The sequence below is a fragment of the Oncorhynchus tshawytscha genome, linkage group LG10 (assembly GCF_018296145.1).
Source record: "Oncorhynchus tshawytscha isolate Ot180627B linkage group LG10, Otsh_v2.0, whole genome shotgun sequence".
NCBI classification, from domain to species: domain Eukaryota; kingdom Metazoa; phylum Chordata; class Actinopteri; order Salmoniformes; family Salmonidae; genus Oncorhynchus; species Oncorhynchus tshawytscha.
The window spans coordinates 81560831-81705009 of record NC_056438.1 but is presented as its reverse complement, the minus strand read 5'-3'; the positions used below and the strand labels follow the sequence as shown (position 1 = coordinate 81705009).

Below are 144179 nucleotides of genomic sequence, written 5' to 3'. Positions count from 1 at the left end.
CCCTGTATATAGCCTCCACATTGACTCTGTACCGGTACCCCCTGTATACAGCCTGCACATTGACTCTGTCCCGTAACACCCTGTATATAGCCTCCACATTGACTCTGTACCGTAATACCCTGTATATAGCCTCCACGTTGACTCTGTACCGGTACACCCTGTATATAGTCTCCACATTGACTCTGTACCGTAACACCCTGTATATAGCCTCCACATTGACTCTGTACCGTAACACCCTGTATATAGCCTCCACATTGACTCTGTACCGTAACACCCTGTATATAGCCTCCACATTGACTCTGTACCGTAACACCCTGTAAAAAGCCACCACATTATTTAAAAAAAAATATATATATTTTCATAAAAACTGCATTGTTGGTTAAGGGCTTGTAAGTCAGCATTTCACAGTAATGTTTACACCTGTGTTAGTCAGCAAATGTGACAAATAAAATTTGAATTGTACAACAACAACAAAAAGTGTCCATCGGAACAGACTTCCTGACAGTAACAAGACCACAGTCTCAAACGGTTCCACTTCTGCCATTAAATATAATGCATCCTTACTGGGAACACTTTGGACTTTACTACGCTACAGCACCATACCCATATCGCTGGTCTGGTGCGCGTGTGTGTGTGTGTGTGTGCGTGTGTGTGTGTGTGTGCGTGCGTGTGTGTGTGTGTGCGTGTGTGTGTGTGTGCGTGCGTGTGTGTGTGAGGCACTACCACTGAGCAGCAACAGTGGATCATCATAAACTGCTAATACTGCCTACCAACAACCTATCTCCGAGCCAGCCTCATCAAATACTACCTACCAACATCTCTCCTAGCCAGCCTTATCAAATACTACCTACCAACATATCTACTAGCCAGCATTATGAAACACTACCTACCAAAAATATATAAAATCCAGCATTATCAAATACCACCTACCAAAATATCTAAAAGCCAGCATTTCTCCTAGCCAGCATTATCAAATACTACTTACCAAAATCTCTCCTAGGGTTTTTCTTTATTTTTACATTACATATTTTCCACATTGTAGAATAATAGTGAAGATATCAAAACTATTAAATAACAAATATGGAATCATGTAGTAACCAAAAAAGTGTTAAACAAATCAAAATATATTTTATGTTTTAGATTCTTCAAAGTAGTCACCCTTTGCCTTGATGACAGCTTTGCACACTCTTAGCATTCTCTCAACCAGCTTCATGAGGTCGTCACCTGGAATGCATTCCAATTCAAGGTGTGCCTTGTTAATTTGTATAATTTGTTTCCTTCTTAATGCGTTTGAGCAAATCATTTGTGTTGTGACAAGGCCTAGGGGTGGTATACAGAAGATAGCCCTATTTGGTAAAAGACCAAATCCATATTATGGCAAGAACAGCTCAAATAAGCAAAGAGAAACGACAGTCCATCATTACTTTAAGACATGAAGGTCAGTCAATCCGGAAAATGTCAAGAACTTTGAAAGTTTCTTCAAGTGCAGTCGCAAAAACCATCAAGCACTATGATGAAACTGGCTCTCATCATCCGGCTTTCTCTCTGCAGAGGATAAGTTCATTAGAGTTACCAGCACCACAGAAACTGCAGCCCAAATAAATGCTTCACAGAGTTCAAGTAACAGACACATCTCAACATTACATGTTCAGAGGAGACTGGGTGAATCAGGCCTTCATGGTGTAATTGCTTCAGATGGGATGGTGTATCGCTGCAGAATGCTGTGGTAGTAGCCATGCTGTTTAAGTGTGCCTTGAATTCTAAATAAATCACTGACAGTGTCACCAGCAAAGCACACTGGAGGTGTGTTGGGTCATTGTCCTATTTGCCCAAGAAGGAAAGAACCTCATCTCAAAAACGGAATGGATTCAGCAGAGGCGCCTAACCCAGCAAGAGGAGTGTATGGAGGAAATCTGATATCTTCTCCACCAGCCTATCCCTTCTCCTCCGATGCCAGGTATCCTAACCCAGCAAGAGGAGTGTATGGAGGAAATCTGATATCTTCTCCGCCAGCCTATCCCTTCTCCTCCGATGCCAGGTATCCTAACCCAGCAAGAGGAGTGTATGGAGGAAATCTGATATCTTCTCCACCAGCCTATCCCTTCTCCTCCGATGCCAGGTATCCTAACCCAGCAAGAGGAGTGTATGGAGGAAATCTGATATCTTCTCCACCAGCCTATCCCTTCTCCTCCGATGCCAGGTATCCTAACCCAGCAAGAGGAGTGTATGGAGGAAATCTGATATCTTCTCCGCCAGCCTAGCCCTACTCCTCCGATGCCAGGTATCGTAACCCATAGCCCTCCTTCGTTCATATCCATGACTGGAAAATATGACGGTTCACCTGGGCAATGTCAGGGATTTCTAATGCAATGCAGCAAATACATTGAGCACAACCCCCACTAACTTCGCCACCGACAAGAGCAGGGTGGATTTTGTTGTGTCTCTACTCACAGGCAAAGCCCTGGATTGGGCCACCGCCATATGGACTGCCTACAGCACAGAACTCAGATCCGAGACCCGTTTCCACACCCTCTTCAAAGAGGTATTCGATCACTCTCCCTCTGGTCTTCCTATAGGAGACCTCCTCATAGAACTTCAACAAGGACGCAATTCAGCCGCCGACTATGCCCTCGAGTTCCGCACCGTGGCTGCAGGGAGTGGATGGAATGAGCCTGCTTTACTAACAGTCTACCGACGAGACGAGAGCTCAACAGGGAAGTTCAGGCGGAGCTGGCTTGTAGACCTTCAGGATTTAAATCAATACATTCATATGTCCATCTCCGCAGACCGCCGAAGAACTCTTCCACCCAGGAACCCGAAAAGTTTTTTTTCCCATGATTCCGTCACCCTGTCCGAGTCTTCCAGAGCCCATGCAGTTGGGCCGTGCTCCTCTCCCGTGTATTGAACATCAAAGGCAGATCCAAGAAGGGCTCTGCCTATACCGTGGAGGGAAAGATCATCTACTCAGCCATTGCCCTGTTCGCCCCCCCACGGAGAGATGAGAAGGGTCCCTCCGCTGCCATGCAGGTAGGGGTGTCCTTATTTCTAAATATCTCCCAGAAGCAATTCTCCATCCCAGTATTGATAACCATGAAGGGGGTTACTAAGTATGTAGAGGGATTGATAGATTCGGGAGCAGCAGGTCATTTTATTGATCCCCAGCGAGTACAAGAGCTTGACATTGATCTAACACCTGTCATCCCTCCCTTAAGGATTAACACCCTGGACTGGCAGCCATTGGGCACGGGGTTCATCACGCACCTGACACAGAGCATCACCCTCCAGACCGGAGTCTTCCATACCGAAACCATTCAACTCATGGAACTCTCATCCCCTAAACAGCCACTCATCCTCGGACACCCCTGGCTTTGTCGTCACGACCCTGCCATCTCGTGGCGACAAGGTGAACTACTGTCCTGGTCTTTTACCTGCTTCACCAGTTGTCTCAGCCTACCATTGCAGTGCCACCCACCATACCATCTGAATACGCCCAGTATAGAAATGTCTTCCGAAAAATCATCGTCTACATTGATGACATCCTGATTTTACTCCCTGAAGGATCACATACAGCATGTGCAAAAGGTTCTTCAACGGCTCCTTGACCATAACCTTCTATGTGAAGACCGAAAAGAGCACCTTCCATGTAACCTCGGTAAAGTTCCTCGGTTTCGTACTGACACCTGGAGGAGTCAGCATGGATGAGAACAAAGTCACCACAGTCAGTAACTGGCCCAAACCCACCACCGTTAAGGAACTCCAACGTTTCATTGGGTTCTCCAACTACTATCGCCGGTTCATTCAGGAACTTCAGTTCTACTGCCGCCCCGCTCACTGCCCTGACCAGACAAAAGACCCGGACCCTTCAATGGACTGATACCATCCTGACTGCTTTCAACAACTTGAAACGCCTCTTCACCTCAGCTCCCGTCCTTCGCCAACCTGATCCAACCTTTCACCCTGGAGGTGGATTCCTCCGAAGTAGGAGTAGGAGACGTACTCTCTCAGCGTGTGGGAACACCTCCAAAATCACATCCCCGTGCCTTCTTCTCCAGGAAGTTATCCTCCGCTGAGATGAATTACGATGTGGGGAACAGAACTCCACGCCATCCAGCTGGTCCTCGGAGTGGGTTGGCGGGGGAACAACATCCCTTTCTTGTCCTAACAGATCATCGTAATCTGGAATAAATCAGAGATTAAACTCCAGACAAGCCCGCTGGGCTCTCTTCACATGCTTCCATTTTCATTTCCACTTACATCCCTGGAAAGAAAAACGTAAAAGCTGATGCCCTCTCCCACCAGTTTGACCTTCCGACCAGTAACTCAAATCCTACACCCATTCTTCCTTCCTCTTGCTTTATGGGACCGGTACAGTGGGAGGTTCACTCTGCCATAGAAGAAGTCCTAACCTCTGACCCGGCTCCTCCTGAGACGCCAGCTGGGAGGAGTTACGTACCAGCAGTTGTTATACCCCAGACTGATGCAATGATGTCACACGTCCTTGGGGTCAGGACATCCGGGCATTACACGAACCACCGAACTTCTAGCCTGTAAATTCAGGTGGTCCTCACTGGCATCCAACGTAAGGGATTACGTACTCTCTTGTTCAGTCTGCGCCCAAACCAAAAGCCCTTGCAATCTCCCTTCCGGGAAAAAGTCAACCTTTGCCAATTCCTCACAGACTGTGATCCCACATAGCTGTTGACTTCATCACAGACCTTCCTGAAACCTCTGGTAACACCACCACCCTTGTCATAGTAGCCCGTTTTTCAAAAATGTGTCGTCTGGTTCCTCTTCCTCATTTATAAAACGCCATGGAATTGACAGAGTGTATGTTCCATCAGGTGTTCCGTCTGTATGGCATTCTGGAAGACATCGTCTCTGACCGCGGGCCCCAGTTTGTCTCCCGGGTGTGGCAAGCCTTCTGTGACCGACTGGGGGTTGCCCTCAGCCTCTCCTCTGGGTACCATCCCCAGACCAACGGGCAAACGGAACACCTGAAATAGGGAAGTGCCTCCTCCAACAATGTTCTGCCTCTCCACACGACTGGAGTCGGTATATGGCCTGGGCCGAATACTCTCAGAACTCACACATGCATTCATTCCTCCGCCTTACTCCGTTTCAGTGTGTGCTTGGTTACCAACCCCCCCCATGTTTCCCTGGGAGGCAGAGCCGGGTACTGTCCCAGCTGTCGATGACTGGGTTCAGCGTAGTGAGCGGGTATGGGAGAGACCTCTCACCGGCATCTGCAGGAAGCCTCTAATACCCAGAAATGCTTTGCCGACAGACGTCGCCGACCTACGCCACTGTTTCACCCCGGACAGCGTGTGGCTCTCTACCAGAGACATCCGGCTCCCCTGCAAAAAGTTCTGTCCTCGCTTCATTGGTCCCTTCAAGATAACCCATGTAAGGTTCCGTATGTAATTTCTTAGTCAACTTTGTGTTCTGTTTCTTTGTGTTCTTGAACGTAGCCCTGTCTTTCAAGGCAAAATTAACACGTGCCGTGCTCTGCGCGTGAATCTACACCTTTATCTCCCAGAGTATTCATTACAGTGCATCCAAACATTTGACTTATACTGTATATAAATAATTATACAGATTTTTTTATTACTACAGTATTTACCCTATAGTAAACTTTAATACTACAGTATTTACACTATAGTAAACTTTAATAATACAGTATACTGCAGTCATGTCCGCAAAACTACAGTAAATATCACAGTATTCACTGTCGTGTTTTTGCTGACTTCAGTCCAGTGAATACTATAGTATTTAACCATAGTATACTATAGTATTTAAACATAGTATGCTATAGTATTTAAACATAGTATACAATCGTATTTAATGATAGTATACAATAGTATGTAACCATAGTATACTATCGTATTTAGCCATGGTATACTATAGTATTTAACCATAGTATACTATAGTATTTAAACATAGTATACTATATTATTAAACATAGTATACTATAGTATTTAAACATAGTATATGATAGTATTTAACCATAGTATACTATGGTATTTAAACATAGTATGCAATAGTATTTAACCGTAGTATACTACAGTATTTAACCATAGTATACTATAGTATTTAACCATAGTATACCTCAGCATTTAACCATAGTATACTATAGTATTTAAACATAGTATACCATAGTATTTAACCATAGTATACTATAGTATTTAAACATAGTATACTATAGTATTTAACCATAGTATACTATAGTATTTAACCATAGTATACTATAGTATTTAACCATAGTATACTATAGTATTTAAACATAGTATACTATAGTATTTAACCATAGTATACCTTAGTATTTAACCATAGTATACTATAGTATTTAACAATAGTATACTATAGTATTTAACCATAGTATACTATAGTATTTAAACATAGTATACTATAGTATTTAACCATAGTATACTATAGTATTTAACCATAGTATACTATAGTATTTAACAATAGTATACTATAGTATTTAACCATAGTATGCTATAGTATTTAACCATAGTATACTATAGTATTTATTTCATGTGGATACCTCTAAACAACACCTCTCCTAGCCAGCCTTATTAAAATACTGGAGAGAAAGTTTTGGGTTCTTGTTTTCCCTAGTATTTCCCCTGACGGTCACCGGGAGAGAGAGAGAGAGGAATGCTCGTTAATAGGAAGTAGAGTTATAAGGTTCAAATTGGTTCTTCACTTCTGGACAAGGCACTACTTTGGCTCTTTCCTCACCCATAACGTCTCAGGAAAAAAATGTAATAATCGGACTACATATTCAGCAAGGGGCAAATAACAGCTTGGATTAGGACTCTGTCTTTTACCAATAATTGTCCAACTGTGCCAGACAGAGAAATATTATCGAGAAATAGTATCTATTATCGAGAAATAAGACACTATTTAGATTCAACTAAAAATGGTACATTTAAACTATGTACCCCCCCCCACCACCACCACCAACAACAACAACAACGGTATAACTTTAAGCTTTGTTGGTGCAACGTTACGTTACTCAGGAAGTGGTACAGCTGGACCCTAAATGATTTGACACCCTTGATAAACATTAGTAATAATGACTGTAGAAAATAAAATAGTTAAAATACTGCATTATGGGGGAAATTATAACATTTTATACTGATACAATTGCTCAGAGAAAGTTAAAGTTGTCTGTGTCAAAACAGACAGACATGCTGAAGTTAAAGCAAATGACATTTTTTTGGTGCTTATGTTCATCCGTACCTGTGTACATGAACATACGTGTCTGTCTGCCTGTGTTTGTGTCTATCATTGTGCGTGGTATCCTTTCAGTTTATCATTTCTCCCCAAGTCTGAACCTCTGCAGGCTCAACCCCCTAATACCACAGACAGTAGAAGCAGACAGACTAGTCTATATGTAGAGGATGAGGGTAGGACCAGGATGTTCAATAGAGTCTATATGTAGAGGATGAGGGTAGGACCAGGATGCTCAATAGAGTCTATATGTAGAGGATGGGGGTAGGACCAGGATGTTCAATAGAGTATATATGTAGAGGATGAGGGTAGGACCAGGATGTTCAATAGAGTCTATATGTAGAGGTTGAGGGTAGGACCAGGATGCTCAATAGAGTCTATATGTAGAGGATGGGGGTAGGACCAGGATGTTCAATAGAGTATATATGTAGAGGATGAGGGTAGGACCAGGATGTTCAATAGAGTCAATATGTAGAGGATGAGGGTAGGACCAGGATGTTCAATAGAGTCTATATGTAGAGGATGAGGGTAGGACCAGGATGTTCAATAGAGTATATATGTAGAGGATGAGGGTAGGACCAGGATGTTCAATAGAGTCAATATGTAGAGGATGAGGGTAGGACCAGGATGTTCAATAGAGTCTATATGTAGAGGATGAGGGTAGGACCAGGATGCTCAATAGAGTCTATATGTAGAGGATGAGGGTAGGACCAGGATGTTCAATAGAGTCTATATGTAGAGGATGAGGGTAGGACCAGGATGTTCAATAGAGTATATATGTAGAGGATGAGGGTAGGACCAGGATGCTCAATAGAGTCTATATGTAGAGGATGAGGGTAGGACCAGGATGCTCAATAGAGTCTATATGTAGAGGATGAGGGTAGGACCAGTATGCTCAAAAGAGTCTATATGTAGAGGATGAGGGTAGGACCAGGATGTTCAGTAGAGTCTATATGTAGAGGGTGAGGGTAGGACCAGGATGTTCAATAGAGTATATATGTAGAGGATGAGGGTAGGACCAGGATGTTCAATAGAGTCAATATGTAGAGGATGAGGGTAGGACCAGGATGTTCAATAGAGTCTATATGTAGAGGATGAGGGTAGGACCAGGATGCTCAATAGAGTCTATATGTAGAGGATGGGGGTAGGACCAGGATGTTCAATAGAGTCTATATGTAGAGGATGAGGGTAGGACCAGGATGCTCAATAGAGTCTATATGTAGAGGATGAGGGTAGGACCAGGATGCTCAATAGAGTCTATATGTAGAGGATGAGGGTAGGACCAGAATGTTCAATAGAGTATATATGTAGAGGATGAGGGTAGGACCAGGATGTTCAATAGAGTATATATGTAGAGGATGAGGGTAGGACCAGAATGTTCAATAGAGTCTATATGTAGAGGATGAGGGTAGGACCAGGATGTTCAATAGAGTCTATATGTAGAGGGTGAGGGTAGGACCAGGATGTTCAATAGAGTATATATGTAGAGGATGAGGGTAGGACCAGGATGTTCAATAGAGTCAATATGTAGAGGATGAGGGTAGGACCAGGATGTTCAATAGAGTATATATGTAGAGGATGAGAGTAGGACCAGGATGTTCAATAGAGTCTATATGTAGAGGGTGAGGGTAGGACCAGGATGTTCAATAGAGTATATATGTAGAGGATGAGGGTAGGACCAGGATGTTCAATAGAGTCAATATGTAGAGGATGAGGGTAGGACCAGGATGTTCAATAGAGTCTATATGTAGAGGATGAGGGTAGGACCAGGATGCTCAATAGAGTCTATATGTAGAGGATGGGGGTAGGAACAGGATGTTCAATAGAGTCTATATGTAGAGGATGAGGGTAGGACCAGGATGCTCAATAGAGTCTATATGTAGAGGATGAGGGTAGGACCAGGATGCTCAATAGAGTCTATATGTAGAGGATGAGGGTAGGACCAGGATGCTCAATAGAGTCTATATGTAGAGGATGAGGGTAGGACCAGAATGTTCAATAGAGTATATATGTAGAGGATGAGGGTAGGACCAGGATGTTCAATAGAGTCTATATGTAGAGGATGAGGGTAGGACCAGGATGTTCAATAGAGTATATATGTAGAGGATGAGGGTAGGACTAGGATGCTCAATAGAGTCTATATGTAGAGGATGAGGGTAGGACCAGGATGCTCAATAGAGTCTATATGTAGAGGATGAGGGTAGGACCAGAATGTTCAATAGAGTGTATATGTAGAGGATGAGGGTAGGACCAGGATGTTCAATAGAGTCTATATGTAGAGGGTGAGGGTAGGACCAGGATGTTCAATAGAGTATATATGTAGAGGATGAGGGTAGGACCAGGATGTTCAATAGAGTCAATATGTAGAGGATGAGGGTAGGACCAGGATGTTCAATAGAGTCTATATGTAGAGGATGAGGGTAGGACCAGGATGCTCAATAGAGTCTATATGTAGAGGATGAGGGTAGGACCAGGATGCTCAATAGAGTCTATATGTAGAGGATGAGGGTAGGACCAGGATGCTCAATAGAGTCTATATGTAGAGGATGAGGGTAGGACCAGAATGTTCAATAGAGTATATATGTAGAGGATGAGGGTAGGACCAGGATGTTCAATAGAGTCTATATGTAGAGGGTGAGGGTAGGACCAGGATGTTCAATAGAGTCTATATGTAGAGGGTGAGGGTAGGACCAGGATGTTCAATAGAGTATATATGTAGAGGATGAGGGTAGGACCAGGATGTTCAATAGAGTCAATATGTAGAGGATGAGGGTAGGACCAGGATGTTCAATAGAGTATATATGTAGAGGATGAGGGTAGGACCAGGATGTTCAATAGAGTCTATATGTAGAGGATGAGGGTAGGACCAGGATGCTCAATAGAGTCTATATGTAGAGGATGGGGTAGGACCAGGATGTTCAATAGCGTCTATATGTAGAGGATGAGGGTAGGACCAGGATGCTCAATAGGGTCTATATGTAGAGGATGAGGGTAGGACCAGGATGCTCAATAGAGTATATATGTAGAGGATGAGGGTAGGACCAGGATGTTCAATAGAGTCAATATGTAGAGGATGAGGGTAGGACCAGGATGTTCAATAGAGTATATATGTAGAGGATGAGGGTAGGACCAGGATGTTCAAAAGAGTATATATGTAGAGGATATGGGTAGGACCAGGATGTTCAATAGAGTATATATGTAGAGGATATGGGTAGGACCAGGATGTTCAATAATAAACAGAAGCGTTGCAGTTCTTGACACAAACCGATGCGCCTGGCACCTACTACCATACCCTGTTCAAAGGACGTTAAACATTTAGTTTTACCCAGTCATCCCCCTGAATGGCACACGTACACAATCCATGCCTCAATTATCTCAAGGCTTAAAAATCCTTCTTTAACCCGTCTCCTCCCCTTCATCTACACTGATTTGAAGTGGATTTATCAGGTGACATCAATAAGGGATCATATATTTCAACTGGATTTCCCTGGTCCGTCTATGTCGAAAGAGCAGGTGTTCCTAATGTTTTGTCCACTCGGTGTATGTGATATTATGTGATCCTGAAGTCAACCTGCTGTCAGCATCATACATTACATGACATTAACATTAAGAAGTCTTCTTCTCTCATTACCTATTGATGAGAGGGTAAGTGGTACACTTTAAAGACTCTCCTCTCCTTCCTCCATACCTCACTCTATCCCTTCCACTCACTCCATCCCTTCATTCCATCATCCCTTCCTCCAACTAGTCCTCCTTCCAACCTACTTCTATCCCTTCCTAACTTCTGTCCTCCCTCCATCCATCCATCCATTCCCTCCTTCCTACTCACCCTCCATTCCCTCCTTCCTACTCACCCTCCATTCCCTCATTCCTACTCACCCTCCATTCCATCCTTCCTTCTCATCCTCCAATCCCTCCTTCCTACTCACCCTCCAATCCCTCCTTCCTACTCACCCTTCATTCCCTCCTTCCTTCTCACCCTCCGTCCATCCATCCATCCTTCCTTCCCGCCCTCCATTCCATCCTTCCTTCCCTCCGTCCATCCATCCATCCTTCCTTCTCACCCTCCATTCCATCCTTCCTTCCCTCTGTCCATCCATCCCTCCTTCCTTCTCACCCTCCATCTCTTATCTCTTCTTCTTTACTTCCTGATTGACAGGCTGTTATTTCCCTGTCTTCATCCCTTTCTCCCTCCATCATCCCTCCCTGCTCCCTTCCTTCCTCCATCCTTCTCTCTTTTCTCCTTTTCTCCCTCCCTCCCTCCCTCCATCCCTCCCTGCTCCCTTTCTTCTTCCCTCCATCAATCCCTGCTCCCTTTCTCACTCCCTCCATCCATCCCTCCCTGCTCCCTTTCTCCCTCCATCCATCCCTCCCTGCTCCCTTTCTCCCTCCATCCATCCCTCCCTGCTCCCTTTCTCCCTCCATCCATCCCTCCCTGCTCCCTTCCTCCCTCCCTCCATCCCTCCCTGCTCCCTTCCTCCCTCCCTCCATCCCTCCCTGCTCCCTTTCTCCCTCCATCCCCGCTCCCTTTCTCCCTCCATCCCTCCCTGCTCCCTTTCTCCCTCCATCCCTCAATGCTCCCTTTCTCCCTCCATCCCTCCCTGCTCCCTTTCTCCCTCCATCCCTCCCTGCTCCCTTTCTCCCTCCCATCCATCCCTCCCTGCTCCCTTCCTCCCTCCCTCCCTCCCTGCTCCCTTCCTCCCTCCCTCCCTCCCTGCTCCCTTCCTCCCTCCCTCCATCCCTCCCTGCTCCCTTCCTCCCTCCCTCCATCCCTCCCTGCTCCCTTTCTCCCTCCATCCCTCCCTGCTCCCTTCCTCCCTCCCTCCATCCCTCCCTGCTCCCTTCCTCCCTCCCTCCATCCCTCCCTGCTCCCTTCCTCCCTCCCTCCCTCCTTGCTCCCTTCCCCCTCCCTCCATCCCTCCCTGCTCCCTTTCTCCCTCCATCCCTCCCTGCTCCCTTTCTCCCTCCTCCCCCCGCTCCCTTTCTCCCTCCATCCCTCCCTGCTCCCTTTCTCCCTCCATCCCTCAATGCTCCCTTTCTCCCTCCTCCATCCCTCCCTGCTCCCTTTCTCCCTCCATCCCTCCCTGCTCCCTTTCTCCCTCCATGCTCCCTTTCTCCCTCCATGCATCCCTCCCTGCTCCCTTTCTCCCTCCATCCATCCCTCCCTGCTCCCTTTCTCCCTCCATCCATCCCTCCCTGCTCCCTTTCTCCCTCCATCCATCCCTGCTCCCTTTCTCCCTCCATCCATCCCTCCCTGCTCCCTTTCTCCCTCCATCCATCCCTCCCTGCTCCCTTTCTCCCTCCATCCCTCCCTGCTCCCTTTCTCCCTCCATCCCTCCCTGCTCCCTTTCTCCCTCCATCCTTCCCTCCCTGCTCCCTTTCTCCCTCCATCCCTCCCTGCTCCCTTTCTCCCTCCTTCCCTCCCTGCTCCCTTTCTCCCTCCATCCCCCCTGCTCCCTTTCTCCCTCCATCCCCCTGCTCCCTTTCTCCTTCCCCCCATTCCTCCCTGCTCCCTTTCTCCCTCCCTCCTTCCCTCCCTTCTCCCTTTCTCCCTCCCTCCATTCCTGCCTGCTCCCTTTCTACCTCCATTCCTCCCTGCTCCCTTTCTCCCTCCATCCCTCAATGCTCCCTTTCTCCCTCCATCCCTCCCTGCTCCCTTTCTCCCTCCATCCCTCCCTGCTCCCTTTCTCCCTCCATCCCTCCCTGCTCGCTTTCCCTCCCGCCCTCCATCCCTCCCTTCTCCCTTTGTCCCTCTATCGCCCTCGTATCTTTTCATCCTGGTGGACACCGTCTGAGTCCTCTCCTCTCCTCTCTCTCCTCTCCTCTCCTCTCTCCTCTCCTCTCCTCTCCTCTCCTCTCCTCTCCTCTCCTCTCCTCTCCTCTCCTCTCCTCTCCTCTCCTCTCCTCTCCTCTCCTCTCCTCTCCTCTCTCCTCTCCTCTCCCCTCTCCTCTTTTCTCCTCTCCTCTCTTCTCCTGAGCCAATCTAGCTATATGTATTATTAAACAGTGTACGTGGTCTGCTCCAGGAACCACAGTGTTGAGTGTTTTGGAAGAGGAGGAGGAGGATGAGGAGGAGGAGAAGGAAGAGGAGGAGGAGGAGAAGGAAAGGGAAAAGGAGGAGGAGGAGGAAAAGGAGGAGGAAAAGGAGGAGGAGGAGAAGGGGGAAAAGGAGGAGGAGGAGAAGGAAAGGAAAGGAGGAGGAGGAGAAGGAAAGGGAAAAGGAGGAGGAGGAGGAGGAGGAGGAGGAAAAGGAGGAGGAAAAGGAGGAGGAGGAGGAGGAGAAGGAGGAAAAGGAGGAAAAGGAGGAGGAGAAGAAAAAGGAGGAGGAGGAGAAGGAAAAGGAGGAGGAGGAGGAGGAGAAGGAGGAAGAGGAAGAGGATGAGGAGGAGGAGGAGGAGGAGACTTACCCTGCATGGTTGTGCTGGTGGGCTCAGCGAAGAGGGGGATAAGGAGGAGGTAGATGAGGTAGACGAATGATAGCCCATTGTACCGGAACAAGCAAGCTGTAACCACGCACACACACACACACACACACACACACACACACACACACACACACACACACACACACACAGAGAGAGAGAGAGAGAGAGAGAGAGAGAGAGAGAGAGAGAGAGAGAGGGAGAGACATTAGTAATTTAATCAAAAGTGACGATGATAGTAAAGTAAAACAACATACTGTTTTTAACATCCTCTGGTTTGGGATCAGAGACATAAAGAGGCATGCTGATATGGATTAGATATCTCTACATGGCTGTGGTTTTGATGTTTGGTCTGAACACACACACACACACACAGATATGTGGACATGGCTATGATGCTGTTGATGTTTGGCCTGTAAGATATCAGCCTCGCAATCCTCTTGATGTAGTTAAAATCACGCTGACAATCTCTGGATGTCAATGTGAACTCAGCAGATGAATTAACTGGCTGAGGTCTACCATGTCAACAATGCCCAGTGTAGAGACGTGGCCATATCTGACCATGTGCTGGGGAGTAGGATTTCAGCTAATAAAGGTTTAAAATAATAAAGTTGACAAGTGTGTTAGTGCTGGAATTGGCACCTACTGTATATATGGAATGGATGAGGTCGGGAACACTGCACTAGCCTGATTAAATGTATTTTTAAAGACCGGGTTGGGAACACTGCCATAACCCTCAAACCTCTTGGTCTTTGACCTGACTGTAACTCTATCTAGACAGAGCAAAGCAGAGGTCTGGACTATAATCCACTGGGCTATCATCAATCCTTACTATCATCAACTGAGCTATCATCAACTGAGCTATCATCCACTGGGCTATAATCCACTGGGCTATCATCAACTGAGCTATCATCCACTGGGCTATAATCCACTGGGCTATCATCAATCCTTACTATCATCAACTGAGCTATCATCAATCTTTACTATCATCGACTGAGCTATCATCAACTGAGCTATCATCCACTGGGCTATAATCCACTGGGCTATCATCAATCCTTACTATCATCAACTGAGCTATCATCAATCTTTACTATAATCCGCTGGGCTATAATCCACTGGGCTATCATCAACCTGACTATAATCCACTGGGCTATCATCAACCTTTACTATAATCCACTGGGCTATAATCCACTGGGCTATAATCCACTGGGCTATCATCAACCTGACTATAATCCACTGGGCTATAATCCACTGGGCTATAATCCACTGGGCTATCATCAACCTGACTATCATCCACTGGGCTATAATCCACTGGGCTATAATCCACTGGGCTATCATCAACCTTTACTATTATCCACTGGGCTATCATCAACCTGAATATAATCCACTGGGCTATAATCCACTGGGCTATCATCAATCTTTACTATAATCCACTGGGCTATCATCAACCTGACTATACTCCACTGGGCTATAATCCACTGGGCTATAATCCACTGGGCTATCATCAACCTTTACTATTATCCACTGGGCTATCATCAACCTTTACTATAATCCACTGGGCTATAATCCACTGGGCTATCATCAACCTTTACTATAATCCACTGGGCTATCATCAACCTGACTATAATCCACTGGGCTATCATCAATCTTTACTATAATCCACTTGGCTATAATCCACTGGGCTATCATCAACTGAGCTATCATCAATCTTTACTATAATCCACTGAGCTATAATCCACTGGGCTATCATCAACCTGACTATCATCAACTGAGCTATCATCAATCTTTACTATAATCCACTGGGCTATAATCCACTGGGCTATCATCAACCTGGCTATAATCCACTGGGCTATAATCCACTGGGCTATAATCCACTGGGCTATCATCCACTGGGCTATAATCAATCTTTACTATAATCCACTGGGCTATAATCCACTGGGCTATAATCAATCTTTACTATAATCCACTGGGCTATAATCCACTGGGCTATCATCAACCTTTACTATCATCCACTGGGCTATAATCAATCTTTACTATCATCCACTGGGCTATAATCAATCTTTACTATCATCCACTGGGCTATCATCAACTGGGCTATAATCCACTGGGCTATCATCCACTGGGCTATCATCCACTGGGCTATAATCCACTGGGCTATAATCCACTGGGCTATCATCCACTGGGCTATAATCCACTGGGCTATCATCAACTGGGCTATAATCCACTGGGCTATAATCCACTGGGCTATCATCCACTGGGCTATAATCCACTGGGCTATCATCCACTGGGCTATAATCCACTGGGCTATCATCCACTGGGCTATCATCCACTGGGCTTTAATCCACAGGGCTATAATCCACTGGGCTATCATCAACCTGACTATAATCCACTGGGCTATAATCCACTGGGCTTATAATCCACTCGGCTATAATCCACTGGGCTGTCATCCACTGGGCTATAATCCACTGGGCTGTCATCCACTGGGCTATCATCCACTGGGCTATAATCCACTGAGCTATAATCCACTGGGCTATAATCCACTGGGCTATCATCCACTGGGCTATAATCCACTGGGCTATCATCCACTGGGCTATCATCCACTGGGCTATAATCCACTGGGCTATCATCCACTGGGCTATCATCCACTGGGCTATCATCCACTGGGCTATAATCCACTGGGCTATCATCCACTGGGCTATCATCCACTGGGCTATAATCCACTGGGCTATCATCCACTGGGCTATCATCCACTGGGCTATAATCCACTGGGCTATAATCCACTGGGCTATCATCCACTGGGCTATAATCCACTGGGCTATAATCCACTGGGCTATCATCCACTGGGCTATCATCCACTGGGCTATAATTCACTGGGCTATAATCCCATGTGTCTGTCTGCATGTTATCTAACAGCCAAAGAGATTCTGTACCAGAGACCAGACCCAAGACTTGAACTTTCATTCTACCTGTCTTTGACCTGTGTCCCAAATGGCACCCTATCCCCTATATAGTCCATTACTTTGACCAGAGCCCAATGGACCCTAGTCAAAGGTAGTGCACTACATAGGGAATAGAGCACTTCAGCGTCCGCTATAGTCTTCCTGGGGTCTCTATCATATCATATTCTATTATGTTCTATTCTGTCATATTATATTATGTTATATTTTAGTCTGTTCTATTCAATTTTATTCTGTTCTATTCTACCATATTTTATTCTGTTCTATTCTATCATATTCTACTCTGTTCAATTTTTTTCTATTCTATTCTACCACCCAGCTGGATGAAAACAGAGCTGTCCGTCGTCTGGCCACTCTGTCTTTAAAGTCCCCACCTGAGGAGTTTAACTGGAGGAATTAAAATGACATGAACCAAAAGCTATTGACTCACAGTGAGAAGGATGATTACACTGTGTGTTACTCACTGTGACAGTGTGTTGTTATGGTGTAACCCTGCCATTCACACATACACAGGGCTGAGACGGTGTATTATTCACAGTGTAATATAAATATTAGATGGCGCTTACCCAGACACACTTGTCTAAATTGATGTGAAAGAAATGCTATAACCACCAGCCACATCCACTGGTGCAAAAAGTCATAAATTGTCATACTTGATTAAAAGTATAAATAATTTCAAATTCCTTATATTAAACCAGACGGCACCATTTTATTTTATTTGTTTTTATTATTGACGGATCGCCAGAGACACATTCCAGCAATCAGACATCATTTACAAACAAAGCATTTGGTTTAGTGAGTCCTCCAGATCAGAGGCAGTAGAGATGTTCTCTGTTTAGTGAGTCCTCCAGATCAGAGGCAGTAGGGATGTTCTCTGTTTAGTGAGTCCTCCAGATCAGAGGCAGTAGGGATGTTCTCTGTTTAGTGAGTCCTCCAGATCAGAGGCAGTAGGGATGTTCTCTGTTTAGTGAGTCCTCCAGATCAGAGACAGTAGGGATGTTCTCTGTTTAGTGAGTCCTCCAGATCAGAGGCAGTAGGGATAGGGATGTTCTCTGTTTAGTGAGTCCTCCAGATCAGAGGCAGTAGGGATGTTCTCTGTTTAGTGAGTCCTCCAGATCAGAGACAGTAGGGATGTTCTCTGTTTAGTGAGTCCTCCAGATCAGAGGCAGTAGGGATGTTCTCTGTTTAGTGAGTCCTCCAGATCAGAGACAGTAGGGATGTTCTCTGTTTAGTGAGTCCTCCAGATCAGAGACAGTAGGGATGTTCTCTGTTTAGTGAGTCCTCCAGATCAGAGACAGTAGGGATGTTCTCTGTTTAGTGAGTCCACCAGATCAGAGGCAGTAGGGATGTTCTCTGTTTAGTGAGTCCTCCAGATCAGAGACAGTAGGGATGTTCTCTGTTTAGTGAGTCCTCCAGATCAGAGGCAGTAGAGATGTTCTCTGTTTAGTGAGTCCTCCAGATCAGAGGCAGTAGGGATGTTCTCTGTTTAGTGAGTCCTCCAGATCAGAGGCAGTAGGGATGTTCTCTGTTTAGTGAGTCCTCCAGATCAGAGGCAGTAGGGACGACCAGGGATGTTCTCTGTTTAGTGAGTCCTCCAGATCAGAGGCAGTAGGGATGACCAGGGATGTTCTCTGTTTAGTGAGTCCTCCAGATCAGAGGCAGTAGAGATGACCAGGGATGTTCTCTGTTTAGTGAGTCCTCCAGATCAGAGGCAGTAGGGATGACCAGGGATGTTCTCTGTTTAGTGAGTCCTCCAGATCAGAGGCAGTAGGGATGACCAGGGATGTTCTCTGTTTAGTGAGTCCTCCAGATCAGAGGCAGTAGGGATGTTCTCTGTTTAGTGAGTCCTCCAGATCAGTAGAGATGACCAGGGATGTTCTCTGTTTAGTGAGTCCTCCAGATCAGAGGCAGTAGGGATGACCAGGGATGTTCTCTGTTTAGTGAGTCCTCCAGATCAGAGGCAGTAGAGATGACCAGGGATGTTCTCTGTTTAGTGAGTCCTCCAGATCAGAGGCAGTAGAGATGACCAGGGATGTTCTCTGTTTAGTGAGTCCTCCAGATCAGAGGCAGTAGGGATGACCAGGGATGTTCTCTGTTTAGTGAGTCCTCCAGATCAGAGACAGTAGGGATGACCAGGGATGTTCTCTGTTTAGTGAGTCCACCAGATCAGAGGCAGTAGGGATGACCAGGGATGTTCTCTGTTTAGTGAGTCCTCCAGATCAGAGGCAGTAGGGATGACCATTGATGTTCTCTGTTTAGTGAGTCCTCCAGATCAGAGGCTAGTAGGGATGACCATTGATGTTCTCTGTTTAGTGAGTCCTCCAGATCAGAGGCAGTAGGGATGACCAGGGATGTTCTCTGTTTAGTGAGTCCTCCAGATCAGAGGCAGTAGAGATGACCAGGGATGTTCTCTGTTTAGTGAGTCCTCCAGATCAGAGGCAGTAGGGATGACCAGGGATGTTCTCTGTTTAGTGAGTCCTCCAGATCAGAGGCAGTAGGGATGACCAGGGATGTTCTCTGTTTAGTGAGTCCTCCAGATCAGAGACAGTAGAGATGACCAGGGATGTTCTCTGTTTAGTGAGTCCTCCAGATCAGAGGCAGTAGGGATGACCAGGGATGTTCTCTGTTTAGTGAGTCCTCCAGATCAGAGGCAGTAGAGATGACCATTGATGTTCTCTGTTTAGTGAGTCCTCCAGATCAGAGGCAGTAGAGATGACCATTGATGTTCTCTGTTTAGTGAGTCCTCCAGATCAGAGGCAGATAGGGATGTTCTCTGTTTAGTGAGTCCTCCAGATCAGAGGCAGTAGGGATGACCAGGGATGTTCTCTGTTTAGTGAGTCCTCCAGATCAGAGGCTAGTAGGGATGACCAGGGATGTTCTCTGTTTAGTGAGTCCTCCAGATCAGAGGCAGTAGGGATGACCAGGGATGTTCTCTGTTTAGTGAGTCCTCCAGATCAGAGGCTAGTAGGGATGACCAGGGATGTTCTCTGTTTAGTGAGTCCTCCAGATCAGAGGCTAGTAGGGATGACCAGGGATGTTCTCTGTTTAGTGAGTCCTCCAGATCAGAGGCTAGTAGGGATGACCAGGGATGTTCTCTGTTTAGTGAGTCCTCCAGATCAGAGGCAGTAGAGATGACCATTGATGTTCTCTGTTTAGTGAGTCCTCCAGATCAGAGGCAGTAGAGATGACCATTGATGTTCTCTGTTTAGTGAGTCCTCCAGATCAGAGGCAGTAGAGATGACCATTGATGTTCTCTGTTTAGTGAGTCCTCCAGATCAGAGACAGTAGGGATGACCATTGATGTTCTCTGTTTAGTGAGTCCTCCAGATCAGAGGCAGTAGAGATGACCATTGATGTTCTCTGTTTAGTGAGTCCTCCAGATCAGAGGCAGTAGAGATGACCATTGATGTTCTCTGTTTAGTGAGTCCTCCAGATCAGAGGCAGTAGAGATGACCAGGGATGTTTTCTGTTTAGTGAGTCCTCCAGATCAGAGGCAGTAGGGATGACCAGGGATGTTCTCTGTTTAGTGAGTCCTCCAGATCAGAGGCAGTAGAGATGACCATTGATGTTCTCTGTTTAGTGAGTCCTCCAGATCAGAGGCTAGTAGGGATGACCAGGGATGTTCTCTGTTTAGTGAGTCCTCCAGATCAGAGGCTAGTAGGGATGACCAGGGATGTTCTCTGTTTAGTGAGTCCTCCAGATCAGAGGCTAGTAGGGATGACCAGGGATGTTCTTCTTGATAAATGTGTGAATTGAAAAATGTTCCTGTTAAAATGTAACTTTATTTTATTTCAGAATGTAGGTTTAGTAAATGTAAAAGTTGACAAAAATATAAAAAGTAATGTAATGTACAGATACAAAATAGTTGATAAATAATATATTTTTACTAAAGTACTTTACGCCAATGCCTTCACACCAATACATTAGCATACTTTATATACTGTTATACACATACTTATCACATAGCATTCCATACATAAATTAAGGCCATGCAACCTGAGTTGAGGCCATGCAAACCCAACTTACAGTCATGCTTGTATACATTTTTACGTACCAGTGGTCCCGGGAATCAAACCCACTATCCTTGGCATTGCAAGCACCCTGCTATACCAACTGAGCTATGATATACTAACTGTTGTGTTCCACATAATGGATTCCACAAACAGCAAAGTAACCTTACAACCTTGAATCTAGTATGGAATAGAACTCAACCTGATTTAGATCGCCAGTCTAACTAACATAAAAGGTCCTAATAACAGATACAGAGATCCAAGCTCTGGTCTGGGCTGACGGGGACAGACAGAGATAACAGAGAGAATTGAAGACCCACTAACCTGTAGGCCTATAATAGAAACCCTTATACCAGTACATCACTACAGAGAAGAGATTTACTAGTTGAATAAACCCTTTGTCTCCTCTACAGCAGATACAATGGTGTAAGAAAAAAAGGAGAGGCAGTAGAGTAAGGTACTGGAAGCAAATGATAGGAAGATATCCGCTCTCGGTGGTGCTGCTCTCAGTGGGTTAAACCCTCATAGTGGTGCTGCTCTCAGTGGGTTAAACCCTCATAGTGGTGCTGCTCTCAGTGGGTTAAACCCTCATAGTGGTGCTGCTCTCAGTGGGTTAAACCCTCATAGTGGTGCTGCTCTCAGTGGGTTAAACCCTCATAGTGGTGCTGCTCTCAGTGGGTTAAACCCTCATAGTGGTGCTGCTCTCAGTGGGTTAAACCCTCAGTGGTGCTGCTCTCAGTGGGTTAAACCCTAGTGGTGCTGCTCTCAGTGGGTTAAACCATCATAGTGGTGCTGCTCTCAGTGGGTTAAACCCTCATAGTGGTGCTGCTCTCAGTGGTTGTTAAACCCTCATAGTGGTGCTGCTCTCAGTGGGTTAAACCCTCATAGTGGTGCTGCTCTCAGTGGGTTAAACCCTCATAGTGGTGCTGCTCTCAGTGGGTTAAACCCTCATAGTGGTGCTGCCCTCAGTGGTGCTGCTCTCAGTGGGTTAAACCCTCATAGTGGTGCTGCTCTCAGTGGGTTAAACCCTCATAGTGGTGCTGCTCTCAGTGGGTTAAACCCTCATTGTGGTGCTGCTCTCAGTGGGTTAAACCCTCATTGTGGTGCTGCTCTCAGTGGGTTAAACCCTCATAGTGGTGCTGCTCTCAGTGGGTTAAACCCTCATAGTGGTGCTGCTCTCAGTGGGTTAAACCCTCATTGTGGTGCTGCTCTCAGTGGGTTAAACCCTCAGTGGTGCTGCTCTCAGTGGGTTAAACCCTCATAGTGGTGCTGCTCTCAGTGGGTTAAACCCTCATAGTGGTGCTGCTCTCAGTGGGTTAAACCCTCATAGTGGTGTGCTGCTCTCAGTGGGTTAAACCCTCATAGTGGTGCTGCTCTCAGTGGTGCTGTGCTCTCAGGGTTAAACCCTCATAGTGGTGCTGCTCTCAGTGGGTTAAACCCTCATTGTAGTGGTGCTGCTCTCAGTGGGTTAAACCCTCATAGTGGTGCTGCTCTCAGTGGGTTAAACCCTCATAGTGGTGCTGCTCTCAGTGGGTTAAACCCTCATTGTGGTGCTGCTCTCAGTGGTGCTGCTCTCAGTGGGTTAAATCCTCATTGTGGTGCTGCTCTCAGTGGGTTAAACCCTCATAGTGGTGCTGCTCTCGGTGGGTTAAACCCTCATAGTGGTGCTGCTCTCAGTGGGTTAAACCCTCATAGTGGTGCTGCTCTCAGTGGTGCTGCTCTCAGTGGGTTAAACCCTCATAGTGGTGCTGCTCTCAGTGGTGCTGCTCTCAGTGGGTTAAACCCTCATAGTGGTGCTGCTCTCGGTGGGTTAAACCCACATTGTGGTGCTGCTCTCAGTGGGTTAAACCCTCATAGTGGTGCTGCTCTCAGTGGGTTAAACCCTCATAGTGGTGCTGCTCTCAGTGTGTTGAACCCTCATAGTGGTGCTGCTCTCGGTGGGTTAAACCCTCATAGTGGTGCTGCTCTCAGTGGGTTAAACCCACATTGTGGTGCTGCTCTCAGTGGGTTAAACCCTCATAGTGGTGCTGCTCTCAGTGGGTTAAACCCTCATAGTGGTGCTGCTCTCGGTGGGTGAGAGAGTGAGAGAGAGAGAGAGTGAGGGAGTGAGAGAGACAGAGAGACAGAGACAGAGAGGGACAGGGGACAGAGAGGGACAGAGAGAGAGAGAGAGAGAGAGAGAGAGAGAGACAGACAGTGAGAGGGGTAGAGAATCCTGTGGTCTGACAGTGTGTGTGGTAATGGGGACTGTGTCACTGTGTCACTGTGTACACACTACTCCATTCAGACCTCTGTTTGCTCTCCTACAGGTGCTGTCAGATGGGCAACAGGAAACAGTCGCCATGTGACGTCACAGGGCCAGACACCTCTCTCTACCCCTTCACCTCTCTCTACCTCTTCTCCACCTCTCTCTACCTCTCTCTACCTCTCTCTACCTCTTCTCTACCTCTTCACCTCTCTCTACCTCTTCTCCACCTCTCTCTACCTCTTCTCCACCTCTCTCTACCTCTTCTCCACCTCTCTCTACCTCTCTCTACCTCTCTCTACCTCTCTCTACCTCTTCTCTACCTCTTCACCTCTCTCTACCTCTTCTCCACCTCTCTATACCTCTCTCTACCTCTTCTCCACCTCTCTCTACCTCTTCTCCGCCTCTCTCTACCTCTTCTTCACCTCTCTCTACCGCTTCTCCACCTCTATATACCTCTCTCTACCTCTTCTCCGCCTCTCTCTACCTCTTCTCCACCTCTTCTCAACCTCGCTCTACCTCTTCTCCACCTCTTCTCCACCTCTCTCTACCTCTTCTCCACCTCTTCTCCACCTCTCTCTACCTCTCTCTACCTCTTCTCCACCTCTCTCTACCTCTCTCTACATCTTCTCTACCTCTCTCTACCTCTCTCTACTTCTCTCTACTTCTCTCCACCTCTCTCTAACTCTCTCCACCGCTCTCTACCTTTCTCTACCTCTCTCCACCTCTCTCCACCTCTTCTCTATCTCTCTCTACCTCTCTCTACTTCTTCTCTACCTCAATTGCTCTCTACCTCTCTCTACCTCTACTTCTTCTCTATCTCTCTCTACCTCTCTCTACCTCTTCTCTGCCTCTATCTGCCTCTCTCTAACTATCTCTACCTCTCTCTGCCTTTCTCTGCCTTTCTCTGCCTCTCTCTGCCTCTCTATTTCTCTCTCTGCCTCTCTTGCTGTCTCCCTCTACCTCTCTCTACCTCTCTCTGCCTCTCTTGTTGTCTCCCTCTACCTCTAACTATCTCTACCTCTCTCTACTTTTCTCTGCCTCTCTCTGCCTCTCTACCTCACACACAAACAAGCAGTAAAGGGAGACAGCGGGAAACACCAGGGAGTATCTCTATACTGTTGTAACACCAGGGAGTAACTCTATACTGTTGTAACACCAGGGGAACACCAGGGAGTAACTCTATACTGTTGTAACACCAGGGAGTATCCCTATACTGCTGTAACACCAGGGAGTAACTCTATACTGTTGTAACACCAGGGAGTAACTCTATACTGTTGTAACACCAGGGAGTAACTCTATACTGTTGTAACACCAGGGAGTACCTCTATACTGTTGTAACACCAGGGAGTAAATCTATACTGCTGTAACACCAGGGAGTAACTCTATACTGTTGTAACACCAGGGAGTAACTCTATACTGCTGTAACACCAGGGAGTAACTCTATACTGCTGAAACACCAGGGAGTATCTCTATACTGTTGTAACACCAGGGAGTAACTCTATACTGCTGTAACACCAGGGAGTAACTCTATACTGTTGTAACACCAGGGAGTAACTCTATACTGTTGTAACACCAGAGGAACACTAGGGAGTAACTCTATACTGCTGTAACACCAGAGGAACACTAGGGAGTAACTCTATACTGCTGTAACACCAGAGGAACACTAGGGAGTAACTCTATACTGCTGTAACACCAGGGAGTAACTCTATACTGCTGTAACACCAGGGAGTATCTCTATACTGCTGTAACACCAGGGAGTATCTCTATACTGCTGTAACACCAGGGAGTAACTCTATACCGCTGTAACACCAGGAGTATCTCTATACTGCTGTAACACCAGGGAGTAACTCTATACTGTTGTAACACCAGGGAGTAACTCTATACTGCTGTAACACCAGGGAGTAACTCTATACTGCTGTAACACCAGGGAGTAACTCTATACTGTTGTAACACCAGGGAGTAACTCTATACTTCTGTAACACCAGGGAGTAACTCTATACTGCTGTAACACCAGGGAGTAACTCTATACTTCTGTAACACCAGGGAGTAACTCTATACTGCTGTAACACCAGGGAGTAACTCTATACTGCTGTAACACCAGGGAGTAACTCTATACTGCTGTAACACCAGGGAGTAACTCTATACTGCTGTAACACCAGGGAGTAACTCTATACTGTTGTAACACCAGGGAGTAACTCTATACTGCTGTAACACCAGAGGAACACTAGGGAGTAACTCTATACTGCTGTAACACCAGGGAGTATCTCTATACTGTTGTAACACCAGGGAGTAACTCTATACTGCTGTAACACCAGGGAGTAACTCTATACTGTTGTAACACCAGGGAGTAACTCTATACTGTTGTAACACCAGGGAGTAACTCTATACTGTTGTAACACCAGGGAGTAACTCTATACTGTTGTAACACCAGGGAGTAACTCTATACTGCTGTAACACCAGGGAGTAACTCTATACTGTTGTAACACCAGGGAGTAACTCTATACTGTTGTAACACCAGGGAGTAACTCTATACTGCTGTAACACCAGGGAGTAACTCTATACTGTTGTAACACCAGGGAGTAACTCTATACTGTTGTAACACCAGGGAGTAACTCTATACTGCTGTAACACCAGGGAGTAACTCTATACTGCTGTAACACCAGGGAGTAACTCTATACTGTTGTAACACCAGGGAGTAACTCTATACTGCTGTAACACCAGGGAGTACCTCTATACTGCTGTAACACCAGGGAGTAACTCTATACTGCTGTAACACCAGGGAGTAACTCTATACTGCTGTAACACCAGGGAGTAACTCTATACTGCTGTAACACCAGAGGAACACTAGGGAGTAACTCTATACTGCTGTAACACCAGGGAATATCACAAATTGTTCGGGCAAAAAAAAAGTTGTACTGTGTTCAGCTTCATTGACATAAATCTCATCCTCAGGAAATCCCCTTTTTTACAGGCTAAAACATCTCTTCACATTACAACACACACCAACACCCCACGTTTATGTTTCCATTAGCTACCCCTTGTCTTTGCTTTGTCTCTTCTCTATCAGTTTTCCAGTTACTGTGAGTCGTCCCTGTTCCTGGGATTGACTCCTGATCATTGGCACTTTGTGAATAAACATCAAATATTAAAGGTACGTTTACGATAACAGGAAAGGCAGTTCTTCTCATCCCTCTACAACCGCATTATTAATTCATCCTGTTAAAACGACTTTCCACCAATTAACAGAGACAAGCCGTGGCCTCGCCGTGGCTTCTGGAAGAGACAGAAGGGGGGTTTCAACTTAGCCTGTCAAGAGGTGCATTATCGTCCTTAGTCTGCATCCCAAAACTGCATCCCAAAATGGTGCCCTATATCCATAGGGCTCTGGTCAAGAGTAGTGCACTACATAGGGGATAGGGTGCAGTTTGGAACACTCATCTCCATAGGGTTCTGGTCAAGAGTAGTGCACTACATAGGGGATAGGGTGCAGTTTGGAACACTCATCTCCATAGGGTTCTGGTCAAGAGTAGTGCACTACATAGGGGATAGGGTGCAGTTTGGAACAGTCATCTCTACTGATGGAGCTGGTCTATAGAAAGCCCCTGGTCTGGTTGGCGTGTCAGTGCTGTTATAGCCAGAAGAGCGGTTGGTCGTGGTCCTATACGGACACAGACAGACATTGTACTAGTGGACAGTTGTTAGTGGTTATGTCTTAATCGTTTTCCATTGTGGCCTACCACAGAATAGACTATTGCTGTACAGTACAATACACACACACACACACACACACACACACACACACACAGCAGTCTTGGCCTACCTACAATGCAACACACAAACAGCAAACCTGAGTCACTGGAAGCTGTATAAAAGGTGTGAATAGGACCAGCTCTGTTTTGACAATGCAATAATAAGTAGACAAAGCTGTTGTGTTAACATGAATATGTACAGTACATTAACTGGTGCCAGTTTAACCTTCAGCTGCGGGTCAAATGTATTTGCAGGAAAAATGGAATATAGAATAGGATAGATATGTTATTGTCCATTTGGTTGGAATGGAAAATCGTCTTTTTGCCTCGGGGACTTGGACCAGACAACTCTTTCAGGTTACTGGTTCACCTGTCTACCCACATAGCACCCTAGGCAATGCTGAAGAATGACTTTGCATATCACTTGATATACGTGTGAATACAATTTATACTTGTGATAAACTAATACAATAATCCATGTTGCCGCTTCAAGTGTGTGAAACTGAATGATGGCTGTGACTTCTAATCTGCATTTCTCTCACCATGAAGATGTTTTTAAGCAAAAACAAGGTAATAAATCGGCTATAACCCAATTCCAAATAGGTAATAAATCGGCTATAACCCAATACCAAATGGGTTATAAATCGGCTATAACCCAATACCAAATAGGTAATAAATCGGCTATAACCCAATACCAAATAGGTAATAAATCGGCTATAACCCAATACCAAATAGGTAATAAATCGGCTATAACCCAATACCAAATAGGTAATAAATCGGCTATAACCCAATACCAAATAGGTAATAAATCGGCTATAACCCAATACCAAATAGGTAATAAATCGTCTAGAACCCAATTCCAAAAAGGTAATAAATCGGCTATAACCCAATACCAAATAGGTAATAAATCGGCTATAACCCAATTCCAAATGGGTTATAAATCGGCTATAACCCAATACCAAATAGGTAATAAATCGTCTATAACCCAATTCCAAATGGGTTATAAATCGGCTATAACCCTTTTTGTTTGCCTCCTTTAAATACCACCTAAGAGAAAGGCATTACTTTTTTTCAGAAGCTAGACCAGCTAAAAAGGCAATGCCACTGTAACAAACAGGAAGTGAATGGGAAGAGACGCGCTTTATGGAATAAGACACATTTTGTTGACCAGCTAATCAACAAACCAAGCTATTTCAGATATTAACTTGGAGCAGAAAGGGTTTGGAATACGACTGAAAGGTGAAAGGTCATGAGAAGCGCAATCAACCAGTGTGAAATAATCTGGGCACATCTTTTAGGCTTTTTCCATAAATAAATTGAGTTCAGTAAAAGACATGGTTAGTACAAATCACAGAGAACTGTATACTAGTGGCAAAACAAGAATCCCAACACACTACTCAGGCGTTTGATCAGCCTTCTGTAAATGTTTAAGATATTTTAATTCCTCTATAAAAGTATAATAACTATTTTTATTAGGCGAATATACATTGTTATTGTATTATTGTAGTCTGTCATCTGCAATGGCTGTGAGTTATTTCCCCCCGACTATTTTCATGTCTATTTGGATGGCACATTCAGTGCACAAGAGATGCGGTATATTTTTCATGCGCAAAGAGATGCCGTAGCTTTTCATGTGTAAAACATACCTGTTGCTAAACATATTGGAAGAAGCAATCTGAAGATCAGCCCGCAGACCACCTCGGACGCCATCGCTTTAGGGTAGCCAGTCTTACCACCAGGTAAACGGGGAGAGGATGGTCTCACGCACGGTGGGTGTCTGACATCCGTTCCGGTAAAGTAAAATCCTGCTCTCTTTCTAATCCCAGTAAAATCAGCATCAGTTTTCTTCTTGACAACCTGTCGAACTATAATTCCAAAATGAGAAATTGTACCTTTACCATCAGCAATTTCACTTGGTTTGCTTATAAAAACATGTATTTGAAATTGTTCAAGCTGTTGAAAAAGAACATTTTACATTTTCAAGACATGCTGAGTTTGTAAAAATACTCCATAACGGTCCTCAGACTCAGGTGCGTGCGAGAGACGGGTTCTGCGTGAGCTACAGCTGAATAACGCCAAACCGCGGGCAAGTTATCCGGTCCTGTGAAGCCGACCTTTTACGGGAAAATGAATCATTTTTAAGGAGAGAATGAAGTACCATAGAAATCACAACCGTCGTGGAAAACGGTAACGTTATAACGTAACTCTAGTTGATGAAGTTATGACTATAGTTCACTCTTCAGTTGACCGGTCCCAGATTTTGACGCATTGGTGAAATGTAACTTTCCGACTTCTGGGTTGACTCTGGTTCCTCAATGGAACTCCGCAGGACCACCATATGATTGACAGGGGTTTCAGCCACTCAGAAGGCTTCTCTGAGTAAGTGGTTTGTCCCTTGTTAATTAGGCAGAGGGATGGGACACTTCCCCTCGTAATGACTGTAAACAGCGCCAAGCCATGGTGGGCTATCCTTATCACAAAAAGAAACGGAGGACTTTCCATGAACCACCAGTTGAGTTGAAAATGCCATGGAAACCAATTTAACTTGTTGTTTTTTTATTCCGTAGCGTACATGGGAATTTAACGGCAAAAGTTATATTATTGTGCAATATATGTCATCACGCACAGCCGTTTTATCTACAACAAGTCAATTTTGATGGAAACACATTTCTTGTTCGGAAAAATGCGCGTATTGTTTTTATGCAGATGTGAGAGAATCTGTCGCTAATTTGATGGAAACCAAGCTTCTGTAGTCTAATAAACTGCATGGTTTCCCAAGTCATAACGGGAGGACGACACACCGTATCATCACTTGACTACAAGTTTACTTCAATATGACGGTTATTTATTTAAATATTTGCGCATAAATGCGTTTTCACCGCCAATTTCTCGCATGATACATTTTACTGACACAAAAAAGATCCCACCATGTCAAACAAACGAATTATCTGTTAGCATTTATAAAATTGTACTGAAACGTCCTGTTTCCATCACAGCTGTCTTGTTTTGTTTTTTTATATAGTGGGACTTTACTCACATAAAACTGTGGATAGAAACGTGGTTAGTGTTAAACTGTGTTTTGTGGCAAAAAAACAACAACTTTTAAATCATCTCAACTACAGACCACCACTACATTTACTGTATATATTTTTTTGCCTTTATAAAAATAAAAAATAAAGTAATCCCACTGTTGGTGCTTCAACCTGTGCGTCCACATAATGGTCCCAAAGATGACAGATTATTTGCTCCAACAGTGGGATTTGCTCCGTCTTGTTTTTTTCCTTGAATGTATTAAAGGAAGGTCCTAGAAGGTCTCCATGGCGACATTGTATGCGTCCTGACTTTGGTGTATATACTGCATTCAATGGCTTTAAAGGTCAAGAGAATTTACGAGCGTAGAATTAATATGGAGTCCTGATCTTTTATTTACTCGTCTGCCGTTTTGGATCCATCCCACTGCCAAGGTATAACTCTAATGCAACATTAATGCAAACGTTGTTAAAATATATATATATATATATATACAAAAACAAACAAAAAACAGATCAATTATGAATTGGTTGCGTTCATCAATATGTATTAATAATCTTTATTGACGAGGAAATGATCCATGATGTTTCCTCCAAAGCTAGTGCATTAGGTCATCACTAAGAGCAAACTAATCATCACCCTTGAAAGCCATTGAAATATAATCACTAGAATGGACAAAAATAATAATACATCAGAACAAAGGGAATTTTCCCTGGAATAGCAATGGGTGATGAAGCAACTAGGAATGATAGGAGGCCATCTGTGCACTTCAAAAGGTACCAAAAAAGTATCAAAATGAGAACTGCACGATGCTGAAACTATGTATACGAAATAGAAAGCACTTACAGTGACTTCAAAAAGTATTCATACCCTTTGCCGTACTCTACATTTAGTTGTGTTACAGTTCTGAAATTAAAATGGATTAAAAGACACTTTTTTCTCTCTCACCCATCTACAGACAATACCCCATAAAGACAATGTGCAAACGTGTTTTTAGAAATGTTGAAAATGTATTCACACACTTTTGCTATGACATGTTCGTATAAGGTCCCACAGCCGACAGTACGTCTGAGCCGAAGCTACACTGCGTGTACAAAACATTTCTATGTTTCTATGACACAGACTGACCAGGTGAATCCAGGTAAACCTATGATCCCTTATTGATGTCACTTGTTAAATCCACGCCAATGTGGATTGTGTATGTGGCCATTCGGAGGGTGAATGGACAAGACAATATTTAAGCGCCTTTGAACGGGGTATGGTATTAGGTTACACTGGTTTGAGGAAAGAATTGCAACCTTTTTTTCACTCCCTTTACTCCCTTTGACTCCCTTTACCCCCCTCTACTCCCTTTACCCCCTTCACTCCCTTTACCCCCTTCACTCCCTTTACCCCCCTTTCACTCCCTTTACCCCTCTTCCTCCCTTTACTCCCTTTGACTCCCTTTACCCCCCTCTACTCCCTTTACCCCCTTCACTCCCTTTACCCCCTTCACTCCCTTTACCCCCTTTCACTCCCTTTACCCCCTCTACTCCCTTTACCCCCTTTACTCCCTTTCACTCCCTTTACCCCCTTTCACTCCCTTTACTCCCTCTACTCCCTTTACCCCCTTCACTCCCTTTACCCCCTTTCACTCCCTTTACCCCCTTTCACTCCCTTTACTCCCTCTACTCCCTTTACCCCCTTCACTCCCTTTACCCCCTATCACTCCCTTTACCCCCTTCACTCCCTTTACCCCCTTTCACTCCCTTTACTCCCTCTACTCCCTTTACCCCCTTTCACTCCCTTTACTCCCTTTACCCCCCTTCACTCCCTTTACCCCCTTTCACTCCCTTTACCCCCTTTCACTCCCTTTACTCCCTCTACTCCCTTTACCCCCTTCACTCCCTTTACCCCCTTTCACTCCCTTTACCCCCTTTCACTCCCTTCACTCCCTCTACTCCCTTTACCCCCTTCACTCCCTTTACCCCCTTTCACTCCCTTTACCCCCTTTCACTCCCTTTACTCTCTCTACTCCCTTTACCCCCTTCACTCCCTTTACCCCCTTTCACTCCCTTTACCCCCTTTCACTCCCTTCACCCCTTACTCCCTTTACCCCCTTCACTCCCTTTACCCCCTTTCACTCCCTTTACCCCCTTTCACTCCCTTTACTCCCTCTACTCCCTTTACCCCCTTTCACTCCCTTTACCCCATTTCACTCCCTTTACCCCATTTCACTCCCTTTCACTCCCTTTACTCCCTCTACTCCCTTTACCCCCTTTCAATCCCTTTACCCCCTTCACTCCCTTTACTCCCTCTACTCCCTTTCACCCCCTTTCACTCCCTTCACACCCTTTCCTTTCACCCCCTTTCTCTCTTTACCCCCTTCACACCCTTTCCTTTACCCCCTTCAATCCCACCCTTTCACTCCCTTTCTCTTTACCCCATTCATACCCTTTCACTCCCTTCACACCCTTTCACTCCCTTCACACCCTTTCACTCCCTTCACACCCTTTCACTCTCTTTACCCCCTTCACTCCCTTCACTCCCTTTACCCCCTTCACACCCTTTCACACCCTTTCACTCCCTTCACCCCCTTTCACTCCCTTCACACCCTTTCACTCCCTTCACCCCCTTTCACTCCCTTCACACCCTTTCACTCCCTTCACACCCTTTCACTCCCTTCACACCCTTTCACTCCCTTCACACCCTTTCACTCTCTTTACCCCCTTCCCCCTTCACTCCCTTTACCCCCTTCACTCCCTTCACACCCCTTCACACCCTTTCACTCCCTTCACACCCTTTCACTCTCTTTACCCCCTTCACACCCTTTCACACCCCTTCACTCCCTTCACTCCCTTTCACTCTCTTTACCCCCTTCGCTCCCTTTACACCCTTCACACAGAAATTCCAATAAATTTGGCTTGGCACCCTAAGACCCTCAAAAACTGTTACAGATGCACAATTGAGAGCATCCTGTCGGGTTGTATGCACCGCCTGGTACGGCAACTGCACCGTCCATAACCGCAGGGATATCCAGAGGGTGGTGCGGTCTGCCCAAGTCATCAACGGGGGCACATTTCCTGCCCTCCAGGACACCTACACCACCCTGTGTCACAGGAAGGCCATAAAGATCATCAAGGACAACAACCACCCGAGCCACGGCTTGTTCACCCCGCTACCATCCAGAAGGCGAGGTCAGTACAGGTGCATTAAATCTGGAACCCGAGAGTCTGAAAAAACAGCTTCTATCTCAAGGCCTTCAGACTGTTATTAAATAGCCATCAGTAGCCGGGCTCCATCCAGTACCCTGCCTTGAACTTAGTCAACCACCACCCGGGTACTGCACCTTAGAGGCTGCTGCCCTGTATACATAAACATGGAATCACTGGTCACTTTAATAATGGAACACTGGCCACTTTAATAATGGAACACTGGCCACTTTAATAATGGAACACTGGTCACTTTAATAATGGAACACTGGCCACTTTAATAATGGAACACTGGCCACTTTAATAATGGAACACTGGTCACTCTAATAATGGAACACTGGTCACTTTAATAATGGAACACTGGCCACTTTAATAATGGAACACTGGCCACTTTAATAATGGAACACTGGTCACTCTAATAATGGAACACTGGTCACTTTAATAATGGAACACTAGTCACTTTAATAATGTTTACATACTCATTCCATATATATAGACTGTATTCTAGTCAAGTCCGTCCTATTCAACTATTACTGTACATATACTATTCTATCATATTCTTCAGATATACTACATATTATATCCACATACTGTCCATAATGTCTATACATACCATCACATATACAGTGCCTTGCGAAAGTATTCGGCCCCCTTGAACTTTGCGACCTTTTGCCACATTTCAGGCTTCAAACATAAAGATATAAAACTGTATTTTTTTGTGAAGAATCAACAACAAGTGGGACACAATCATGAAGTGGAACGACATTTATTGGATATTTCAAACTTTTTTAACAAATCAAAAACTGAAAAATTGGGCGTGCAAAATTATTCAGCCCCTTTACTTTCAGTGCAGCAAACTCTCTCCAGAAGTTCAGTGAGGATCTCTGAATGATCCAATGTTGACCTAAATGACTAATGATGATAAATACAATCCACCTGTGTGTAATCAAGTCTCCGTATAAATGCACCTGCACTGTGATAGTCTCAGAGGTCCGTTAAAAGCGCAGAGAGCATCATGAAGAACAAGGAACACACCAGGCAGGTCCGAGATACTGTTGTGAAGAAGTTTAAAGCCGGATTTGGATACAAAAAGATTTCCCAAGCTTTAAACATCCCAAGGAGCACTGTGCAAGCGATCATATTGAAATGGAAGGAGTATCAGACCACTGCAAATCTACCAAGGCCTGGCCGTCCCTCTAAACTTTCAGCTCATACAAGGAGAAGACTGATCAGAGATGCAGCCAAGAGGCCCATGATCACTCTGGATGAACTGCAGAGATCTACAGCTGAGGTGGGAGACTCTGTCCATAGGACAACAATCTGTCGTATATTGCACAAATCTGGCCTTTATGGAAGAGTGGCAAGAAGAAAGCCATTTCTTAAAGATATCCATAAAGTTTGCCACAAGCCACCTGGGAGACACACCAAACATGTGGAAGAAGGTGCTCTGGTCAGATGAAACCAAAATTGAACTTTTTGGCAACAATGCAAAACGTTATGTTTGGCGTAAAAGCAACACAGCTCATCACCTTGAACACACCATCCCCACTGTCAAACATGGTGGTGGCAGCATCATGGTTTGGGCCTGCTTTTCTTCAGCAGGGACAGGGAAGATGGTTAAAATTGATGGGAAGATGGATGGAGCCAAATACAGGACCATTCTGGAAGAAAACCTGATGGAGTCTGCAAAAGACCTGAGACTGGGACGGAGATTTGTCTTCCGACAAGACAATGATCCAAAACATAAAGCAAAATCTACAATGGAATGGTTCAAAAATAAACATATCCAGGTGTTAGAATGGCCAAGTCAAAGTCCAGACCTGAATCCAATCGAGAATCTGTGGAAAGAACTGAAAACTGCTGTTCACAAATGCTCTCCATCCAACCTCACTGAGCTCGAGCTGTTTTGCAAGGAGGAATGGGAAAAAATTTCAGTCTCTCGATGTGCAAAACTGATAGAGACATACCCCAAGCGACTTACAGCTGTAATCGCAGCAAAAGGTGGCGCTACAAAGTATTAACTTAAGGGGGCTGAATAATTTTGCACGCCCAATTTTTCAGTTTTTGATTCGTTAAAAAAGTTTGAAATATCCAATAAATGCGTTCCACTTCATGATTGTGTCCCACTTGTTGTTGATTCTTCACAAAAAAATACAGTTTTATATCTTTATGTTTGAAGCCTGAAATGTGGCAAAAGGTCGCAAAGTTCAAGGGGGCCGAATACTTTCGCAAGGCACTGTATATATCCGAACTCCGGACACCGAGATTGCTCGTCCTAATATTTCTATATTTCTTAATTCCCGTTATTTTACTTTTAGATCCCTTGCGAATTGTTAGATATTACTGCACTGTTGGAGCTGGGAACACAAGCATTTCGCTACACCCACAATAACATCTGCTAAACACGTGTATGTGACCAATGAGATTTGATTTGAGTCCATACCCTGACGAATTGAGGCTGTTCTGAGGGCAAAAGGTGGTATAACTCAATATTAGGAAGGTGTTCCTAATGTTTTGTACACCATGAAGTCCAAGGAACTGTCCATAGTCATATATAGAGTCATATAGAGTCATATATATATGATCAGGGAGGAGAGAAGCACCTTGATCAGGGAGGCGAGCAGCACCTTGATCAGGGAGGCGAGCAGCACCTTGATCAGGGAGGCGAGCAGCACCTTGATCAGGGAGGCGAGCAACACCTTGATCAGGGAGGCGAGCAGCACCTTGATCAGGGAGGCGAGCAGCACCTTGATCAGGGAGGCGAGCAGCACCTTGATCAGGGAGGCGAGCAGCACCTTGATCAGGGAGGCGAGCAAGAGCCCAATGACCACTCTGACAGAACTGCAGAGTTCATTGGCAGACATGGGAGAACCTGCCAGAAGGACAGCAGTCTCTACAGCACTTCACCAATCTGGTCTTTATGGGAGAGTGGTCAGACGGAAGCCTCTCCTGAGAACAAGGCACAAGACAGCACACCTGGAGTTTTCACAAAGGCATGTCAAATATTCTGTGGTCTGTGGAGACAAACATTTTACTCTTTGGCCTGAATGCAAGACACTATGTCTGTAGAAACCAGGCACAGCTCATCACCCTTCAAACACCATTCCTACCGTGAAGCATGGTGGTGGCAGCATCATGCTATGGGACCGCTTTTCAGCAGCAGGGACTGGGAGACTAATAAGGACAGAGGGAACAATGAATGGAGCCAAATACAGGCAAATCCTTGGTGAGAACCTTCAGAGAGCAAACGACCTTAGACTGGGGTGAAGATTTACATTCCAACAGGACAATGACCCCAAGCATACAGCCAAAGCAATGCTGGAGTGGCTTCAGAACAAGAATGTGAAAGTCCTTGAGTGGCCCAGCCTTGAAGCCCAGACTTGAATCCCATTGAAAATCTGTGGAAAGACTTGAAGATTGCTGTTCACCTTCGCTCCCCATCTAATTTAAGAGAAGTTTAGAAAATCTGAAAGACACTTGTCTTATCCGGTGTCCTGTTTGAATTTAGGTATGTTATTTCAAATTTTCTCTTTCTCTCTTTCTTTCTTTCTTTCTCTCTCTCAGTGGACCATGCCTCAGGACTACCTGGCATGATGACTCCTTGCTGTCCCCAGTGTACCTGGCCGTGCTGCTGCTCCAGTTTCAACTGTTCTGCCTGCGGCTATGGAACTCTGACCTGTTTACCGGACGTGCTACCTGTCCCAGACCTGCTGTTTTCAACACTCTAGAGACAGCAGGAGCGGTAGAGATACTCTTAATGATCGGCTATGAAAAGCCAACTGATATTTACTCCTGAGGTGCTGACTTGTTGCACCCTCAACAACTACTGTGATTATTATTATTTGACCATGCTGGTCATTTATGAACATTTGAACATCTTGGCCATGTTCTGTTATAATCTCCACCCGGCACAGCCAGAAGAGGACTGGCCACCCCTCATAGCCTGGTTCCTTTCTAGGTTTCTTCGTAGATTTTGGCCTTTCTAGGAAGCTTTTCCTAGCCACCGTGCTTCTACACCTGCATTGCTTGCTGTTTGGGGAATTAGGCTGGTTTCTGTACAGCACTTTGATATATCAGCTGATGTGAGAAGGGCTATATAAATACATTTGATTCATGTTAATGGGAGAAAATCCCCAAACCCAGATGTGCAAAACTGATTCGGACAACCCCAATGTGCTTTTACAAAGTATTGACTCAGTGGTATGTAATACTTATGCCGGGGCTCCCAAGTGGCGCAGTGGTCTAAGGCACTGCATCGCAGTGTTAGCTGTGCCACTAGAGATCCTGGTTTGAGTCCAGGCTCTGTCGCAGCTGGCCGCGACCAGGAGAGGCTGGTGCACAATTGACCCAGCGTTGTCCGGGTTAGGGGAGGGATGTTCTTGTCCCATCACGCACTAGCAACTCCTGTGGCGGACCGGGCGCAGTGCACGCTGACACGGTCACCGGGTGTACGGCGTTTCCTCCAACACATTGGTGCGGCTGGCTTCCGGGTTAAGGGGGCATTGTGTCAAGAAGCAGTGCGGCTTGGCTGGGTTGTGTTTTGGAGGACGCACAACCATCGCCTCTCCCAAATCTGTACGGGAGATGCAGCGATGGGACAAGACTGTAACAACCAATTGGATACCACTAAATTGGGGAGAACTTTTTCTCCAGATAGGTCCTGGTCAGATAGAGACCTAACTGACCAGGACCTATCTGACCAGGGCCTATCTGACCAGGACTTAACTGACCAGGACCTATCTAACCAGGACTTAACTGACCAGGACCTATGTGTCCAGTCCCTAACTGACCAGGACTTAACTGACCAGGACCTATCTGGCCAGGACCTATCTGACCAGGACTTAACTGACCAGGACCTATTTGTCCAGTCCCTAACTGACCAGGACTTAACTGGCCAGGACCTATCTGACCAGGACCTATGTGTCCAGTCCCTAACTGACCAGGACCTATCTGACCAGGATTTAACTGACCAGGACCTTTCTGACCAGGACCTATCTGAGCAGGGCCTATCTGACCAGGACCTATCTGACCAGGACCTAACTGGCGAAGATCTAACAGACCAGGACCTATCTGAGCAGGGCCTATCTGACCAGGACCTATCTGACCAGGACCTATCTGACCAGGACCTATCTGAGCAGGGCCTATCTGACCAGGACCTAACTGGCAAAGATCTAACTGACCAGGGCCTATCTGAGCAGGGCCTATCTGACCAGGACCTATCTGACCAGGACCTAACTGGCGAAGATCTAACAGACCAGGACCTATCTGAGCAGGGCCTATCTGACCAGGACCTATCTGAGCAGGGCCTATCTGACCAGTCCCTAACTGACCAGGGCCTATCTGAGCAGGGCCTATCTGACCAGGACCTAACTGGCAAAGATCTAACTGACCAGAGCCTCATGTACACTAAAAAGGCAAAAGAGTGCCGTTTAGGATGTACATCTACGTGTACATCTGAACATCTTGACGTATTCTGAGACTGAAAAGCTGTCCTCACAGCCAAGGGTATTACAACAGGAGTTTACATCTCTTTATAGGACATAATCTGGAGCTTTTCTAGAACACACACATATACAGTGGACAGAACAGACACACAAACACACACAGTGGACAGAACAGACACACAAACACACACAGTGGACAGAACAGACACACAAACACACACAGTGGACAGAACAGACACACAAACACACACAGTGGACAGAACAGACACACAAACACACACAGTGGACAGAACAGACACACAAACACACACAGTGGACAGAACAGACACACAAACACACACAGCGGACAGAACAGACACACAAACGCACACAGTGGACAGAACAGACACACAAACACACACAGTGGACAGAACAGACACACAAACACACACAGTGGACAGAACAGACACACAAACGCACACAGTGGACAGAACAGAATCTGGACATTACTAGGGGTTACCAGGTTTAGCCTGGGCGTTACTAGGGGTTACCAGGTTTAGCCTGGACGTTACTAGGGGTTACCAGGTTTAGCCTGGACGTTACTAGGGGTTACCAGGTTTAGCCTAGGCGTTACTAGGGGTTACCAGGTTTAGCCTAGGCGTTACTAGGGGTTACCAGGTTTAGCCTGGGCGTTACTAGGGGTTACCAGGTTTAGCCTGGACGTTACTAGGGGTTACCAGGTTTAGCCTGGATGTTACTAGGGGTTACCAGGTTTAGCCTGGGCGTTACTATGGGTTACCAGGTTTAGCCTGGGTGTTACTAGGGGTTACCAGGTTTAGCCTGGGCGTTACTATGGGTTACCAGGTTTAGCCTGGGTGTTACTAAGGGTTACCAGGTTTAGCCTGGGCGTTACTAGGGGTTACCAGGTTCAGCCTGGACGTTACTAGGGGTTACCAGGTTCAGCCTGGTCCTAGAACTGTTTGTGCTGTATATGGCCATTGGAGTTGGGAAGACAACATAAACATGTCTGGGACCAGGCCGAACATTTTTGGACAGGGCCCCAAAAGATATTGTTTGGCAAAAAGAGTCAGCAAGCAACACGGTGCCTTAGGGCCTCTGTCCAACGAATCGATATATACTACACAGAAGTCATCCATCGATTTGTTCCCATACTAGTCTAAAGAGCAAACCTCAGAAACTTCAGTCCCTCACATAGATGGATAGATATCGTCCACTTGTCTTTGATACATTATTCATCCATTCCTTGAGAGGAAGGGAGGGAGGGAGGGAAGGAGGGTATTGATAAGTTCATGAACCAAATGGACGGAGCAGTTTTAAGTAGCCTGTACAGGACGTTCTAGGAAGACGGTGGATATCTGGAACATTCTCTGGCCCTCCTGTACTACACATCAAAGTAAGACATTATAGAGAAGTACTATTGAGACTTAATGTTAGAGTTGAAATGTAAACTGAACTAGTCTACCTGTAGTCTACCTGTAAAACTGTACAGGATTTATTGACCTGATTAGTCTTTTGCATGTGATGGCTGTAGGGCTATCTACATGGGTCACTGTGTTTTTATGGTTCAACAAGACAAATCATTTCGGGTTGTCTCTCAAACTTTTAAACAACATAATATACAGAACTTTTGATTTGTTTAATAGTGAAGTGGAGAGAAATGTACAGTGTCTTTATGTCCTTACTGTAAAGAAAACTGAATTAGGATTGAGGTAATGCACCTAAAAAGCTTTTCTGTGCACCACAGGTAAATTCTATACATAGAACAGAGGGAATGGATTTGTAAAGACAGGTGTTTCAGCAGGTGGAGTCAGCTAGGATATCATATTCACAATTTACCACACGTTTGTTTTTTTAAGAACACATGTATTTCATTTCAGAAACAGGTCCAAACAGAATCATCACCACAACACATTCCTGCAGACCAATGACCAATGAAAACCACACCATGTTTTGTTGTTCAATATCCACAACGATGTACTTTTTCATGCAACTAGTCTATTTAAGTGGCTCTTGTATGCTACTCCTGTCCGTGTGTTTACGTGTGTGTGTGTGTGTGTGTGTGTGTGTGTGTGTGTGTGTGTGTGTGTGTGTGTGTGTGTGTGTGTGTGTGTGTGTGTGTGTGTGTGTGTGTGTCCTACTGCGGCCTGTTTAAGTGGTTTTTACAGTGTTTCTCTTCTGTGGCTGTAGGCTGAAAACATGTTTGGATCTCAGAACAGAACCCTCTTAGCGTCAGGTATATGTTTTGGAACATTGAAAACAGTGCTATGATCCATAAACTGTGAGGCCGACATCTGATTTGAGACAATATCACACAACACATTTTGTTTGTACAATCACTTTACTGGAGACCTACAGTGCCAGTCAAATGTTTGGACACACCTACTCATTCAAGGGTTTTCCTTTATTTTTTAAAACAATTTTCTACGTTGTAGAATAATAGTGACGACATCAAAACTATGAAAAACACAATATGGAATCATGTCAGTAACCAAAAAAGTGTTAAATTAATCAAAATATATTTTATATTTGAGATTCTTCAAGGTAGCCACCCTTTGCCTTGATGACAGCTTTGAACACACTTGGCATTCTCTCAACTAGCTTCACCTGGAATGCTTTCCCAACAGTTTTGAAGGAGTTCCGACATATTTGGCTGCTTTTCCTTCACTCTGCGGTTCAACTCCTCCCAAACAATCTCAATTGGGTTGAGGTCGGGTGATTGTGGAGGCCAGGTCATCTGAAACAGCACTCCATCACTCTCCTTCTTGGTCAAATAGCCCTTACACAGCCTGGAGGTGTGTTGGGTAATTGTCCTGTTGAAAAACAAATGATAGTCCCACTAAGCCCAAACCAGATGGGATGGCGTATCGCTGCAGAATGCTGTGGTAGCCATGCTGGTTAAGTGTGCCTTGAATTCTAAATAAACCACTGAGTGTCACCAGCAAAGCCCCCCACCCCACACCGTCACACCTCCTCCTCCATGCTTCACGAAGGGGACCACACATGCGAGATCATCCGTTCACCTACTCAGCATCTCACAAAGACACGGCGGTTGGAACCAAACATCTCAAATTTGGACTCATCAGACCAAAGGACAGATTTCCACTGGTATAATGTCCATTGCTCGTGTTTCTTGTCCCAAGCATGTCTCTTCTTCTTATGGCTGTTTTGACCATGAAGGCCTGATTCACGTGGTCTCCTCTGAACAGTTGATGTTGAGATGTGTCTGTTACTTGAACTCTGTGAATATTTTCTTTTGGCTTCAATTTCTGAGGCTGGTAACTCTAATGAACTCATCCTCTGCAGCAGAGGTAAGTCTGGGTCTTCCTTTCCTGTGGCGGTCCTCATGAGAGCCAGTTTCACCATAGCTCTTGATGGTTTTCGCAACTGCACTTGAAGAAAGTTCAAAGTTCTTGAAATGTTTCAGATTGACTGACCTTCATGTCTTAAAGTAATGATGGAATGTCGTTTCTCTTTGCTTATTTGAGCTGTTCTTGCCATAATATGGACTTGGTCTTTTACCAAATAAGGCTATCTTCTGTTTACCACCCCTACCTTCTCACAACACAACTGATTGGCTCAAACACATTAAGAAGAAAATAAATTCCACAAATGAACTTTTAATAAGGCACACCTTATAATTAAAATGCATTCCAGGTGACTAGCTCATGAAGCTGGTTGAGAGAATGCCAAGAGTGTGCAAAACTGTCAAGGCAAATGGTGGCTACTTTGAAAAATCTCAAATATATATATTTTTATTTAACCAGGCAAGCCAGTTAAGAACAATTCTTATTTACAATGACGGCCTACCCAGATCCTGACGACGCTGGGCCAATTGTGCGCCTGCCTATAGGACTTCCAATCACGGCCGGTTGTGATACAGCCTGGAATCAAACCAGGGTCTGTAGTGACGCGTCTAGCACTGACATAAAGTGCCTTAGACCGCTGCATTCACTTTGTTGGTTACTACATGATTCTATATGTGTTATTTCATAGTTTTGATGTCTTCACAATGTAGAAAATAGTAAAAAAAATAAAGAAAAACCCTGGAAGGAGTAGGTGTGTCCAAACTTTGACTGGTACTGTATATTCCAGCTCGGTTTTAGATGGACTGCCCTTTCACCTTTGACCTTTGACCTTTGCTAAATTGTAAATTGAAGAAAATGATATGGATTGATGATGCACGGTTTTGTTTGTTAAATAATGTCCTTTAGTATCAGTAGCATATTCAATTACCTATAAATCACCTACCGTATCCTTCATTATCACTCTGCCATCCAGGAAAATTGTTCATTTATTTGTTTACCTAATCTCAAAGTGTTTCAGGAAGCATCTCTCCTATTACCACCTGGATGATGAGTGACATAAACAACATCCTATTTCCCTAAAACATTATCCTTGTCTGTCCATCTTTAGTACCACGTTGAGGCTGGGTTTTGCCCATACAGACAGGCATTACCTTTACAGTGTCCAGCTGTGCCTACGGGACTTGGACTAATACACTGTGGAAGGGCTAATATACGAGAAAGCCCAGAAAGACATACATTATTGAAACCGTTTGCTCGTCGTAGGAAATTCTATTCTCACTGAGGTTTTAATGCACACGGTAATACAGTTAAACCATTTAAAAACACACTAATAATGATCTGAGATACCGTACCTGAGGCTAACCGTACTTATAGAAACAAATAGGCATGTCAGTCTCTCTCGGCTAACAGTTGAGGAGAGACTGACTGCATCACTTCTTGTTTTGATAAGAAAACATTAATGTGTTGGAAATTCCAAATTGTTTGCGTTGTGAACTTACACACAGCCCTGGCACTCACACACTTACCCTACCATGCATGCCACCAGGGGTATATTCACAGTCCCCAAATCCAGAACACATTCAAGAAAAGCGTACCGTATTATATAGAGCCCTTCTTGCTTTGAACTTCCTTCCATCTCATATTGCTCAAATAAACAGCAAACCTGGTTTCAAAAAACAGATATAGCAACACCTCAGGACACAACGCCTCCCCCCTATTGGACCTAGATAGTTTGTGTGTATACATTGATATGTGTGCCATTTTTTAATTGATGTAGTTCTGTCCTTGAGCTGTTCTTGTCTATTAATGCTATTTGAAATGCCAATGACAGTTGATTTAGTGGTCTATGTTCTCATGACAGTTGATTTAGTAGTCTATATTCTCATGACAGTTGATTTAGTAGTCTATATTCTCATGACAGTTGATTTAGTAGTCTATATTCTCATGACAGTTGATTTAGTAGTCTATATTCTCATGACAGTTGATTTAGTAGTCTATATTCTCATGACAGTTGATTTAGTAGTCTATATTCTCATGACAGTTGATTTAGTAGTCTATATTCTCATGACAGTTGATTTAGTAGTCTATATTCTCATGACAGTTGATTTAGTAGTCTATATTCTCATGACAGTTGATTTAGTAGTCTATATTCTTATGACAGTTGATTTAGTAGTCTATATTCTCATGACAGTTGATTTAGTAGTCTATATTCTTATGACAGTTGATTTAGTAGTCTATATTCTCATGACAGTTGATTTAGTAGTCTATGTTCTCATGACAGTTGATTTAGTAGTCTATATTCTCATGACAGTTAATTTAGTAGTCTATATTCTCATGACAGTTGATTTAGTAGTCTATGTTCTCATGACAGTTGATTTAGTAGTCTATGTTCTCATGACAGTTGATTTAGTAGTCTATATTCTCATGACAGTTGATTTAGTAGTCTATATTCTCATGACAGTTGATTTAGTAGTCTATATTCTCATGACAGTTGATTTAGTAGTCTATGTTCTCATGACAGTTGATTTAGTAGTCTATATTCTCATGACAGTTGATTTAGTAGTCTATGTTCTCATGACAGTTGATTTAGTAGTCTATATTCTCATGACAGTTGATTTAGTAGTCTATATTCTCATGACAGTTGATTTAGTAGTCTATATTCTCATGACAGTTGATTTAGTAGTCTATGTTCTCATGACAGTTGATTTAGTAGTCTATATTCTCATGACAGTTGATTTAGTAGTCTATATTCTCATGACAGTTGATTTAGTAGTCTATATTCTTATGACAGTTGATTTAGTAGTCTATATTCTCATGACAGTTGATTTAGTAGTCTATATTCTTATGACAGTTGATTTAGTAGTCTATATTCTCATGACAGTTGATTTAGTAGTCTATGTTCTCATGACAGTTGATTTAGTAGTCTATGTTCTCATGACAGTTGATTTAGTAGTCTATATTCTCATGACAGTTGATTTAGTAGTCTATATTCTTATGACAGTTGATTTAGTAGTCTATATTCTCATGACAGTTGATTTAGTAGTCTATATTCTCATGACAGTTGATTTAGTAGTCTATATTCTCATGACAGTTGATTTAGTAGTCTATATTCTCATGACAGTTGATTTAGTAGTCTATGTTCTCATGACAGTTGATTTAGTAGTCTATATTCTTATGACAGTTGATTTAGTAGTCTATATTCTCATGACAGTTAATTTAGTAGTCTATATTCTCATGACAGTTGATTTAGTAGTCTATGTTCTCATGACAGTTGATTTAGTAGTCTATGTTCTCATGACAGTTGATTTAGTAGTCTATATTCTCATGACAGTTGATTTAGTAGTCTATATTCTCATGACAGTTGATTTAGTAGTCTATATTCTTATGACAGTTGATTTAGTAGTCTATATTCTCATGACAGTTGATTTAGTAGTCTATATTCTCATGACAGTTGATTTAGTAGTCTATATTCTCATGACAGTTGATTTAGTAGTCTATATTCTCATGACAGTTGATTTAGTAGTCTATATTCTCATGACAGTTGATTTAGTAGTCTATATTCTCATGACAGTTGATTTAGTAGTCTATATTCTCATGACAGTTGATTTAGTAGTCTATATTCTCATGACAGTTGATTTAGTAGTCTATATTCATGTGTATTCTAGAAAATACCTGAGAACGCTCAATAAATATGTATTGAATACATACAGTACCAATCCAGAATGAATGTAAACGTCTTTACATTGTAGACGTTTAGCAGACGCTCTTACCCAGAGCGCCTTGCAGCTCATCTTAAGGTAGCTCAGAATGACAACCACCTCTTACAGTCAGTGTAAAAATAACAAAAAGAGTCATATTTTCCTCAAGCTGAACATAGTCCATCGGTAAATAGCCCACCCAATTTACCTACCTCATCCCCATACTGTTTTTATTTTATTTACTTTTCTGCTCTTTTTCACACCAGTATCTCTACTTTCACATCATCATCTGCTCATTTATCACTCCAGTGTTAATCTGCTAAACTGTAATTATTCGCTCCTATGGCCTATTTATTGCCTTACCTCCTCATGCCTTTTGCACACACTGTATATAGACTTTCTTTTTTTCTACTGTGTCATTGACTTGTTTTTTGTGTTACTGACTTGTTTATTGTTTACTCCATGTGTAACTCTGTTGTTGTTGTCTGTGTCACACTGCTTTGCTTTATCTTGGCCAGGTCGCAGTTGCAAATGAGAACTTGTTCTCAACTGGCCTACCTGGTTAAATAAAGGTGTTCTCAACTGGCCTACCTGGTTAAATAAAGGTGTTCTCAACTAGCCTACCTGGTTAAATAAAGGTGTTCTCAACTAGCCTACCTGGTGAAATAAAGGTGAAATAAAATAAATAAAATATCAGCAGCTATCGGCAAAGTTATTGGGGAAAAGAGTTCATCTTTTCATGGCTTTTCCTATACATCAGGAGATGGACCAACATTAGAAGATGGATGATAGTACAGCCCACACTAATAACACTATTGACCACTGAGTGAACCGTGCCCTATAATGTTCCTGTAGTGCTTGTTAGCGACCTGATGCAAATGTACCTAATGCATGTTTTTTTTAAATGTCATTAACAGAGACAGCCAATGTGCTTCCAAGACTCAGCAACAAAAACAAGTATACATCCCAAATTGCACCCTATTCCCTATATAGTGAACTACTTTGGACCAGAACCCAATAGAAACCCTAGTCAAAAGTAGTGCACTATATAGGGAATAGGGTGCCATAGGGCTCCTGCCTAAAGTAGTGCACTATGTAGGGAATAGGGTTCCATAGGGCTCTGGTCTAAAGTATTGCACTATATAGGGAATAGGGGTGCGATTCGGGACGCAAATCCCATAGCCTTAATGGGAGTAGATGAGTTGAGGCTCCCATTTACCTACAGCCATAAGAGCTTTGTAATAGCCATATTAGCTGTGTATTATCCATGCAAACCTCACACTGATAACTTCTATTGGATTAACTGGTACCTTGATCATCCAGGCAATGGAACAGAATATGTTTAATGGTGTATTACATTCTCAACATCAAGCTTGATGGAAATCATTAAAAAAAAACTTTTCTGCTGAGTTATGAAGAATCTGTATGATTATAAGCGATCACACAAGTTTTGTTTGGCGAAGGAGTGTGTGTTTAACTGGACTGCTGGATCGTTGTACTGCTGGTGAAAGAGGGATATTGCAAATGTAATGATTGTTTCCGAGTCATCCTCATCAATGTCAGCTAAACAGTGCCCCCTAATGGTGCAGTAATAAATTACAGTTAGAAGGCCTATTACCGTCATTGTTTTCCTCTTCGGCCTCTAAGACTGTAGGTGTTCTGACCTTGTCTCAATGAAACTAAACTGTAGTCTATAATGTTATGATGATGATGATGATTACAGAAACAGGGGCTAGGCAGGTGCTTAACGCGTTGGGCCAGTAACCAGAAGGTTTCTAGATCGAATCACCGACCTGACAATGTAAAAAAAAGAAGCTGTCATTCTGCCTCTGAGCAAGGCAGTTGACCCACTCTGGTAGGCCGTCATTGTAAATAACAATTTGTTCTTGCCAGTTTTTTTTTTAAGTACAAAGAAGAAAAAAAAGCAGGTTTGGAAAAAGAACCCAGTTGTCATACTTGAGTAAATGATAAGATACCTTCATACAAAAGGGCATACTTGAGTAAATGATAAGATACCTTCATACAAAAGGGCATACTTGAGTAAATGATAAGATACCTTCATACAAAAGGGCATACTTGAGTAAATGATAAGATACCTTCGTACAAAAGGGCATACTTGAGTAAATGATAAGATACAAAGTCACCCGGTGAAATATTACTTATCTAAAATTATTTGGTTTTAAATATAAGTATCAAAAGTAAAAGTATAAATCATTTCCGAACCAGACGGCACCCTTTTCTTGTTAATTTATATATTTATGGATAGCCAGGGGCACACTGGGCACACTCCAACACTCAGACATGATTTACAAATAAAGCACTTGGGTTTAGTGAGTCCTCCAGATCAGAGGCTAGTAGGGATGACCAGGGATGTTCTCTGTTTAGTGAGTCCTCCAGATCAGAGGCTAGTAGGGATGACCAGGGATGTTCTCTGTTTAGTGAGTCCTCCAGATCAGAGGCTAGTAGGGATGACCAGGGATGTTCTCTGTTTAGTGAGTCCTCCAGACCAGAGGCAGTAGGGATGACCAGGGATGTTCTCTGTTTAGTGAGTCCTCCAGATCAGAGGCTAGTAGGGATGACCAGGGATGTTCTCTGTTTAGTGAGTCCTCCAGATCAGAGGCTAGTAGGGATGACCAGGGATGTTCTCTGTTTAGTGAGTCCTCCAGACCAGAGGCAGTAGGGATGACCAGGGATGTTCTCTGTTTAGTGAGTCCTCCAGATCAGAGGCTAGTAGGGATGACCAGGGATGTTCTCTGTTTAGTGAGTCCTCCAGATCAGAGGCAGTAGGGATGACCAGGGATGTTCTCTGTTTAGTGAGTCCTCCAGACCAGAGGCTAGTAGGGATGACCAGGGATGTTCTCTGTTTAGTGAGTCCTCCAGATCAGAGGCTAGTAGGGATGACCAGGGATGTTCTCTGTTTAGTGAGTCCTCCAGATCAGAGGCAGTAGGGATGACCAGGGATGTTCTCTGTTTAGTGAGTCCTCCAGACCAGAGGCTAGTAGGGATGACCAGGGATGTTCTCTGTTTAGTGAGTCCTCCAGATCAGAGGCAGTAGGGATGACCAGGGATGTTCTCTGTTTAGTGAGTCCTCCAGACCAGAGGCAGTAGGGATGACCAGGGATGTTCTCTGTTTAGTGAGTCCTCCAGATCAGAGGCAGTAGGGATGACCAGGGATGTTCTCTGTTTAGTGAGTCCTCCAGATCAGAGGCAGTAGGGATGACCAGGGATGTTCTCTGTTTAGTGAGTCCTCCAGACCAGAGGCAGTAGGGATGACCAGGGATGTTCTCTGTTTAGTGAGTCCTCCAGATCAGAGGCTAGTAGGGATGACCAGGGATGTTCTCTGTTTAGTGAGTCCTCCAGATCAGAGGCAGTAGGGATGGCCAGGGATGTTCTCTGTTTAGTGAGTCCACCAGATCAGAGGCAGTAGGGATGACCAGGGATGTTCTCTGTTTAGTGAGTCCTCCAGATCAGAGGCAGTAGGGATGACCAGGGATGTTCTCTGTTTAGTGAGTCCACCAGATCAGAGGCAGTAGGGATGACCAGGGATGTTCTCTGTTTAGTGAGTCCTCCAGATCAGAGGCAGTAGGGAGGACCAGGGATGTTCTCTGTTTAGTGAGTCCACCAGATCAGAGGCAGTAGGGATGACCAGGGATGTTCTCTGTTTCGTGAGTCCTCCAGATCAGAGGCAGTAGGGATGGCCAGGGATGTTCTCTGTTTAGTGAGTCCTCCAGATCAGAGGCAGTAGGGATGACCAGGGATGTTCTCTGTTTAGTGAGTCCTCCAGATCAGAGGCAGTAGGGATGTTCTCTGTTTAGTGAGTCCACCAGATCAGAGGCAGTAGGGATGACCAGGATGTTCTCTGTTTAGTGAGTCCTCCAGATCAGAGACAGTAGGGATGTTCTCTGTTTAGTGAGTCCACCAGATCAGAGGCAGTAGGGATGACCAGGGATGTTCTCTGTTTAGTGAGTCCTCCAGATCAGAGACAGTAGGGATGTTCTCTGTTTAGTGAGTCCACCAGATCAGAGGCAGTAGGGATGACCAGGGATGTTCTCTGTTTAGTGAGTCCACCAGATCAGAGGCAGTAGGGATGACCAGGGATGTTCTCTGTTTAGTGAGTCCTCCAGATCAGAGACAGTAGGGATGTTCTCTGTTTAGTGAGTCCTCCAGATCAGAGGCAGTAGGGATGGCCAGGGATGTTCTCTGTTTAGTGAGTCTTCCAGATCAGAGGCAGTAGAGATGACCAGGGATGTTCTCTGTTTAGTGAGTCCTCCAGATCAGAGACAATAGGGATGACCAGGGATGTTCTCTGTTTAGTGAGTCCTCCAGATCAGAGGCAGTAGGGATGACCAGGGATGTTCTCTGTTTAGTGAGTCCTCCAGATCAGAGGCAGTAGGGATGACCAGGGATGTTCTCTTGATAAGTGTGTGAATTGGACCATTTTCCTGACCTGCTAAGCATTCAAAACGTAACGAGTACTTTTGGGTGTCAGGGAAAATGTATGGAGTAAAAAGTACATAATTTTAATTAGGAAAGTAGTGAAGTACCAGTAAAAGCAGTCAATAACTTTACACCACTGTACATAAGCAATGAACAGTGTGAAAGTCTACTGAACGGCAATAGCACAGAAATAACACCGGAATAAGATTATTTACAGGCCGTGACGCTAGGTGGCACCCGTTCGCTTTTACGTCATAGACGCGCATTAAACATATCAACGAAGAAGAAGTACAGCAACATGGCGTCAGCTGTCACAGTGTTTTTGTTGTCATTTTTGTCCAACGTATTGTTTATTTTGGAAGCAGCGGACAACGATTTCCTGAGTACGTTAGGCGCATGCTACAAACCTATCCGGGACGGAAGACCTACATCTGTCAAGTAAGTGGTCGTTGATCAGAGATATTTTCAGAAGAAAATCACCGAAAAGATTTTCCCAGTCGACTACTGTGAAGTTACATAAGGGAGTGAATGTTATTTATAGTAAGAGTTACATTGAGAAAATCGGACCCATTCAATTAAAATGAACGGCCATCCCTTTAGCAAAATATACACTGAACAAAAATATAAATGCAAAATGTAAAGTGTTGGTCCCATGTTTCATGAGCTGAAGTTATAGATCACAGAAATTATCAATGTGCAGAAATTTGTTTTTACATCCCAGTTAGTGAGCATTTCTCCTTTGCCAAGATAATTCATCCACTTGACAAGTGTGGCATATCAAGAAGCTGATTAAACAGCATGATCATTACACAGGTGCACCTTGTGCTGGGGACAGTAAAAGGCCACTCTAAAATCTGCAGTTTTGTCACACAACACAATGCCACAGATGTCAAAATGTTTGAGGGAGTTAGCAATTGGCATGTTAACTGCAGGAATGTCCACCAGAGCGGTTGCCAGAGAATTGAATGTTCATTACTCTACCATATTCCGCCTCCAACCGCAGACCACGTGTAACCACGCCAGCCAAGGGCCCTCATTTACCAACGTTGCGTAGAAAAGCTTCTAAATTAACTTGTACAAAGAAAATTTAGAATGTTCGCAAGTACAAAAAAAGATGCTCGTACGCTTGGATTTACACATACCTGTAAGTATTTTTGCCTTGATAAATCAGACGCGTTCTAAAACACCGTGCGAGTACACGTGACGTCTCATTTACATAAAGAACTGCCCTAAATGACCATTTATGGTCACAAACCTTCCCTTTAAATCTGCAAGAAATGTCACTAGTTTCTGTCGTCCAACCAAGAAGAAATCAAAGAAGACAAAGAAAAACAACTGTTTGGACGCGGAAATAGAACCTTTGATCACCAAAGTGGAAGCAAAACAAGCCGTACATTTTGGAGCCCTCAGCAATAGCTTGTCAAATAAGAGAAAAAAATATTACTTGGGAGCAGGTTAAGAGCTGTGGGAAATTCTGCCTCATCTGAGTGCAGAACAGTTAATGAAATTAAAAAGTTAATGGTTTGATTTGAAAATGTAAAACAAAATTATGAAATAAGTACAACAGAAGTGTCTGCTATGGACCAGCACACTGTCTGCTATGGACCAGCACACTGTCTGCTATGGACCAGCACACTGTCTGCTATGGACCAGCACACTGTCTGCTATGGACCAGCACGCTGTCTGCTATGGACCAGCACACTGTCTGCTATGGACCAGCACACTGTCTGCTATTGACCAGCACACTGTCTGCTATGGACCAGCACACTGTCTGCTATGGACCAGCACACTGTCTGCTATGGACCAGCACACTGTCTGCTATGGACCAGCACACTGTCTGCTATGGACCAGCACACTGTCTGCTATGGACCAGCACACTGTCTGCTATGGACCAGCACACTGTCTGCTATGGACCAGCACACTGTCTGCTATGGACCAGCACACTGTCTGCTATGGACCAGCACACTGTCTGCTATGGACCAGCACACTGTCTGCTATGGACCAGCACACTGTCTGCTATGGACCAGCCACTGTCTGCTATGGACCAGCACACTGTCTGCTATGGACCAGCACACTGTCTGCTATGGACCAGCACACTGTCTGCTATGGACCAGCACACTGTCTGCTATGGACCAGCACACTGTCTGCTATGGACCAGCACACTGTCTGCTATGGACCAGCACACTGTCTGCTATGGACCAGCACACTGTCTGCTATGGACCAGCCCACTGTCTGCTATGGACCAGCACACTGTCTGCTATGGACCAGCACACTGTCTGCTATGGACCAGCACACTGTCTGCTATGGACCAGCACACTGTCTGCTATGGACCAGCACACTGTCTGCTATGGACCAGCACACTGTCTGCTATGGACCAGCACACTGTCTGCTATGGACCAGCACATTGGCACTGTAATTGGAGAGACCTCAGTGTCTGGCATCATTTGTGATGGTGATACTGAGGACCCCCTCCCAGACCCTGAAGGAATACTAGACACACCAACTGATGGTGATACTGAGGACACTCTCCCAGACCCTGAAGGAATACTAGACACACCAACTAATGGTGATACTGAGGACACTCTCCCAGACCCTGAAGGAATACTAGACACACCAACTGATGGTGATACTGAGGGCCCTCTCCCAGACCCTGAAGGACTACCAGACACACCAACTGACGGTGATACTGAGGACCCTCTCCCAGACCCTGAAGGAATACCAGACACACCAACTGATGGTGATACTGAGGACCCTCTCCCAGACCCTGAAGGAATACTAGACACACCAACTGACGGTGATACTGAGGACCCTCTCCCAGACCCTGAAGGACTACCAGACACACCAACTGATGGTGATACTGAGGACCCTCTCCCAGACCCTGAAGGAATACTAGACACACCAACTGATGGTGATACTGAGGACCCTCTCCCAGACCCTGAAGGAATACTAGACACACCAACTGATGGTGATACTGAGGACCCTCTCCCAGACCCTGAAGGAATACTAGACACACCAACTGATGGTGATACTGAGGACCCTCTCCCAGACCCTGAAGGAATACTAGACACACCAACTGATGGTGATACTGAGGACCCTCTCCCAGACCCTGAAGGAATACTAGACACACCAACTGACGGTGATACTGAGGACCCTCTCCCAGACCCTGAAGGAATCCCAGACACACCAACTGATGGTGATACTGGACCCTCTCCCAGACCCTGAAGGAATACTAGACACACCAACTGACGGTGATACTGAGGACCCTCTCCCAGACCCTGAAGGAATACCAGACACACCAACTGATGGTGATACTGAGGACCCTCTCCCAGACCCTGAAGGAATACTAGACACACCAACTGATGGTGATACTGAGGACCCTCTCCCAGACCCTGAAGGAATACCAGACACACCAACTGATGGTGATACTGAGGACACTCTCCCAGACCCTGAAGGAATACTAGACACACCAACTGATGGTGATACTGAGGACCCTCTCCCAGACCCTGAAGGAATACTAGACACACCAACTGATGGTAACTCAAGCTTCATTTTCACAACCATATTCAGACATGGACCAAATCTAATTATTTTTTATTGACAGTAAATATAATATATATATATCATATATCAATCTCCCGTTGGAATGTTCCAGTGGCCAAAAATCCCAAGGTGGAGAGGACTTTGGTATGCACTGGGATGGTACGTTTCATCTCCCTTTTCTAAGACTGGAGAGAGTTTGATTGCAGAGATACAATAAAATATGCCTTGGAAAACGAAGTCTACTAATAAGCCAAGTGTCGCTCTCAGCAAAAATACATCTGCACGCTCATTGAAAACACGCTCCCTGCACGATGCAGCTTGTGCCAGATCCACCACTAAGTCACAATGCAGCTTGGGTCAGATCCACCACTAAGTCACAATGCAGCTTGGGTCAGATCCTCCACTAAGTCACAATGCAGCTTGGGTCAGATCCTCCACCAAGTCACAATGCAGCTTGGGTCAGATCCTCCACCAACTCACAATGCAGCTTGTGCCAGATCCACCACTAAGTCACAATGCAGCTTGGGTCAGATCCTCCACTAAGTCACAATGCCTCATGATGCAGCTGGGTCAGATCCTCCACTAAGTCACAATGCAGCTTGGGTCAGATCCTCCACCAACTCACAATGCAGCTTGTGCCAGATCCTCCACTAAGTCACAATGCAGCTTGGGTCAGATCCTCCACTAAGTCACAATGCAGCTTGGGTCAGATCCACCACTAAGTCACAATGCAGCTTGGGTCAGATCCTCCACTAAGCCACAATGCAGCTTGGGTCAGATCCTCCACCAAGTCACAATGCCTCATGATGCAGCTGGGTCAGATCCTCCACCAAGTCACAATGCAGCTTGTGCCAGATCCTCCACCAAGTCACAATGCAGCTTGGGTCAGATCCTCCACCAACTCACAATGCAGCTGGGTCAGATCCTCCACCAAGTCACAATGCCTCATGATGCAGCTGGGTCAGATCCTCCACCAAGTCACAATGCCTCATTATGCAGCTGGGTCAAATCCTCCACCAAGTCACAATGCCTCAGTGTTGCCTTTTTCTATCATTTAACAGGTTTAACTCAATTTCCTCCAACCTTACATACCACTCGCTTTCTAATTCACTATTATTCAATTAGGCTTAAATGGTTTCATGTTTATAGAATTCGATAGAAAACTATTAGTAGTTTTAAAATAAATAAAATATATAAAATAAATACATGAATAAACTATTCATGTATTATATTTTTTCTTCATAGTTCCATGAAAAAAATGGCCTTTTATGAACATTTCATGCAAGTCTACATAATTTAACATATTAGCAGAATATATATTTTTAATACCATACAAATTACCTAAATTCCAGGCTAAGAATGGACTGAGAGATAGGCATATGTGTTCATCTTATCATGTTTATCCAATGCCAAATCACTGTGTCTTGTTTGAAACAAAGCTGTCCATGTTTGAACATAATTTTTATCTGAGACGTCATTAGGAATCTGACCATGGTACTTTCTAAAGTAGGGCCTACCCTTCCACCCCAGACAGAGTAGGGTCTACCCTTCCAACCCAGACAGAGTAGGGTCTACCCTTCCACCCCAGACAGAGTAGGGCCTACCCTTCCACCCCAGACAGAGTAGGGCCTACCCTTCCACCCCAGACAGAGTAGGGTCTACCCTTCCACCCCAGACAGAGTAGGGCCTACCCTTCCACCCCAGACAGAGTAGGGTCTACCCTTCCACCCCAGACAGAGTAGGGTCTACCCTTCCACTCCAGACAGAGTAGGGCCTACCCTTCCACCCCAGACAGAGTAGGGTCTACCCTTCCACCCCAGACAGAGTAGGGCCTACCTTTCCACCCCAGACAGAGTAGGGCCTACCTTTCCACCCCAGACAGAGTAGGGCCTACCTTTCCACCCCAGACAGAGTAGGGCCTACCTTTCCACCCCAGACAGAGTAGGGCCTACCCTTCCACCCCAGACAGAGTAGGGTCTACCCTTCCACCCCAGACAGAGTAGGGACTACCCTTCCACCCCAGACAGAGTAGGGTCTACCCTTCCACCCCAGACAGAGTAGGGTCTACCCTTCCACTCCAGACAGAGTAGGGCCTACCCTTCCACCCCAGACAGAGTAGGGTCTACCCTTCCACCCCAGACAGAGTAGGGCCTACCTTTCCACCCCAGACAGAGTAGGGTCTACCTTTCCACCCCAGACAGAGTAGGGTCTACCTTTCCACCCCAGACAGAGTAGACCTACCTTTCCACCCCAGACAGAGTAGGGTATACCCTTCCACCCCAGACAGAGTAGGGACCTACCTTTCCACCCCAGACAGAGTAGGGTCTACCTTTCCACCCCAGACAGAGTAGGCCTACCTTTCCACCCCAGACAGAGTAGGGCCTACCTTTCCACCCCAGACAGAGTAGGCCTACCTTTCCACCCCAGACAGAGTAGGGTCTACCTTTCCACCCCAGACAGAGTAGGGTCTACCCTTCCACCCCAGACAGAGTAGGGTCTACCCTTCCACCCCAGACAGAGTAGGGCCTACCTTTCCACCCCAGACAGAGTAGGGCCTACCTTTCCACCCCAGACAGAGTAGGGTCTACCTTTCCACCCCAGACAGAGTAGGGTCTACCCTTCCACCCCAGACAGAGTAGGGTCTACCCTTCCACCCCAGACAGAGTAGGGCCTACCCTTCCACCCCAGACAGAGGGCCTACCCTTCCACCCCAGACAGAGTAGACCTACCTTTCCACCCCAGACAGAGTAGGCCTACCCTTTCACCCCAGACAGAGTAGACCTACCTTTCCACCCCAGACAGAGTAGACCTACCTTTCCACCCCAGACAGAGTAGACCTACCTTTCCACCCCAGACAGAGTAGGGTCTGCCTTTCCACCCCAGACAGAGTAGACCTACCTTTCCACCCCAGACAGAGTAGGGTATACCCTTCCACCCCAGACAGAGTAGACCTACCTTTCCACCCCAGACAGAGTAGGGTCTACCTTTCCACCCCAGACAGAGTAGGCCTACCTTTCCACCCCAGACAGAGTAGGGCCTACCTTTCCACCCCAGACAGAGTAGGCCTAACCTACCTTTCCACCCCAGACAGAGTAGGGTCTACCTTTCCACCCCAGACAGAGTAGGGCCTACCTTTCCACCCCAGACAGAGTAGGGCCTACCTTTCCACCCCAGACAGAGTAGGGCCTACCTTTCCACCCCAGACAGAGTAGGGCCTACATTTCAACCCCAGACAGAGTAGGGCCACCTTTCCACCCCAGACAGAGTAGACCTACCTTTCCACCCCAGACAGAGTAGGGCATACCTTTCCACCCCAGACAGAGTAGGGCCACCTTTCCACCCCAGACAGAGTGGGGCCTACCTTTCCACCCCAGACAGAGTAGGGCCTACCTTTCCACCCCAGACAGAGTAGGGCCTACCTTTCCACCACAGACAGAGTAGGGCCTACCTTTCCACCCACAGACAGAGTAGGGCCTACCTTTCCACCACAGACAGAGTAGGGCCTACCTTTCCACCACAGACAGAGTAGGGCCTACCTTTCCACCCCAGACAGAGTAGGACCTACCTTTCCACCACAGACAGAGTAGGGCCTACCTTTCCACCACAGACAGAGTAGGGCCTACCTTTCCACCCACAGACAGAGTAGGGCCTACCTTTCCACCCCAGACAGAGTAGGGCCACCTTTCCACCCCAGACAGAGTAGACCTACCTTTCCACCCCAGACAGAGTAGGGCATACCTTTCAACCCCAGACAGAGTAGGGCCACCTTTCCACCCCAGACAGAGTATGGCCTACCTTTCCACCCCAGACAGAGTAGGGCCTACCTTTCCACCCCAGACAGAGTAGGGCCTACCCTTCCACCCCAGACAGAGTAGGGTCTACCCTTCCACCCCAGACAGAGTAGGGACTACCCTTCCACCCCAGACAGAGTAGGGTCTACCCTTCCACCCCAGACAGAGTAGGGTTCTACCCTTCCACTCCAGACAGAGTAGGGCCTACCCTTCCACCCCAGACAGAGTAGGGTCTACCCTTCCACCCCAGACAGAGTAGGGCCTACCTTTCCACCCCAGACAGAGTAGGGTCTACCCTTCCACCCCAGACAGAGTAGGGCCTACCTTTCCACCCCAGACAGAGTAGGGCCTACCCTTCCACCCCAGACAGAGTAGGGTCTACCCTTCCACCCCAGACAGAGTAGGGCCTACCTTTCCACCCCAGACAGAGTAGGGCCTACCTTTCCACCCCAGACAGAGTAGGGTCTACCTTTCCACCCCAGACAGAGTAGGGTCTACCCTTCCACCCCAGACAGAGTAGGGTCTACCCTTCCACCCCAGACAGAGTAGGGTCTACCCTTCCACCCCAGACAGAGTAGGCCTACCCTTCCACCCCAGACAGAGTAGACCTACCTTTCCACCCCAGACAGAGTAGGCCTACCCTTTCACCCCAGACAGAGTAGACCTACCTTTCCACCCCAGACAGAGTAGGGTCTACCCTTCCACCCCAGACAGAGTAGACCTACCTTTCCACCCCAGACAGAGTAGGGTCTACCCTTCCACCCCAGACAGAGTAGACCTACCTTTCCACCCCAGACAGAGTAGGGCCTACCTTTCCACCCCAGATAGAGTAGGGTATACCCTTCCACCCCAGACAGAGTAGACCTACCTTTCCAGCCCAGACAGAGTAGGGTCTACCTTTCCACCCCAGACAGAGTAGGCCTACCTTTCCACCCCAGACAGAGTAGGGCCTACCCTTCCACCCCAGACAGAGTAGGGTCTACCCTTCCACCCCAGACAGAGTAGGGACTACCCTTCCACCCCAGACAGAGTAGGGTCTACCCTTCCACCCCAGACAGAGTAGGGTCTACCCTTCCACTCCAGACAGAGTAGGGCCTACCCTTCCACCCCAGACAGAGTAGGGTCTACCCTTCCACCCCAGACAGAGTAGGGCCTACCTTTCCACCCCAGACAGAGTAGGGCCTACCTTTCCACCCCAGACAGAGTAGGGCCTACCTTTCCACCCCAGACAGAGTAGGGTCTACCTTTCCACCCCAGACAGAGTAGGGTCTACCCTTCCACCCCAGACAGAGTAGGGTCTACCCTTCCACCCCAGACAGAGTAGGCCTACCCTTCCACCCCAGACAGAGTAGACCTACCTTTCCACCCCAGACAGAGTAGGCCTACCCTTTCACCCCAGACAGAGTAGACCTACCTTTCCACCCCAGACAGAGTAGGGTCTACCCTTCCACCCCAGACAGAGTAGACCTACCTTTCCACCCCAGACAGAGTAGGGTCTACCCTTCCACCCCAGACAGAGTAAACCTACCTTTCCACCCCAGACAGAGTAGGGCCTACCTTTCCACCCCAGATAGAGTAGGGTATACCCTTCCACCCCAGACAGAGTAGACCTACCTTTCCACCCCAGACAGAGTAGGGTCTACCCTTCCACCCCAGACAGAGTAGGCCTACCTTTCCACCCCAGACAGAGTAGGGCCTACCTTTCCACCCCAGACAGAGTAGGCCTAACTTTCCACCCCAGACAGAGTAGGGCCTACCTTTCCACCCCAGACAGAGTAGGGCCTACCTTTCCACCCCAGACAGAGTAGGGCCTACCTTTCCACCCCAGACAGAGTAGGGCCTACCTTTCCACCCCAGACAGAGTAGGGCCTACCTTTCCACCCCAGACAGAGTAGGGCCTACCTTTCCACCCCAGACAGAGTAGACCTACCTTTCCACCCCAGACAGAGTAGGGCCTACATTTCAACCCCAGACAGAGTAGGGCCACCTTTCCACCCCAGACAGAGTAGACCTACCTTTCCACCCCAGACAGAGTAGGGCATACCTTTCCACCCCAGACAGAGTAGGGCCACCTTTCCACCCCAGACAGAGTAGGGCCTACCTTTCCACCCCAGACAGAGTAGGGCCTACCTTTCCACCCCAGACAGAGTAGGGCCTACCTTTCCACCTTTCCACAGACAGAGTAGGGCCTACCTTTCCACCACAGACAGAGTAGGGCCTACCTTTCCACCACAGACAGAGTAGGGCCTACCTTTCCACCACAGACAGAGTAGGGCCTACCTTTCCACCCACAGACAGAGTAGGGCCTACCTTTCCACCCCAGACAGAGTAGGGCCTACCTTTCCACCACAGACAGAGTAGGGCCTACCTTTCCACCCACAGACAGAGTAGGGCCTACCTTTCCACCACAGACAGAGTAGGGCCTACCTTTCCACCACAGACAGAGTAGGGCCTACCTTTCCACCCCAGACAGAGTAGGGCCTACCCTTCCACCCCAGACAGAGTAGGGCCTACCTTTCCACCCCAGACAGAGTAGGGTCTACCCTTCCACCCCAGACAGAGTAGGGCCTACCTTTCTACCCCAGACAGAGTAGGGCCTACCTTTCCACCCCCTACCTTTCCACCCCAGACAGAGTAGGGTCTACCCTTCCACCCCAGACAGAGTAGGGCCTACCTTTCAACCCCAGACAGAGTAGGGCCTACCTTTCCACCCCCTACCTTTCCACCCCAGACAGAGTAGGGTCTACCCTTCCACCCCAGACAGAGTAGGGCCTACCTTTCAACCCCAGACAGAGTAGGGCCTACCTTTCCACCCCCTACCCTTCCACCCCAGACAGAGTAGGGCCTACCTTTCAACCCCAGACAGAGTAGGGCCTACCTTTCAACCCCAGACAGAGTAGGGCCTACCTTTCAACCCCAGACAGAGTAGGGCCCACCGATGCAGAAAAATGTCATCTTTAATGAACTGCTGGCTACTCTTCTTCTGTGGTTTAACCCAATGAGAGAAGGTCACAAGTCTTTCCCTAAAAGCTGTCTGGGTTTAAACATCTTCTATTGGACAGAAAGTTAATGGCTTAATCAATTGATAGTGACAGAATTCGATTACTTCCCAAGCCAAGTCCATTTTTTTGTCTCCTCAGCAATAGAAGGTTGTAGTTCAGCCTCAATGTCAAATAAACTAAACAATGATATTCCCTTATGCATCGGAGTCACATCTTTCCCAGCTTCACTATATATACAGCAGTATGTGGACACCCCCTATTTCAGCCACACCTGTTGCTGACAGGCCCTGTCCTGTTTCAGCATGACAATGCCCCCGTGCACAAAGCGAGGTCCATACTGAAATGGTTTGTCGAGATCAGTGTGGAAGACCATTGAATGGCCTGCACAGAGCCCTGACCTCAACCCCATCGAACACTTTTGGGATGAATTGGAATGCTGACTGTGAGCCAGGCCTAATCACCCCCAACATTGGTGCCCGACCTCACTAATGCTTTTGTGGCTGAATGGAAGCAAGTCCCTGCAGCAGTGTTCCAACATCTAGTGGAAAGCCTTCCCAGAAGAGTGGAGGCTGTTATAGCAGCAATGTTCCAACATCTAGTGGAAAGCCTTCCCAGAAGAGTGGAGGCTGTTATAGCAGCAATGTTCCAACCTCTAGGGGAAAGCCTTCCCAGAAGAGTGGAGGCTGTTTAGGCAGCAATGTTCCAACATCTAGTGGAAAGCCTTCCCAGAAGAGTGGAGGCTGTTATAGCAGCATTGTTCCAACATCTAGTGGAAAGCCTTCCCAGAAGAGTGGAGGCTGTTATAGCAGCATTGTTCCAACATCTAGTGGAAAGCCTTCCCAGAAGAGTGGAGGCTGTTATAGCAGCATTGTTCCTACATCTAGTGGAAAGCCTTCCCAGAAGAGTGGAGGCTGTTATAGCAGCAATGTTCCTACATCTAGTGGAAAGCCTTCCCAGAAGAGTGGAGGCTGTTATAGCAGCAAAGGGGGGGACCAACTCCATATTAATGCCCATGATTTTGGAATAAGATGTTCTACGAACAGGTGTCCACATACAGTCCTGGTTTTAACTGAACAGCCCTTCACTGACACGGAGGAAGGCTATTTAAAGAGTGTATGGTGGGTGGGGGAAATTACCTACAAATCTATGGATATAGCAGTTTATAGCCTAATGTCTGTTTAACAGGTAGGACCAATTCTTCTTTCTTAAATAGGAAGACAGGCTCAAACACAAAGCCCTCTTGTTGTTAGTAGAGTCTAATTAAAATGAAGATGGTTTAAATGAATTGTACCTACTGGAATATGCCTACTTTCAGCACCGTGAGCTGTCCATTTCCGATTGATTGTCGCTGCTGCTTCAGCTTCAAGTTTCAGAACCACAATGTCAGTTACTAGAATCTGTCTTAATGTGAGGTCAATAACTCAATAACCCAAGTGCATGTTTTGGGACTAGGCCTAATCAAACATTATTTTCAGAAGAAACCTTTGACTCTCCTCTTGAACTACCACTGTAGACCTATACAGCACAGTCATTGGTTAATAAGGAGCACACAAAAAAAACAATGTTTTTATCAGGAAGAGCAGAGCAGGCTGGGGATCAGGGTTGGAATATCCATTGCAGTGTGTAATGCAGCCTAGTTTTATCCACACCATCCCAGCAGCACAAAAACACTCAGGAAGGAAGTACATTTTCATAGATATCTAACTTTGCTATGTGCTTCTATGAGAATGTACTTTGTTAAGCCTGCTGTATAACCTGCTGTATAACCTGCTGTATAGCCTGCTGTATAACCTGCTGTATAACCTGCTGTATAACCTGCTGTATAACCTGCTGTATAACCTGCTGTATAACCTGCTGTATAACCTGCTGTATAACCTGCTGTATAACCTGCTGTATAACCTGCTGTATAACTATAACCTGCTGTATAACTATAACCTACTGTATAGCCTGCTGTATAACCTGTATAACTATAACCTGCTGTATAACCTGCTGTATAACCTGCTGTATAACCTGCTGTATAACCTGCTGTATAACCTGCTGTATAACTATAACCTGCTGTATAACCTGCTGTATAACTATAACCTGCTGTATAGCCTGCTGTATAACCTGCTGTATAACTATAGCCTGCTGTATAACCTGCTGTATAACTATAACCTGCTGTATAACTATAACCTACTGTATAGCTGTATAGCCTGCTGTATAACCTGCTGTATAACCTGCTGTATAACCTGCTGTATAACCTGCTGTATAACTGTATAACCTGCTGTATAACCTGCTGTATAGCCTGCTGTATAACCTGCTGTATAACCTGCTGTATAACCTGCTGTATAGCCTGCTGTATAACCTGCTGTATAGCCTGCTGTATAACCTGCTGTATAGCCTGCTGTATAACTATAGCCTGCTGTATAACCTGCTGTATAACCTGCTGTATAACTATAACCTGCTGTATAACCCTGCTGTATAGCCTGCTGTATAACCTGCTGTATAGCCTGCTGTATAATATAACCTGCTGTATAGCCTGCTGTATAGCCTGCTGTATAACCTGCTGTATAACCTGCTGTATATAACTATAGCCTGCTGTATAACCTGCTGTATAACTATAACCTGCTGTATAACCTGCTGTATAGCCTGCTGTATAACTATAACCTGCTGTATAACCTGCTGTATAACCTGCTGTATAATAACCTGCTGTATATAACCTGCTGTATAACTATAACCTGCTGTATACCCTGCTGTATAACCTGCTGTATAACTATAACCTGCTGTATAACCTGCTGTATAACTATAACCTGCTGTATAACCTGCTGTATAACTAATAACCTGCTGTATAGCCTGCTGTATAACCTGCTGTATAACCTGCTGCCTGCTGTATATAACTATAACCTGCTGTATAACCTGCTGTATAAGCCTGCTGTATAACCTGCTGTATAGCCTGCTGTATAACCTGCTGTATAACCTGCTGTATAACCTGCTGTATAGCCTGCTGTATAGCCTGCTGTATAACCTGCTGTATAAGTATAACCTGCTGTATATAACCTGCTGTATAACTAACCTGCTGTAACCTGCTGTATAACCTGCTGTATAACCTGTATAACTATAATAACCTGCTGTATAACCTGCTGTATACCTGCTGTAACCTGCTGTATAACCTGCTGTATAACTATAACCTGCTGTATAGCCTGCTGTATAACCTGCTGTATAACATGCTGTATAGCCTGCTGTATAACTATAACCTGCTGTATAACTATAACCTGCTGTATAACCTGCTGTATAGCCTGCTGTATAACCTGCTGTATAGCCTGCTGTATAACTATAACCTGCTGTATAGCCTGCTGCATAACCTGCTGTATAGCCTGCTGTATAGCCTGCTGTATAACCTGCTGTATAAGCCTGCTGTATAGCCTGCTGTATAACCTGCTGTATAGCCTGCTGCCTGCTGTATAACCTGCTGTATAACTATAACCTGCTGTATAGCCTGCTGTATAGCCTGCTGTATAGCCTGCTGTATAACTATAACCTGCTGTATAGTATAACCTGCTGTATAACCTGCTGTATAATAACTGTATAACCTGCTGTATAGCCTGCTGTATAACTATAACCTGCTGTATAGCCTGCTGTATAACTATAACCTGCTGTATAGCCTGCTGTATAACCTGCTGTATAACTATAACCTGCTGTATAGCCTGCTGTATAACCTGCTGTATAACCTGCTGTATAACTATAACCTGCTGTATAACCTGCTGTATAACCTGCTGTATAACCTGCTGTATAACTATAACCTGCCGTATAACCTGCTGTATAGCCTGCTGTATAGCCCACAGGCTATGGATTGAGACCACACTGAATAGCCTGTAAGCTCATTTGATATTATCTGACGTCAATATCTAGCCTAATAATGAGCAACTCATTCTGAAATACTAAGAAATATTGAAATATCATTATTACAAATGACATGACCCTCCCCTGTGTTAAAACAAATACTAAACACAAAGCATGCCCCCTCCCCTGTGTTAAAACAAATACTAAACACAAAGCAGGCCCCCTCCCCTGTGTTAAAACAAATACTAAACACAAAGCAGGCCCCCTCCCTGTGTTAAAACAAATACTAAACACAAAGCAGGCCCCCTCCCCTGTGTTAAAACAAATACTAAACACAAAGCATGCCCCCTCCCCTGTGTTAAAACAAATACTAAACACAAAGCAGCATGCCCCCTCCCCTGTGTTAAAACAAATACTAAACACAAAGCATGCCCCCTCCCCTGTGTTAAAACAAATACTAAACACAAAGCATGCCCCCTCCCCCATTTTCCTCCAGGTAACCATTCTGTAAAATATGATCCATCCCTAAACAGTGTTTTATTAACAAACTATCATTATTTTGAATCTGTATCTCCATAAATAGTGCAGGAAATGGAGATACATGCTGTTGTTCTGGACATATCCCAGGACATATCCCCGACCACATGAATACCTGAATGTGTCTGAACTGTTGTTCTTGTCATTTCCCAGGACATATCCCCGACCACATGAATACCTTAATGTGTCTGAGCTGCCAGCAGTTTGGGACTGGAGAAACATTGAGGGGAAAAACTATGCCAGCATCACGAGGAACCAACACATTCCACAGTACTGCGGCTCGTGCTGGGCCATGGGATCTAGCAGTGCAATTGCCGGTCATTTCTCCTCCACAATGTTATACAATGTTGCCAATAATACACATTTGACCATTTCTGGACTGATATAACTCACTAACTTGTTACAATGTAACAATGAACTTAACATGAACTATTAACTAGTTACAATGTAACAACATTGTAACAATGATCTTAATGTGAACAATTAACATGTTACAATGTAACAAATCACAAGCTGTCATTATTGTTACAAATGTCACTCCGTATTGTGTTTTTACAGGCTAACCTTGTGATAAAATTGATCTAATAAACTTATTTACAGTCATGCCTCTATCATATCAATACATTTGTTGACGTTTGTTGTCCCCCCCCAGACCGTATCAACATCAAGCGTGGTGGTACGTGGCCATCAGCCTATCTGTCTGTCCAGAACGTGATAGACTGTGGCCATGCTGGGTCCTGCTACGGAGGAGACCACACAGGGGTGTACCAATACGCTCACCAGAAGGGCATCCCCGACGAGACATGCAACAACTATCAGGCTAAGAACCAAAGTAGGGCCTATAACATATGTCATTTAACATCTTGTTTTGACTTGTGCTAGTTCCTCATAACACCTGATTTGGGTGATAAGAGATTCCTTTTTCTAGCTATTTTTCTGTACGCAGTGCACTATGGGGGATAGGGTACATGGATTGTTACATTTTAATTTTGTCTCATAGCATCATCAGTCATAATTTCCATTCACAAATACACTTTGGCGGTTTACATTACATGTTCCATCACTCACCCTTGTGGTCTCTATGTTCTACAGAGTGTGAGATGTTCAACCAGTGGTCTCTATGTTCTACAGAGTGTGAGATGTTCAACCAGTGAGCTCTATGTTCTACAGAGTGTGAGATGTTCAACCAGTGTGGTACGTGTTCCTCTGATGCGTGTGCTGTGGTGCAGAACTACACCCTGTGGAAGGTAGGAGACTACGGGGAGGTGTCAGGACGAAACCAGATGAAAGCTGAGATATACACCAACGGGCCAATCAGGTGAGATCTGTGTTCTTTGGTTAGTCAGGTTAACATTTCTCTCAGTCTGAAGAACAAAATCACAAGTAAAAGTTTTTAAAAATTTTAATTAATTAAAAAATCAAGAAGTAGAGAATAGGATTTTCCCATTTTGAATCTCAAAATAATACAATCTTTTTCATATCAACAAAATGCCCTTTTTTTTAGCCTTGAGTTGAAATGTTGAAATGTATAACGTTAGCAATACGTACATGTAATACATGTAGTAAAATGTCCTTTGTGTTCTTGCTTTTGATAAACCTCATTCTCACATTGTGGCTGTTGTTCCGTCCTCTCCTCAGCTGCGGTGTGATGGCTACGAAGGGCCTGGAGGCGTATCGTGGTGGTGTGTTTGCCGAGTTCCACCCCTTGTCTCTAATGAACCATATCATCTCAGTAGCAGGCTGGGGGGTGGCGGAGGACGGGACAGAGTACTGGGTGGTCCGCAACTCCTGGGGAGAGCCTTGGGTTAGTCCCTCTTGTACAATACATTCATTATTTGACTTGTATGGAATATTTACTCATTGAAAGACTGGACAACATACACAATATGTACAAAAGTATGTGGACTCCCCTTCAAATGAGTGGATTCGGCTATTTCAGCCTCACCCGTTGCTGACAGGTACAGTGCCTTGCAAAAGTATTCGGCCCCCTTGAACTTTGCAACCTTTTGCCACATTTCAGGCTTCAAACATAAAGATATAAAACTGTATTTTTTGTGAAGAATCAACAACAAGTGGGACACAATCATGAAGTGGAACGATATTTATTGGATATTTCAAACTTTTTTAACAAATCAAAAACTGAAAAATTGGGCGTGCAAAATTATTCAGCCCCCTTAAGTTAATACTTTGTAGCGCCACCTTTTGCTGCGATTACAGCTGTAAGTCGCTTGGGGTATGTCTCTATCAGTTTTGCACATCGAGAGACTGAAATGTTTTCCCATTCCTCCTTGCAAAACAGCTCGAGCTCAGTGAGGTTGGATGGAGAGCATTTGTGAACAGCAGTTTTCAGTTCTTTCCACAGATTCTCGATTGGATTCAGGTCTGGACTTTGACTTGGCCATTCTAACACCTGGATATGTTTATTTTTGAACCATTCCATTGTAGATTTTGCTTTATGTTTTGGATCATTGTCTTGTTGGAAGACAAATCTCCGTCCCAGTCTCAGGTCTTTTGCAGACTCCATCAGGTTTTCTTCCAGAATGGTCCTGTATTTGGCTCCATCCATCTTCCCATCAATTTTAACCATCTTCCCTGTCCCTGCTGAAGAAAAGCAGGCCCAAACCATGATGCTGCCACCACCATGTTTGACAGTGGGGATGGTATGTTCAGGGTGATGAGCTGTGTTGCTTTTACGCCAAACATAACGTTTTGCATTGTTGCCAAAAAGTTCAATTTTGGTTTCATCTGACCAGAGCACCTTCTTCCACATGTTTGGTGTGTCTCCCAGGTTGCTTGTGGCAAACTTTAAACGACACTTTTTATGGATATCTTTAAGAAATGGCTTTCTTCTTGCCACTCTTCCATAAAGGCCAGATTTGTGCAATATACGACAGATTGTTGTCCTATGGACAGAGTCTCCCACCTCAGCTGTAGATCTCTGCAGTTCATCCAGAGTGATCATGGGCCTCTTGGCTGCATCTCTGATCAGTCTTCTCCTTGAATGAGCTGAAAGTTTAGAGGGAGGGCCAGGTCTTGGTAGATTTGCAGTGGTCTGATACTCCTTCCATTTCAATATTATCGCTTGCACAGTGCTCCTTGGGATGTTTAAAGCTTGGGAAATCTTTTTGTATCCAAATCCGGCTTTAAACTTCTTCACAACAGTATCTCGGACCTGCCTGGTGTGTTCCTTGTTCTTCATGATGCTCTCTGCGCTTTTAACGGACCTCTGAGACTATCACAGTGCAGGTGCATTTATACGGAGACTTGATTACACACAGGTGGATTGTATTTATCATCATTAGTCATTTAGGTCAACATTGGATCATTCAGAGATCCTCACTGAACTTCTGGAGAGAGTTTGCTGCACTGAAAGTAAAAGGGCTGAATCATTTTGCACGCCCAATTTTTCAGTTTTTGATTTGTTAAAAAAGTTTGAAATATCCAATAAATGTCGTTCCACTTCATGATTGTGTCCCACTTGTTGTTGATTCTTCACAAAAAAATACAGTTTTATATCTTTATGTTTGAAGCCTGAAATGTGGCAAAAGGTCGCAAAGTTCAAGGGGGCCGAATACTTTTGCAAGGCACTGTATATAATTTTGAGCACACAGCCATGCAATCTCCATAGAGAAACCCTGGCAGTAGAATGGTCTTACTGCAGAGCTCAGTGACTTTCAACGTCCCAGAAAAGAAGTCTGGGTTTAAACGTGTTCTATTGTACAAAAAGTGAATAGCTTAAGCAAGACAGTGCCAGCAGTCATGGCAGCTCTGCTTCTAGCTCCTAAGCAACTTTGCAGTAATTTGTTTTTTCTGTGCTCCATAACACCACCGGCGCAGTGGATCCTTTGTTCGTACCCCCTCAGGGAAATTGAACTTATTTCAGAAGCTCCAAGACTCCGCTGGAGGAGAAAAGAGGTATTCGGAGTGGACTTCTAGTCCGACTCAGGAGGCGTGCACACCATCCACCGCTTCCAAGTATATTACTCGCTAATTTTCAGTCCCTGGACAATAAAGTAGATGAGCTCAGATTGAGGATCTCCTTCCAGAGAGACATCAGAGACTGTAACATACTCTGTTGTTCTGTCCCCATCCATACAGCCAGCTGGGTTATTAGTACATCACACAGACAGGAATAAAGAACTCTGGATATACTGTCCCCGTCCATACAGCCAGCTGGGTTCTTAGTACATCACACAGACAGGAATAAAGAACTCTGGATATACTGTCCCCGTCCATACAGCCAGCTGGGTTCTTAGTACATCACACAGACAGGAATAAAGAACTCTGGATATACTGTCCCCGTCCATACAGCCAGCTGGGTTCTTAGTACATCACACAGACAGGAATAAAGAACTCTGGATATACTGTCCCCGTCCATACAGCCAGCTGGGTTCTTAGAACATCACACAGACAGGAATAAAGAACTCTGGATATACTGTCCCCGTCCATACAGCCAGCTGGGTTCTTAGAACATCACACAGACAGGAATAAAGAACTCTGGATATACTGTCCCCGTCCATACAGCCAGCTGGGTTCTTAGTACATCACACAGACAGGAATAAAGAACTCTCTGAGAAGAAGAAAGGCTGGGTGTATGTTTCATGATTAACTACTCATGGTGTGACTGTGACGTACAGAGTCCTTTTGTTCACCCGACCAAGAATACCTCATAATCAAATGTCGACCGTATTACCTCCCAAGAGAATTCTCTTTGGTTATAGTCACAGCCGTGTCTATTCCCCCTCAAGCCGATACCATGGCAGCCCTCAAAGAACTACACTGGACTTTATGCAAACTGGAAACCACATACAGTGGGGCAAAAAAGTATTTAGTCAGCCACCAATTGTGCAAGTTCTCCCACTTAAAAGATGAGAGAGGTCTGTAATTTTCATCATAGGTACACTTTAACTATGACTGACAAAATGAGTAAAAATCCAGAAAATCGCGTAGGATTTTTAATGAATTTATTTGCAAATTATGGTGGAAAATAAGTCTTTGGTCACCTACAAACAAGCAAGATTTCTGGCTCTCACAGACCTGTAACTTCTTTAAGAGGCTCCTCTGTCCTCCACTCGTTACCTGTATTAATGGCACCTGTTTGAACTTGTTATCGGTATAAAAGACACCTGTCCACAACCTGAGGCTGAATTTTATTGTAGCTGGGGATTTTAACAAAGCAAATTTGAGGAAAAAACTACCGAAGTTCTGCCAACACATTGACTGTAGTACTCGCTCTGGAATAACATTTGACCACTGCTACTCAACTTTTCGAAATGCCAAGAAGGCAGACACGGAGGTCTTGCTTCCAGACAAGCTAAACACCTTCTTCGCCCGCTTTGAGGATAACACAGTGCCACTGACTCGGCCCGCTACCAAAGACTGTGCGCTCTCCTTCTCCGTGGCCGACGTGATCAAGACATTTAAACATGTTAACCATCGCAAGGTTCGCAAGGCCCAGACGGCATCCCTAGCCGCATCCTCAGAGCATGCACAGACTAGCTGGCTGGAGTGTTTACGGACATATTCAATCTCTCCCTATCCCAGTCTGTTTTCCCCACTTGCTTCAAGATGGCCACAATTGTTCCTGTACCCAAGAAAGCAAAGGTAACTGAACTAAATGATTATCGCCCCGTAGCACTCACTTCTGTCATCATGAAGTGCTTTGAGAGACTAGTCAAGGATCATATCACCTCCACCTTACCTGACACCCTAGACCCACTTCAATTTGCTTACCGCCCCAATAGATCCACAGATGATGCAATCACCATCACACTGCCCTATCCCGCCTGGACAAGAGGAATACCTATGTAAGAATGCTGTCCATTGACTACAGCTCAGCATTTAACACCATAGTACCCTCCAAGCTCAGGGCCCTGGCTCTGAACCCTGCCCTGTGAAACTGGATCCTGGACTTCCTGTCGGGCCACCCCAGGTGGTGAAGGTAGGAAACAACATCTCCACTTCGCTGATCCTCAACACAGGGGCCCCACAAGGGTGCATGATCAGCCCCCTTCTGTAGTCCCTGTTCACCCATGACTGCGTTGTCACGCAAGACTCCAACTCATCAAATGGTCCACACAGACAACCTCAGGAGGCTGAAGAAATTTGGCTTGGCCCCTAAAACCCCCACAGACTTTTACAGATGCACAATTGAGAGCATTTGTTAGGCTGTATTACCGCCTGGTACAGCAACTGCACTGCCTGCAACCGCAGGACTCTCCAGAGGCAACAGTCTAGAAGGAGATCCTACATATGCTGAGCACTTGTTGGCTGCTTTTCCTTCACTCTGCAGTCCAACTCATCCCTAACATAAACATAAAATTTGACTTGATTTGTTTTCATCAATTGATAGACAGAATTATATTACTCCCCAAGTAAAGTCAAAAATGTTTTGTCTCCTCGGCTATAGAAGGTTGTAGTTCAGCCTCGGAATGTCAAAGAAACTTAACAATGACGTATGTCTTCTGTTACAGCACTCACTACCGAGTTCCAAACTGCCTCTGTCCTCGGTTACAACACTCACTACCGAGTTCCAAACTGCCTCTGTCCTCTGTTACAACACTCACTACCGAGTTCCAAACTGCCTCTGTCCTCTGTTACAACACTCACTACCGAGTTCCAAACTGCCTCTGTCCTCTGTTACAACACTCACTACCGAGTTCCAAACTGCCTCTGTCCTCTGTTACAGCACTCACTACCGAGTTCCAAACTGCCTCTGGAAGCAACGTCAGCACAATAACTGTTCGCCGGGAGCTTCATGAAATGGGTTTCCATGGCCGAGCAGCCGCACACAAGCCTAAGATCACCATGTGTAATGCCAAGCGTCGGCTGGAGTGGTGTAAAACTCACCGCCATTGGACTCTGGAGCAGTGGAAACACGTTCTCTGGAGTGATGAATCACGCTTCACCATCTGGCAGTCCGACAGACAAATCTGGGTTTGCGTTTGGAGCAAGCTACCTTCCCCAATGCATAGTGCCTGTAAAGTTTGGTGGAGGAGGAATAATGGTCTGGGGCTGTTTTTCATGGTTCAGGCCCCTTAGTTCCAGTGAAATATTAACGCTACAGCATACAATTACATTCTAGACGATTCTGTGAATCCAACTTTGTGGCAAGTTTGGGGAAGGCTCTTTCCTGTTTCAGCATGAACAATGCCCCCGTGCACAAAGTGAGGTTCCTACAGAAATGGTTTGTTGAGATCAGTGTGAAGGGATTTGAATGGCCTGCACAGAGCCCTGTCCTCAACCCCATCGAACACCTTTGGGATGAATTGGAACGCCGACAGCGAGCCAGACCTAATCGCCCAACATCAGAGCCTGACCTCACTAATGCTCTTGTGGCTGAATGGAAGCAAGTCCCTGCAGCACTGTTCCAACATCTAGTGGAAAGCCTTCCCAGAAGAGTGGAGGCTGTTATAGCAGCAATGTTCCAACATCTAGTGGAAAGCCTTCCCAGAAGAGTGGAGGCTGTTATAGCAGCAATGTTCCTACATCTAGTGGAAAGCTTTCCCAGAAGAGTGGAGGTTGTTATAGCAGCAATGTTCCAACATCTAGTGGAAAGCCTTCCCAGAAGAGTGGAGGCTGTTATAGCAGCAATGTTCCGACATCTAGTGGAAAGCCTTCCCAGAAGAGTGGAGGCTGTTATAGCAGCATTGTTCCTACATCTAGTGGAAAGCCTTCCCAGAAGAGTGGAGGCTGTTAAAGCAGCAAAGGGGGGACCAACTCCATATGATTTTGGAATGAGATGTTCGATGAGCAAGTGTCCACATACTGTTGGTCATGTAGTGTATGAGCTTCCCTTTCTGTTGTTCCTGCTTTGGATGATTTTATAGATTAGGGCCAAACTGTGTCTTTTACTCATCTATACACCTATGATGTAAACATGGAGGGTAACAGTGTTTTGTTTTGTGTTTCTGCAGGGAGAGTACGGCTGGGCGAGGATCGTAACCAGTGCTTATAAAGGAGGGAAAGGTAACTGGTACAACCTGGCCATAGAGAAGAGCTGTGCTTACGGAGACCCCATCATTACGTAGAGGACAAGAGGAAACGAGTGTCATAACCATCAGCCGACTGACCTGATCACTGAATATTAATACTGGAGAATACCGTGCGTCACTCAAAACAGTTGATCGGTGCTGCCGTCAACAGGAAGTGGTGTCAAATGGTTCCCATAGTAGGACGTTCAAGTTGATAGGGATAACATTGGGAAGATCTGGCCCCCGTATTCATAAAAAAAAATGTCTTAGAGTCTAGATGCTGATCTAGGATCAGTTTAGCCTTTTAGATTGTAGTGAATAAGAACTACATGGACAGAGAGGATCTGATCCGAGATCAGCACTCCTACTGTGAGACGCTTTGTGAATATAGGACCTGGAGCCTATCTCGTCCTTCATTAGTAGCCTCTCTCCTCCTCTCCTACCTCCTTCTCTCCTCCTCACCTACCTCCTCTCTCCTCCTCTCCTACCTCCTTCTCTCCTCCTCTCCTACCTCCTCTCTCAACTCCTCTCTCCTCCTCCTCTCTCCCCCTCATCTCCTCCTCTCTCCTCCTTCTCTCCTCTCCTACCTCCTCATCTCCTCCTCTCCTACCTCATCCTTCATTAGTAGCCTCTCTCCTCCTCCTCTCCTACCTCCTCTCCTCCTTCTCTCCTCCTCTCCTACCTCCTCATCTCCTCCTCTCCTACCTCGTCCTTCATTAGTAGCCTCTCCTACCTCCTTCTCTCCTCCTCCTCTCCTACCTCCTCCTCTTCTACCTCTTCCTCTCTCCTCCTCTCCTACCTCCTCCTCTCCTCCTCTCTCCTCTCTCCTCCTCTCCTACCTCCTTCTCTCTCCTCCTCCTTCTCTCTCCTCCTCTACTACCCCCCCTCTCTCCTCCCCTCTCCTCCTCTACCCCCTCTCCTCCTCTACCTCCTCTCTCTCCTCCTCTCCTCCTCCCCTCTCCTCTACTACCTCCTTCTCTCTCCTCCCCTCCTCCTACCTCCTCCTCTACCTCCTTCTCTCCTACCTCCTCCCTCTCCTCTCTCTCCCCTCCTCCTCCTCCTCTACCTCCTCCTCCTACCTCCTCCTCTACCTCCTCCTCTCCTCTCCTCTCCTACCTCCTCTCTCCTCCTCTACTACCTCCTCCTCCACCTCCTCCCTCCTCCTCCCTCCTCCTCTCCTCCTCTCTCCTCCTCTCTCTCCTACCTCCTCCTCTCTCCTCCTCTCCTACCTACCTCCTCCTCCTACCTCCTCCTCTCCTACCTCCTCTCCCTACCTCCTCCTTCTCCTCCCTCTACCTCCTCCCTCTACCTCCTCTCCTACCTTCTCCTCCTCTCCTCCTCTACTACCTCCTCCTCCACCTCCTCCTCTCCTACCTCCTCCACCTCCTCCTCTCCTACCTCCTCCACTTCCTCTTCTCCTACCTCCTCCTCTCTCTCCTCCTGCTCTCCCTCCTCTCCTACCTCCTCCTCTCTCTCCTCCTGCTCTCCCTCCTCTCCTACCTCCTCCTCTCTTCCTCCTCTCCCTCCTACCCTGGCCAGGGAGAGAGATGAATGGATAGACACATCTAAGATGCTTTTCTATCATTTATAGGTCTGTATTCATAAAGCAACTGAGTATGAGTGCTGATCTAGGATCAGTGTAGCCTTTTAGATTGTTGTGAATAAGAACTACATGGACAGAGAGGATCTGATCTGAGATCAGCACTCCTACTGTGAGACGCTTTGTAAATATGGGCAGTTCTCTGTAACTAATCGCTAACTTTCCACTGATATTAGGAGTTTAGTCTGAACATTTGTTTCTCAGGCCATGGCTTTCAGCTCACTCAAGGTCCTGCGACGGACTCCTTTCAACTCAATGTTTCAGTCTTGTGACAACACACAACGACACTAAACCACACGACACACTAATTCTGTACAGGGCTATTTAACTGGTGTTTATTAATTAACAAATGTCTTTGAAAAGAATAAACAATGATTTTTTTTGTGCCTTTTTTCTCCTCCATTTGGTTTGTAGTTTGTACAGCGAAACATGGCTCTAAACTAACCCAGTTTAAGCTGGTAATTGTACCTTAAAGCTGTTCATGGGTCAGGAAAGGTTAGGATGATCAGGATAATCTGGTTAGTTACATTACGCTCCTGATCTTTTCTTAGATTGGATAGTTTGCCAATCTGAGAGTCCAGTCCTGATGGTCAAATCCCAGATACAAACTAATCTCTACAGGCGAGGCTGTTGTCGTTAGTTTAGTAAATTAGATAGCCGCTCTAAAGACGTTAATCTCGTTTAAAGGCCCAGTTCAGTCAAAAACATATATATTTTTTAATATATATACTTTATGACAATGTTATTATGTTATTGACAATGTTATTTTAGAGTAAGAGCTGTTTTGAAAAGGCTGCTTGAAATGCCAGCCTGTTTTCTGTGGGATGGAGTTGTAATTTGTTTGTCTCCCATCACAATACCATCACAGCAGTACAGTGTGCCTTAACTGCTCACCAAACATGTCACGTTGCATTTGTAAGCATTGCAAAATACGTACACACATACATTATTCAATCATTTCATACAAACTGGTCGCGTACTTCAACAGAGATTTGCGTAGCCAGGCGCTAAAATAGAATGTGGTTCTATTGGAACAGAACTATTGGACCAGAACGTGGTTCTATTGGAACAGAACTATTGGACCAGAACGTGGTTCTATTGGACCAGAATGTGGTTCTATTTAAACAGAATTTGGTTCTATTGGAACAGAACTTAGTTCTATTTGAGCGGAACTATTGGACCAGAACATGGTTCTATAGGAACCGAACTTGGTTCTATTTGAACCGAACTATTGGACCAGAACGTGGTTCTATTGGAACAGAACGTGGTTCTATTGGAACAGAACGTGGTTCTATTGGAACAGAACTTAGTTCTATTTGAGCGGAACTATTGGACCAGAACGTGGTTCTATTTGAACAGAACGTGGTTCTATTTGAACAGAACGTGGTTCTATTGGAACAGAACGTGGTTCTATTTGAACAGAACGTGGTTCTATTTGAACAGAGCCTGGTTCTATTTAAACAGAACGTGGTTCTATTTGAACAGAACGTGGTTCTATTTGAACAGAGCCTGGTTCTATTTGAACAGAACTTAGTTCTATTTGAGCGGAACTATTGGACCAGAACATGGTTCTATAGGAACCGAACTTGGTTCTATTTGAACCAAACTATTGGACCAGAACGTGGTTCTATTGTAACAGAACGTGGTTCTATTGGAACAGAACGTGGTTCTATTGGAACAGAACTTAGTTCTATTTGAGCGGAACTATTGGACCAGAACGTGGTTCTATTTGAACAGAACGTGGTTCTATTGGAACAAAACGTGGTTCTATTTGAACAGAACGTGGTTCTATTTGAACAGAGCCTGGTTCTATTTGAACAGAGCCTGGTTCTATTTGACCAGAACCTGGTTCTATTTGAGATGCTGCAACAAAACCGAAGGTGCACAGCTATGGGGTTGGCTTAGATTGTTGAACACACATGTAAACTATATTTAATCTCCAATGTTGATTGAAAAAAATAAAGTTGCACAATGAGCACTTGTTATCTCTCAAATACATCGTAACAGTTGTTGGTTAGCTAGCTAGCTAAATGACATGAAATCCGTCAAACACCTCAAGATAAAGATGAAACGAGCCACTTGTGATTCCCCTCATGGCAGTTTCTTGTTCATTGTTGGTAGCTGTCTGGCCATCCAGACTCACGACACGGACTCCTGCCGCCATTGAAGCGTACGCCATCGTTTTCCTGACGTTGTCGGGTAACCCATCTACTGGTTTTTAGGAGGACCATGTGGGGGGTTTCACACTCGGTGATGCACCTTAAAGGTAGTTGCCAACTGCCATATAATATGAAATCCACAGAAGAAGAAACGTGAAGATGAGAGATTAATAAGGGAAACGAACTCGGTTTCCCCTTTTATCTGTGGAGTAATTGTTGGGAGTAGAGAAACACACGATTTTGTATAATTAAAAAATGGGTCAAAATTCTATAATAAATCCAGCTAAAAAGAAACAGGATCATATAATTTCAGGTCAAATAAAAACACTTTATCTCCCAGGACAAATGAGCTAGAAACAGCCAGCTAGCTAAATGTCGATGAATGTTTCGTGTGTTCCTACATGTCCCAAAAAAAATGAATATAGTTGATTCACAGTTTTGGTATTTTAACTTGCATGTCATGAGGATAGAACAAATCAACATGCAGCACGATGGCCGACGCAGACGCTGAGCAGAGCCAGTTTGGTCAGCGTGTTACATTAGGCCCATATTGACTATACAGTTTACACTAGACCGTATCATTGGCCTGCACAGTAAACGGCCTCGATGTGTTTAACTCAAAACCTTTGTGTATTGACCTTATTGACCAAAAATGAACTGAAGTATGTGTGAACTATATTATTGTAACGACCCTGGGTTTATAATTATTATTTTATCATTATTATTAGTTTATAATTATTATTATCCTACTATCAAGGAGTCGTTATGACCATTAGACCAGTGTGATGTAAATTCCGGGGAAACACATCCTCGGGAATGACATAAGAAACTATATTACTGAATGAGCCCTGGTGATAATACCAAGACCGCAGAATCCACAAAGTCTCCCATCAATTATGTCCCCGGAAGTGGTGAAAATATACCCTTTAAAGAGAACAGAACTCAACCGCTCACCAATCGACCGTTTGATTGGAGGAGATAAGGCTATCTGCCGCGGTCGGATCTTTGAATTAAAAAATATATATTATTATAGGCCTATACGGTATTTATATTACATTTTGCACAATGCGATGATAACGTCACGCAGGCATTGATATTTAGGTTTGAAGATAATAAAAAAAAGACGATGCCTGGTGAAGCGCGGTTCCATCAGTGCGCCTCTATTGCAGGTCATCTGAAAACAACAATAGATATATCATGTCGTGTTTGAGCGTCGCATGCAGCGCTGTTATTGTCCTGTTCGGAGCGGTTTGCAGCGTTTTCATATTCTGTGAGTATCTGATTTATTACGCCGCGATATTACAGTGTGGTTGGCCTGGGATCGACCATGGTGCCCCGGCGAGTGAGAGGAGCGCAGACGGCCAACCAGAGCCGGAGGTTCTCCGCGCTATGGTGCTGTCAGACACGCATCTCCTCGGCGCTGTCGGAGGGCACTGGTTCGACAAACTGCGAAGGTAATTCATCCTCATAAATCTATATGTTATTATGCATTTTATTTTATTGTGAAACAACAACAACAAAAAAGTATGTTTTAGTTTATAGTTTCTAGGGAACGCATGACGCTCGGTGTCAGCCTATATCCACGCTGTCTCTAAGCAGATTAGAGCAGTTCAGTCGTCAGCAATAACAACAGACAAGGGTAATGCATGGTGCGCTGAGCTGACGGATGATTGACTGATGTGTGGTCTGTCCCTGTGCAACCCAGGGAATGGCAGATGGAACGAGCTTTCCAGACCGCCCTGGCTCTGCTCCGACCTGAGGTCGTCTTTATTCTGGGGGATGTGTTCGATGAGGGGAAATGGAGCTCTCCGAAGGTATGTAGCCATAACAAGCACCTTGTAGGTCTACTGCAGTGAATTTGGTGGTGTGTGTGTGTGTGTGGGGGGGGATTCGAAACCTACAACTCTTAGTCCTAGCCATTACGCAAAGAGGACCAAACCCTTTGATGTTAATTCTTGCAACGCTAGGCATCTTTCTGTAATGGTCATAGACCTAAAATATTTAGGTCAGAAACACTATTACATGTATCTGTAATACTGTTTCTGTAATGGTGTATATAACTGCTATATTTATAACTATTGTTCTACTCTATTCTACTTCATGTATTACAAATATATATATATATGTAATGGTGTATATAACTGCTATATTTATAACTATTGTTATTGTATATGTATATATATATTTTTTTTTGATACATGAAGTAGAATAGAGTTGAACAATAGTTATAAATATAGCAGTAAATATAAATATACAGTTGAAGTCGGAAGATTACATACTTGGGTTGGAGTCATTAAAACTTGTTTTTCAACCACTCCACAAATGTCTTGTTAACAAACTATAGTTTTGGCAAGTCGGTTAGGACATCTACTTTGTGCATGACACAAGTAATTTTACCAACAATTGTTTACAGACAGATTATTTAACTTGTAATTCACTGTATCACAATTCCAGTGGGTCAAAAGTTTACATACACTAAGTTGACTGTGCCTTTAAACAGCTTGGAAAATTCCAGAAAATGATGTCATGGCTTTAGAAGCTTCTGATAGGCTAATTGACATAATCTGAGTCAATTGGAGGTGTACCTGTGGATGTATTTCAAGGTCCACCTTCAAATTCAGTGCCTCTTTTGCTTGACATCATGGGAAAATCAAAATAAATCAGCCAAGAATAAATCAGCCAAAAATAATTGTAGACCTCCACAAGTCTGGTTCATCCTTGGGAGCAATTTCCAAATGCCTGAAGGTACCACGTTCATCTGTACAAACAATAGTATGCAGGTATAAACACCATGGGACCACGCAGCCGTCATACCGCTCAGGAAGGAGACGTGTTCTGTCTCCTAGAGATGAACGTACTTTGGTGCAAATCAACCTTGTGAAGATGCTGGAGGAAACAGGTACAAAAGTATCTATATCCACAGTAAAACAAGTCCTATATCGACATAACCTGAAAGGCCGCTCAGCAAGGAAGAAGCCACTGCTCCAAAACCACCATAAAAAAAGCCAGACTACAGTTTGCAACTGCACATGGGGACAAAGATTCACCCAACTTGTTGTGGGAAGATTGTGGAAGGCTACCCAAAATGTTTGACCCAAGTTAAACAATTTAAAGGCAATGCTACCAAATACTAATCGAGTGTATGTAAACTTCTGACCCACTGGGAATGTGATGAAAGAAATAAAAGCTGAAATAAATCATTCTCTCTACTATTATTCTGACATTTCACATTCTTAAAATAAAGTGGTGATCCTAACTGACCTAAGACAGGGAATTTTTACTTTAAATGTCAGGAATTGTGAAAAACTGAGTTGAAATTTATTTGGCTAAGGTGTATGTAAACTTCCCAACTTCAACTGTGCCATGGGTTTTATTTCCCCACGTAACAGAACTGGGAGGATGATGTCTGTCGCTTCCAGAAGATGTTTAGACATCCCAGTGACACAGAGCTGGTAGTTCTGGTTGGAAACCACGACATCGGCTTCCACTACGAGTAGGTGAACATCCACCATGAACTGATGGCACATTATACTGTAGAATCGATCCTGATGACACATTATACTGTAGAATCTATACTGATGGCACATTATACTGTAGAATCTATACTGATGGCACATTATACTGTAGAATCGATACTGATGGCACATTATACTGTAGAATCTACACTGATGGCACATTATACTGTAGAATCTAGACTGATGGCACATTATACTGTAGAATCTAGACTGATGGCACATTATACTGTAGAATCTAGACTGATGACACATTATACTGTAGAATCGATCCTGATGACACATTATACTGTAGAATCTATACTGATGGCACATTATACTGTAGAATCTATACTGATGGCACATTATACTGTAGAATCTATACTGATGGTACATTATACTGTAGAATCTATACTGATGGCACATTATACTGTAGAATCTATACTGATGGCACATTATACTGTAGAATCGATACTGATGGCACATTATACTGTAGAATCTATACTGATGGCACATTATACTGTAGAATCTATACTGATGGCACATTATACTGTAGAATCTATACTGATGGCACATTATACTGTAGAATCGATACTGATGGCACATTATACTGTAGAATCTAGACTGATGACACATTATACTGTAGAATCGATACTGATGACACATTATACTGTAGAATCTATACTGATGGCACATTATACTGTAGAATCTATACTGATGGCACATTATACTGTAGAATCGATACTGATGGTACATTATACTGTAGAATCTACACTGATGGCACATTATACTGTAGAATCTACACTGATGGCACATTATACTGTAGAATCGATACTGATGGCACATTATACTGTAGAATCGATACTGATGGCACATTATACTGTAGAATCTAGACTGATGACACATTATACTGTAGAATCTATACTGATGGCACATTATACTGTAGAATCGATACTGATGGCACATTATACTGTAGAATCTAGACTGATGACACATTATACTGTAGAATCTATACTGATGGCACATTATACTGTAGAATCTAGACTGATGACACATTATACTGTAGAATCTATACTGATGGCACATTATACTGTAGAATCGATACTGATGGCACATTATACTGTAGAATCAATACTGATGGCACATTATACTGTAGAATCTAGTCTGATGGCACATTATACTGTAGAAACTATACTGATGGCACATTATACTGTAGAATCAATACTGATGGCACATTATACTGTAGAATCAATACTGATGGCACATTATACTGTAGAATCTAGACTGATGACACATTATACTGTAGAATCTACACTGATGGCACATTTTATACTGTAGAATCTGGACTGATGGCACATTATACTGTAGAATCTATACTGATGGCACATTATACTGTAGAATCAATACTGATGGCACATTATACTGTAGAATCTAGTCTGATGGCACATTATACTGTAGAAACTATACTGATGGCACATTATACTGTAGAATCTATACTGATGGCACATTATACTGTGGAATCTATACTGATGGCACATGTAACTGTAGAATCTATACTGATGGCACATTTTATACTGTAGAATCTGGACTGATGGCACATTATACTGTAGAATCTATACTGATGGCACATTATACTGTAGAATCTATACTGATGGCACATTATACTGTAGAATCTAGACTGATGGCACATTATACTGTAGAATCTACACTGATGGCACATTATACTGTAGAATCGATACTGATGGCACATTATACTGTAGAATCTAGACTGATGACACATTATACTGTAGAATCTAGACTGATGACACATTATACTGTAGAATCTATACTGATGGCACATTATACTGTAGAATCTATACTGATGGCACATTATACTGTAGAATCGATACTGATGGCACATTATACTGTAGAATCTACACTGATGGCACATTATACTGTAGAATCTACACTGATGGCACATTATACTGTAGAATCGATACTGATGGCACATTATACTGTAGAATCGATACTGATGGCACATTATACTGTAGAATCTAGACTGATGACACATTATACTGTAGAATCTATACTGATGGCACATTATACTGTAGAATCGATACTGATGGCACATTATACTGTAGAATCTAGACTGATGACACATTATACTGTAGAATCTATACTGATGGCACATTATACTGTAGAATCTAGACTGATGACACATTATACTGTAGAATCTATACTGATGGCACATTATACTGTAGAATCGATACTGATGGCACATTATACTGTAGAATCAATACTGATGGCACATTATACTGTAGAATCTAGTCTGATGGCACATTATACTGTAGAATCTATACTGATGGCACATTATACTGTAGAATCAATACTGATGGCACATTATACTGTAGAATCAATACTGATGGCACATTATACTGTAGAATCTAGACTGATGACACATTATACTGTAGAATCTACACTGATGGCACATTTTATACTGTAGAATCTGGACTGATGGCACATTATACTGTAGAATCTATACTGATGGCACATTATACTGTAGAATCGATACTGATGGCACATTATACTGTAGAATCAATACTGATGGCACATTATACTGTAGAAACTATACTGATGGCACATTATACTGTAGAATCTATACTGATGGCACATTATACTGTGGAATCTATACTGATGGCACATGTAACTGTAGAATCTATACTGATGGCACATTTTATAAGAACTGTAGAATCTGGACTGATGGCACATTATACTGTAGAATCTACACTGATGGCACATTATACTGTAGAATCGATACTGATGGCACATTATACTGTAGAATCTAGACTGATGACACATTATACTGTAGAATCTAGACTGATGACACATTATACTGTAGAATCTATACTGATGGCACATTATACTGTAGAATCTAGACTGATGGCACATTATACTGTAGAATATAGACTGATGGCACATTATACTGTAGAATCAATTCTGATGGCACATTATACTGTAGAATCTATACTGATGGCACATTATACTGTAGAATCTAGTCTGATGGCACATTATACTGTAGAATCTATACTGATGGCCCATTATACTGTAGAATCTAGTCTGATGGCACACTATACTGTAGAATCTAGACTGATGGCACATTATACTGTAGAATCTAGACTGATGGCACATTATACTGTAGAATCTATACTGATGGCACATTATACTGTAGAATCTATACTGATGGCACATGTAACTGTAGAATCTAGACTGATGGCACATTATACTGTAGAATCTATACTGATGGCACATTATACTGTAGAATCTAGACTGATGGCACATTATACTGTAGAATCTAGAAAGCATAATGTGGAATAGTGAAATAATTCAATGTATAGACCTAGTACCGTACGGTAACCTCTCTGTGAACATTCTAGTACCGTACAGTAACCTCTCTGTTACGTGAACATTCTAGTACCGTACAGTAACCTCTCTGTTACGTGAACATTCTAGTACCGTACTGTAACCTCTCTGTGAACATTCTAGTACCGTACGGTAACCTCTCTGTTACGTGAACATTCCGGTACCGTATGGTAATCTCTCTGTTTCGTGAACATTCCGGTACCGTACGGTAACCTCTCTGTTACGTGAACATTCCGGTACCGTATGGTAACCTCTCTGTTTCGTGAACATTCCGGTACCGTACGGTAACCTCTCTGTTACGTGAACATTCTAGTACCGTACGGTAACCTCTGTTACGTGAACATTCTAGTACCGTACCCTAACCTCTCTGTTTCGTGAACATTCCGGTACCGTACGGTAACCTCTCTGTGAACATTCTAGCACTGTACGGTAACCTCTCTGTTTCGTGAACATTCCGGTACCGTATGGTAATCTCTCTGTTTCGTGAACATTCCGGTACCGTACGGTAACCTCTCTGTTTCGTGAACATTCTAGTACCGTACAGTAACCTCTGTTACGTGAACATTCTAGTACCGTACGGTAACCTCTCTGTTTCGTGAACATTCCGGTACCGTACGGTAACCTCTATGTTTCGTGAACATTCCGGTACCGTATGGTAACCTGTCTGTTTCGTGAACATTCCGGTACCGTACGGTAACCTCTCTGTTTCGTGAACATTCCGGTACCGTACGGTAACCTCTCTGTTTCGTGAACATTCTAGTACCGTACGGTAACCTCTCTGTTTCGTGAACATTCGTGATAAATGATGAATTGAGTCAAACTGTTAACGAGATGAAAAGAAGCCCATACAGTCTCACAAATAATCCACACAGCAGTTTGGACTTGGACTGAAGTCTAACTGTCTTGGTTCTTTGTCCTCCTGAAGAATGGACTGGTTCAAGTTACAGCGCTTTGAGAAGGCCTTCAATACCACCTCCACCAGAATGGTCACCAAGAAAGGAGTGAAGTAAGTCACTGAGCTGTTTGACCTCCTTATGTAAATCTCTCTCCATCCCCACTCTATCATCTCTACCCTGTCTCTCTTATCTCTGTCTCGCTTGTTCCCCTCTCTCTTCCTCTCACTCTATCATCTCTACCCTGTCTCTCTTATCTCTGTCTCGCTTGTTCCCCTCTCTCTTCCTCTCACTCTATCATCTCTACCCTGTCTATCTTATCTCTGTCTCGCTTGTTCCCCTCTCTCTTCCTCTCACTCTATCATCTCTACCCTGTCTCTCTTATCTCTGTCTCGCTTGTTCCCCCTCTCTTCCTCTCACTCTATCATCATCTCTACCCTGTCTCTCTTAACTCTGTCTCGCTTGTTCCCCTCTCTCTTCCTCTCACTCTATCATCTCTACCCTGTCTCTCTTATCTCTGTCTCGCTTGTTCCCCTCTCTCTTCCTCTCACTCTATCATCTCTACCCTGTCTCTCTTAACTCTGTCTCGCTTGTTCCCCTCTCTCTTCCTCTCACTCTATCATCTCTACCCTGTCTCTCTTATCTCTGTCTCGCTTGTTCCCCTCTCTCTTCCTCTCACTCTATCATCTCTACCCTGTTTCTCTTATCTCTGTCTCTCTCTATTCAACCCCCAGCCTGTATGTATTCTGTGAGATCAGCATTTAAATCCCTTCATGATGATCCATCCTGTTTTATGAAGGTGTTGTCTCTCTACTGTATAAACCCTAAGGTGTTGTCTCTGTCTCTCTACTGTATAAACCCTAAGGTGTTGTCTCTGTCTCTCTACTGTATAAACCCTAAGGTGTTGTCTCTGTCTCTCTACTGTATAAACCCCAAGGTGTTGTCTCTGTCTCTCTACTGTATAAACCCTAAGGTGTTGTCTCTGTCTCTCTACTGTATAAACCCTAAGGTGTTGTCTCTGTCTCTCTACTGTATAAACCCTAAGGTGTTGTCTCTGTCTCTCTACTGTATAAACCCTAAGGTGTTGTCTCTGTCTCTCTACTGTATAAACCCTAAGGTGTTGTCTCTCTACTGTATAAACCCTAAGGTGTTGTCTCTCTACTGTATAAACCCTAAGGTGTTGTCTCTGTCTCTCTACTGTATAAACCCTAAGGTGTTGTCTCTCTACTGTATAAACCCTAAGGTGTTGTCTCTCTACTGTATAAACCCTAAGGTGTTGTCTCTCTACTGTATAAACCCTAAGGTGTTGTCTCTCTACTGTATAAACCCTAAGGTGTTGTCTCTGTCTCTCTACTGTATAAACCCTAAGGTGTTGTCTCTCTACTGTATAAAACCCTAAGGTGTTGTCTCTGTCTCTCTATGTATAAACCCTAAGGTGTTGTCTCTCTACTGTATAAACCCTAAGGTGTTGTCTCTCTACTGTATAAACCCTAAGGTTGTTGTCTCTCTACTGTATAAACCCTAAGGTGTTGTCTCTGTCTCTCTACTGTATAAACCCTAAGGTGTTGTCTCTCTACTGTATAAACCCCAAGGTGTTGTCTCTGTCTCTCTACTGTATAAACCCCAAGGTGTTGTCTCTGTCTCTCTACTGTATAAACCCCAAGGTGTTGTCTCTGTCTCTCTACTGTATAAACCCTAAGGTGTTGTCTGTCTCTCTACTGTATAAACCCTAAGGTGTTGTCTCTGTCTCTCTACTGTATAAACCCCAAGGTGTTGTCTCTCTACTGTATAAACCCTAAGGTGTTGTCTCTCTACTGTATAAACCCTAAGGTGTTGTCTCTGTCTCTCTACTGTATAAACCCTAAGGTGTTGTCTCTCTACTGTATAAACCCTAAGGTGTTGTCTCTCTACTGTATAAACCCTAAGGTGTTGTCTCTGTCTCTCTACTGTATAAACCCTAAGGTGTTGTCTCTGTCTCTCTACTGTATAAACCCTAAGGTGTTGTCTCTCTACTGTATAAACCCTAAGGTGTTGTCTCTGTCTCTCTACTGTATAAACCCTAAGGTGTTGTCTCTGTCTCTCTACTGTATAAACCCTAAGGTGTTGTCTCTGTCTCTCTACTGTATAAACCCTAAGGTGTTGTCTCTGTCTCTCTACTGTATAAACCCTAAGGTGTTGTCTCTGTCTCTCTACTGTATAAACCCTAAGGTGTTGTCTCTCTACTGTATAAACCCTAAGGTGTTGTCTCTCTACTGTATAAACCCTAAGGTGTTGTCTCTCTACTGTATAAACCCTAAGGTGTTGTCTCTGTCTCTCTACTGTATAAACCCTAAGGTGTTGTCTCTCTACTGTATAAACCCTAAGGTGTTGTCTCTCTACTGTATAAACCCTAAGGTGTTGTCTCTCTACTGTATAAACCCCAAGGTGTTGTCTCTGTCTCTCTACTGTATAAACCCTAAGGTGTTGTCTCTCTACTGTATAAACCCTAAGGTGTTGTCTCTACTGTATAAACCCTAAGGTGTTGTCTCTCTACTGTATAAACCCTAAGGTGTTGTCTCTGTCTCTCTACTGTATAAACCCTAAGGTGTTGTCTCTGTCTCTCTACTGTATAAACCCTACGGTGTTGTCTCTGTCTCTCTACTGTATAAACCCCAAGGTGTTGTCTCTCTACTGTATAAACCCTAAGGTGTTGTCTCTCTACTGTATAAACCCTAAGGTGTTGTCTCTCTACTGTATAAACCCTAAGGTGTTGTCTCTCTACTGTATAAACCCTAAGGTGTTGTCTCTCTACTGTATAAACCCTAAGGTGTTGTCTCTGTCTCTCTACTGTATAAACCCTAAGGTGTTGTCTCTGTCTCTCTACTGTATAAACCCCAAGGTGTTGTCTCTCTACTGTATAAACCCTAAGGTGTTGTCTCTGTCTCTCTACTGTATAAACCCTAAGGTGTTGTCTCTGTCTCTCTACTGTATAAACCCTAAGGTGTTGTCTCTGTCTCTCTACTGTATAAACCCCAAGGTGTTGTCTTTGTCTCTCTACTGTATAAACCCCAAGGTGTTGTCTCTGTCTCTCTACTGTATAAACCCTAAGGTGTTGTCTCTGTCTCTCTACTGTATAAACCCTAAGGTGTTGTCTCTGTCTCTCTACTGTATAAACCCCAAGGTGTTGTCTCTGTCTCTCTACTGTATAAACCCCAAGGTGTTGTCTCTGTCTCTCTACTGTATAAACCCTAAGGTGTTGTCTCTGTCTCTCTACTGTATAAACCCCAAGGTGTTGTCTCTCTACTGTATAAACCCTAAGGTGTTGTCTCTCTACTGTATAAACCCCAAGGTGTTGTCTCTCTACTGTATAAACCCCTAAGGTGTTGTCTCTGTCTCTCTACTGTATAAACCCTAAGGTGTTGTCTCTCTACTGTATAAACCCTAAGGTGTTGTCTCTCTACTGTATAAACCCTAAGGTGTTGTCTCTCTACTGTGTAAACCCTAAGGTATTTTCTCTGTCTCTCTACTGTATAAACCCTAAGGTGTTTTCTCTGTCTCTCTACTGTATAAACCCCAAGGTGTTGTCTCTCTACTGTATAAACCCTAAGGTGTTGTCTCTGTCTCTCTACTGTATAAACCCTAAGGTGTTGTCTCTGTCTCTCTACTGTATAAACCCTAAGGTGTTGTCTCTGTCTCTCTACTGTATAAACCCCAAGGTGTTGTCTCTGTCTCTCTACTGTATAAACCCCAAGGTGTTGTCTCTGTCTCTCTACTGTATAAACCCTAAGGTGTTGTCTCTGTCTCTCTACTGTATAAACCCTAAGGTGTTGTCTCTGTCTCTCTACTGTATAAACCCTAAGGTGTTGTCTCTGTCTCTCTACTGTATAAACCCCAAGGTGTTGTCTCTGTCTCTCTACTGTATAAACCCCAAGGTGTTGTCTCTGTCTCTCTACTGTATAAACCCCAAGGTGTTGTCTCTCTACTGTATAAACCCTAAGGTGTTGTCTCTCTACTGTATAAACCCTAAGGTGTTGTCTCTCTACTGTATAAACCCCAAGGTGTTGTCTCTCTACTGTATAAACCCTAAGGTGTTGTCTCTGTCTCTCTACTGTATAAACCCCAAGGTGTTGTCTCTCTACTGTATAAACCCTAAGGTGTGTCTGTCTCTCTACTGTATAAACCCTAAGGTGTTGTCTCTGTCTCTCTACTGTATAAACCCTAAGGTGTTGTCTACTGTATAAACCCTAAGGTGTTGTCTCTCTACTGTATAAACCCTAAGGTGTTGTCTCTCTACTGTATAAACCCTAAGGTGTGTTGTCTCTCTACTGTATAAACCCTAAGGTGTTGTCTCTGTCTCTCTACTGTATAAACCCCTAAGGTGTTGTCTCTCTACTGTATAAACCCTAAGGTGTTGTCTCTCTACTGTATAAACCCTAAGGTGTTGTCTCTCTACTGTATAAACCCCTAAGGTGTTGTCTCTGTCTCTCTACTGTATAAACCCTAAGGTGTTGTCTCTGTCTCTCTACTGTATAAACCCCAAGGTGTTGTCTCTGTCTCTCTACTGTATAAACCCCAAGGTGTTGTCTCTGTCTCTCTACTGTATAAACCCCAAGGTGTTGTCTCTGTCTCTCTACTGTATAAACCCTAAGGTGTTGTCTCTGTCTCTCTACTGTATAAACCCCTAAGGTGTTGTCTCTGTCTCTCTACTGTATAAACCCTAAGGTGTTGTCTCTGTCTCTCTACTGTATAAACCCTAAGGTGTTGTCTCTGTCTCTCTACTGTATAAACCCCAAGGTGTTGTCTCTGTCTCTCTACTGTATAAACCCTAAGGTGTTGTCTCTCTACTGTATAAACCCTAAGGTGTTGTCTCTCTACTGTATAAACCCTAAGGTGTTGTCTCTCTACTGTATAAACCCTAAGGTGTTGTCTCTCTACTGTATAAACCCTAAGGTGTTGTCTCTCTACTGTATAAACCCTAAGGTGTTGTCTCTGTCTCTCTACTGTATAAACCCTAAGGTGTTGTCTCTCTACTGTATAAACCCTAAGGTGTTGTCTCTCTACTGTATAAACCCTAAGGTGTTGTCTCTGTCTCTCTACTGTATAAACCCTAAGGTGTTGTCTCTCTACTGTATAAACCCTAAGGTGTTGTCTGTCTCTACTGTATAAACCCTAAGGTGTTGTCTCTCTACTGTATAAACCCTAAGGTGTTGTCTCTCTACTGTATAAACCCCAAGGTGTTGTCTCTGTCTCTCTACTGTATAAACCCTAAGGTGTTGTCTCTGTCTCTCTACTGTATAAACCCTAAGGTGTTGTCTCTCTACTGTATAAACCCTAAGGTGTTGTCTCTGTCTCTCTACTGTATAAACCCTAAGGTGTTGTCTCTGTCTCTACTGTATAAACCCCAAGGTGTTGTCTCTCTCTCTACTGTATAAACCCTAAGGTGTTGTCTCTGTCTCTCTACTGTATAAACCCTAAGGTGTGTTGTATAAACCCTAAGGTGTTGTCTCTCTACTGTATAAACCCTAAGGTGTTGTCTCTGTCTCTCTACTGTATAAACCCTAAGGTGTTGTCTCTGTCTCTACTGTATAAACCCTAAGGTGTTGTCTCTGTCTCTCTACTGTATAAACCCTAAGGTGTTGTCTCTGTCTCTCTACTGTATAAACCCTAAGGTGTTGTCTCTGTCTCTCTACTGTATAAACCCTAAGGTGTTGTCTCTGTCTCTCTACTGTATAAACCCTAAGGTGTTGTCTCTGTCTCTCTACTGTATAAACCCTAAGGTGTTGTCTCTGTCTCTCTACTGTATAAACCCTAAGGTGTTGTCTCTGTCTCTCTACTGTATAAACCCTAAGGTGTTGTCTCTCTACTGTATAAACCCTAAGGTGTTGTCTCTGTCTCTCTACTGTATAAACCCTAAGGTGTTGTCTCTGTCTCTCTACTGTATAAACCCTAAGGTGTTGTCTCTCTACTGTATAAACCCTAAGGTGTTGTCTCTCTACTGTATAAACCCTAAGGTGTTGTCTCTGTCTCTCTACTGTATAAACCCTAAGGTGTTGTCTGTCTCTCTACTGTATAAACCCTAAGGTGTTGTCTCTCTACTGTATAAACCCTAAGGTGTTGTCTCTCTACTGTATAAACCCTAAGGTGTTGTCTCTGTCTCTCTACTGTATAAACCCTAAGGTGTTGTCTCTGTCTCTCTACTGTATAAACCCTAAGGTGTTGTCTCTGTCTCTCTACTGTATAAACCCTAAGGTGTTGTCTCTGTCTCTCTACTGTATAAACCCTAAGGTGTTGTCTCATCTACTGTATAAACCCTAAGGTGTTGTCTCTGTCTCTCTACTGTATAAACCCTAAGGTGTTGTCTCTCTACTGTATAAACCCCAAGGTGTTGTCTCTGTCTCTCTACTGTATAAACCCTAAGGTGTTGTCTCTCTACTGTATAAACCCTAAGGTGTTGTCTCTGTCTCTCTACTGTATAAACCCTAAGGTGTTGTCTCTGTCTCTCTACTGTATAAACCCTAAGGTGTTGTCTCTGTCTCTCTACTGTATAAACCCTAAGGTGTTGTCTCTGTCTCTCTACTGTATAAACCCTAAGGTGTTGTCTCTCTACTGTATAAACCCTAAGGTGTTGTCTCTGTCTCTCTACTGTATAAACCCTAAGGTGTTGTCTCTGTCTCTCTACTGTATAAACCCCTAAGGTGTTGTCTCTGTCTCTCTACTGTATAAACCCTAAGGTGTTGTCTCTCTACTGTATAAACCCTAAGGTGTTGTTGTCTCTCTACTGTATAAACCCTAAGGTGTTGTCTCTGTCTCTCTACTGTATAAACCCCAAGGTGTTGTCTCTGTCTCTCTACTGTATAAACCCTAAGGTGTTGTCTCTGTCTCTCTACTGTATAAACCCTAAGGTGTTGTCTCTCTACTGTATAAACCCTAAGGTGTTGTCTCTCTACTGTATAAACCCTAAGGTGTTGTCTCTGTCTCTCTACTGTATAAACCCTAAGGTGTTGTCTCTGTCTCTCTAGTATATAAACCCCAAGGTGTTGTCTCTGTCTCTCTACTGTATAAACCCTAAGGTGTTGTCTCTGTCTCTCTACTGTATAAACCCTAAGGTGTTGTCTCTGTCTCTCTACTGTATAAACCCTAAGGTGTTGTCTCTGTCTCTCTACTGTATAAACCCTAAGGTGTTGTCTCTGTCTCTCTACTGTATAAACCCTAAGGTGTTGTCTCTGTCTCTCTACTGTATAAACCCTAAGGTGTTGTCTCTGTCTCTCTACTGTATAAACCCTAAGGTGTTGTCTCTGTCTCATTACTGTATAAACCCTAAGGTGTTGTCTCTGTCTCTCTACTGTATAAACCCTAAGGTGTTGTCTCTGTCTCTCTACTGTATAAACCCTAAGGTGTTGTCTCTCTACTGTATAAACCCTAAGGTGTTGTCTCTCTACTGTATAAACCCTAAGGTGTTGTCTCTGTCTCTCTACTGTATAAACCCTAAGGTGTTGTCTCTGTCTCTCTACTGTATAAACCCTAAGGTGTTGTCTCTCTACTGTATAAACCCTAAGGTGTTGTCTCTCTACTGTATAAACCCTAAGGTGTTGTCTCTCTACTGTATAAACCCCAAGGTGTTGTCTCTCTACTGTATAAACCCTAAGGTGTTGTCTCTGTCTCTCTACTGTATAAACCCTAAGGTGTTGTCTCTGTCTCTCTACTGTATAAACCCTGAGGTGTTGTCTCTGTCTCTCTACTGTATAAACCCTAAGGTGTTGTCTCTGTCTCTCTACTGTATAAACCCTAAGGTGTTGTCTCATTACTGTATAAACCCTAAGGTGTTGTCTCTGTCTCTCTACTGTATAAACCCTAAGGTGTTGTCTCTCTACTGTATAAACCCCAAGGTGTTGTCTCTGTCTCTCTACTGTATAAACCCTAAGGTGTTGTCTCTCTACTGTATAAACCCTAAGGTGTTGTCTCTGTCTCTCTACTGTATAAACCCTAAGGTGTTGTCTCTGTCTCTCTACTGTATAAACCCTAAGGTGTTGTCTCTGTCTCTCTACTGTATAAACCCTAAGGTGTTGTCTCTGTCTCTCTACTGTATAAACCCTAAGGTGTTGTCTCTGTCTCTCTACTGTATAAACCCTAAGGTGTTGTCTCTGTCTCTCTACTGTATAAACCCTAAGGTGTTGTCTCTGTCTCTCTACTGTATAAACCCTAAGGTGTTGTCTCTCTACTGTATAAACCCCAAGGTGTTGTCTCTCTACTGTATAAACCCTAAGGTGTTGTCTCTGTCTCTCTACTGTATAAACCCTAAGGTGTTGTCTCTGTCTCTCTTCTGTGTAAACCCTAAGGTGTTGTCTCTGTCTCTCTACTGTATAAACCCTAAGGTGTTGTCTCATTACTGTATAAACCCTAAGGTGTTGTCTCATTACTGTATAAACCCCAAGGTGTTGTCTCTGTCTCTCTACTGTATAAACCCTAAGGTGTTGTCACTCTACTGTATAAACCCTAAGGTGTTGTCTCTGTCTCTCTACTGTATAAACCCTAAGGTGTTGTCTCTGTCTCTCTACTGTATAAACCCTAAGGTGTTGTCTCTGTCTCTCTACTGTATAAACCCTAAGGTGTTGTCACTCTACTGGTGAACAGGTTTGTGTCTCTCGTTGTTTTTTTCTCTAGCTTCCTATTGGTTAACAGCGTGGCGTTGCATGGTGACGGTTGTCCTATCTGCCAATCAGTGGAGAAACAGCTTCACACACTGTCCAGGGACCTCAACTGTTCACTACTACAGGTGGGTCTTCTACCACCCACACACACCCACACCAAGAGTCCAGGGACTTAAACTATTCCCAGTGAGTGCCCTCTACAACTCAGACATTTAAAGGAGTTAAAGCTGGAGTCTGATTCGTTATGACTTTCTTGAAGTGGATCCTTTGTTCGTACCCCCTCAGGGAAATTGAACTTATTCCAGAGTCCGCTCCAAGACTCCGCTGGAGGAGAAGAGGTATTCGGAGTGGACTTCTAGTCCGACTCAGGAGGCGCGCACATCATCCACCGCTTCCGAGTATATTTCTCGCTAATGTTCAGTCCCTGGATCATAAAGTAGACAAGCTCAGGGCGAGGATCTCCTTCCAGAGAGACATCAGGGATTGTAACATACTCTGTTTCATGAGAGCGTGGCTCTCTCTGGACATACTGTCCCTATCCAAACAGCCAGCTGGGATCTCAGTACAGACAGGAATAAAGAACTCTGGGAAGAAGAAAGGCGGGGGGGGGCAAAGATAACTGAACTAAATGACTTTCGTCCCATAGCACTCACTTCTGTCATCATGAAGTGCTCCGAGAGACTAGTCAAGGATCATATCACCTCCACCTTACCTGACACCCTAGACCCACTTCAATTTGTTTACCACCCCATTCAACACCATAGAACCCTCCAAACTCGTCATCAAGCTCAAGACCCTGGGTCTCGACCCCGAACCTGTGCAACTGGGTACTGGACTTCCTGACGGGCTGCACCTTAGAGACTGCACCACCCGGTTACTCAACCCTGCACCTTAGAGGATGCTACCCTATATACATAGACATGGAATCACTGGTCACTTTAATAATGGAACACTGGTCACTTTAATAATGGAACACTGGTCACTTTAATAATGGAACACTGGCCACTTTAATAATGTTTACATACTGTTTAACTCATAATTACATTACAGCCTTGTTCTAAAATGGATTTTTAAAACGTTTTTCTTCAATCTACACACAATACCCCATCATGACATCACAATACCCCATCATGACATCACAATACCCCATCATGACATCACAATACCCCATCATGACATCACAATACCCCATCATGACATCACAATACCCCATCATGACAAAGAGAAAACAGGTTTTCCTAATTTATTCAAATTTAAAAACTGAAATACCTTATTTACATAAGTATTCAGACCCTTTGCTATGAGACTCGAAATTGAGTTCAGGTGCATCCTGTTTCCATTGATCATCCTTGATGTTTCTACAACTTGATTAGAGTCCACCTGGTGGTAAATTCAATTGACTGGACATGATTTGGAAAGACACACACCTGTCTAGATAAGGTCCCACAGTTGACAGTGCATGTCAGAGCAAAAACCAAGCCATGAGGTTGAAGAAATTGTCCGTAGAGCTCCGAGACAGGATTGTGTCGAGGCACAGATCTGGGGAAGGGTACCAAAAAATGTCTGCAGCATTGAAGGTCCCCAAGAACACAGTGACCTCCATCATTCTTAAATGGAGGAAGTTTGGAACCACCAAGACTCTTCCTAGAGCTGGCTGCCCGGCCAAACTGAGCTATCGGGGGAAAAGGACCTTGGAAAATATTGCACGCGCGATAAAACATGTACCACAATGCTCCTCTCCTCTGTTTCACTTTAATGTTTTGTTATCTGCCAGAATTCTGAGTCCAGCATTATAAGAGAATACTGCCAAGACGCGTGGACCTATCCTTCTACAACACCTATCATCCTGCAGGTAGATCTTTATTACATAGTAACAACCACTACACTGTTACATAGTAACAACCACTACACTGTTACATAGTAACAACCACTACACTGTTACATAGTAATAACCACTACACTGTTACATAGTAACAACCACTACACTGTTATATAGTAACAACCACTACACAGTTATATAGTAACAACCACTACACAGTTATATAGTAATAACCACTACACTGTTACATAGTAACAACCACTACACTGTTACATAGTAACAACCACTACACTGTTATATAGTAACAACCACTACACTGTTATATAGTAACAACCACTACACTGTTACATAGTAACAACCACTACACTGTTATATAGTAACAACCACTACACTGTTATATAGTAATAACCACTACACTGTTACATAGTAATAACCACTACACTGTTATATAGTAACAACCACTACACTGTTATATAGTAACAACCACTACACTGTTATATAGTAACAACCACTACACTGTTACATAGTAACACTGTTACATAGTAATAACCACTACACTGTTATATAGTAACAACCACTACACTGTTACATAGTAACAACCACTACACTGTTATATAGTAATAACCACTACACTGTTACATAGTAACAACCACTACACTGTTACATAGTAATAACCACTACACTGTTATATAGTAACAACCACTACACTGTTATATAGTAACAACCACTACACTGTTATATAGTAACAACCACTACACAGTTACATAGTAACAACCACTACACTGTTATATAGTAAACCACTACACTGTTATATAGTAATAACCACTACACTGTTACATAGTAACAACCACTACACTGTTACATAGTAACAACCACTACACTGTTACATAGTAACAACCACTACACTGTTATATAGTAATAACCACTACACTGTTATATAGTAATAACCACTACACTGTTACATAGTAACAACCACTACACTGTTATATAGTAATAACCACTACACTGTTACATAGTAACAAACACTACACTGTTATATAGTAATAACCACTACACTGTTACATAGTAATAACCACTACACTGTTACATAGTAACAACCACTACACTGTTATATAGTAACAACCACTACACTGTTATATAGTAATAACCACTACACTGTTACATAGTAACAACCACTACACTGTTACATAGTACCCCTGTTACATAGTAACAACCACTACACTGTTACATAGTAACAACCACTACACTGTTACATAGTAACAACCACTACACTGTTACATAGTAACAACCCCTGTTACACAGTAATAACCACTACACTGTTACATAGTAACAACCCCTACACTGTTATATAGTAATAACCACTACACTGTTACATAGTAACAAACACTACACTGTTATATAGTAATAACCACTACACTGTTACATAGTAACAAACACTACACTGTTATATAGTAATAACCACTACACTGTTACATAGTAATAACCACTACACTGTTACATAGTAACAACCACTACACAGTTACATAGTAACAACCACTACACTGTTATATAGTAACAACCACTACACTGTTATATAGTAATAACCACTACACTGTTACATAGTAATAACCACTACACTGTTACATAGTAACAACCACTACACTGTTACATAGTAACAACCCCTGTTACATAGTAACAACCACTACACTGTTACATAGTAACAACCACTACACTGTTACATAGTAACAACCACTACACTGTTACATAGTAACAACCCCTGTTACACAGTAATAACCACTACACTGTTACATAGTAACAACCCCTACACTGCTACATAGTAACAACCACTACACTGTTACATAGTAACAACCACTACACTGTTACATAGTAACAACCACTACACTGTTACATAGTAACAACCACTACACTGTTACATAGTAATAACCACTACACTGTTACATAGTAACAACCACTACACTGTTACATAGTAACAAACACTACACTGTTATATAGTAACAACCACTACACTGTTATATAGTAATAACCACTACACTGTTATATGGTAATAACCACTACACTGTTATATAGTAATAACCACTACACTGTTATATAGTAATAACCACTACACTGTTATATAGTAATAACCACTACACTGTTATATAGTAATAGCCACTACACTGTTACATAGTAATAACCACTACACTGTTACATAGTAACAACCCCTATTAAATAGTAACAACCACTACACTGCTACATAGTAATAACCACTACACTGTTACATAGTAATAACCACTACACTGTTATATAGTAACAACCACTACACTGTTACATAGTAATAACCACTACACTGTTACATAGTAACAACCACTACACTGTTACATAGTAATAACACTACACTGTTACATAGTAACAACCACTACACTGTTACATAGTAATAACCCCTGTTACATAGTAACAACCACTACACTCTTATATAGTAATAACCCCTGTTACATAGTAATAACCACTACACTGTTACATAGTAACAACCCCCGTTACATAGTAATAACCCCTGTTACAAAGTAATAACCACTACACTGTTACATAGTAATAACCCCTGTTACATAGTAATAACCCCTCTTACATAGTAATAACCCCCGTTGCATAGTAATAACCCCCGTTACAGAGTAATAACCCCTGTTAAAGTAATAACCACTACACTGTTACATAGTAATAACCCCTGTTACATAGTAATAACCCGTTACGAAGTAATAACCCCTGTTACAAAGTAATAACCACTACACTCTTACATAGTAATAACCCCTGTTACGTAGTAATAACCCCTGTTACATAGTAATAACCACTACACTGTTACATAGTAATAACCCCTGTTACATAGTAATAACCCCTGTTACATAGTAACAACCACTACACTGTTACATAGTAACAATCCCTACACTGTTACATAGTATTAACCACTACACGGTTACATAGTAATAACCCCTGTTACATAGTAATAACCCCCGTTACATAGTAGTAACCCCTGTTACATAGTAATAATCCCTGTTACATAGTAACAACCCCTGTTACATCGTAACAACCACTACACTGTTACATAGTAATAACCCCTGTTACATAGTAACAACCACTACACTGTTACATAGTGATAACCCCTGTTACATAGTAACAACCACTACACTGTTACATAGTAACAACCCCTGTTACATAGTAACAACCACTACACTGTTACATAGTGATAACCCCTGTTACATAGTAACAACCACTACACTGTTACATAGTAATAACCCCTGTTACATAGTAACAACCACTACACTGTTACATAGTAATAACCCCTGTTACATAGTAACAACCACTACACTGTTACATAGTAATAACCCTGTTACATAGTAACAACCACTACACTGTTACATAGTAATAAGTTACATAGTAACAACCACTACACTGTTACATAGTGATAACCCCTGTTACATAGTAACAACCACTACACTCTTATATAGTAATAACCCCTGTTACATAGTAATAACCACTACACTGTTACATAGTAACAACCCCCGTTACATAGTAATAACCCCTGTTACAAAGTAATAACCACTACACTGTTACATAGTAATAACCCCTGTTACATAGTAATACCCCATGTTACAAAGTAATAACCACTACACTGTTACATAGTAATAACCCCTGTTACATAGTAATAACCCCTGTTACATAGTAATAACCCCTGTTACAAAGTAATAACCACTACACTGTTACATAGTAACAATCCCTACACTGTTACGTAGTATTAACCACTACACTGTTACATAGTAATAACCCCTGTTACATAGTAATAACCCCTGTTACATAGTAATAACCCCTGTTACAAAGTAATAACCACTACACTGTTACATAGTAATAACCCCTGTTACATAGTAATAACCACTACACTGTTACATAGTAACAACCCCCGTTACATAGTAATAACCCCTGTTACAAAGTAATAACCACTACACTGTTACATAGTAATAACCCCTGTTACATAGTAACAACCACTACACTGTTACATAGTAACAACCACTACACTGTTATATAGTAACAACCACTACACTGTTATATAGTAACAACCACTACACTGTTACATAGTGATAACCCCTGTTACATAGTAACAACCACTACACTGTTACATAGTAATAACCCCTGTTACATAGTAACAACCACTACACTGTTACATAGTAACAACCACTACACTGTTATATAGTAACAACCACTACACTGTTATATAGTAACAACCACTACACTGTTACATAGTGATAACCCCTGTTACATAGTAACAACCACTACACTGTTACATAGTAATAACCCCTGTTATATAGTAACAACCACTACACTGTTACATAGTGATAACCCCTGTTACATAGTAACAACCACTACACTGTTACATAGTGATAACCCCTGTTACATAGTAACAACCACTACACTGTTACATAGTGATAACCCCTGTTACATAGTAACAACCACTACACTGTTACATAGTAACAACCACTACACTGTTACATAGTAACAACCACTACACTGTTATATAGTAACAACCACTACACTGTTACATAGTAACAACCACTACACTGTTACATAGTAACAACCACTACACTGTTATATAGTAACAACCACTACACTGTTACACTGTTACATAGTAACAACCACTACACTGTTACATAGTAACAACCACTACACTGTTATATAGTAACAACCACTACACTGTTACATAGTAACAACCACTACACTGTTACATAGTAACAACCACTACACTGTTACATAGTAACAACCACTACACTGTTATATAGTAACAACCACTACACTGTTATATAGTAACAACCACTACACTGTTACATAGTAACAACCACTACACTGTTACATAGTAACCACCACTGTTACATAGTAACAACCACTACACTGTTATATAGTAACAACCACTACACTGTTATATAGTAACAACCCTACACTGTTACATAGTAACAACCACTACACTGTTACATAGTAACAGCCACTACACTGTTATATAGTAACAACACTACACTGTTATATAGTAACAACCACTACACTGTTACATAGTAATAACCCCTGTTACATAGTAACAACCACTACACTGTTACATAGTGATAACCCCTGTTACATAGTAACAACCACTACACTGTTACATGTTAATGCCCCTTCATGCTTCAAGAGATAAAGCGAGGAGAGTTAGTGCCCTGCTTTCAAGACGCTGCAGTTGTTTCTAATTTTCAAATGTATCTGGAACTTGTGACGTCGTCTTTTGTGTTTTTCTGTACTATTTCATGTACCTGTTGGAAAGCCAGGTATTCCACAGCTTTTCCTGTCTGTTTCTCCCTCAGCATTACCCTCTGTACCGGGTGAGTGATGCGGGCTGTACGGGTCGGGATGCTGCTCCTCCTGAAGAGCGCCACCTGCTGTTCAGAGAGAAGTATGACGTGCTGTCTCAGGAGGCCTCTCACAGGGTATGTGGACCACTGATAGACTGGTCCCAGATCAGTTTGAGCTCTTGCCAACCTCCATTGCTGTTATTTTCAAGCGCAATATGTTTTGAATAATAACTGACAGGGAGATGACATGACAACATGAACAGACTGGCAGTCACGATGGTCATCATGTTTTTAGTTTTTAGTCATTAAGAACAAATTCTTATTTACAATGACAGCCTAGGAACAGTGGGTTAACTGGTCTAGGAACAGTGGGTTAACTGGTCTAGGAACAGTGGGTTAACTGGTCTAGGAACAGTGGGTTAACTGGTCTAGGAACAGTGGGTTAACTGGTCTAGGAACAGTGGGTTAACTGGTCTAGGAACAGTGGGTTAACCTGGTCTAGGAACAGTGGGTTAACCTGGTCTAGGAACAGTGGGTTAACCTGGTCTAGGAACAGTGGGTTAACCTGGTCTAGGAACAGTGGGTTAACCTGGTCTAGGAACAGTGTGTTAACTGGTCTAGGAACAGTGGGTTAACTGCCTTGTTCAGGGGGCAGAACGACAGATTTTTACCTTGTCAACTTGGGGATTCACCCCAGCAACCTTTCGGTTACTGGCCCAACGCTCTAACCACTAGTCTACCTGCCTCTAACCACTAGTCTACCTGCTGCCGCACTAGGCTACCTGCCTCTAACCACTAGTCTACCTGCCTCTAACCACTAGGCTACCTGCCTCTAACCACTAGTCTACCTGCCTCTAACCACTAGGCTACCTGTCTCTAACCACTAGGCTAGTCTACCTGCTGCCTCACTAGTCTACCTGCCGCCCCACTAGGCTACCTGCCTCTAACCACTAGGCTACCTGCCTCTAACCACTAGTCTACCTGCTGCCCCACTAGTCTACCTGCTCTAACCACTAGTCTACCTGCCTCTAACCACTAGTCTACCTGCCTCTAACCACTAGGCTACCTGCCTCTAACCACTAGGCTACCTGCTGCCCCACTAGTCTACCTGCCGCCCCACTAGGCTACCTGCCTCTAACCACTAGGCTACCTGCCTCTAACCACTAGTCTACCTTCCTCTAACCACTAGGCTACCTGCCTCTAACCACTAGTCTACCTGCCTCTAACCACTAGTCTACCTGCCGCCCCACTAGGCTACCTGCCTCTAACCACTAGGCTACCTGCCTCTAACCACTAGGCTACCTGCCTCTAACCACTAGTCTACCTGCCTCTAACCACTAGGCTACCTGCCTCTAACCACTAGTCTACCTGCCTCTAACCACTAGTCTACCTGCCACCCCACTAGGCTACCTGCCTCTAACCACTAGGCTACCTGCCTCTAACCACTAGTCTACCTGCTGCCCCACTAGTCTACCTGCATCTAACCACTAGTCTACCTGCCTCTAACCACTAGTCTACCTGCCTCTAACCACTAGGCTACCTGCCTCTAACCACTAGGCTACCTGCTGCCACACTAGTCTACCTGCCGCCCCACTAGGCTACCTGCCTCTAACCACTAGGCTACCTGCCTCTAACCACTAGTCTACCTTCCTCTAACCACTAGGCTACCTGCCTCTAACTACTAGTCTACCTGCCTCTAACCACTAGTCTACCTGCCGCCCCACTAGGCTACCTGCCTCTAACCAGTAGGCTACCTGCCTCTAACCACTAGGCTACCTGCCTCTAACCACTAGTCTACCTGCCTCTAACCACTAGTCTACCTGCCTCTAACCACTAGTCTACCTGCCTCTAACCACTAGTCTACCTGCCTCTAACCACAAGTCTACCTGCCTCTAACCACTAGTCTACCTGCTGCCCACTAGTCTACCTGCCGCTAACCACTAGGCTACCTGCCTCTAACCACTAGGCTACCTGCCTCTAACCACTAGTCTACCTGCTGCCCCACTAGTCTACCTGCATCTAACCACTAGTCTACCTGCCTCTAACCACTAGTCTACCTGCCTCTAACCACTAGGCTACCTGCCTCTAACCACTAGGCTACCTGCTGCCCCACTAGTCTACCTGCCGCCCCACTAGGCTACCTGCCTCTAACCACTAGGCTACCTGCCTCTAACCACTAGTCTACCTTCCTCTAACCACTAGGCTACCTGCCTCTAACCACTAGTCTACCTGCCTCTAACCACTAGTCTACCTGCCGCCCCACTAGGCTACCTGCCTCTAACCACTAGGCTACCTGCCTCTAACCACTAGGCTACCTGCCTCTAACCACTAGTCTACCTGCCTCTAACCACTAGGCTACCTGCCTCTAACCACTAGTCTACCTGCCTCTAACCACTAGTCTACCTGCTGCCCCACTAGTCTACCTGCCGCCCCACTAGGCTACCTGCCTCTAACCACTAGGCTACCTGCCTCTAACCACTAGTCTACCTGCTGCCCACCACTAGTCTACCTGCATCTAACCACTAGTCTACCTGCCTCTAACCACTAGTCTACCTGCCTCTAACCACTAGGCTACCTGCCTCTAACCACTAGGCTACCTGCTGCCCACTAACCCCACTAGGCTACCTGCCTCTAACCACTAGGCTACCTGCCTCTAACCACTAGTCTACCTTCCTCTAACCACTAGGCTACCTGCCTCTAACCACTAGTCTACCTGCCTCTAACCACTAGTCTACCTGCCGCCCCCACTAGGCTACCTGCCTCTAACCAGTAGGCTACCTGCTCTAACCACTAGGCTACCTGCCTCTAACCACTAGTCTACCTGCCTCTAACCACTAGGCTACCTGCCTCTAACCACTAGTCTACCTGTCTCTAACCACTAGTCTACCTGCTGCCCCACTAGTCTACCTGCCTCTAACCACTAGGCTACCTGCCTCTAACCACTAGTCTACCTGCCTCTAACCACTAGGCTACCTGCCTCTAACCACTAGGCTACCTGCCTCTAACCACTAGTCTACCTGCCTCTAACCACTAGTCTACCTGCCTCTAACCACTAGTCTACCTGCCTCTAACCACTAGTCTACCTGCCTCTAACCACAAGTCTACCTGCCTCTAACCACTAGTCTACCTGCTGCCTCACTAGTCTACCTGCCGCCCCACTAGGCTACCTGCCTCTAACCACTAGGCTACCTGCCTCTAACCACTAGTCTACCTGCTGCTAACCACTAGTCTACCTGCATCTAACCACTAGTCTACCTGCCTCTAACCACTAGTCTACCTGCCTCTAACCACTAGGCTACCTGCCTCTAACCACTAGGCTACCTGCTGCCCCACTAGTCTACCTGCCGCCCCACTAGGCTACCTGCCTCTAACCACTAGGCTACCTGCCTCTAACCACTAGTCTACCTCCTCTAACCACTAGGCTACCTGCCTCTAACCACTAGTCTACCTGCCTCTAACCACTAGTCTACCTGCCGCCCCACTAGGCTACCTGCCTCTAACCACTAGGCTACCTGCCTCTAACCACTAGGCTACCTGCCTCTAACCACTAGTCTACCTGCCGCTAACCACTAGGCTACCTGCCTCTAACCACTAGTCTACCTGCCTCTAACCACTAGTCTACCTGCTGCCCCACTAGTCTACCTGCCGCCCCACTAGGCTACCTGCCTCTAACCACTAGGCTACCTGCCTCTAACCACTAGTCTACCTTCCTCTAACCACTAGGCTACCTGCCTCTAACTACTAGTCTACCTGCCTCTAACCACTAGTCTACCTGCCGCCCCACTAGGCTACCTGCCTCTAACCACTAGGCTACCTGCCTCTAACCACTAGGCTACCTGCCTCTAACCACTAGTCTACCTGCCTCTAACCACTAGGCTACCTGCCTCTAACCACTAGTCTACCTGCCTCTAACCACTAGTCTACCTGCCGCCCCACTAGGCTACCTGCCTCTAACCACTAGGCTACCTGCCTCTAACCACTAGGCTACCTGCCTCTAACCACTAGTCTACCTGCCTCTAACCACTAGGCTACCTGCCTCTAACCACTAGTCTACTCTAACCACTAGTCTACCTGCTGCCCCACTAGTCTACCTGCCTCTAACCACTAGGCTACCTGCCTCTAACCACTAGGCTACCTGCCTCTAACCACTAGTCTACCTGCCTGCCCCACTAGTCTACCTGCATCTAACCACTAGTCTACCTGCCTCTAACCACTAGTCTACCTGCCTCTAACCACTAGGCTACCTGCCTCTAACCACTAGGCTACCTGCTGCCACACTAGTCTACCTGCCGCCCCACTAGGCTACCTGCCTCTAACCACTAGGCTACCTGCCTCTAACCACTAGTCTACCTTCCTCTAACCACTAGGCTACCTGCCTCTAACTACTAGTCTACCTGCCTCTAACCACTAGTCTACCTGCCGCCCCACTAGGCTACCTGCCTCTAACCAGTAGGCTACCTGCCTCTAACCACTAGGCTACCTGCCTCTAACCACTAGTCTACCTGCCTCTAACCACTAGGCTACCTGCCTCTAACCACTAGTCTACCTGCCTCTAACCACGAGTCTACCTGCTGCCCCACTAGTCTACCTGCCGCCCCACTAGGCTACCTGCCTCTAACCACTAGGCTACCTGCCTCTAACCACTAGGCTACCTGCCTCTAACCACTAGTCTACCTGCTGCCCCACTAGTCTACCTGCCTAACCCCCACTAGGCTACCTGCCTCTAACCACTAGTCTACCTGCCTCTAACCACTAGGCTACCTGCCTCTAACCACTAGGCTACCTGCCTCTAACCACTAGTCTACCTGCCTCTAACCACTAGTCTACCTGCCTCTAACCACTAGTCTACCTGCCTCTAACCACTAGTCTACCTGCCTCTAACCACAAGTCTACCTGCCTCTAACCACTAGTCTACCTGCTGCCTCACTAGTCTACCTGCCGCCCCACTAGGCTACCTGCCTCTAACCACTAGGCTACCTGCCTCTAACCACTAGTCTACCTGCTGCCCCACTAGTCTACCTGCATCTAACCACTAGTCTACCTGCCTCTAACCACTAGTCTACCTGCCTCTAACCACTAGGCTACCTGCCTCTAACCACTAGGCTACCTGCTGCCCCACTAGTCTACCTGCCGCCCCACTAGGCTACCTGCCTCTAACCACTAGGCTACCTGCCTCTAACCACTAGTCTACCTTCCTCTAACCACTAGGCTACCTGCCTCTAACCACTAGTCTACCTGCCTCTAACCACTAGTCTACCTGCCGCCCCACTAGGCTACCTGCCTCTAACCACTAGGCTACCTGCCTCTAACCACTAGGCTACCTGCCTCTAACCACTAGTCTACCTGCCGCTAACCACTAGGCTACCTGCCTCTAACCACTAGTCTACCTGCCTCTAACCACTAGTCTACCTGCCTCCCCACTAGTCACCTGCCGCCCCACTAGGCTACCTGCCTCTAACCACTAGGCTACCTGCCTCTAACCACTAGGCTACCTGCCTCTAACCACTAGTCTACCTGCTGCCCCACTAGTCTACCTGCCGCCCCACTAGGCTACCTGCCTCTAACCACTAGGCTACCTGCCTCTAACCACTAGTCTACCTGCCTCTAACCACTAGGCTACCTGCCTCTAACCACTAGTCTACCTGCCTCTAACCACTAGTCTACCTGCTGCCCCACTAGTCTACCTGCCGCCCCACTAGGCTACCTGCCTCTAACCACTAGTCTACCTTCCTCTAACCACTAGGCTACCTGCCTCTAACTACTAGTCTACCTGCCTCTAACCACTAGTCTACCTGCTGCCCCACTAGTCTACCTGCCGCCCCACAGGCTACCTGCCTCTAACCACTAGGCTACCTGCCTCTAACCACTAGGCTACCTGCCTCTAACCACTAGGCTACCTGACTCTAACCACTAGTCTACCTGCTGCCCCACTAGTCTACCTGCCTCTAACCACTAGTCTACCTGCCTCTAACCACTAGTCTACCTGCCGCCCCACTAGTCTACCTCCCTCTAACCACTAGTCTACCTGCCTCTAACCACTAGTCTACCTGCCGCCCCACTAGTCTACCTGCCGCCCCACTAGGCTACCTGCCTCTAACCACTAGTCTACCTGCCTCTAACCACTAGTCTACCTGCTGCCCCACTAGTCTACCTGCTGCCCCACTAGGCTACCTGCCTCTAACCACTAGTCTACCTGCCTCTAACCACTAGTCTACCTGCCTCTAACCACTAGTCTACCTGCCTCTAACCACTAGTCTACCTGCCTCTAACCACTAGGCTACCTGCCTCTAACCACTAGTCTACCTGCCTCTAACCACTAGGCTACCTGCCTCTAACCACTAGTCTACCTGCTGCCTCACTAGTCTACCTGCCGCCCCACTAGGCTACCTGCCTCTAACCACTAGGCTACCTGCTGCCCCACTAGTCTACCTGCCGCCCCACTAGGCTACCTGCCTCTAACCACTAGGCTACCTGCCTCTAACCACTAGTCTATCTGCCTCTAACCACTAGGCTACCTGCCTCTAACCACTAGTCTACCTGCCTCTAACCACTAGGCTACCTGCCTCTAACCACTAGTCTACCTGCTGCCTCACTAGTCTACCTGCGCCCCACTAGGCTACCTGCCTCTAACCACTAGGCTACCTGCCTCTAACCACTAGTCTACCTGCCTCTAACCACTAGGCTACCTGCCTCTAACCACTAGGCTACCTGCCTCTAACCACTAGGTCTACCTGCCTCTAACCACTAGTTTACCTGCTGCCCCACTAGTCTACCTGCCTCTAACCACTAGTCTACCTGCCTCTAACCACTAGGCTACCTGCCTCTAACCACTAGGCTACCTGCCTCTAACCACTAGGCTACCTGCTGCCCCACTAGTCTCCCTGCCGCCCCACTAGGCTACCTGCCTCTAACCACTAGGCTACCTGCCTCTAACCACTAGTCTACCTGCCTCTAACCACTAGGCTACCTGCCTCTAACCACTAGGCTACCTGCCTCTAACCACTAGGCTACCTGCCTCTAACCACTAGTCTACCTGCCTCTAACCACTAGTCTACCTGCCGCCCCACTAGGCTACCTGCCTCTAACCACTAGGCTACCTGCCTCTAACCACTAGTCTACCTGCCTCTAACCACTAGTCTACCTGCCGCCCCACTAGGCTACCTGCCTCTAACCACTAGGCTACCTGCCTCTAACCACTAGTCTACCTGCTGCCCCACTAGTCTACCTGCCTGCCCCCACTAGGCTACCTGCCTCTAACCACTAGGCTACCTGCCTCTAACCACTAGTCTACCTGCTGCCCCACTAGTCTACCTGCCTCTAACCACTAGTCTACCTGCCTCTAACCACTAGTCTACCTGCCTCTAACCACTAGGCTACCTGCCTCTAACCACTAGGCTACCTGCCTCTAACCACTAGTCTACCTGCTGCCCCACTAGTCTACCTGCCTCTAACCACTAGTCTACCTGCCTCTAACCACTAGTCTGCCGCCCCACTAGTCTACCTCCCTCTAACCACTAGTCTACCTGCCTCTAACCACTAGTCTACCTGCCTCTAACCACTAGTCTACCTGCCGCCCCACTAGGCTACCTGCCTCTAACCACTAGTCTACCTGCCTCTAACCACTAGTCTACCTGCTGCCCCACTAGTCTACCTGCTGCCCCACTAGGCTACCTGCCTCTAACCACTAGTCTACCTGCCTCTAACCACTAGTCTACCTGCCTCTAACCACTAGTCTACCTGCCTCTAACCACTAGTCTACCTGCCTCTAACCACTAGGCTACCTGCCTCTAACCACTAGTCTACCTGCCTCTAACCACTAGGCTACCTGCCTCTAACCACTAGTCTACCTGCTGCCTCACTAGTCTACCACCGCCCCACTAGGCTACCTGCCTCTAACCACTAGGCTACCTGCTGCCCCACTAGTCTACCTGCCGCCCCCACTAGGCTACCTGCCTCTAACCACTAGGCTACCTGCCTCTAACCACTAGTCTATCTGCCTCTAACCACTAGGCTACCTGCCTCTAACCACTAGTCTACCTGCCTCTAACCACTAGGCTACCTGCCTCTAACCACTAGTCTACCTGCTGCCTCACTAGTCTACCTGCCGCCCCACTAGGCTACCTGCCTCTAACCACCAGGCTACCTGCCTCTAACCACTAGTCTACCTGCCTCTAACCACTAGGCTACCTGCCTCTAACCACTAGGCTACCTGCCTCTAACCACTAGTCTACCTGCTGCCCCACTAGTCTACCTGCCTCTAACCACTAGTCTACCTGCCTCTAACCACTAGGCTACCTGCCTCTAACCACTAGGCTACCTGCCTCTAACCACTAGGCTACCTACCTGCCCCACTAGTCTAACCCTGCTACCCCACTAGGCTACCTGCCTCTAACCACTAGGCTACCTGCCTCTAACCACTAGTCTACCTGCCTCTAACCACTAGGCTACCTGCCTCTAACCACTAGGCTACCTGCCTCTAACCACTAGGCTAGCTGCCTCTAACCACTAGTCTACCTGCCTCTAACCACTAGTCTACCTGCCGCCCCACTAGGCTACCTGCCTCTAACCACTAGGCTACCTGCCTCTAACCACTAGTCTACCTGCTGCCCCCACTAGTCTACCTGCCGCCCCACTAGGCTACCTGCCTCTAACCACTAGGCTACCTGCCTCTAACCACTAGGCTACCTGCTGCCCCACTAGTCTACCTGCCGCCCCACTAGGCTACCTGCCTCTAACCACTAGGCTACCTGCCTCTAACCACTAGTCTACCTTCCTCTAACCACTAGGCTACCTGCCTCTAACTACTAGTCTACCTGCCTCTAACCACTAGTCTACCTGCCGCCCCACTAGGCTACCTGCCTCTAACCACTAGGCTACCTGCCTCTAACCACTAGGCTACCTGCCTCTAACCACTAGTCTACCTGCCGCTAACCACTAGGCTACCTGCCTCTAACCACTAGTCTACCTGCCTCTAACCACTAGTCTACCTGCTGCCCCACTAGTCTACCTGCCGCCCCACTAGGCTACCTGCCTCTAACCACTAGGCTACCTGCCTCTAACCACTAGGCTACCTGCCTCTAACCACTAGTCTACCTGCTGCCCCACTAGTCTACCTGCCGCCCCACTAGGCTACTAACCACTAGGCTACCTGCCTCTAACCACTAGTCTACCTGCCTCTAACCACTAGGCTACCTGCCTCTAACCACTAGTCTACCTGCCTCTAACCACTAGTCTACCTGCCGCCCCACTAGTCTACCTGCCGCCCCACTAGGCTACCTGCCTCTAACCACTAGTCTACCTTCCTCTAACCACTAGGCTACCTGCCTCTAACTACTAGTCTACCTGCCTCTAACCACTAGTCTACCTGCTGCCCCACTAGTCTACCTGCCGCCCCACTAGGCTACCTGCCTCTAACCACTAGGCTACCTGCCTCTAACCACTAGGCTACCTGCCTCTAACCACTAGGCTACCTGACTCTAACCACTAGTCTACCTGCTGCCCCACTAGTCTACCTGCCTCTAACCACTAGTCTACCTGCCTCTAACCACTAGTCTACCTGCCGCCCCACTAGTCTACCTCCCTCTAACCACTAGTCTACCTGCCTCTAACCACTAGTCTACCTGCCGCCCCACTAGTCTACCTGCCGCCCCACTAGGCTACCTGCCTCTAACCACTAGTCTACATGCCTCTAACCACTAGTCTACCTGCTGCCCCACTAGTCTACCTGCTGCCCCACTAGGCTACCTGCCTCTAACCACTAGTCTACCTGCCTCTAACCACTAGTCTACCTGCCTCTAACCACTAGTCTACCTGCCTCTAACCACTAGTCTACCTGCCTCTAACCACTAGGCTACCTGCCTCTAACCACTAGTCTACCTGCCTCTAACCACTAGGCTACCTGCCTCTAACCACTAGTCTACCTGCTGCCTCACTAGTCTACCTGCCGCCCCACTAGGCTACCTGCCTCTAACCACTAGGCTACCCTGCCCCACTAGTCTACCTGCCGCCCCACTAGGCTACCTGCCTCTAACCACTAGGCTACCTGCCTCTAACCACTAGTCTATCTGCCTCTAACCACTAGGCTACCTGCCTCTAACCACTAGTCTACCTGCCTCTAACCACTAGGCTACCTGCCTCTAACCACTAGTCTACCTGCTGCCTCACTAGTCTACCTGCCGCCCCACTAGGCTACCTGCCTCTAACCACTAGGCTACCTGCCTCTAACCACTAGTCTACCTGCCTCTAACCACTAGGCTACCTGCCTCTAACCACTAGGCTACCTGCCTCTAACCACTAGGCTACCTGCCTCTAACCACTAGTTTACCTGCTGCCCCACTAGTCTACCTGCCTCTAACCACTAGTCTACCTGCCTCTAACCACTAGGCTACCTGCCTCTAACCACTAGGCTACCTGCCTCTAACCACTAGGCTACCTGCTGCCCCACTAGTCTCCCTGCCGCCCCACTAGGCTACCTGCCTCTAACCACTAGGCTACCTGCCTCTAACCACTAGTCTACCTGCCTCTAACCACTAGGCTACCTGCCTCTAACCACTAGGCTACCTGCCTCTAACCACTAGGCTAGCTGCCTCTAACCACTAGTCTACCTGCCTCTAACCACTAGTCTACCTGCCGCCCCACTAGGCTACCTGCCTCTAACCACTAGGCTACCTGCCTCTAACCACTAGTCTACCTGCTGCCCCACTAGTCTACCTGCCGCCCCACTAGGCTACCTGCCTCTAACCACTAGGCTACCTGCCTCTAACCACTAGTCTACCTGCTGCCCCACTAGTCTACCTGCCGCCCCACTAGGCTACCTGCCTCTAACCACTAGGCTACCTGCCTCTAACCACTAGTCTACCTGCTGCCCCACTAGTCTACCTGCCTCTAACCACTAGTCTACCTGCCTCTAACCACTAGTCTACCTGCCGCCCCACTAGGCTACCTGCCTCTAACCACTAGGCTACCTGACTCTAACCACTAGTCTACCTGCTGCCCCACTAGTCTACCTGCCTCTAACCACTAGTCTACCTGCCTCTAACCACTAGTCTACCTGCCGCCCCACTAGTCTACCTCCCTCTAACCACTAGTCTACCTGCCTCTAACCACTAGTCTACCTGCCGCCCCACTAGTCTACCTGCCGCCCCACTAGGCTACCTGCCTCTAACCACTAGTCTACCTGCCTCTAACCACTAGTCTACCTGCTGCCCCACTAGTCTACCTGCTGCCCCACTAGGCTACCTGCCTCTAACCACTAGTCTACCTGCCTCTAACCACTAGTCTACCTGCCTCTAACCACTAGTCTACCTGCCTCTAACCACTAGGCTACCTGCCTCTAACCACTAGTCTACCTGCCTCTAACCACTAGGCTACCTGCCTCTAACCACTAGTCTACCTGCTGCCTCACTAGTCTACCTGCCTCTAACCACTAGGCTACCTGCCTCTAACCACTAGGCTACCTGCTGCCCCACTAGTCTACCTGCCGCCCCACTAGGCTACCTGCCTCTAACCACTAGGCTACCTGCCTCTAACCACTAGTCTATCTGCCTCTAACCACTAGGCTACCTGCCTCTAACCACTAGTCTACCTGCCTCTAACCACTAGGCTACCTGCCTCTAACCACTAGTCTACCTGCTGCCTCACTAGTCTACCTGCCGCCCCACTAGGCTACCTGCCTCTAACCACCAGGCTACCTGCCTCTAACCACTAGTCTACCTGCCTCTAACCACTAGGCTACCTGCCTCTAACCACTAGGCTACCTGCCTCTAACCACTAGTTTACCTGCTACCTAGTCTACCTGCCTCTAACCACTAGTCTACCTGCCTCTAACCACTAGGCTACCTGCCTCTAACCACTAGGCTACCTGCCTCTAACCACTAGGCTACCTGCCCCCACTAGTCTCCCTGCCGCCCCACTAGGCTACCTGCCTCTAACCACTAGGCTACCTGCCTCTAACCACTAGTCTACCTGCCTCTAACCACTAGGCTACCTGCCTCTAACCACTAGGCTACCTGCCTCTAACCACTAGGCTAGCTGCCTCTAACCACTAGTCTACCTGCCTCTAACCACTAGTCTACCTGCCGCCCCCACTAGGCTACCTGCCTCTAACCACTAGGCTACCTGCCTCTAACCACTAGTCTCTACCTCTAACCACTAGTCTACCTGCCTCTAACCACTAGTCTACCTGCCTCTAACCACTAGTCTACCTGCCGCCCCACTAGGCTACTGCCTGCTTGCCTCTAACCACTAGGCTACCTGCCTCTAACCACTAGTCTACCTGCCTCTAACCACTAGGCTACCTGCTGCCCCACTAGTCTACCTGCCGCCCCCACTAGGCTACCTGCCTCTAACCACTAGGCTACCTGCCTCTAACCACTAGTCTACCTGCTGCCCCACTAGTCTACCTGCCGCCCCACTAGGCTACCTGCCTCTAACCACTAGGCTACCTGCCTCTAACCACTAGTCTACCTGCTGCCCCACTAGTCTACCTGCATCTAACCACTAGTCTACCTGCCTCTAACCACTAGTCTACCTGCCTCTAACCACTAGGCTACCTGCCTCTAACCACTAGGCTACCTGCTGCCCCACTAGTCTACCTGCCGCCCCACTAGGCTACCTGCCTCTAACCACTAGGCTACCTGCCTCTAACCACTAGTCTACCTTCCTCTAACCACTAGGCTACCTGCCTCTAACTACTAGTCTACCTGCCTCTAACCACTAGTCTACCTGCCGCCCCACTAGGCTACCTGCCTCTAACCACTAGGCTACCTGCCTCTAACCACTAGGCTACCTGCCTCTAACCACTAGTCTACCTGCCGCTAACCACTAGGCTACCTGCCTCTAACCACTAGTCTACCTGCCTCTAACCACTAGTCTACCTGCTGCCCCACTAGTCTACCTGCCGCCCCACTAGGCTACCTGCCTCTAACCACTAGGCTACCTGCCTCTAACCACTAGGCTACCTGCCTCTAACCACTAGTCTACCTGCTGCCCCACTAGTCTACCTGCCGCCCCACTAGGCTACCTGCCTCTAACCACTAGGCTACCTGCCTCTAACCACTAGTCTACCTGCCTCTAACCACTAGGCTACCTGCCTCTAACCACTAGTCTACCTGCCTCTAACCACTAGTCTACCTGCTGCCCCACTAGTCTACCTGCCGCCCCACTAGGCTACCTGCCTCTAACCACTAGTCTACCTTCCTCTAACCACTAGGCTACCTGCCTCTAACCACTAGTCTACCTGCCTCTAACCACTAGTCTACCTGCTGCCCCACTAGTCTACCTGCCGCCCCACTAGGCTACCTGCCTCTAACCACTAGGCTACCTGCCTCTAACCACTAGGCTACCTGCCTCTAACCACTAGGCTACCTGACTCTAACCACTAGTCTACCTGCTGCCCCACTAGTCTACCTGCCTCTAACCACTAGTCTACCTGCCTCTAACCACTAGTCTACCTGCCGCCCCACTAGTCTACCTCCCTCTAACCACTAGTCTACCTGCCTCTAACCACTAGTCTACCTGCCCCACTACCACTCTACCTGCCGCCCCACTAGGCTACCTGCCTCTAACCACTAGTCTACATGCCTCTAACCACTAGTCTACCTGCTGCCCCACTAGTCTACCTGCTGCCCCACTAGGCTACCTGCCTCTAACCACTAGTCTACCTGCCTCTAACCACTAGTCTACCTGCCTCTAACCACTAGTCTACCTGCCTCTAACCACTAGTCTACCTGCCTCTAACCACTAGGCTACCTGCCTCTAACCACTAGTCTACCTGCCTCTAACCACTAGGCTACCTGCCTCTAACCACTAGTCTACCTACCTGCCTCACTAGTCTACCTGCCGCCCCACTAGGCTACCTGCCTCTAACCACTAGGCTACCTGCTGCCTAACCACTAGTCTACCTGCCGCCCCACTAGGCTACCTGCCTCTAACCACTAGGCTACCTGCCTCTAACCACTAGTCTATCTGCCTCTAACCACTAGGCTACCTGCCTCTAACCACTAGTCTACCTGCCTCTAACCACTAGGCTACCTGCCTCTAACCACTAGTCTACCTGCTGCCTCACTAGTCTACCTGCCGCCCCACTAGGCTACCTGCCTCTAACCACTAGGCTACCTGCCTCTAACCACTAGTCTACCTGCCTCTAACCACTAGGCTACCTGCCTCTAACCACTAGGCTACCTGCCTCTAACCACTAGGCTACCTGCCTCTAACCACTAGTTTACCTGCTGCCCCACTAGTCTACCTGCCTCTAACCACTAGTCTACCTGCCTCTAACCACTAGGCTACCTGCCTCTAACCACTAGGCTACCTGCCTCTAACCACTAGGCTACCTGCTGCCCCACTAGTCTCCCTGCCGCCCCACTAGGCTACCTGCCTCTAACCACTAGGCTACCTGCCTCTAACCACTAGTCTACCTGCCTCTAACCACTAGGCTACCTGCCTCTAACCACTAGGCTACCTGCCTCTAACCACTAGGCTAGCTGCCTCTAACCACTAGTCTACCTGCCTCTAACCACTAGTCTACCTGCCGCCCCACTAGGCTACCTGCCTCTAACCACTAGGCTACCTGCCTCTAACCACTAGTCTACCTGCTGCCCCACTAGTCTAACCACTAGGCTACCTGCCTCTAACCACTAGGCTACCTGCCTCTAACCACTAGTCTACTGCCCCACTAGTCTACCTGCCGCCCCACTAGGCTACCTGCCTAACCACTAGGCCTGCCTCTAACCACTAGGCTACCTGCCTCTAACCACTAGTCTACCTGCTGCCCCACTAGTCTACCTGCCTCTAACCACTAGTCTACCTGCCTCTAACCACTAGTCTACCTGCCTAACCACTAGGCTACCTGCCTCTAACCACTAGGCTACCTGCCTCTAACCACTAGTCTACCTGCTGCCCCACTAGTCTACCTGCCTCTAACCACTAGTCTACCTGCCTCTAACCACTAGTCTACCTGCCGCCCCACTAGTCTACCTCCCTCTAACCACTAGTCTACCTGCCTCTAACCACTAGTCTACCTGCTGCCCCACTAGTCTACCTGCCGCCCCACTAGGCTACCTGCCTCTAACCACTAGTCTACATGCCTCTAACCACTAGTCTACCTGCTGCCCCACTAGTCTACCCTGCCCCACTAGGCTACCTACCCTCTAACCACAGTCTACCTGCCTCTAACCACTAGTCTACCTGCCTCTAACCACTAGTCTACCTGCCTCTAACCACTAGGCTACCTGCCTCTAACCACTAGTCTACCTGCCTCTAACCACTAGGCTACCTGCCTCTAACCACTAGTCTACCTGCTGCCTCACTAGTCTACCTGCCGCCCCACTAGGCTACCTGCCTCTAACCACTAGGCTACCTGCTGCCCCACTAGTCTACCTGCCGCCCCACTAGGCTACCTGCCTCTAACCACTAGGCTACCTGCCTCTAACCACTAGTCTATCTGCCTCTAACCACTAGGCTACCTGCCTCTAACCACTAGTCTACCTGCCTCTAACCACTAGGCTACCTGCCCTAACCACTAGTCTACCTAACCACTAGTCTACCTGCCGCCCCACTAGGCTACCTGCCTCTAACCACCAGGCTACCTGCCTCTAACCACTAGTCTACCTGCCTCTAACCACTAGGCTACCTGCCTCTAACCACTAGGCTACCTGCCTCTAACCACTAGTTTACCTGCTGCCCCACTAGTCTACCTGCCTCTAACCACTAGTCTACCTGCCTCTAACCACTAGGCTACCTGCCTCTAACCACTAGGCTACCTGCCTCTAACCACTAGGCTACCTGCTGCCCCACTAGTCTACCTGCCGCCCCCACTAGGCTACCTGCCTCTAACCACTAGGCTACCTGCCTCTAACCACTAGTCTACCTGCCTCTAACCACTAGGCTACCTGCCTCTAACCACTAGGCTACCTGCCTCTAACCACTAGGCTACCTGCCTCTAACCACTAGTCTACCTGCCTCTAACCACTAGTCTACCTGCCTCCCCACTAGGCTACCTGCCTCTAACCACTAGGCTACCTGCCTCTAACCACTAGTCTACCCTGCCCCACTAGTCTACCTGCCTCTAACCACTAGTCTACCTGCCTCTAACCACTAGTCTACCTGCCGCCCCACTAGGCTACCTGCCTCTAACCACTAGGCTACCTGCCTCTAACCACTAGTCTACCTGCCTCTAACCACTAGGCTACCTGCTGCCCCACTAGTCTACCTCGCCCCACTAGGCTACCTGCCTCTAACCACTAGGCTACCTGCCTCTAACCACTAGTCTACCTGCTGCCCCACTAGTCTACCTGCCGCCCCACTAGGCTACCTGCCTCTAACCACTAGGCTACCTGCCTCTAACCACTAGTCTACCTGCTGCCCCACTAGTCTACCTGCATCTAACCACTAGTCTACCTGCCTCTAACCACTAGTCTACCTGCCTCTAACCACTAGGCTACCTGCCTCTAACCACTAGGCTACCTGCTGCCCCACTAGTCTACCTGCCGCCCCACTAGGCTACCTGCCTCTAACCACTAGGCTACCTGCCTCTAACCACTAGTCTACCTTCCTCTAACCACTAGGCTACCTGCCTCTAACTACTAGTCTACCTGCCTCTAACCACTAGTCTACCTGCCGCCCCACTAGGCTACCTGCCTCTAACCACTAGGCTACCTGCCTCTAACCACTAGGCTACCTGCCTCTAACCACTAGTCTACCTGCCGCTAACCACTAGGCTACCTGCCTCTAACCACTAGTCTACCTGCCTCTAACCACTAGTCTACCTGCTGCCCCACTAGTCTACCTGCCTCCCCACTAGGCTACCTGCCTCTAACCACTAGGCTACCTGCCTCTAACCACTAGGCTACCTGCCTCTAACCACTAGTCTACCTGCTGCCCCACTAGTCTACCTGCCGCCCCACTAGGCTACCTGCCTCTAACCACTAGGCTACCTGCCTCTAACCACTAGTCTACCTGCCTCTAACCACTAGGCTACCTGCCTCTAACCACTAGTCTACCTGCCTCTAACCACTAGTCTACCTGCTGCCCCACTAGTCTACCTGCCGCCCCACTAGGCTACCTGCCTCTAACCACTAGTCTACCTTCCTCTAACCACTAGGCTACCTGCCTCTAACCACTAGTCTACCTGCCTCTAACCACTAGTCTACCTGCTGCCCCACTAGTCTACCTGCCGCCCCACTAGGCTACCTGCCTCTAACCACTAGGCTACCTGCCTCTAACCACTAGGCTACCTGCCTCTAACCACTAGGCTACCTGACTCTAACCACTAGTCTACCTGCTGCCCCACTAGTCTACCTGCCTCTAACCACTAGTCTACCTGCCTCTAACCACTAGTCTACCTGCTGCCTAACCACTAGTCTACCTGCTGCCCCACTAGGCTACCTGCCTCTAACCACTAGTCTACCTGCCTCTAACCACTAGTCTACCTGCCTCTAACCACTAGTCTACCTGCCTCTAACCACTAGGCTACCTGCCTCTAACCACTAGTCTACCTGCCTCTAACCACTAGGCTACCTGCCTCTAACCACTAGTCTACCTGCTGCCTCACTAGTCTACCTGCCGCCCCACTAGGCTACCTGCCTCTAACCACTAGGCTACCTGCTGCCCCACTAGTCTACCTGCCGCCCCACTAGGCTACCTGCCTCTAACCACTAGGCTACCTGCCTCTAACCACTAGTCTATCTGCCTCTAACCACTAGGCTACCTGCCTCTAACCACTAGTCTACCTGCCTCTAACCACTAGGCTACCTGCCTCTAACCACTAGTCTACCTGCCTCTAACCACTAGTCTACCTGCCTCTAACCACTAGTCTACCTCCCTCTAACCACTAGTCTACCTGCCTCTAACCACTAGTCTACCTGCTGCCCCACTAGTCTACCTGCCGCCCCACTAGGCTACCTGCCTCTAACCACTAGGCTACCTGCCTCTAACCACTAGTCTACCTGCTGCCCCACTAGTCTACCTGCATCTAACCACTAGTCTACCTGCCTCTAACCACTAGTCTACCTGCCTCTAACCACTAGGCTACCTGCCTCTAACCACTAGGCTACCTGCTGCCCCACTAGTCTACTCTGCCGCCCCACTAGGCTACCTGCCTCTAACCACTAGGCTACCTGCCTCTAACCACTAGTCTACCTTCCTCTAACCACTAGGCTACCTGCCTCTAACTACTAGTCTACCTGCCTCTAACCACTAGTCTACCTGCCGCCCCACTAGGCTACCTGCCTCTAACCACTAGGCTACCTGCCTCTAACCACTAGGCTACCTGCCTCTAACCACTAGTCTACCTGCCGCTAACCACTAGGCTACCTGCCTCTAACCACTAGTCTACCTGCCTCTAACCACTAGTCTACCTGCCTGCCCCACTAGTCTACCTGCCGCCCCACTAGGCTACCTGCCTCTAACCACTAGGCTACCTGCCTCTAACCACTAGGCTACCTGCCTCTAACCACTAGTCTACCTGCTGCCCCACTAGTCTACCTGCCGCCCCACTAGGCTACCTGCCTCTAACCACTAGGCTACCTGCCTCTAACCACTAGTCTACCTGCCTCTAACCACTAGGCTACCTGCCTCTAACCACTAGTCTACCTGCCTCTAACCACTAGTCTACCTGCTGCCCCACTAGTCTACCTGCCGCCCCACTAGGCTACCTGCCTCTAACCACTAGTCTACCTTCCTCTAACCACTAGGCTACCTGCCTCTAACTACTAGTCTACCTGCCTCTAACCACTAGTCTACCTGCTGCCCCACTAGTCTACCTGCCCCACTAGGCTACCTGCCTCTAACCACTAGGCTACCTGCCTCTAACCACTAGGCTACCTGCCTCTAACCACTAGGCTACCTGACTCTAACCACTAGTCTACCTGCTGCCCCACTAGTCTACCTGCCTCTAACCACTAGTCTACCTGCCTCTAACCACTAGTCTAGCCCCACTAGTCTACCTCCCTCTAACCACTAGTCTACCTGCCTCTAACCACTAGTCTACCTGCCGCCCCACTAGTCTACCTCCGCCCCACTAGGCTACCTGCCTCTAACCACTAGTCTACATGCCTCTAACCACTAGTCTACCTGCTGCCCCACTAGTCTACCTGCTGCCCCACTAGGCTACCTGCCTCTAACCACTAGTCTACCTGCCTCTAACCACTAGTCTACCTGCCTCTAACCACTAGTCTACCTGCCTCTAACCACTAGTCTACCTGCCTCTAACCACTAGGCTACCTGCCTCTAACCACTAGTCTACCTGCCTCTAACCACTAGGCTACCTGCCTCTAACCACTAGTCTACCTGCTGCCTCACTAGTCTACCTGCCGCCCCACTAGGCTACCTGCCTCTAACCACTAGGCTACCTGCTGCCCCACTAGTCTACCTGCCGCCCCACTAGGCTACCTGCCTCTAACCACTAGGCTACCTGCCTCTAACCACTAGTCTATCTGCCTCTAACCACTAGGCTACCTGCCTCTAACCACTAGTCTACCTGCCTCTAACCACTAGGCTACCTGCCTCTAACCACTAGTCTACCTGCTGCCTCACTAGTCTACCTGCCGCCCCACTAGGCTACCTGCCTCTAACCACTAGGCTACCTGCCTCTAACCACTAGTCTACCTGCCTCTAACCACTAGGCTACCTGCCTCTAACCACTAGGCTACCTGCCTCTAACCACTAGGCTACCTGCCTCTAACCACTAGTTTACCTGCTGCCCCACTAGTCTACCTGCCTCTAACCACTAGTCTACCTGCCTCTAACCACTAGGCTACCTGCCTCTAACCACTAGGCTACCTGCCTCTAACCACTAGGCTACCTGCTGCCCCACTAACCACTGGCCCCACTAGGCTACCTGCCTCTAACCACTAGGCTACCTGCCTCTAACCACTAGTCTACCTGCCTCTAACCACTAGGCTACCTGCCTCTAACCACTAGGCTACCTGCCTCTAACCACTAGGCTACCTGCCTCTAACCACTAGTCTACCTGCCTCTAACCACTAGTCTACCTGCCGCCCCACTAGGCTACCTGCCTCTAACCACTAGGCTACCTGCCTCTAACCACTAGTCTACCTAACCACTAGTCTACCTGCCGCCCCACTAGGCTACCTCTAACCACTAGGCTACCTGCCTCTAACCACTAGTCTACCTGCTGCCCCACTAGTCTACCTGCCGCCCCACTAGGCTACCTGCCTCTAACCACTAGGCTACCTGCCTCTAACCACTAGTCTACCTGCTGCCCCACTAGTCTACCTGCCTCTAACCACTAGTCTACCTGCCTCTAACCACTAGTCTACCTGCCGCCCCACTAGGCTACCTGCCTCTAACCACTAGGCTACCTGACTCTAACCACTAGTCTACCTGCTGCCCCACTAGTCTACCTGCCTCTAACCACTAGTCTACCTGCCTCTAACCACTAGTCTACCTGCCGCTAACCACTAGCCTCTAACCACTAGTCTACCTGCCTCTAACCACTAGTCTACCTGCCGCCCCACTAGTCTACCTCTAACCACTAGTCTACCTGCCTCTAACCACTAGTCTACCTGCCTCTAACCACTAGTCTACCTGCCGCCCCACTAGTCTACCTGCTGCCCCACTAGGCTACCTGCCTCTAACCACTAGTCTACCTGCCTCTAACCACTAGTCTACCTGCCTCTAACCACTAGTCTACCTGCCTCTAACCACTAGGCTACCTGCCTCTAACCACTAGTCTACCTGCCTCTAACCACTAGGCTACCTGCCTCTAACCACTAGTCTACCTGCTGCCTCACTAGTCTACCCCACTAGGCTACCTGCCTCTAACCACTAGGCTACCTGCTGCCCCACTAGTCTACCTGCCGCCCCACTAGGCTACCTGCCTCTAACCACTAGGCTACCTGCCTCTAACCACTAGTCTATCTGCCTCTAACCACTAGGCTACCTGCCTCTAACCACTAGTCTACCTGCCTCTAACCACTAGGCTACCTGCCTCTAACCACTAGTCTACCTGCTGCCTCACTAGTCTACCTGCCGCCCCACTAGGCTACCTGCCTCTAACCACCAGGCTACCTGCCTCTAACCACTAGTCTACCTGCCTCTAACCACTAGGCTACCTGCCTCTAACCACTAGGCTACCTGCCTCTAACCACTAGTCTACCTGCTGCCCCACTAGTCTACCTGCCTCTAACCACTAGTCTACCTGCCTCTAACCACTAGGCTACCTGCCTCTAACCACTAGGCTACCTGCCTCTAACCACTAGGCTACCTGCTGCCCCACTAGTCTACCTGCCGCCCCACTAGGCTACCTGCCTCTAACCACTAGGCTACCTGCCTCTAACCACTAGTCTACCTGCCTCTAACCACTAGGCTACCTGCCTCTAACCACTAGGCTACCTGCCTCTAACCACTAGGCTACCTGCCTCTAACCACTAGTCTACCTGCCTCTAACCACTAGTCTACCTGCCGCCCCACTAGGCTACCTGCCTCTAACCACTAGGCTACCTGCCTCTAACCACTAGTCTACCTGCTGCCTAACCACTAGTCTACCTGCCTCTAACCACTAGTCTACCTGCCTCTAACCACTAGTCTACCTGCCGCCCCACTAGGCTACCTGCCTCTAACCACTAGGCTACCTGCCTCTAACCACTAGTCTACCTGCCTCTAACCACTAGGCTACCTGCCCCACTAGTCTACCTGCGCCCCACTAGGCTACCTGCCTCTAACCACTAGGCTACCTGCCTCTAACCACTAGTCTACCTGCTGCCCCACTAGTCTACCTGCCACCCCACTAGGCTACCTGCCTCTAACCACTAGGCTACCTGCCTCTAACCACTAGTCTACCTGCTGCCCCACTAGTCTACCTGCATCTAACCACTAGTCTACCTGCCTCTAACCACTAGTCTACCTGCCTCTAACCACTAGGCTACCTGCCTCTAACCACTAGGCTACCTGCTGCCCCACTAGTCTACCTGCCGCCCCACTAGGCTACCTGCCTCTAACCACTAGGCTACCTGCCTCTAACCACTAGTCTACCTTCCTCTAACCACTAGGCTACCTGCCTCTAACCACTAGTCTACCTGCCTCTAACCACTAGTCTACCTGCCGCCCCACTAGGCTACCTGCCTCTAACCACTAGGCTACCTGCCTCTAACCACTAGGCTACCTGCCTCTAACCACTAGTCTACCTGCCGCTAACCACTAGGCTACCTGCCTCTAACCACTAGTCTACCTGCCTCTAACCACTAGTCTACCTGCCTGCCCCACTAGTCTACCTGCCGCCCCACTAGGCTACCTGCCTCTAACCACTAGGCTACCTGCCTCTAACCACTAGGCTACCTGCCTCTAACCACTAGTCTACCTGCTGCCCCACTAGTCTACCTGCCGCCCCACTAGGCTACCTGCCTCTAACCACTAGGCTACCTGCCTCTAACCACTAGTCTACCTGCCTCTAACCACTAGGCTACCTGCCTCTAACCACTAGTCTACCTGCCTCTAACCACTAGTCTACCTGCTGCCCCACTAGTCTACCTGCCGCCGCCCCACTAGGCTACCTGCCTCTAACCACTAGTCTACCTTCCTCTAACCACTAGGCTACCTGCCTCTAACTACTAGTCTACCTGCCTCTAACCACTAGTCTACCTGCTGCCCCACTAGTCTACCTGCCGCCCCACTAGGCTACCTGCCTCTAACCACTAGGCTACCTGCCTCTAACCACTAGGCTACCTGCCTCTAACCACTAGGCTACCTGACTCTAACCACTAGTCTACCTGCTGCCCCACTAGTCTACCTGCCTCTAACCACTAGTCTACCTGCCTCTAACCACTAGTCTACCTGCTGCCCCACTAGTCTACCTGCTGCCCCACTAGGCTACCTGCCTCTAACCACTAGTCTACCTGCCTCTAACCACTAGTCTACCTGCCTCTAACCACTAGTCTACCTGCCTCTAACCACTAGGCTACCTGCCTCTAACCACTAGTCTACCTGCCTCTAACCACTAGGCTACCTGCCTCTAACCACTAGTCTACCTGCTGCCTCACTAGTCTACCTGCCGCCCCACTAGGCTACCTGCCTCTAACCACTAGGCTACCTGCTAACCACTAGTCTACCTGCCGCCCCACTAGGCTACCTGCCTCTAACCACTAGGCTACCTGCCTCTAACCACTAGTCTATCTGCCTCTAACCACTAGGCTACCTGCCTCTAACCACTAGTCTACCTGCCTCTAACCACTAGGCTACCTGCCTCTAACCACTAGTCTACCTGCTGCCTCACTAGTCTACTGCCGCCCCCACTAGGCTACCTGCCTCTAACCACTAGGCTACCTGCCTCTAACCACTAGTCTACCTGCCTCTAACCACTAGGCTACCTGCCTCTAACCACTAGGCTACCTGCCTCTAACCACTAGTTTACCTGCTGCCCCACTAGTCTACCTGCCTCTAACCACTAGTCTACCTGCCTCTAACCACTAGGCTACCTGCCTCTAACCACTAGGCTACCTGCCTCTAACCACTAGGCTACCTGCTGCCCCACTAGTCTACCTGCCGCCCCACTAGGCTACCTGCCTCTAACCACTAGGCTACCTGCCTCTAACCACTAGTCTACCTGCCTCTAACCACTAGGCTACCTGCCTCTAACCACTAGGCTACCTGCCTCTAACCACTAGGCTACCTGCCTCTAACCACTAGTCTACCTGCCTCTAACCACTAGTCTACCTGCCGCCCCACTAGGCTACCTGCCTCTAACCACTAGGCTACCTGCCTCTAACCACTAGTCTACCTGCTGCCCCACTAGTCTACCTGCCGCCCCACTAGGCTACCTGCCTCTAACCACTAGGCTACCTGCCTCTAACCACTAGTCTACCTGCTGCCCCACTAGTCTACCTGCCGCCCCACTAGGCTACCTGCCTCTAACCACTAGGCTACCTGCCTCTAACCACTAGTCTACCTGCTGCCCCACTAGTCTACCTGCCTCTAACCACTAGTCTACCTGCCTCTAACCACTAGTCTACCTGCCGCCCCACTAGGCTACCTGCCTCTAACCACTAGGCTACCTGCCTCTAACCACTAGTCTACCTGCCTCTAACCACTAGGCTACCTGCTGCTAACCACTAGTCTACCTGCCGCCCCACTAGGCTACCTGCCTCTAACCACTAGGCTACCTGCCTCTAACCACTAGTCTACCTGCTGCCCCACTAGTCTACCTGCCGCCCCACTAGGCTACCTGCCTCTAACCACTAGGCTACCTGCCTCTAACCACTAGTCTACCTGCTGCCCCACTAGTCTACCTGCATCTAACCACTAGTCTACCTGCCTCTAACCACTAGTCTACCTGCCTCTAACCACTAGGCTACCTGCCTCTAACCACTAGCTACCTGCTGCCCCACTAGTCTACCTGCCGCCCCCACTAGGCTACCTGCCTCTAACCACTAGGCTACCTGCCTCTAACCACTAGTCTACCTGCCTCTAACCACTAGGCTACCTGCCTCTAACCACTAGTCTACCTGCCTCTAACCACTAGTCTACCTGCCGCCCCACTAGGCTACCTGCCTCTAACCACTAGGCTACCTGCCTCTAACCACTAGGCTACCTGCCTCTAACCACTAGTCTACCTGCCGCTAACCACTAGGCTACCTGCCTCTAACCACTAGTCTACCTGCCTCTAACCACTAGTCTACCTGCTGCCCCACTAGTCTACCTGCCGCCCCACTAGGCTACCTGCCTCTAACCACTAGGCTACCTGCCTCTAACCACTAGGCTACCTGCCTCTAACCACTAGTCTACCTGCTGCCCCACTAGTCTACCTGCCGCCCCACTAGGCTACCTGCCTCTAACCACTAGGCTACCTGCCTCTAACCACTAGTCTACCTGCCTCTAACCACTAGGCTACCTGCCTCTAACCACTAGTCTACCTGCCTCTAACCACTAGTCTACCTGCTGCCCCACTAACCACTAGCCCCACTAGGCTACCTGCCTCTAACCACTAGTCTACCTGCCTCTAACCACTAGGCTACCTGCCTCTAACCACTAGTCTACCTGCCTCTAACCACTAGTCTACCTGCTGCCCCACTAGTCTACCTGCCGCCCCACTAGGCTACCTGCCTCTAACCACTAGGCTACCTGCCTCTAACCACTAGTCTACCTGCTGCCCCACTAGTCTACCTGCATCTAACCACTAGTCTACCTGCCTCTAACCACTAGTCTACCTGCCTCTAACCACTAGGCTACCTGCCTCTAACCACTAGGCTACCTGCTGCCCCACTAGTCTACCTGCCGCCCCACTAGGCTACCTGCCTCTAACCACTAGGCTACCTGCCTCTAACCACTAGTCTACCTTCCTCTAACCACTAGGCTACCTGCCTCTAACTACTAGTCTACCTGCCTCTAACCACTAGTCTACCTGCCGCCCCACTAGGCTACCTGCCTCTAACCACTAGGCTACCTGCCTCTAACCACTAGGCTACCTGCCTCTAACCACTAGTCTACCTGCCGCTAACCACTAGGCTACCTGCCTCTAACCACTAGTCTACCTGCCTCTAACCACTAGTCTACCTGCTGCCCCACTAGTCTACCTGCCGCCCCACTAGGCTACCTGCCTCTAACCACTAGGCTACCTGCCTCTAACCACTAGGCTACCTGCCTCTAACCACTAGTCTACCTGCTGCCCCACTAGTCTACCTGCCGCCCCACTAGGCTACCTGCCTCTAACCACTAGGCTACCTGCCTCTAACCACTAGTCTACCTGCCTCTAACCACTAGGCTACCTGCCTCTAACCACTAGTCTACCTGCCTCTAACCACTAGTCTACCTGCTGCCCCACTAGTCTACCTGCCGCCCCACTAGGCTACCTGCCTCTAACCACTAGTCTACCTTCCTCTAACCACTAGGCTACCTGCCTCTAACTACTAGTCTACCTGCCTCTAACCACTAGTCTACCTGCTGCCCCACTAGTCTACCTGCCGCCCCACTAGGCTACCTGCCTCTAACCACTAGGCTACCTGCCTCTAACCACTAGGCTACCTGCCTCTAACCACTAGGCTACCTGACTCTAACCACTAGTCTACCTGCTGCCCCACTAGTCTACCTGCCTCTAACCACTAGTCTACCTGCCTCTAACCACTAGTCTACCTGCCGCCCCACTAGTCTACCTGCCTCTAACCACTAGTCTACCTGCCTCTAACCACTAGTCTACCTGCCGCCCCACTAGTCTACCTGCCGCCCCACTAGGCTACCTGCCTCTAACCACTAGTCTACATGCCTCTAACCACTAGTCTACCTGCTGCCCCACTAGTCTACCTGCTGCCCCACTAGGCTACCTGCCTCTAACCACTAGTCTACCTGCCTCTAACCACTAGTCTACCTGCCTCTAACCACTAGTCTACCTGCCTCTAACCACTAGTCTACCTGCCTCTAACCACTAGGCTACCTGCCTCTAACCACTAGTCTACCTGCCTCTAACCACTAGGCTACCTGCCTCTAACCACTAGTCTACCTGCTGCCTCACTAGTCTACCTGCCGCCCCACTAGGCTACCTGCCTCTAACCACTAGGCTACCTGCTGCCCCACTAGTCTACCTGCCGCCCCACTAGGCTACCTGCCTCTAACCACTAGCCTACCTGCCTCTAACCACTAGTCTATCTGCCTCTAACCACTAGGCTACCTGCCTCTAACCACTAGTCTACCTGCCTCTAACCACTAGGCTACCTGCCTCTAACCACTAGTCTACCTGCTGCCTCACTAGTCTACCTGCCGCCCCACTAGGCTACCTGCCTCTAACCACTAGGCTACCTGCCTCTAACCACTAGTCTACCTGCCTCTAACCACTAGGCTACCTGCCTCTAACCACTAGGCTACCTGCCTCTAACCACTAGGCTACCTGCCTCTAACCACTAGTTTACCTGCTGCCCCACTAGTCTACCTGCCTCTAACCACTAGTCTACCTGCCTCTAACCACTAGGCTACCTGCCTCTAACCACTAGGCTACCTGCCTCTAACCACTAGGCTACCTGCTGCCCCACTAGTCTCCCTGCCGCCCCACTAGGCTACCTGCCTCTAACCACTAGGCTACCTGCCTCTAACCACTAGTCTACCTGCCTCTAACCACTAGGCTACCTGCCTCTAACCACTAGGCTACCTGCCTCTAACCACTAGGCTAGCTGCCTCTAACCACTAGTCTACCTGCCTCTAACCACTAGTCTACCTGCCGCCCCACTAGGCTACCTGCCTCTAACCACTAGGCTACCTGCCTCTAACCACTAGTCTACCTGCTGCCCCACTAGTCTACCTGCCGCCCCACTAGGCTACCTGCCTCTAACCACTAGGCTACCTGCCTCTAACCACTAGTCTACCTGCTGCCCCACTAGTCTACCTGCCGCCCCACTAGGCTACCTGCCTCTAACCACTAGGCTACCTGCCTCTAACCACTAGTCTACCTGCTGCCCCACTAGTCTACCTGCCTCTAACCACTAGTCTACCTGCCTCTAACCACTAGTCTACCTGCCGCCCCACTAGGCTACCTGCCTCTAACCACTAGGCTACCTGACTCTAACCACTAGTCTACCTGCTGCCCCACTAGTCTACCTGCCTCTAACCACTAGTCTACCTGCCTCTAACCACTAGTCTACCTGCCGCCCCACTAGTCTACCTCCCTCTAACCACTAGTCTACCTGCCTAACCACTAGTCTACCTGCCGCCCCACTAGTCTACCTGCCGCCCCACTAGGCTACCTGCCTCTAACCACTAGTCTACATGCCTCTAACCACTAGTCTACCTGCTGCCCCACTAGTCTACCTGCTGCCCCACTAGGCTACCTGCCTCTAACCACTAGTCTACCTGCCTCTAACCACTAGTCTACCTGCCTCTAACCACTAGTCTACCTGCCTCTAACCACTAGTCTACCTGCCTCTAACCACTAGGCTACCTGCCTCTAACCACTAGTCTACCTGCCTCTAACCACTAGGCTACCTGCCTCTAACCACTAGTCTACCTGCTGCCTCACTAGTCTACCTGCCGCCCCACTAGGCTACCTGCCTCTAACCACTAGCCTACCTGCCTCTAACCACTAGTCTATCTGCCTCTAACCACTAGGCTACCTGCCTCTAACCACTAGTCTACCTGCCTCTAACCACTAGGCTACCTGCCTCTAACCACTAGTCTACCTGCTGCCTCACTAGTCTACCTGCCGCCCCACTAGGCTACCTGCCTCTAACCACCAGGCTACCTGCCTCTAACCACTAGTCTACCTGCCTCTAACCACTAGGCTACCTGCCTCTAACCACTAGGCTACCTGCCTCTAACCACTAGGCTACCTGCCTCTAACCACTAGTTTACCTGCTGCCCCACTAGTCTACCTGCCTCTAACCACTAGTCTACCTGCCTCTAACCACAGGCTACCTGCCTCTAACCACTAGGCTACCTGCCTCTAACCACTAGGCTACCTGCTGCCCCACTAGTCTCCCTGCCGCCCCACTAGGCTACCTGCCTCTAACCACTAGGCTACCTGCCTCTAACCACTAGTCTACCTGCCTCTAACCACTAGGCTACCTGCCTCTAACCACTAGGCTACCTGCCTCTAACCACTAGGCTAGCTGCCTCTAACCACTAGTCTACCTGCCTCTAACCACTAGTCTACCTGCCGCCCCACTAGGCTACCTGCCTCTAACCACTAGGCTACCTGCCTCTAACCACTAGTCTACCTGCTGCCCCATTAGTCTACCTGCCGCCCCACTAGGCTACCTGCCTCTAACCACTAGGCTACCTGCCTCTAACCACTAGTCTACCTGCTGCCCCACTAGTCTACCTGCCGCCCCACTAGGCTACCTGCCTCTAACCACTAGGCTACCTGCCTCTAACCACTAGTCTACCTGCCCCACTAGTCTACCTGCCTCTAACCACTAGTCTACCTGCCTCTAACCACTAGTCTACCTGCCTCTAACCACTAGGCTACCTGCCTCTAACCACTAGGCTACCTGCCTCTAACCACTAGTCTACCTGCCTCTAACCACTAGGCTACCTGCCTCTAACCACTAGTCTACCTGCCGCCCCACTAGGCTACCTGCCTCTAACCACTAGGCTGCCTGCCTCTAACCACTAGGCTACCTGCCTCTAACCACTAGGCTACCTGCCTCTAACCACTAGTCTACCTGCCTCTAACCACTAGGCTACCTGCCTCTAACCACTAGTCTACCTGCCTCTAACCACTAGTCTACCTGCTGCCCCACTAGTCTACCTGCCGCCCCACTAGGCTACCTGCCTCTAACCACTAGGCTACCTGCCTCTAACCACTAGTCTACCTGCCTCTAACCACTAGTCTACCTGCCTCTAACCACTAGTCTACCTGCCCTAACCACTAGTCTACCTGCCTCTAACCACTAGTCTACCCACTAGTCTACCTGCCTCTAACCACTAGTCTACCTGCCTCTAACCACTAGTCTACCTGCCTCTAACCACTAGTCTACCTGCCTCTAACCACTAGTCTACCTGCCTCTAACCACTAGTCTACCTGCCTCTAACCACTAGTCTACCTGCCTCTAACCACTAGTCTACCTGCCTCTAACCACTAGTCTACCTGCCTCTAACCACTAGTCTACCTGCCTCTAACCACTAGTCTACCTGCCTCTAACCACTAGTCTACCTGCCTCTAACCACTAGTCTACCTGCCTCTAACCACTAGTCTACCTGCCACCCCACCAGTCTACCTGCCTCTAACCACTAGTCTACCTGCCTCTAACCACTAGTCTACCTGCCTCTAACCACTAGTCTACCTGCCTCTAACCACTAGTCTACCTGCCCCTAACCACCAGTCTACCTGCCTCTAACCACTAGTCTACCTGCTGCCCCACTAGGCTACCTGCCTCTAACCACTAGTCTACCTGCCTCTAACCACTAGTCTACCTGCCTCTAACCACTAGGCTACCTGCCTCTAACCACTAGTCTACCTGCCTCCCCCACTAGTCTACCTGCCTCTAACCACTAGTCTACCTGCCTCTAACCACTAGTCTACCTGCCTCCCCACCAGTCTACCTGCCTCTAACCACTAGGCTACCTGCCGCCCCACTAGTCTACCTGCCTCTAACCACTAGTCTACCTGCCTCTAACCACTAGGCTACCTGCCTGCCCCACTAGGCTACCTGCCTCTAACCACTAGTCTACCTGCCTCTAACCACTAGTCTACCTGCCTCTAACCACTAGGCTACCTGCTGCCCCACTAGGCTACCTGCCTCTAACCACTCTAACCGCTTTCAACATCTATAGTGTGGTCATCATATTAGCTTTCAACATCTATAGTGTGGCCAGTGGTCATCATGCAGCTCTCTCTGACCTCTCTTACTTATGGGCGTCTTGGTTATCCAGTAAATTATTATTTTGTTGAGGACCACCCGGTACTAGAGGATATACAGAGCATTCAAAAAGTATTCAGACCCCTTGACTTTTTCCACATGTTGTTACGTTACACCCTTATTCTAAAATGGATTAAATTGTTTTTTCCCTCATCAATCTACACACAATACCCCATAATGACATCACAATACTCCATAATGACATCACAATACTCCATAATGACATCACAATACTCCATAATGACATCAAAATACTCCATAATGACATCACAATACCCCATAATGACATCACAATACTCCATAATGACATCACAATACTCCATAATGACATCACAATACTCCATAATGACATCACAATACCCCATAATGACATCACAATACTCCATAATGACATCACAATACTCCATAATTAAATCAAATCAAATCAAATCAAATTTATTTATATAGCCCTTCGTACATCAGCTGATATCTCAAAGTGCTGTACAGAAACCCAGCCTAAAACCCCAAACAGCAAGCAATGCAGGTGTAGAAGCACGGTGGCTAGGAAAAACTCCCTAGAAAGGCCAAAACCTAGGAAGAAACCTAGAGAGGAACCAGGCTATGTGGGGTGGCCAGTCCTCTTCTGGCTGTGCCGGGTGGAGATTATAACAGAACATGGCCAAGATGTTCAAATGTTCATAAATGACCAGCATGGTCGAATAATAATAAGGCAGAACAGTTGAAACTGGAGCAGCAGCACAGTCAGGTGGAAGTTGAAACTGGAGCAGCAGCATGGCCAGGTGGACTGGGGACAGCAAGGAGTCATCATGTCAGGTAGTCCTGGGGCATGGTCCAAGGGCAGGTCAGTTGAAACTGGAACAGCAGCATGGCCAGGTGGACTGGGGACAGCAAGGAGTCATCATGTCAGGTAGTCCTGGAGCTCAGGTCCTAGGGCTCAGGTCCTCCGAGAGAGAGAAAGAAAGAGAGAAGGAGAGAATTAGAGAACGCACACTTAGATTCACACAGGACACCGAATAGGACAGGAGAAGTACTCCAGATATAACAAACTGACCCCAGCCCCCCGACACATAAACTACTGCAGCATAAATACTGGAGGCTGAGACAGGAGGGGTCAGGAGACACTGTGGCCCCATCCGAGGTCACCCCGGACAGGGCCAAACAGGAAGGATATAACCCCACCCACTTTGCCAAAGCACAGCCCCCACACCACTAGAGGGATATCTTCAACCACCAACTTACCATCCTGAGACAAGGCTGAGTATAGCCCACAAAGATCTCCGCCACGGCACAACCCAAGGGGGGCGCCAACCCAGACAGGATGACCACAACAGTGAATCAACCCACTCAGGTGACGCACCCCCTCCAGGGACGGCATGAGAGAGCCCCAGTAAGCCAGTGACCCAGCCCCTGTAATAGGGTTAGAGGCAGAGAATCCCAGTGGAAAGAGGGGAGCCGGCCAGGCAGAGACAGCAAGGGCGGTTCGTTGCTCCAGAGCCTTTCCGTTCACCTTCACACTCCTGGGCCAGACTACACTCAATCATATGACCCACTGAAGAGATGAGTCTTCAGTAAATACTTAAAGGTTGAGACCGAGTTTGCGTCTCTGACATGGGTAGGCAGACCGTTCCATAAAAATGGAGCTCTATAGGAGAAAGCCCTGCCTCCAGCTGTTTGCTTAGAAATTCTAGGGACAATTAGGAGGCCTGCGTCTTGTGACCGTAGCGTACGTGTAGGTATGTACGGCAGGACCAAATCAGAGAGATAGGTAGGAGCAAGCCCATGTAATGCTTTGTAGGTTAGCAGTAAAACCTTGAAATCAGCCCTTGCTTTGACAGGAAGCCAGTGTAGAGAGGCTAGCACTGGAGTAATATGATCAAATTTTTTGGTTCTAGTCAGGATTCTAGCAGCCGTATTTAGCACTAACTGAAGTTTATTTAGTGCTTTATCCGGGTAGCCGGAAAATAGAGCATTGCAGTAGTCTAACCTAGAAGTGACAAAAGCATGGATTAATTTTTCTGCATCATTTTTGGACAGAAAGTTTCTGATTTTTGCAATGTTACGTAGATGGAAAAAAGATGTCCTTGAAATGGTCTTGATATGTTCTTCAAAAGAGAGATCAGGGTCCAGAGTAACGCCGAGGTCCTTCACAGTTTTATTTGAGACGACTGTACAACCATTAAGATTAATTGTCAGATTCAACAGAATATCTCTTTGTTTCTTGGGACCTAGAACAAGCATCTCTGTTTTGTCCGAGTTTAATAGTAGAAAGTTTGCAGCCATCCACTTCCTTATGTCTGAAACACATGCTTCTAGCGAGGGCAATTTTGGGGCTTCACCATGTTTCATTGAAATGTACAGCTGTGTGTCATCCGCATAGCAGTGAAAGTTTACATTATGTTTTCGAATAACATCCCCAAGAGGTAAAATATATAGTGAGAACAATAGTGGTCCTAAAACGGAACCTTGAGGAACACCGAAATTTACAGTTGATTTGTCAGAGGACAAACCATTCACAGAGACAAACTGATATCTTTCCGACAGATAAGATCTAAACCAGGCCAGAACTTGTCCGTGTAGACCAATTTGGGTTTCCAATCTCTCCAAAAGAATGTGGTGATCGATGGTATCAAAAGCGGCACTAAGGTCTAGGAGCACGAGGACAGATGCAGAGCCTCGGTCCGATGCCATTAAAATGTCATTTACCACCTTCACAAGTGCCGTCTCAGTGCTATGATGGGGTCTAAAACCAGACTGAAGCATTTCGTATACATTGTTTGTCTTCAGGAAGGCAGTGAGTTGCTGAGCAACAGCCTTCTCTAAAATTTTTGAGAGGAATGGAAGATTCGATATAGGCCGATAGTTTTTTATATTTTCTGGGTCAAGGTTTGGCTTTTTCAAGAGAGGCTTTATTACTGCCACTTTTAGTGAGTTTGGTACACATCCAGTGGATAGAGAGCCGTTTATTATGTTCAACATAGGAGGGCCAAGCACAGGAATCAGCTCTTTCAGTAGTTTAGTTGGAATAGGGTCCAGTATGCAGCTTGAAGGTTTAGAGGCCATGATTATTTTCATCATTGTGTCAAGAGATATAGTACTAAAACACTTGAGCGTCTCTCTTGATCCTAGGTCCTGGCAGAGTTGTGCAGACTCAGGACAACTGAGGTTTTGAGGAATACGCAGGTTTAAAGAAGAGTCCGTAATTTGCTTTCTAATAATCATAATCTTTTCCTCAAAGAAGTTCATGAATTTATCACTGCTAAAGTGAAAGTCATCCTCTCTTGGGGAATGCTGCTTTTTAGTTAGCTTTGCGACAGTATCAAAAAGGAATTTCGGATTGTTCTTATTTTCCTCAATTAAGTTAGAAAAATAGGATGATCGAGCAGCAGTAAGGGCTCTTCAGTACTGCACGGTACTGTCTTTCCAAGCTAGTCGGAAGACTTCCAGTTTGGTGTGGCGCCATTTCCGTTCCAATTTTCTGGAAGCTTGCTTCAGAGCTCGGGTATTTTCTGTGTACCAGGGAGCTAGTTTCTTATGAGAATTTTTTTTAGTTTTTAGGGGTGCAACTGCATCTAGGGTATTGCGCAAGGTTAAATTGAGATCCTCAGTTAGGTGGTTAACTGATTTTTGTCCTCTAGCGTCCTTGGGTAGACAGAGGGAATCTGGAAGGGCATCAAGGAATCTTTGTGTTGTCTGTGAATTTATAGCACAACTTTTGATGTTCCTTGGTTGGGGTCTGAGCAGATTATTTGTTGCAATTGCAAACGTAATAAAATGGTGGTCCGATAGTCCAGGATTATGAGGAAAAACATTAAGATCCACCACATTTATTCCATGGGACAAAACTAGGTCCAGCGTATGACTGTGACAGTGAGTGGGTCCAGAGACATGTTGGACAAAACCCACTGAGTCGATGATGGCTCCGAAAGCCTTTTGGAGTGGGTCTGTGGACTTTTCCATGTGAATATTAAAGTCACCAAAGATTAGAATATTATCTGCTATGACTACAAGGTCCGATAGGAATTCAGGGAACTCAGTGAGAAACGCTGTATATGGCCCAGGAGGCCTGTAAACAGTAGCTATAAAAAGTGATTGAGTAGGCTGCATAGATTTCATGACTAGAAGCTCAAAAGACGAAAACGTTTTTTTTTTTTTTTTGTAAATTGAAATTTGCGATCGTAAATGTTAGCAACCCCTCCGCCTTTGCGGGATGCACGGGGATATGGTCACTAGTGTAGCCAGGAGGTGAGGCCTCATTTAAAACAGTAAATTCATCAGGCTTAAGCCATGTTTCAGTCAGGCCAATCACATCAAGATTATGATCAGTGATTAGTTCATTGACTATAATTGCCTTTGAAGTAAGGGATCTAACATTAAGTAGCCCTATTTTGAGATGTGAGGTATCATGATCTCTTTCAGTAATGACAGGAATGGAGGTGGTCTTTATCCTAGTGAGATTGCTAAGGCGAACACCGCCATGTTTAGTTTTGCCCAACCTAGGTCGAGGCACAGACACGGTCTCAATGGTGATAGCTGAGCTGACTACACTGACTGTGCTAGTGGCAGACTCCACTATGCTGGCAGGCTGGCTAACAGCCTGCTGCCTGGCCTGCACCCTATTTCATTGTGGAGCTAGAGGAGTTAGAGCCCTGTCTATGTTGGTAGATAAGATGAGAGCACCCCTCCAGCTAGGATGGAGTCCGTCACTCCTCAGCAGGTCAGGCTTGGTCCTGTTTGTGGGTGAGTCCCAGAAAGAGGGCCAATTATCTACAAATTCTATCTTTTGGGAGGGGCAGAAAACAGTTTTCAACCAGCGATTGAGTTGTGAGACTCTGCTGTAGAGCTCATCACTCCCCCTAACTGGGAGGGGGCCAGAGACAATTACTCGATGCCGACACATCTTTCTAGCTGATAGATTACATCACAATTACATCACAATATCCCACAATGACATCACAATATCCCACAATGACATCACAATATCCCACAATGACATCACAATATCCCACAATGACATCACAATACCCCATAATGACATCACAATACCCCATAATGACATCACAATACTCCATAATTACATCACAATACCCCACAATGACATCACAATATCCCACAATGACATCACAATATCCCACAATGACATCACAATATCCCACAATGACACCACAATACCCCACAATGACATCACAATACCCCATAATGACATTTTTGAAAATGTATTTTAAAAACTATCACATTTACATAATTATTCAGACCCTTTACTCAGTACTTTGTGGAAGCACCTTTGGCAGTGACGACAGCCTCGAGTCTTCTTGGGTATGACGCTACAAGCTAGGCACCTCCCATTCTTCTCTGCAGATCCTCTCAAGCTCTGTCAGGTTGGATAGGGAGTGTTGCTGCACAGCTATTTTCAGCTGTCTCCAGACATGTTCAATCGGGTTCAAGTCCGGGCTCTGGCTGGGCCACTCAAGGACAGAGCCTTGTCCCGAAGCCACTCCTGCTTTGTCTTGGCTGTGTGCTTAGGGTTGTTGTCCTATTGGAAGGTGACCATTCATTTTTTGGTACCCTTCCCCAGATCTCTGCCTCGACACAATCCTGTCTCGGAGCTCTACGGACAATTCCTTCGACCTCATGGCTTGGTTTTTGCTCTGACAGTCACTGTCAACTGTGGGACCTTATATAGACAGGTGTGTGCCTTTCCAAATTATGTCCAATCAATTGAATTTACCACAGGTGGACTCCAATCAAGTTGTAGAAACATCTCAAGGATGATCAATGGAAACAGGATGCACCTGAGCTGAATTTTCAAGTCTCATAGTAAAGGGTCTGAATATTTATGTAAATAAGGTATTTCAGTTTTTTTTTTTTTAATACAACTGGCAAAAATATCTAGAAACCTGTTTTCTCTTTGTCATTATGGGGTATTGTGATGTCATTATGGGGTATTGTGATGTCATTATGGGGTATTGTGATGTCATTATGGGATATTGTGATGTCATTATGGGGTATTGTGATGTCATTATGGGGTATTGTGATGTCATTATGGGGTATTGTGATGTCATTATGGGGTATTGTGATGTCAATATGGGATATTGTGATGTCATTATGGGATATTGTGATGTCATTATGGGGTATTGTGATGTCATTATGGGATATTGTGATGTCATTATGGGATATTGTGATGTCATTATGGGATATTGTGATGTCATTATGGGGTATTGTGATGTCATTATGGGATATTGTGATGTCATTATGGGATATTGTGATGTCATTATGGGATATTGTGATGTCATTATGGGATATTGCAATGTCATTATGGGATATTGCGATGTCATTATGGGATATTGTGATGTCATTATGGGATATTGTGATGTCATTATGGGGTATTGTGTGTAGATTGATGAGGGGGATAATTTGATCTATTTTAGAACGTAAAAATATCTAGAAACCTGTTTTGTCTTTGTCATTATGGGGTATTGTGATGTCATTATGGGGTATTGTGATGTCATTATGGGGTAAAATGTGGAAAAAGGGAAGGGGTCTGAATACTTTCTAATCTAAACACAGATACAGGAACTGAGTGTTTGATTGGTTCTCACCCTCCCTCCCAGCTGCTGCAGTGGTTTAAGCCTCGCCTGGTTCTCAGTGGCCACACCCACAGTGGTTGTCAGGTTCTCCATGACAACAAGTACCCAGAGATCAGTGTTCCGTCCTTCAACTGGAGGAACCGCAACAACCCCAGTTTCATACTGGTAAGTCACTAACTAACAAATTAACTAATTATACCTACTGTACCGCAACTCTAATAATGCCTTGGTACCTCTTAGCCTGATCCCACACCAGTTTGTGCTTCAGCCATCTCCTTTAATCCCAGGATGTACACACACATCTCTACCTCTACCTTTCTCTCTCCTCTCCCTCCATCATCTCCCTCTCTCTCTCCTCTCCCTCCATCACCTCCCTCTCTCTCTCCTCTCCCTCCATCACCTCTCTCTCTCTCCCCTCTCCCTCATCACCTCCCTCTCTCTCTCCTCTCCCTCCATCACCTCTCTCTCTCTCCCCTCTCCCTCATCACCTCCCTCTCTCTCTTTCCATCACCTCCCTCTCTCTCTCCTCTCCCTCCATCACCTCCCTCTCTCTCTCCTCTCCCTCCATCACCTCCCTCTCTCTCTCCTCTCCCTCCATCACCTCCCTCTCTCTCTCTCCTCTCCCTCCATCACCTCCCTCTCTCTCTCCTCTCCCTCCATCACCCCCTCTCTCTCTCTCCTCTCCCTCCATCACCTCTCTCTCTCTCCTCTCCCTCATCACCTCCCTCTCTCTCCTCTCCCTCCATCACCTCCCTCTCTCTCTCCTCTCCCTCCATCACCTCTCTCTCTCTCTCCTCTCCCTCTGTCACCCCCCCTCTCTCTCTCTCCTCTCCCTCTGTCACCCCCTCTCTCTCTCTCCTCTCCCTCTGTCACCCCCCTCTCTCTCTCTCCTCTCCCTCCATCACCCCCCCCCCTCTCTCTCTCCTCTCCCTCCATCACCTCTCTCTCTCTCCTCTCCCTCATCACCTCCCTCTCTCTCCTCTCCCTCCATCACCTCCCTCTCTCTCTCCTCTCCCTCTGTCACCCCTCTCTCTCTCTCCTCTCCCTCCATCACCCCCTCTCTCTCTCCTCTCCCTCCATCACCTCTCTCTCTCTCCTCTCCCTCATCACCTCCCTCTCTCTCCTCTCCCTCCATCACCTCCCTCTCTCTCTCCTCTCCCTCCATCACCTCCCTCTCTCTCTCCTCTCCCTCCATCACCTCCCTCTCTCTCTCCTCTCCCTCCATCACCTCCCCTCTCTCTCTCCTCTCCCTCCATCACCTCTCTCTCTCTCCTCTCCCTCATCACCTCCCTCTCTCTCCTCTCCCTCCATCACCTCCCTCTCTCTCTCCTCTCCCTCCATCACCTCTCTCTCTCTCTCCTCTCCCTCTGTCACCCCCCTCTCTCTCTCTCCTCTCCCTCTGTCACCCCCTCTCTCCTCCTCCTCCTCACCCCTCTCTCTCTCTCTTCTCCCTCCATCACCCCCTCTCTCTCCTCCCCCTCCGTCACCTCTCTCCGGCACCCCCTCTCTCTCCATCCGTCACTCTCCATCCTACACCCCTCTCTCTCTCCCTTCATCACCCCCTCTCTCTCTCTTCTCCCTCCATCACCCCCTCTCTCTCTCCTCTCCCTCTGTCACCCCCTCTCTCTCCTCTCCCTCCGTCACACCTCTCTCCGGCCTCCCCCTCTCTCTCTCCATCCGTCCTCTGCATCCTACACCCCCCTCTCTCTCTCCCTCCATCACCCTCTCTCTCTCTCTCTCCCTCCATCACACCCCCCTCTCTCTCTCCTCTCCCTCTGTCACCCACCTCTCTCTCTCTCCCCCGTCACCACCTCTCTCTCTCTCCCTCCTCACCCCCTCTCTCCTCTCCATCACACCCCCTCTCTCTCTCCTCTCCCTCTGTCACCACCCTCTCTCTCTCCTCTCCCTCTGTCACCCCCTCTCTCTCTCTCCTCTCCCTCCGTCACCACCTCTCTCTCCTCTCCCTCTGTCACCCCTCTCTCTCTCTCTCCTCTCCCTCCGTCACCACCTCTCTCTCCTCTCCCTCCGTCACCACCTCTCTCTCCTCTCCCTCTGTCACCCCCTCTCTCTCTCTCTCCCTCCCTCCATCACCACCTCTCTCTCCTCTCCCTCTGTCACCCCTCTCTCTCTCTCTCCTCTCCCTCCGTCACCACCTCTCTCTCCTCTCCCTCTGTCACCCCTCTCTCTCTCTCTCCTCTCCCTCTGTCACCCACCTCTCTCTCTCCTCTCCCTCTGTCACCCCCTCTCTCTCTCCTCTCCCTCTGTCACCCCCCCTCTCTCCCTCCGTCACCCACCTCTCTCTCCTCTCCCTCTGTCACCCCCCCTCTCTCTCCTCTCCCTCCGTCACCACCTCTCTCGCCTCTCCCTCTGTCACCCCCTCTCTCCCTGTCCCACCCACCTCTCTCTCCTCTCCCTCTCACCCCCTCTCTCCCTCCGTCACCCCCCTCTCTCTCTCTTCTCCCTCCGTCACCCCCTCTCTCTTCTCCTTCTGTCACCCCTCTTTCTCTTCTCCCTCTGTCACCCCCTCTTTCCCTCCGTCACCCCCTCTCTCTTCTCCCTCCTTCCCTCTCTCTTCTCCCTCCGTCACCTCCTCTCTCTTCTCCCTCCGTCACCCCCCTCTCTTCTCCCTCCGTCACCTCCTCTCTCTTCTCCCTCCGTCACCTCCTCTCTCTTCTCCCTCCGTCACCCCTCTCTCTTCTCCCTCCGTCACCCCTCTCTCTTCTCCCTCCGTCACCCCCCTCTCTCTCTTCTCCCTCCGTCACCCCCCTCGCTCTCTGTTCTCCCTCCTCACCCCCCTCTCTCTTCTCTCTGTCACCCCCTCTCTCTCTCTTCTCCCTCCATCACCCCCTCTCTCTCTCCTCTCCCTCTGTCACCCCCTCTCTCTCTCTCCTCTCCCTCCGTCACCACCTCTCTCTCCTCTCCCTCTGTCACCCCCTCTCTCTCTCTCTCCTCTCCCTCCGTCACCACCTCTCTCTCCTCTCCCTCCGTCACCACCTCTCTCTCCTCTCCCTCTGTCACCCCTCTCTCTCTCTCTCTCCCTCTGTCACCACCTCTCTCTCCTCTCCCTCTGTCACCCCCTCTCTCTCTCTCTCCTCTCCCTCCGTCACCACCTCTCTCTCCTCTCCCTCTGTCACCCCTCTCTCTCTCTCTCCTCTCCCTCTGTCACCCACCTCTCTCTCTCCTCTCCCTCTGTCACCCCCCCTCTCTCTCTCCTCTCCCTCTGTCACCCCCCTCTCTCCCTCCGTCACCCACCTCTCTCTCCTCTCCCTCTGTCACCCCCTCTCTCTCTCCTCTCCCTCCGTCACCACCTCTCTCGCCTCTCCCTCTGTCACCCCCTCTCTCCCTCCATCACCCACCCACCTCTCTCTCCTCTCCCTCTGTCACCCCCTCTCTCCCTCCGTCACCCCCTCTCTCTCTCTTCTCCCTCCGTCACCCCCTCTCTCTTCTCCTTCTGTCACCCCTCTTTCTCTTCTCCCTCTGTCACCCCCTCTTTCCCTCCTTCCGTCCCCCTCTCTCTTCTCCCTCCTTCCCCCCTCTCTCTTCTCCCTCCGTCACCTCCTCTCTCTTCTCCCTCCGTCACCCCCTCTCTCTTCTCCCTCCGTCACCTCCTCTCTCTTCTCCCTCCGTCACCCCTCTCTCTTCTCCCTCCGTCACCCCCTCTCTCTTCTCCCTCCGTCACCCCCTCTCTCTTCTCCCTCCGTCACCCCCCCTCTCTCTCTTCTCCCTCCGTCACCCCCTCGCTCTCTGTTCTCCCTCCGTCACCCCCCTCTCTCTTCTCTCTCTCCGTCACCCCCCTCTCTCTCTTCTCCCTCCGTCACCCCCTCTCTCTTCTCCCTCCGTCACCCCTCTCTCTCTTCTCCCTCCGTCACCCCCTCTCTCTTCTCCCTCCGTCACCCCCCCTCTCTCTCTTCTCCCTCCGTCACCCCCTCGCTCTCTGTTCTCCCTCCGTCACCCCCTCTCTCTTCTCTCTCCGTCACCCCCCTCTCTCTCTCTTCTCCCTCCGTCACCCCCTCTCTCTTCTCCTTCTGTCACCCCTCTCTCTCTTCTCCCTCCTCCCCCACCCCCTCTTTCTCTTCTCCCTCTGTCACCCCCCCCCTCTCTCTCTCTTCTCCCTCCGTCACCCCTCTCTCTTCTCCTCTCTGTCACCCCTCTCTCTATTCTCCCTCCGTCACCCCCCCTCTTTCTCTTCTCCCTCCGTCACCACCTCTCTCTCCTCTCCCTCTGTCATCCCCTCTCTCTCGCCTCTCCCTCTGTCACCCCCTCTCTCCCTCCGTCACCCACCTCTCTCTCCTCTCCCTCTGTCCCCCCTCTCTCCCTCCGTCACCCCCCTCTCTCTCTCCCTCCGTCACCCCCTCTCTCTTCTCCTTCTGTCACCCCTCTCTCTCTTCTCCCTCCGTCACCCCCTCTTTCTCTTCTCCCTCTGTCACCCCCTCTTTCCCTCCGTCACCCCTCTCTCTCTTCTCCCTCCGTCACCCCCTCTCTCTTCTCCTTCTGTCACCCCTCTCTCTCTTCTCCCTCCGTCACCCCCCTCTCTTTCCCTCCGTCACCCCTCTCTCTCTTCTCCCTCCGTCACCCCCTCTCTCTTCTCCCTCCGTCACCCCTCTCTCTCTTCTCCCTCCGTCACCCCCTCTCCCTCCGTCACCCCCCCCCCCTCTCTTCTCCCTCCGTCACCCCCCCTCTCTCTCTCTTCTCCCTCCGTCACCCCCTCTCTTCTCCTTCTGTCACCCCCTCTCTCCCCCTCCATCACCCCTCTTTCTCTCTCTCCCTCCGTCACCCCCTCTCTCCCTCCGTCACCCCCCTCTCTTCTCCCTCCGTCACCCCCTCTCTCTTCTCCCTCCGTCACCCCCCTCTCTCTCTCTCTTCTCCCTCCGTCACCCCCTCTCTTCTCCTTCTGTCACCCCTCTCTCCCCCTCCATCACCCCTCTTTCTCTCTCTCCATCCGTCACCCCCTCTCTCCCTCCGTCACCCCTCTCTCCTCTCCAAGGGTTCGTTCTCCTCCAGTGGTTACGGCCTGTCTAAGTGTTTCCTTCCAGAGGAGAGTACAGTGATAGCCCTCTACTGTTCTACAGGAGCCAGCCTCCTCTTCCTCCTCCCTCTGGTTCACTGCCTGTGGATGCGAGGCCTTTTCCGGTGCCTCATCCTCTGTCCAATCAGCAAACACAAGTTTCTCTGACGGTCTCAGGTAGAGGTTGTCCCTGACTGCTGAATGATACAGGGTGAGATATGGGCTACATCCCATCTCAAATGGCACCCTATTCCCTATTAAGTGCACTACTTTTAACCAGGTTAGCCCATAGGTGCTCTGGTAAGAAGTAGTGTACTACGTAGGGAATAGGGCGCAACTTGGGACGTAGCCACGCTGTCCTCCCCCTAAAGCAGGGGTGGCTGGTGCTCCTGCCCTGGGAGGCTGCCGTGGGTTTGCAGGGTTGTGCTCCACCAGGTCATGTGAACACAGGACCAAGTCTTGCTGGTTTGCTGACAGGTTTGTTAGAGTAGGGCTGAAACAAAAGCCTGCACACCCAGTAGCCTTCCAAAAGGAAAATTGGTCATCCTATTGGGAGGTAAAGTAATCTGACTCTAGACCTGTAGTTAAGGACAGCCTCTACCTGGAGAGAACCTGTGTGACCCCCTCCCCTCCACAGAGAACCTGTGTGACCCCCCCTCCCCCCACAGAGAACCTGTGTGACCCCCCCCCACAGAGAACCTGTGTGACCCCCTCCCCCCACAGAGACTTGGACCCCGTTTTGAGAATTCTGTATTTTCCCCCCACAAAACCTTGAAATGAAATTCCCATTCCACAAAAAGAACACAGAGAACAGGGGTCAGGATGGTGACCCCAGGGGTCAGGACAGAGAACCAGGGGTCAGGATGGACCCCTCCCCACAGGGTCAGGATGGAGAACAGGGTCAGGATCCCCACAGAGAACAGGTGTCCCCCACAGGATGGAGACCCCCTCCCCCCACAGGGGTCAGGATCCCCCACAGAGAACCTGTGGGGTCAGGATGGAGAACCTGTGGACCCCTCCCCCACAGAGAACTGGGGTCAGGATGGAGACCCCCTCCCCCCACAGAGGGTCAGGATGGAGAACAGGACCCCCTCCCCCAGGAGAGAACCTGTGTGACCCCCTCAGGACAGAGAACAGAACCTGTCCCCCTCCCCCACAGAGGTCATGGTGAGACCCCCTCAGGACAGAGAACCTGGTGACCCCCTCAGGACAGAGAACCTGGTCAGACCCCTCCCCCCACAGGGTCAGGATGGAGACAGGGGTCCCCAGGATGGAGAACAGGGGTCAGGATGGAGAACAGGGGTCAGGATGGAGAACAGGGGTCAGGATGGAGAACAGGGGTCAGGATGGAGAACAGGGGTCAGGATGGAGAACAGGTGTCAGGATGGAGAACAGGGGTCAGGATGGAGAACAGGGTGTCAGGATGGAGAACAGGGGTCAGGATGGAGAACAGGGGTCAGGATGGAGAACAGGGGTCAGGATGGAGAACAGGGGTCAGGATGGAGAACAGGGTCAGGGATGGAGGGAGGACAGGGGTCAGGATGGAGAACAGGGGTCAGGATGGAGAACAGGGGTCAGGATGGAGAACAGGTGTCATGGTGGAGAACAGGGGTCAGGATGGAGAACAGGGGTCAGGATGGAGAACAGGGGTCAGGATGGAGAACAGGTGTCAGGATGGAGAACAGGGGTCATGGTGGAGAACAGGGGTCAGGATGGAGAACAGGTGTCAGGATGGAGAACAGGTGTCAGGATGGAGAACAGGGGTCAGGATGGAGAACAGGGGTCAGGATGGAGAACAGGGGTCAGGATGGAGAACAGGGGTCAGGATGGAGAACAGGGGTCAGGATGGAGAACAGGGGTCAGGATGGAGAACAGGGGTCATGGTGGAGAACAGGGGTCATGGTGGAGAACAGGGGTCAGGATGGAGAACAGGGGTCAGGATGGAGAACAGGGGTCATGGTGGAGAACAGGGGTCAGGATGGAGAACAGGTGTCAGGATGGAGAACAGGGGTCAGGATGGAGAACAGGGGTCAGGATGGAGAACAGGGGTCAGGATGGAGAACAGGGGTCAGGATGGAGAACAGGGGGTCAGGATGGAGAACAGGGGTCAGGATGGAGAACAGGGGTCAGGATGGAGAACAGGGGTCATGGTGGAGAACAGGGGTCAGGATGGAGAACAGGGGTCAGGATGGAGAACAGGGGTCAGGATGGAGAACAGGGGTCAGGATGGAGAACAGGGGTCAGGATGGAGAACAGGGGTCAGGATGGAGAACAGGGGTCAGGATGGAGAACAGGGGTCAGGATGGAGAACAGGGTCAGGATGGAGAACAGGGGTCAGGATGGAGAACAGGGGTCAGGATGGAGAACAGGGGTCAGGATGGAGAACAGGGGTCAGGATGGAGAACAGGGGTCAGGATGGAGAACAGGGGTCAGGATGGAGAACAGGGGTCAGGATGGAGAACAGGGGTCAGGATGGAGAACAGGGGTCAGGATGGAGAACAGGGGTCAGGATGGAGAACAGGGGTCAGGATGGAGAACAGGGGTCAGGATGGAGAACAGGGGTCAGGATGGAGAACAGGGGTCA

The 144179-nt window shown here is 47.0% G+C and overlaps 3 protein-coding genes across 3 annotated transcripts in view; 2 read left to right on the top strand and 1 right to left on the bottom strand.

Moving 5' to 3' along the window:
- The window catches only part of LOC112236738 (piezo-type mechanosensitive ion channel component 2-like), a 207640-nt gene extending 204340 nt beyond the window's left edge, over positions 1–3300 (bottom strand). Inside the window, 2 exon segments of the mRNA XM_042329609.1 lie at positions 2452–2593; positions 3262–3300. Of these exon segments, the coding sequence (XP_042185543.1) occupies positions 2452–2593; positions 3262–3300 (181 nt within the window).
- A 46699-nt stretch (positions 3301–49999) lies between these two features.
- LOC112241541 (cathepsin Z) lies at positions 50000–72931 on the top strand. The gene is made up of 6 exons (XM_042329199.1): positions 50000–50165; positions 64570–64733; positions 65069–65248; positions 65587–65734; positions 66055–66220; positions 72333–72931. Exons 1-6 carry the CDS (start codon positions 50026–50028, stop codon positions 72444–72446), a joined length of 912 nt encoding a protein of 303 aa, XP_042185133.1. The 5' UTR covers positions 50000–50025; the 3' UTR covers positions 72447–72931.
- A 4197-nt stretch (positions 72932–77128) lies between these two features.
- Positions 77129–142279, top strand: LOC121847639 (metallophosphoesterase 1-like). Its single transcript, XM_042329565.1, has 9 exons — positions 77129–77602; positions 77854–77962; positions 79538–79641; positions 83964–84044; positions 92572–92683; positions 94333–94410; positions 99726–99848; positions 136615–136755; positions 141575–142279. Exons 1-9 carry the CDS (start codon positions 77346–77348, stop codon positions 141761–141763), a joined length of 1194 nt encoding a protein of 397 aa, XP_042185499.1. The 5' UTR covers positions 77129–77345; the 3' UTR covers positions 141764–142279.
- The last annotated feature ends 1900 nt before the right edge of the window (positions 142280–144179 follow it).

Coding starts and splice junctions, on each gene's coding strand:
- LOC112241541 (XM_042329199.1), top strand. CDS start 50,026: ATGGCGTCAGCTGTCACAGTGTTTTTGTTGTCATTTTTGTCCAACGTA. Junction 65,249..65,586: donor CTATCAGGCTAAGAACCAAA/GTAGGGCCTATA, acceptor TATGTTCTACAG/AGTGTGAGATGTTCAACCAG. Junction 66,221..72,332: donor ACTCCTGGGGAGAGCCTTGG/GTTAGTCCCTCT, acceptor GTGTTTCTGCAG/GGAGAGTACGGCTGGGCGAG.
- LOC121847639 (XM_042329565.1), top strand. CDS start 77,346: ATGTCGTGTTTGAGCGTCGCATGCAGCGCTGTTATTGTCCTGTTCGGA. Junction 94,411..99,725: donor CAACACCTATCATCCTGCAG/GTAGATCTTTAT, acceptor TTTCTCCCTCAG/CATTACCCTCTGTACCGGGT. Junction 136,756..141,574: donor ACAACCCCAGTTTCATACTG/GTAAGTCACTAA, acceptor CTCCTCTCCAAG/GGTTCGTTCTCCTCCAGTGG.